This window comes from Pogona vitticeps, chromosome 2 (genome assembly GCF_051106095.1).
Source record: "Pogona vitticeps strain Pit_001003342236 chromosome 2, PviZW2.1, whole genome shotgun sequence".
NCBI lineage: Eukaryota > Metazoa > Chordata > Lepidosauria > Squamata > Agamidae > Pogona > Pogona vitticeps.
The window spans coordinates 127,921,534-128,065,712 of record NC_135784.1 but is presented as its reverse complement, the minus strand read 5'-3'; the positions used below and the strand labels follow the sequence as shown (position 1 = coordinate 128,065,712).

Below are 144,179 nucleotides of genomic sequence, written 5' to 3'. Positions count from 1 at the left end.
AATTCCCATCATACCTCATGACTGGCCCCATTGACTGGTGCTCATAGAGGACCAGAGCTGCCAACCCCTGTTCAAGAGTGTGACACACACACACACATACACACACACACCCTTATCATTCAAGACCTACAATATCTTTATTTAATATGGCAAATCTCCCTTCTTTCACTTGTGACAGCTCCAGATGACTCCTTATTTTTACATTTTTTCCATCCTGCAACCTTAGCTGATTGTTTATCTTCCTTCTCTTCAAAAAGGCTACAATTTCACAACATACAGTCTTGCAGGCCTTCCCTTCAGAGACCTCATAATTGATTTATCATGCAACAATTAAATAAAAGAGGACCACCCAGGAAGCACAAACAATTCCACGCTGTTTCTCATTGGGAGAGCTCCTTCACATTTGTTTCTTATTTTTAAAAAAGTTGCCATGCATTAACTTCCTTTTCTGTTTTCCCCCCAAAAAAATGTTTGCTTGTCCATCTTTCCCAGCATTTGGCTACTGTGGGATACCAACCACAAAACAGGGCCAGTTGAGAGACGTATTCTTCAACCTCCTCAAATCAATTAAGAGGCAAAGGGTCTGAGGACACAAGCCACCTGCCATCTGAACGGCCCCGTTTTCTGTGGAACTATCTGCAACATGCTCAGATGTGCCTAGATCCTGCTCCAAGAAGGGCCCCTGAGTCCGAGCAAAGTACTAGGAGGCATCTGGGTGGATCCTTGTTGTAATAATAATCTTGTTGTAATAATTGTAGAACCGCAAAGGTGGAAGCGGTCCTGTGGATCTTTGAGCCCAGCCTCTGTCAAGGAGTCCCCATCAAGGGAATCACACTCCCAGCCTCTGGCTCTGCAGCCACAGATGCCTAAACCACTGAGCTATCCAGCAGCTATTCATATATAAATATATAAATATATATAACTGGAAAAGAAAGGAAAACTCCAAACCTGAACATGATCCCTTGAAGCTGTTATTTGCTACTATTCGTCCTAGGGGAAATCAGTCATTTTCAGTAGGAACATCGGGTGAGGGTTCAAACATGGGCCTGGAAAAGTTACTTTTAAGTTAGGTGCCATCATGTCAGAACTGACTTACAGCAATCCTAATAGGACTTTCAAGGTAAGTGAGATATTTAAGGAGTGGTTTTATCAATTCCATTCCCCCAGTGAATTTCCATGGCACAGTGAGGATTTGAACCCTGATTTCCAGGGTCCTATCCACTACAAGACAGTGGGTACCTCCTTTTAACATGACAGCTACCCAAATCCCTGAGCCAACGTTGTCCCCATGTTCAAAGACATACTTAGAGAACCCTTTCCCCAAATGATGTTGTCTAGGTATGTTTGACTAGAATTTCCAATTAGTGTGTTGGCTGGGAACTCTAATGGCAGTTGCAGGCCAACAAACAGAAGCACCATGTTGGGGAAATGTTGCCCTAAGAGACAGGCGGGAAGAGCGGAGAGAAGATAGATAGATAGATAGATAGATAGATAGATAGATAGATAGATAGATAGATAGATAGATAGATAGATAGATAGATAGATAGATAGATAGATAGAGAGAGAGAGAGAGAGAGAGAGAGAGAGAGAGAGAGAGAGAGAGAGAATAAACTTTCCCCAGAGTTCTAAAGCACTGACCCACTGCTTCAGAAAAGATTTTGTCTCCAGTAATTTCCCTACATATATCCAACATATGGTCAGTGGCCAGGGTGTCAAACGAACAGAAAACAGAAAAAGAATAGAAACAGAAAATGTTGTAAACTATGGACACTCATCTAAGATAACCAGGACTAGATATTATAGGAGGAAGAGAAAAGCTGGAACAAAGCTGCCAAAAATTATCAGCTACAAGTTTAGTATTATATATTAGTTTAGTTTTCGGCATTCCACTCTTCAAAACTAACCTAAGAAGAAGGGCCTATATCTTCCTTTTCTATTCTTCTAAACTGGAGTGCATTTTAAATGTGGCTACTGGTTTCTGTGAGTCAGGTACACCACTCTCCTATTATTTCTAACCATGCAGGAAGGCATCATAAGCAGAGCTTATACAGTAGCTTTCAATAGGAAATAAGAGAGAGAGAGAGAGATGCTCACAAAGGAGGTATGGAAGAAATCTGGCCATGAGTTCAGAACCCAACACTTTGTGAACATAGAAAACACATCATTGTATTTATTGACCACTGGAGATACTAAAGACTGGTAGATCAAAGAGGTTCAGGGAAGCACTGTCCCTTTAATCCTGTACCAAGGAATATCTTCAAGGCCTATAGGCGATTAGATATTTTATTTATGCAAGTGGCTGCAGGGCACTTGATGGATGCAGCAGCTGCTGTCCCTTTGTGACTCATGGGTCCCTCCTCTCAAGATGTTTGATATTCCTGTCATCTCTTCACTCCTAAGGCTGCAAGTGTTGGCATGCAGACAACTGAGAAGAATTTAGAGTGTTGAGAGGCAGGAAGTAGGTTCAGAAAAGGCACAGGGGGTGGGGAGGGAATCCTGTTCTCTCCACCACACTACGGAATATCGGGCAGCTGCTCTTCATGGAAGTGTTACTCCTTTATCAGGCACTCTGATCAATGGATAGGTTGAGGTCCATTGGCTTCCATAGCAGCCATCCACCCAATGACACCTAAATATTTTCCTCTTGCAGGAGACAAAGACTTGAAGGAAGTGGGGCCTGGCTCTTGTCAAAATGCTAGGCTGACAGCTTTACAACCACACTTGGGAGAGGAGCTGAAAGGAGGAGCATTAGATTTAATCAGTGCTGACAGGGATAGGTGATGAATATTTTTATAGCAGAGGAAATGTATCGAACAGGGGAAATTAGACTGAGAGATGATAAGGATCTCGGCCTGACAAAGCCAATTAATAGATGTTTACAAATGACCAAACCTGATAGATCAAAGGCCTCGCAGTTCTTTTGTGCTGGAAGAGTTGGTTTTCCAGTATTAATTGTAAGGGTACCCTTCTAGGAGGAATGCACTAAAAGCGCAGGTATATGCATGCTAGCATTTTAGAGTTAATCCATCTATGAATAGTGACTTCTTCTTAGGCAATGCCTGCAGGATCTGAACTTTACCCAGGCACAGAAGTCTGTAGATTCATTTAACCAAGACATAAGCCCATGGTATCTTGAAATATAGGATCAAATGTTAACAACTGAAATGTGTATACAAGTGAGACTACAGGGATCCTGTAACAGCAGCATCACATGTTTGGAAAGAACGAGTGCACATTTTTAAAAAAGCGTGTGGAAGAATAGGCAGACAGAGTAGGCAGACAGAGTGACAACATTAATTTTCTGATTTGTATAACATTGCAGCTAGTTTGCTAATAAATAACAAATGTGTGTATTTTAAGAAGCCTAATTGCAATACCTCCCTGCCAAAGGCTGCTTAACACTGATGGCATTTCAAACTTGTTCCCAATACTGTATCTATCTCCTGATCTTGGGAACATGTTTATGGAATGACTGTTTCAGATTTTCTTTCAAGTGATGGTTAAACTGTATCTTATGCTCTGCATCAAGATGAGATCCTGATGCCTGAAGGGTGGTTGTCCTTTGCCAAGTCCCCACTTTGTTCTATGTAACGTCTAGAATCTGGGATCCTGCAAAAGCCGTTTACCCCATATCAAATACTGAACATTAGAGGCACAGGATAGGTAGCTTCCTGGTCTTCCTGAGATACAGTTTACTGATTATTAGAGGTGTGAGTTTTATGTTAACTTCTAGTTGTTTTAAAAAGAGCTTTTGGGCTAAAAATGCCGAACAGTCACTTCCTAGAACCTTTTCCCCCCTTTACTTATTAGGACTGGAGTCCTATATACTCAGGAGTAAGCCCCACTAGAAAGAATGAGACTTACTTCTGTGCATGCGCAAGATTTTGTTCTGTTCCTTCCCAAGAGATCTACAAACACAATTGGGGTTGGGCAACGCTAATGATTGCTGTAATGTGAAAGAAGCTTTGAATGGTTTCTTGCTCAAGTGCTTGTGAAATATGGTTGCATAGATGTCTACCTAGGAAACATTGTTCTGCTTAAGTTTCTATTGCTTTCTCACAACATTTACATCCTAGACACTGGCAAGAGAACACACCCTACATGGCTTTAACTTGCTTTTCAAATAATTACAAGCTTTTGAGTTTGGGCTTCTTTCCAGATATGGTAAATCACCTTTGGAAGGCAGTTTTCTGTAACAAGGACTGCTGTTGGCAAGATCTGTCTATAAAGCGAGACCATTTACAAGCAGTCTTCAAATCTCACTATGCAAAACACACTTCATGCTACAGCATGTTTGAGGTGAGCAACGTAATGGACAGATGCACCAATCTGTCTCTGAACAATGGAGGCTAGAAAGCCTTGAGCAATCCACTGGTTGCAAACCCAATCCTGGCTGATTTTATGATGCATCTCACAGAGTGCTAATAGCCCAAGAAGCTACACACTGACACAAGTTTTCATTGTTATTCATTAAGGTGACGCTGAGGCATGTCAAAGACCACTCAGATCCTAACCCAGATTCCAAAATACAACATTTTGTTTTGGTTACCATGAAAGTAGCCTATTCTTCTTCTCAGGGTGACTAACAATCATTCATAAAATAAAAGATACAACAACACATCAAACCTCAGAAACTTTCTTGGCATCACGTTTTCTCTTGTGTCCTGTTTCGGTATGTGAGATTGACTGCAGATATCCTTAGACTTGCTTGCCAGTTCTTGTGGGGCACGTTCTCTGTGGTCGCCACCTAATTCTGGGCTTTCCTTTTTCTGTATATCACAGACACACAAGCCTGAACTCCCATTGAAGATAATAAGTTCCACCTACCTCTTCAGGCTGCTCTTTAGGGTCTTGAGGCTAGGGTGGCAAAGGGTGGACAATTGTACTTATATTAAAGACATAGTTAAATGAAAGGTAAAGCCTCTCAGATTTTTAATTAGAACCAATACAAATCCTATAATTCAGGGCCAGGCTGCATGTTGCATTCGAGATACTGCTGGGATCACAGGTCCCATAATTCCTTCACCACTGGCTATGCTGGCTAGGCTGTTGGGAGTTACACTCCGACAACATCTAGAGGGCCACATGTCGCCCAACCCTGATTTCACTTCTGTTTATAACAAACCTTATTTAAAATAACTACTTTGTTATTAAGACAATGACGAGAACACAAATGGCAATATGATCCTTCCTCCCTTCCCTCCTAAAGTAACAAAACTCCTGAATATTCCTGAGATACTGTGAAGGTAAAAGTATCGAGGACTTTAAAGGAAGGCACTTGAGATGCCTGTTTTCACTTAGTGGGGTGAATAGTGCTCAGTGCTGGATTTAATATATTCAGATTCATTTTCTGCCTTGTTGTTGACAGAGTCCCCTCCGTATGAGGTTAGGCCAGTTCAGTTCTGTATTACCACCACCACCACCTTCTCCTTCTTTGTACATTAAAATACAAGGAGAAACCCTCCTTTGCATCCTTACAATAAATCAAGTCAGCAGCTTGAAAATCTACAAAGCAACCAGGCTGCTGTTGCAGCTCCATAAAAGGTGCCCCACTGGAACTTCAACCAAAAGGCCCAAGGGGTGAAAGGACAGAGAGGCAGCCAGGACAGTCCTCAAACCTATCAATCAAAGTAGAGCTTCCAAGATAATTAAGCTGAAAGCTATCCAGCCACTTAACACTACTGAGTGGATGAATATTTTAAGATACTCAAATCACAGGTGTGTAAGTACGACATTCTCTGATGCACTGCTACTTAATAGAAAACACCTTTAGTACCTAACAACAGGTCTTACAGAGGCACACGATTAGTCCATCAAGCAGATCGCTACCTTCGCTAATCAGTAGTTGCTCTCCAAAGTCTCTGGCAGAGGGACCTCTCCCAGTCTAGACACCTCTAATCTTTTTCTAAATTAGAGAGGCTAGAAACTCTGCCACTGAACTATTGTTTCACTCTAAAAGAAGAAATACTGTGTAGCCTGGTGGTTCACTGAAAGGGCAATTTTTGCAAATTTCTCTCCCCCCCCCCCCCCCAGGAGTCATGCACTATGGGGTATCTCATGTCTCCATGTCTTCTGGAGTGGTTAGGAGTGGATTTAGAGTGGTATAGAGGCAAAGGAAAGTTAGTAAACATTCTCTTCCAACCTCTGATGAATGAACCCTCTGAGTATGGAGGGGGACATAGAGACAGAACAACTGTGTGAGATTTCTGTCTAGCATATTCATAACTATCTCATAGTTGATACTTTAAGAAATTGGCATTATTTGTAGTGATCATCTAGAGCAGTGGTTCCCAATCTTGGGTCCCAAGATATTCATGGACTCCAACTCCCAGAAATCCTGGCCAGCACAGATAGTGATGAACGCTTCTGGGAGTTTTAGTCCAAGAACATCTGGGGAGCCAAGTTTGGGTCTCGAGCATCACTTTACAAGTTGGTTATAGAGAATACAGGTGTTTTTCCTTCCTTGATGCACAAATATCCGTCATACCTGGAGAATACTGAAGATTTCCAGTGGCAGAACAATAGGGGGAAGGAAATGTGTTTCTGGGACTAATGGAAAGGAACGGGTGGCTGAGCACAATTATTTCCTCCAGGCCAAGAAGAGTTGCTGAAAGATGACTCAATATTTACTAACACAACCCCTGCTTGAGTGGTAGGAGACCCCCAAAAGATGTTGATCTATGCCATCTCAAGACTGTGACTGTGCGGGCAGCATAACTTCTCTCCCCTATACACCCATTTATTTTGATGTTTTGTGTTTGATGAAGAGATCTGGAGATTTTTTTAAAGTTGCAAAATATTGTGCCTTTTGAAGTGGTCTGGGATAGCTCTGTGGTTGAGGTATCTGGCTGCAGAGCCAGAGGTTGGGATTTCAATTTCCCAATGTGCATCCCAGAAGAGCCCGCTTGTGTGGCAAGCTGCACAGTCCCAGGGTGTGCTCCTGGAAGAAGGAAATGGTAAACCATTTCTGAAGACTCTCTGCCTGGAAAACACTGGAAAGGGTTGTCATAAATCTGAATCAACTTGATGGCATAGAGTTCTTGTCATCAATAAAGCTCTTAAACTAATATGGGTTTTGGAATTCTTATCTACAAATCTAAGACTGTTTAGGGACATGGTGGCACTGCAGGTTAAACCGCAGAAGCCTCTGTGCTGCAAGGTCAGAAGACCAGCGGTCGTAAGATTGAATCCACATGACGGAGTGAGCTCCCGTCGCTTGTCCCAGCTCCTGCGTTCCATGTCTAGTAGCGCTGGCCACGTGATCATGGAAACTGTCTATGGACAAACGCTGGCTCTACGGCTTGGAGACGGGGCTGAGCACTACCCCCTAGAGTCAGACACGACTGGACTAAATGTCAAGGGGAACCTTTACCTTTACCTAAGACTTTACAACTTTTGTGACATTTTTGCTCCCCCAGGACTGTAATGTCAGGAAGTTCTGGGCAGGTTTTCTTTGTTTTTCTTTGTTGCCACTGTTACATAACAGCACTGATGTTACCTGTCTGTCATGGGTTTGGAGGGAAAGTTCCATCCTATGGGGAGTGGAAGGCGGGACACCAGGAGGAGGGGCTGTACTGTATAAATATGTGATGCCTGTGTGGTGAAGAGTAGATGCTGAGACAGACTGTGAGACACTGGGTTGGGACGAAGCAGCAGCTGGGGAAGAAGAAGCTGTTGTGGGAGTCTGGGTGTCTGACAGGGTACTACTGTGTGTCAGAGTACCAGCCTGAAAGGTTCAGGGGTCTGTTGGTTAGCCAGAACTGATGGGTTCAGGGTCTGTGCTTTAAGTTAAAGGTTCTAGGTGAACCAAACTGTATGCTTGTGTGTGTGAGAATAAGCCACGTTACTTTATTTTATTCACCTGATTGTTTTATTTACCCTGTTTGTATTTAAAATAAACCTTATTCTTTTATTGTTTAAAAATCCATCCCTGGTCTGTGTGACTTATTATAGGGAATGGTTGGTGGCAGCTTAGTAACTGTGTGATAGATCCCAGTAGGTCTGGGTTTGTCACATTGATTGGTGTCCAGCGTGTGGGATACGACTGGTCCAGTTGTCCAGCGGTCCAGCAAAGCCTTGGCAGGTGTGCCCAGAGCAAGGGGGGTCTAGTCAGGGACAGTCTGAGGCGCGTAGGTAATCTTCTAGGTGTACCTCACGGGGAGGTGCGCTAGTAGAAGAACGTGCCAACTGGGGAGACTTAGATTAAGGTGCTCTGAGGCAGCCTAGTTTTGGCGGGAAAAGCTGAGGAAAAACTGCGTAGCAACAGCGAGCTAGCTTGCCAGCTGAGAGGCCCAGCAGAGGGGGGTAGGCTCTGACTCGATACTGTTGCAACTTTAGTGCTGAAGAACAGCAGCAATCTCTAGGGAGAGCTGGTTCTGAGGTAAAAGGAAAAAAGTGGTCGTTTTATTTTGAGGCTTGACTTTTTAAAGCAGCCTGTTCTGAGGGGGGGTATGCCCTTGACTCGAAGCCAAGTAGCAGACATGAGTGAGGTGAAAGACCCCCAGATTGACCAAGGTTCTGAGGATGAATTTGGCTCAGTGCAAGGTGACAGCACAGGAGAGCAGGACCCAGAACTCAGAAAAATACTCCTAGCCCAACAGCATGAACTGAGGGTGAGGGAAATGGAGGAAAGATTAGAGAGAGAAAGAAGAGAGGAAAGGGAGAAACAGAGACAATTTGAATTGGCATTGGAGAGAGAGAAAATGGCGTTTGAATTAAGAAAACTGGAACTGATGAACCAGAACAATAATAATAATAGGGATTCTGAGGGAGGCCAATTGTCTAAGGCTGACCTGAAGAAATTCCCTGTGTACCACAAGGGAGATTGTCCTGAGGTGTTCTTTTCCTTAGTGGAAAGAGCGTTTGTGGACTTCTCAGTAAGGGAAACTGAGAAGATGACCATCATGCGGTCTTTAATCAGTGGTAGCCTGGCTGAGGTTTATGCCGAGATGCCTGAGGAATTGATGAAAGATTTTGCAGAGTTTAAAAAACTGGTGTTTGCCAGACATGGGATAAATGCAGAGCAGCTGAGACAAAGATTCAGGTCCCTCACCAAGAAACCAGAACAGACTTTTACCCAAGTGGGGGCCCAATTGGTGAGGCTGCTTGAGAAATGGCTATCGCAGGAGGGAATAGAGACCTATGAGCAGCTTAAAGACTTGATAGCCCTGGAACAGTTCTATTCAGTCCTGCAGGGGGAATTGAAATTCCAGGTGAGGGAAAGGAAACCGAAATCTGTGGCAGCAGCCGCAGAAATCGCGGATTTTATCTCCCAAATAAGAAAGCCCTTGGGTGAGGGGAAATCTGTAGGTAAACCCAAAGAAACCTACAGCAAGTACTCTCAGGGACCAGGGAAAAGCCAGCAAGGGGGAGGGGCCCATGGTGAAGGGAAGCCCTCAGGCATGAAACCAAGCCCTCAGAATTTGGAGGGAAAACCGAAACAAGAGGAGAGAGAATCCAAATACACTAGAAAATGCTATTTCTGTCAGGGAAAGGGTCATCTGATCTCAGAGTGTGAGAAATTAAAGCAGCTAAAAGGAATGGTGCCTCAGAATTCTAGTGGGACCAAGCCAAAAGCTGTGTTCTGTGTCCAGAAAGAGCAAAGCTCATTGTCACAGAGGGAGCCTGTTGCCATGACTACTCAGTCTGGAACAGCTACCTCTGCTGATCAGGCTGAGGAAAATGGTCCTCTTGGGGAGGTAAAGCGCTGCTTGCTGGTAAAAACAGATTCTCAGTTGTTTGAGACAGCCGGGGTGGACGTAGGAATACTTGACCGTCAGTATAGGGGGCTGCGGGACACTTGTTCCCAGGTAACCCTGTGCCATCCAGATATTATTCCTAGGGAGTTTATAATCCCAAATGAGAGCATGAAGGTGGCAGGGATTGAGGGGCAGGTAATCTCTCTGCCAGTAGCTGAGGTACCTGTCAACTTTCAAGGCTGGAGGGGAGCTTGGCGCCTAGCAATTTCATCGACTCTGCCAGCAGCCGTGCTCGTGGGAAATGACCTGGCTGAACATGTGAAACGGGTGCTAGTGATTACACGCTCACAAGCCACCACAGGGACAGTTCAGGGGGGTAATGATGAGCCAGAGACGGAAGCAGAGGGGAGTTCAGAAGCTGTGGTGGAAACCTTAACCACAGACAGCAGATTTGGACAGGAGCAGAAGGCAGACGCCACTCTCCAAAAGTGTTTTGAACAGGTGACTGACGCCCAGCTAACACCTGAAACCCCAGTGAGATTTCTGGAGAAAAAGGGGATTTTATATAGAGAAACCCTGAGGAACATCTCAAAAGGGGGAGATGGGATCAGAAGTCAACTGGTGGTACCTGAAAAGTATCGCCCCATGATCTTACAAAGGGGGCACTCTGACATGTTTGCTGCACACTTAGGGGTCAACAAAACACAGCAGAGAATCACACAGAATTTCTACTGGCCTGACATAGGGAAGCAGATCAGGGAGTTCTGTAAACAATGCGATGTGTGTCAAAGGCAGGGGAATAACCGCGACAGGACCAAAGCAAAGCTGTGCCCTTTGCCTGTGATTGACACTCCGTTCAAATGCATAGGGGTGGATATTGTGGGACCTTTGCCCAAGGCCACAAAGAGGGGGAACAGGTTCATCCTAACAATTGTGGACCATGCCACAAGGTATCCTGAAGCCATACCCTTGACTAATATTGAAACTAACACAGTGGCAGATGCTTTGGTGGGGTACATGTCCAGGATGGGATTTGCCTCAGAGATAATCACAGATTTGGGGGCATCGTTCACGTCAAAGCTCATGAAACGCTTATGGCAAATCTGTGGAATAAAGCACAAGGAAACCACTGCTTATCATCCGGAAAGTAATGGGTTAACTGAGAAGTTCAATGGGACTCTAATGCGCATGATTAGGGCTTACTTGGCAGAGAATCCAAACAATTGGGACCAGAAGCTGCAATCCCTTTTGTTTGCTTATCGATCAGTGCCACAAGCCAGTACCGGGTTCAGTCCATTCGAACTTTTATTTGGGAGAAGGGTGAAAGGGCCCCTTGATTTGATAAAACAAAATTGGGAGCAGATCACCCAGGATGACCCACAAGACGTTGTGACTTACATAGACACCTTGATGAATGACCTAAAGCGAAATCTAGAGCTGGCAGCAGAAAACCTGCAAGCGCAGAAGGTCAAACAGAAAACATGGTATGACCGCAAAGCTAGAGAGAGGCACTTTGACCCAGGGGAGGAAGTGCTTTGGCTTAGGCCCTGCAGAGAGAATAAGCTGCAGCTCAAATGGGCAGGACCATATAGGGTCATTTCCAAGATGTCAGATCTGAACTACCTAATAGAGCAGGAGGAGAACCAAGCAAGGAGGGTGGTTCATGTGAATGCCCTAAAACCCTACTACAGAGGGGAACAGAGGGTTTTATTTGCGATAAAAGCAGCTGAGAGTGAGGAAGCGGAATTACCCTTCTGGGAGGGTAGAGGGGAAGTAAAATACAACCCAGAGGAGGTAAAGATCAGTCCTGCACTCACCCAAGACCAGCAGCAAGAACTAAAAATGCTGCTTAGCAAATATCAACAGGTGTTTTCCAACAAGCCGGGGATAGTGAAGGGAGTGATGCATCGGATCCACACAGGGGATGCACCCCCGCAGGCAGTATCCCCATACCGAGTAACGGGACCCTATAGGGACAAGGTGCGGAAGGAGCTGGACGAGATGCTGAGGGAGAACATAATCGTCCCCTCTTCTAGTCCTTGGTCCTCTCCGATAGTCCTTGTGGACAAGCCTGATGGGAGCATTAGGTTTTGTGTTGATTACAGGAAATTAAACCGTGTAACCACTCCTGATGCCTACCCAATGCCCAGGCTAGACAACCTGATTGAAACCATAGGGGGTTGTCGGTTCATCTCATCATTGGACCTGGTAAAGGGATATTGGCAATTAAGAATTGATCCCAGGGATCAAGAAAAGACTGCCTTTTGCAGCCCTTTTGGTCTCTATGAGTTTCGAGTCCTGAGCTTTGGTCTCAGAAATGCACCAGCCACATTCCAAAGGCTGATGGACCAGACCTTGGCAGGGCTCAGTGACTTTACAGTGGCCTACATTGACGACATAGGGATCTTCAGTAATACCTGGGAAGATCACCTGATACACCTGGAGTTAGTGCTGCAGAGGTTAAGTGCAGCAGGGCTAACAGTAAAGGCCAGCAAGTGTCAGCTGGGTAGCCCAGAAATAAAATACTTGGGTCACATGGTAGGGGGAGGAGTGATAAAACCCCTGGAGGCCAAAATAGAAGCTGTTCGTGATTGGCCTAGACCCAACACCAAGAAAAAAGTCAAATCATTTCTTGGGTTGGTGGGCTACTACAGAAAGTTCATCCCGAGGTTTAGCGAGATTGCGGCTCCGCTGACCGATCTGACGAGGAAGAAGGCTGATGACCGCATCCCGTGGACCGGCGACTGTGAGGCGGCGTTCCAGAGGTTGAAGGAGGCGTTAATCAACTATCCTGTCCTGCGTGCTCCAGACTTCGACCGGGAGTTTATCATCTACACCGACGCGTCTAACAGCGGGGTAGGAGCAGTTCTGTGCCAAGAGGATGAGAATGGTGACCAGCATCCAGTGTCCTACCTGAGTAGGAAACTTCAAAAAGGTGAGAGACATTTGGCAACCGTGGAGAAGGAGTGTTTGGCCATAGTCTACGCGATCCAGAAGGCCAAGCCTTACATCTGGGGAAGACATTTTGTTCTGTGTACTGACCATTCACCATTGCAATGGTTAAAGACGATGAAAACCCACAATAGCAAACTTATGAGGTGGGCTTTGAACTTACAGGACTATGACTTTGAAGTGAAGGTGGTCAGAGGGTCAGTGAACTGTGTTGCTGACGCCTTATCAAGAAGACCTGAAGACTGAAGACGGCGAAAGAACATGGACTATATGTATATAATGAGAACAAAAAGTTAAAATGTACCTGGTTTTAAATTGGTTTGTATTAATAAAGGTAAAATTGATGTAATACATATGGTAAATGTTTGAAATGCCTATTTGCTATGTTTAACTTGGAGTGTAAGTATATGTAAGTATTATATGGTATGTATAACTGTTGTTGTATGTTTTATGCAGGTTGTTTTTTTTGGTGAAAAGCACCTTAGCTTTCCCCCTACAAAACAACTTATAAAGAGGGGAGGTGTTACATAACAGCACTGATGTTACCTGTCTGTCATGGGTTTGGAGGGAAAGTTCCATCCTATGGGGAGTGGAAGGCGGGACATCAGGAGGAGGGGCTGTACTGTATAAATATGTGATGCCTGTGTGGTGAAGAGTAGATGCTGAGACAGACTGTGAGACACTGGGTTGGGACGAAGCAGCAGCTGGGGAAGAAGAAGCTGTTGTGGGAGTCTGGGTGTCTGACAGGGTACTACTGTGTGTCAGAGTACCAGCCTGAAAGGTTCAGGGGTCTGTTGGTTAGCCAGAACTGATGGGTTCAGGGTCTGTGCTTTAAGTTAAAGGTTCTAGGTGAACCAAACTGTATGCTTGTGTGTGTGAGAATAAGCCACGTTACTTTATTTTATTCACCTGATTGTTTTATTTACCCTGTTTGTATTTAAAATAAACCTTATTCTTTTATTGTTTAAAAATCCATCCCTGGTCTGTGTGACTTATTATAGGGAATGGTTGGTGGCAGCTTAGTAACTGTGTGATAGATCCCAGTAGGTCTGGGTTTGTCACAGCCACCACTCCAGATTCTCAAAAAAAAAAAAAAAAAAAAAAAAAAAAAAGGTACTGGGGTCCCTTCACTACATTATGTATACATCAGCAGAATGACCCAGATGCTAAGGCTGGAATAACCCTCTCTCTTTCAGTCAAAAACCAGCATGCCAGTTTTGTGAAGTTTATTGAAAGAAAACATAAGAAAGAAAAAAAGTAGAAAGAAGCAGATTGTTGCCAACTTGAAATTTTCAAGGTTACAAAAATGAGGATACAGATAACCAAACAGGAAAATAAGATCACTAGACAACAAGTTATTCTGTCTTAAAGAAATAACCTACTGGCTTGTCTAATCTAATAGCCTGGACTTCACCTTTGAAATTCATGCTTTTCGGCTTGGGGGAAAAGGAGGGGGAGACAATAATAATATCCATCTCTAAGCCCTAAATATTTAGTGATTATCTTCCTTTGAGCACAGCAGGGAGCTGGGTATGGCTGTAACCAAAAGGGAGATTTCTCAGATATGCCCTGAAAATCTGGGTATGAATCTGAGTAACTTCAAAAGTCCTTTGAAAAACAGGTGATATCAAATCCAGAAAAATCACACCTCCTAGCTTCCCAGATTCATACTGGCCATTTGCTTCAGAGGATTGATAGCATGTTTGATTAATCCAACAATCACAATAATAAAATAACAAGTTAAAAATGCTATACAAAATTGCTTATGGTGAAAACAACTTCCAGAAACATACAGATCATTGGAATAACATCCGCAATAAAAGAGTAGTAACAAGGCAACCCTTATGAAGCAAGGTACTTGAGCCAAAGACCTTTTTAAACTTCAACTTGCTAAGAAGAATTAGCAGCTGAGAGATAATCCCACAGTCTTGCAGAGATAGCAGCAAAGAGCCTACGTAGATCTCAGGTTATGTTAGTAGGGTCTGTATTAATAAAGCAGTAGGGGGAGATGTGTGGCTGATTCTCATCAGCCACAGCCAGTATAGCCATTTGGTGAAGGATAATGAGGCATGTATAATGCTGAACAACATCTAGAAGGTCATACATTCTCTGTCCTTGTTATGTCCACAGCCCAATTCATGAGCATTGCCAGGGGTGGGGCTGGCTCTGAGTCTCCATGTTCCCCACCCCTGTCCACAGACTATAGATCATCCTTTGTAAATAGTTCACCAGGTCCAAGAACAGCTGTATTTATACAGGGGAGAGATTCTCAGTATACTTCTGGGGTCATGTGCAGCCAGTCCATCACACATTGCCCACCCTTGTTTTAGAGGAACAGGTATGATGTTGTTGTTGTTTAGTTGTAAGTCGTGTCCGGCTCTTCGTGACCCCATGGACCAGAGCACACCAGGCCTGCCTGTCTTCCACTGCCTCCTAGAGTTGTGTCAAATTCATGTTGGTGGCTTCGATGACACTGTCCAACCATCTCATCCTCTGTCATCCCCTTCTCCTCTTGCCTTCACACTTTCCCAACAGGTATGATATGGAACATAAAAGAGCAAACAAAAAGCTAAAAGCATTGTTGGTATTTCTAAATGTATTAGCAGTATGTGGGTGGCTTGTGGATCAGGAAAGAGATGCACCTTACACACACACACCCAAATTTCAGGGGGCAACCCTTGATCCAGTCATAAGCCCTCACAGTCATAAGATACCAGCTCTTAAGGACCCTATAAGTCTTATCAGCACATTTGAAGCCAAGGACACAATGGGGAAACCCTCATCATGACCTCAGTGTTCTTAATAATTGCTACCTTGGTTTCTTTGATATGTGCTACAGAAATTTCAGGGGTTCACTTAGTCTGTAGAATGGTGCTCCATTTTGAAAACGTGACTTCTTTTCCACCAAAGGAAGGGGGGGAACCGGATGTGGGGATGGGAGGAAGAAATTGGCATTGTTATCCAAACTTTCTTTTCTTTACTTGGTCTCTCAAGAGCACAATTAAAGAACTATTCTATTAGGGACTTTTTACAGTTACATTTTACAAGGGAACAAATGGCAATGGCTTAGAAAACAGAGCAGAGCCAGGAGGTGTGATAAAAGCCAGTGACTGATCCAGGATAAGTATTGTGTAATCCAATCCTAAGGGTCATTAATAGGAATGGGTTTGGGTTGCTGCAACTTTTTTTAAGGTATCCTACATGAGGCAAGAGGGGCTATTAAAACTCCCTTAAAGCTTTGTTACTTAAAACAGCCCTCAGCACAGGGACACCCAGCTAGCGCAGGAAGGCTGAAGCTGCTTTGAGAGCTCTTGAAGCTTCTTCCAAGGGACTACTGATAATTCCACCCTTGAGCTGCAGAGCTGTTCCATCCATTCATTGAGTCATGTATTTAAATAGCAATAGTCAGTTGTTGTTGGCCCCCCTCTCCAGAAGGTCTGGTCTTCATGCTGGTCGGGAGTGATGACTTTTGTCTTCACACTGCAATTGGAGTTAATGTCCCAGTTGTATAAGCCAGGGATGGAACTTGTTCCAGATGTTGGTGAGCCATAGCTCTGCCCCTACTTTCCCATGGGCTTTGGTGGTAACTATTGTCAACAGGAGTTGTGATCAAAGAATGCTTGGAGGACCACATGTTTCTCTTCCTGGCTAAAGTGCAGTGTTTCGTAACTTTAACCCAAAAAAGCTTCAGTTTGGAGATTTAACACAAAACGTTCACCCTGAACTCATATAGGTGCAGGATGATGTACACGATGATATCCTTGTCTAATACTTTTGCAAGGATCTGGGCACAGTAGGGCTGACTTTTAAAATGAACATCCCAAAAAGCTATGTAGCCTGTCAGCCAATAGCTGTGTCCAGTTATGCTCAACTTTTGGTCATCTGAATTGTTCTAGTTCCTTAGAGAGTTTGAACAGCACACCATCTTTGAATAATGCTTTGCGTTTGAGATCCTTATAAAATAAGAGAAAATAAGTCCATGCACTTGCTCTTCTAAATCCTTTCTTTAGAGGATGAAAGCAAATGGCTATCCAACAACAGAGTGTTGACCCTAGATTAGGCCCATAGCATTACAGAGCACAGTGTCTATATAGCAAACACTATGTTTCCAGCAGACAAGAGACACGAAGTCCAAACTGATAGATACTACATTGGTTGGTTCAGATTGCTTCTGGATAAATTCAGAAGCAGTGGCTCAGTCAATGGAGTAGCAGTCACTGATGCAAATATCCACTGCCATTGGAACAGATGTTGCTCAGTCTATGACAGAAGTTGGTGCAAGAGCAGTCCAGCAATGCCTGGCTTTTATGGCTGAGCTCTATAGACTGTGCCTTGGTATGGATGAGCGGTTGACCTGTGGACATGGTGTGTGAGATATTGGATACCTGGGGCAGAATGCTGGATAGCTGCACGTCCCTACCACTTGCCCATACCCATCATTCTAAAGCCCTGTCCAGATGCTGTTCAAAGGACCTGCCTGGGTGAAGGTTCCACATGTAAGTAAGTACCCAAATTTTTCTATAATCCTTTCTCCTGTGCAGAGCCCACACATGCCCAGGAACCTTCCTTTTTCTTAACAGTGAAACCAGGAGGAAAGTGATAATGGAGGAGGCTAGTTCTTCCTTTCTAAACATCTGCACAGCCCAGATTCATATTGCCTGAATACAGCTTAAGCAATTCAGAGGTGTAAAGTTGGACTCAATTATACCTCTCATCTAATGATTTAAATGTGCTTCATCATCAATTGCCCAGAGGAACGCTTGGACTTTGCCACTGCTGCATCCCTTTCAGGGATTTTACCTAGCAGCTGGGAATGAGGTGGCAATCGCTTTACCATCAGCAATTCAGGAAATCTTTGCAACATCAGTAGATCCAGCTTGAGAGTTCTAGAGATACCTCATACTTTACATAATGTCATAAGAGGAAAGGATAATGGGGATAAATAAATAAATAAATAAATAAATAAATAAATAAATAAATAAATAAATAAATAAAATCAACCCCACAAAAGCAAATCCTTATGCGATTAACAGATTCATCTGTCTTTGAGGTGCCACAAAACTCTGTGTTGTTTTATAATTAGAAAAGCCATGTCCGGCTTTAAAGAATGAATGAGCTGAATGCATTTTTTGTTTAACAGCTTGAAGTTGGATACCATTAGAATGTGTGTCTTTGTGTATGTGTACACACTCCTTCCCCCTTCTAACATGAGTAAAATCTGCAAAAGAAAGAAGTACTACATCGTACCTACAAAAAACTTTGAAGAGGAAAATGAGCATTTCTTCAGGAAGTTGGAGAGGGGTATATTGCTTTTAACTGTTACTGACAAGACAATTGTTTGTTAATTTGCATTTACTGGTGAGTATCCCCTCGCAACAGAGAGGAGAGAGCTCATTAAGGATAGATTAGGGCTGACATGACTTTACAGCCCACAAAGTAAGAGGACCATTAAAACATGCAGCTTGATTGCTACTCTCACATTTTCCCCCCCAGATTACAGCCTTTTCGATGAACATCTGTCCTTCCATATCCTCATCTGAATAACTTTCCATTCCCTCTGCCTACCCTCATCCTGGTGTGCTGATTGTCTTTGAGACAGACACAAGGGTGGGTTACTTTGAAGCCCTGGTATTCCCATTATCAGATAATTGCTACAACTAAATATGCAAAGTATCAACATTGAACTACTTAGGATGCCAAGTTTTCTTTAATTACTTTGCTCCTGGGCCTTTTGAACACAGGCGGACATGTAAAGGCTTAACAGGTGAATCTTTTCCTGGCAGACAGGTAAAGTGGAAGGGAAACCTTCATTTGTGCATTAGTTTCTTTGTGTCATGCTAGTGTTAAGAAGCCAGGAGTGTGGCAGGTCAAAATGTGAGCTGTCCAGGGGCTAGAGTTGGGGTTGGAGCAGAATATGGAAACACAGAATGGTTTCCATTTGGCAAAGGTCTCAGAAAAACATTCATTCCATCTCTATGTTAACTGCCTCAGACGATCTTGATGTTTTCCCTTATCCGACAAAGATTATCTGATATACTCATCCTAGCTTTCCATTTTTTGTTTTTGTAAACTAGTTTATGAGTAAATGAGTACTGATGAAATTACAGAAGAAAATGCAAATGAGTGGTTACTGTTGAGCATTAAGAAGACAAAGATAATGACTCTAGGAGAAATGCATAGCTTTAATGTCGACAACAAAGAACTTCAGATTCTTTAAAATTTCCTGAAACTTGGTCAGTGATGAACCGAAATGTGGACAGTAACCACAAAATAATAATAAAAAAACTCGAGACCTGGGAAAACAGCCGTGATGGAACTAGAAAAGATCAAGTGAAGGCAGCTCCTTCACTAGAAGCTAAATTGACTAAACCCAAAGTATTATACTTGGGCATATCATGAGAAAACAAGTCTCACTGGAAAAGGCAATCTAGGAAAAGTAGAAGGCAGTAAGAACATGAAAAGGCCTGACTGAATAAAGGAAGCCATGGCTTTTGGGCTTCAGGACCTGAGCAGAGCTATTGTTGATAGGACATTTTGAAATTCATAAGGTCACCATCAGTTGGAATCAACTCGGTTGCATATACTACATACATTGTGAAACTATAGTGTTTATCTGCAGTGTTCCATACATTTTAAACATCAAAGGTCCATGAATTGCCACTGGCAGTTCATTATCAGGATCCCAAACTTATTATTTGGACATCTTCCAGGATGGTACCCTTCATGTTTTCTTAGGTCTGTGTAGGGTTTTACATTTCTTGTGTATGTGGCATGAGGAGACAGAACTCAGTGGAGAAGAAAATAATGCTGGAGAAAGTTGAAAGCAACAGAAAAAGAGGAATGCCAAATAAGAGGTGGATTCACTCAATAAACAAAGCCATGGCCTGTTGCAAGAGAAGAGCCGGGCTGCTGAAGACAGGACTTTCTGGAGGTCACTAATTAACAGGATTGCCATAAGTCTGAAGACATTTGGGGGTGCACAACAACAACATAACAACAAGGTACTGACTGGGAAAATGTGTGAGAAAAATAACATTACAACAATTTCCACATACACATACCCAGCACACAGATGTACAAACTGAAATACATCTGTGTACAGGGTTAGTTAGAACTAAGTTTAGCACTTTTAAAACCCAAGTCTCAAAAGTACAGAAAAGCAAGCAAAGGAGCAAGACCCTATAAAGTGACCCTGACATTTTCTGTGGGGAAATGTAGAATAATGAGAGCTGAATGGAAAAAGAAATGAATTCATTTCGCCATTAGAACAGCAAGAATTCCAAACAATGTTCACTTTTCTCACTCGCCTTGAAAAGACAAATCTTGGAGGGTGGCAGTCTTATCTAAAGAATATGCTACCATTACCACTGCCTTAAGCAAACCACCAGTATCCAAGTTCATAATTTTAGCAAGCATTTCAGCAAATGGTTAACAGCAGGGTGTTGATTTAATTTGTTTAAATTAAATTCCTTCCAGAACATTAGTTTCAAAATGTATCCTTCCAACACCTGAATGTGATCTCCTCACCTCTTTGCTCCACAGAACCATTTTATCCACTTGAGTACAGAAGATGTAATATAAAAAAATCCACTTGCCAGCATCTTTGCTAGAGAAACCAAAGTGGAGAGAAAGATCAGTGTGAACAGCAGCTCACATATTTACATATTTCCAGATTTGGGGGCGGGGACTGAGTGCTGACTGAGTGTGAACTTGCCTCTACGTCCTGCTCCTGTCTCTGTAGCTTTTATCCTAGCAAGATTTGTTGCTAGATAATTCTAAATGACCATCTCCCCACAACAAAGCCACCCCCTTTAGATGTGTGCAGATGATATAGAAAATGGGTGGTTCAGGCCAATTTCATGAGGCCCTAATAAATCTTCAGTAAATTAAAGCTCATCCCCTCTTCCCCCCAATCCTCAGGCTTTTGTCTTGCTAATACACATTAGGCCTTGGCTGGCTACACACTTTGAGGCTTTTCGGAGGTGAGGCCCGTACAATGCTGCAGATGTGGGGGCTTTCAAGGACCTTTGCCCCCAATGTTAGCCATTAACATCAGCCATGCCAACACAGGAATTTCATCATGGTTCTCCCTTCTCAAAAAGAACTCAGAGTAACAACTTTGGCTTTTGAGGACTGAAAAGAAAAAAGGAGGGGGGGGAGAAAAGAAAGGGAAAAATTAGAAAGAGAAAGAAGAGAGAGAAAAAGAAAGAGGGTGAGGAGTGTAAAAAGTTTTGAAAGCAGGGTTGTTCCCTTGTAAAGTCCGATTTTGCTCTTTAAATCACTGCCTACTGCTGAAATCGTTGAAGAAAACTGTGATGCTCTTTTCAGACTCTGACACTAATAAAAGCATTTAGTAGCATATGATCTATCTTCTTTACCTCTGCTACTTATCACCCTCTCGGAGTCAGGCCCCATAAGGGATGCCCAGAGCAGTTTGCACATTCATCCCACACATGTGGTTATTTCTGTTCCCAAAGCCTGAATAGAACAGATTATCCAGTGCCTTAGCTGGAAACAAGCCCTTTTGAGACTTTAGACAATCCTGGTTCAACAAGACACTTAGAAGGGAGTGGCTGCCCTGCCACTGTCACTTTCTACATGAGCTCACTAATGAGTCTGAGGAGAAGAGATGAAGACTCCTGCTCATGAGGAGACTTTCCATGCAAGCAAGAACTCCATGTTTTTCAGGTCCTGGCCTGAGGTGTATCTACATATGAGCAGAAACCTCTCTTCTTCACACTCATCAGTGAACGTGACAATTACGGAGGCCAGGTCCTCCCCCTTAAGCATACTTAATAGCAGCAGCAGCAGCAGCAGTAACAGAAGTAGTAATTAATGAATATGCCACCTCACCTGCAAATTTTTAGGATTTGATTCTTAATTTTTAGGCTTGACCCCTTGATCCGCTTATTATTAATTCCAGCTAACAGTTTAAAACAGTTGCCAGTAGCTGCTGATTTGCTTCCTGAGATTCAAAAATCAATTATTTTGCAAATAAATATGTCACTTCAATAATATATGTTTTAGGACTTGACTCCTAATTTTTAGGTTTGATTCTGAGAAACAAGACATGTAATAATAAATCTTAATGTTTGCAGCAGATTTTTGAATTTTTAAAATGCTGATTTGATATTCTGTATCTTGAAGTGGATGCTAAGAAAATTGGGCTATAGATGACCACAATGTAAGCTCATGGTGAGTAAAAATTGTTAGCACCAGTTAGACGCAAAGTCAGGGAGTTCTCTCCATCTGGTTAGACAAAGCCAAATGCTTCTTAGAGCATTAATAAATTAACAAGAACTGCACAAAGATGCAATTAATTATGAAGGAGAAGTAAGAAATCTGTTTTTATATTAATTCCACAAATCAAAATCTACCAACACCCAAACCAGGTCATCTATTTATCTCGCCAAGCTCATATAAACAGAAAGCTTAATGAAAGCTGTCAGGTTGTGTGTTCTCTTCATAAGACTGTTTTCCAAAAAAGCAAAATCCCCTTGGGAATCATATCACAGTTTACATATTCATTTCCTGACAGCTCAGCAATCCTATCCTATCCTATCACACAGGATGACCTGCGGCCTTTGCATACAATTCAGTCCTGAAACAATAAGATGCATGGCACTCAATGGTGTCCTCTAGTTTCCACAAAGCCTGGCCACAGTGTCTCAATTGTTCATTTTACTGTAAGAACCTAGTTGAGGCCTATTGCTCCTCACAATAACCAGCAGAAACCAGAAGAAGCAGTTATTCCTCCTGTCCTTTCTCTGGAAGGCAGATAGCTCCTCCTACTCATCTAAATTCTTCATTCATTAAATGCTCTTTACAGCATTGACTCGGGCAGAGGAAAAGAAAAACCATTGTTCATTTATATGTGCTTGTCAGGCAGGTTAAAATTGGCTGCTGCTGCTGCTGCAGTTCAGTATTAAAGATACTAACACAAGGACATTCCAGGGAGGTAACTGCATCAGTCTGTTCCATCGTGTTGACCAAATGAGAAAGAGAACAAAATATTGCAACACCTTAAAGACCAACAGAGAGGTGTCACAGCACTTTGTCTTTTCTTCCCCTTTCCTTCCTGCCCTCTCCACCCCCCCCCCAACATGCTAAAAAAAGGGAGATAACTCTTCAGCCATCTTACTGAGGGCAGATTAAACACATCTGGGTGAGAACATCTGCACAACCTAGTAGACCTTGCTCTTATATAGAAAGTTACAAAAAGGTGTGGAGAACAGCTATGCAACAGCCATGGAAGTGTGTCCTTTGGCAATGCATATTAATTTCAAGTCTGCCCAGAGAACAGAGGTCCTGTACTTGCCATGATGGTTAGATCTATGATATTTTTATATGAATTTTGCATTGGAAGGCTCAGTGGTTTTATAATAGGAATTTTCCAATTCCACGAGCTCTTATAAAGAAAGCACACTGCTGTCTCTCATACTATCTTGGATCAGGAAACACTGAGCCTTACTGAGCAGCTGCCAGGACCACCATTTTTGTCTGTGCTGAGTCTTCCTGTTCTAGTACTCTTCTTAGTTACTTCTATGCCCAGAAGTAACACTACATGAGAGGTGCATACTCTGGGGCACTGCAAGAAAGACACCTGTCAACAAGTCACCACTTACTGTACTTCTGGGGAGTACTGCCAGCTGCTGCACACCTGCCAGATCTGTCTTGCCCTCTTGAGTGAAGGCAAGAGAGAGGGGGGTAGGGCTTATTGCCTCTGGCCCTTGGGAGCCCATGAAATATTGGAGTGGCCCACTGAAGGGCCTTATGATGAGAGGATCACCCAAACATGGACTACACAGTACATGATGATAAGGAGCCTGCTTTATAAAGAAGAAATCTGTGACTTTGGCTACTATCAACTGGTTCAGAAATGTGTGGACTAGCATGTCTATTTTCCTTTACAGGTAATGGATGACCACTGGGTGTGAGAACTGACTCAATTGAAAGCTAACATTGCATTGGAGGAGATATGGACTCTCAGTGAAACTTCAATTTGTAAGATCTAAGATGGCCCTTTCAAGTGTGGAAGTTTGTTTGTTTGCTTGTCTGTCTGTCACTTGGTCTTGAGCATCTGTAGACCAGTCCTCTATCTTAAGTGTATTTAAAAAAAAAACTCCCGTACAAAGTTATGTACTTCAGTTTAGAAACATGCTGAAGACAGTTATGTTTCCCTCTCATCTCCTCCCTGACTTTGAAAACATGCTTTTAAATGCTTTGTTAGACTCACTCTTAGAGCTAGAGCTGGCTGCATTTTGCAGTTCATCAGACTCTTATTAAGATAAGGGACCTCTCTCTGTGTAGATCCTTCTACCCTCTCTCGCTGCAGCCTGTTTTATTGTGTCCCTACTGAGCAAAAGTGTTTTTAATCAGTGATTTGTGACTTAAGGGAGGTGACCAGCTCTCTCCTTTCCCCGTTATTCTAGCAGCCCATGGGGAAGTGAGGGTGTCAAAGAAGAGATAAATTGGAATTCCTCCTCCAGACAACTAGCCTATCTGATCTCTGCTTATGTTACAGCTAACATCCTCTTGAATCAGGCTTAGCAGGCAGCTCTCTGTGAAGGAGGATAAAGTACATCATGATAGACTTTGTTAGTTTACTTTTCAGGCATGTGGCAGAATTTATGAGTGCAAAATACAAAGATACTTCATGTCCTTCTAAGAGCTGGTCGAACACAAAACAGCTCCTTTGCTAAAATGAAGGAAACATTCTGATAACAAGGGAAGTGAGTGAGGTAGTTGAAGAAATGGATCAACAGCAAACCAAAATACCAGACACAAGGTATCACACAAAGTGACCCTTAGGAATACCACAGGATTCTCTCCCCCTGCTGCACCCCTCGGGTTCTGACATGCAGCACTGGATGAATCAAGAAGACTTGGCTGTTTTTATTTCCAGGCCTAATTATGCCTCGGCCATGTCCACAAGCATTTGTGGAAGGCAAGTGTGACAGATTCAGAAACCCTAAGAGGAAATGTTAATTAATACAGAGGCAGCCAAAATGGATTCTAGCTGGCAAACAATGTATAGAACTCATAAATACAACCTCAATCAGCCTCAGGCCTGGATTCCAAGCTGTTTCCAGGTAGCTTATAAAATGGTTTGGTGCTCTGGGTTTTTTGAGGCTTTGTGACAGTCATCTACCTAGATTGGGCTTCAAGGCAAGCCTCTCCTCTGGTTCTCAACTGACTCACATGGCTGTGCCATTTTTTGTTAACTGTTCTGGGTTTTAAAGGCTATAGAATGGAATCCCAGGGGATTGATGATGGGATCTTTCTACTTTCGTCCTGAATCCTGAGAGCTACATGGTGTATTCTCAATCTCTTTCATAGACCTGTGTTCTGTGCCAGCTAGAAATGGCTCTAGTCTCAGTTCCCAAGATCCTTGAAAAGAATTGCTCTTGGTTTTCTACATCTTTGCACCACATTGATCTAGACTTGCTTGTTGTGGTTAATGACTGGTGGTCATGCTGGAATCAAACCCAGACATAGATCACAGTTTCATATAATGGGATTTTTTTACATTTTTCCACTGAAAATGTACGCAAAATTTTACAAAAATGAAACACAACAACATACTATACTGGAGCCAGTCAGCAAGAAGAAGACGTCCAAGTTTGTTAACCCAACAATATCTGCTTGTCAGTAACATGTTGGTAACCCTTTCCTTGGCATTTCTATAGAATGGCCATTTCTGAAGCTTAACAGTAGCATTCACTGATTTCACTGGTAAGCATGCCTTCAAATTTTCATTAGCAGGATTAGGCATACTTTGGGTTTTCCTTTTTCTGAAATGCCCATTAACATCATTGCTTTAGTCTAGAATGTTGAGAGCCTCAACAGTTTTAGACACTGATAGCCATGGTTCTTTTAAATGTCTTTTGGGCTATCAAACATATCCTAACAAGAAAAACAAGGCTTTTCCTGAGTGGAATCCTGCAGCTGTTGCCCTGCTAGCTGATAAAATTCTGAGAAGGAAACTAAAGAGGTCAGGCCACCAGACTATTCTGTAGGTGTCGTATAAACCCAGTATTCTATTATGGGGAGAAAATAAGCCTTAAATTGAAAAAAATACATTTTGACAGGCTACCTCATCAGCTAACAAAACCTGATTTCATTTGCACAGATATCATTTATTGTGCAATGCCTGCATGCCACTTCTTTAGATTGCTTCTTCAACAATTAGAATAAGGCCCAACTCGCTCTCGCTCTCTCTCGCTCTCTCTCTCACACACACACACACCAGGTACATTTGTCCTCCCCAGGCATCATCCTCTTTCATGGTACATAGGTTCTTTTGCTTAAAACATCATGATTACTAATCCCCTTTGGAGGACTGGCCTCTAAGTGGGGGGGGGGGGAAATAAAATAAATGAAATGGAGGAGATCTCTGATTATCATACATGAGTGGGCCTCCTTCTCTCTCCTCCCTCCCTTTTCACTGACATCCCTTACAACAATGCAAAAGACCGGAAAGGAGAGCAAGCACCCACCCTCTCCTTTTCAGGCATAAAGAAATCACACTCCATTTCAAGAGCCGGCGTTGCCTAGTTCTCTTTGGGTCCAGCACATTGTTCTGGAAGGAGGCGTTGTTTGCAATTCAAATGCCTGGAGCTCAGTAAAAACCAATAAACTTAAGTCACAAGAGAATCCTGAACAAGTGAGCCACTTGCACAAATAGGAAGCCCACCCCCCACCTCCTTTCTGCTAGAAGCTGCGGAGAAGTCACTAGACAAGAGAATAACAGAGCACTCCTGGGATTGAGAGCTTTTCACTCAATGAAGTCCAAACAAACATATTCTGACCTTTAGATGATGCCTTTATGCAAACACAGTAAGTGTACATACAGAACGTGCTTGTGTGTATATGTATGACTGGTCTAACTAGTCAAGTCAGTCCTAGTCCCCTTCCTTTACTTGCCTCCTCAGTTTCAATGACATCATTGGCTGTGAATTGAAAACATAGACTTTTAAGTTCCAGTGGCTTTCTTTAAAGTTGTTTTCAGCACCTGCTGTAAACAGTCTATGTGGATCCCTTCAGTCCGGCAGTGCTTCAAGACTTATTTCCAAACAGCAGTTCACTTGCCTGTATTATTTGGTGAAGAAATGACCTCATTAAATTGTTTGGCTAACTCCACATTGTAAACAAGTCCCTGCTTTTAACTAACCTTACTTTTTAAGGTTACCATGAAGTTAAAACTTTGTAAAGAGGTTTTTGATGGAAGAAAGAATACAAAATAAACAAATCCTACAAGAGCTGAGGTCAGTCATGGAAATACAGTATTATCTTTAACCTTTAACATGTTACTTTGGGGAGGTAAAAAGGGGACAATAATCTTACTTTGTGAGGTAATATAACAACCACCAATGTCATTATTTTTAGTGCAACAAGCTGCATTAACTTATCATTTCTCAAGTGTTGCTGGGGGATATTAGTTTGGGAGATTTTTGGCCATTTTTAAAAATACTGTATCGTTTCTAGTAGCAAAAATGACAATATAACAAAAAAGTAGCATGTTACCAGCTTGTTACTAGTGCACTACTTTGCTTTTTCAAAAATAATGTTCCAGGCTCTGAAGCTTCCGCAGACAGCACACAAATCTCCTTTGTAGGATTCCATATTTCAGCAGTCTAGTATAATAGAATGTGATAAGCCATGAATGTATCCAAACTATAAAATCATACAGTACCGAACCGATGTCTTCAAAAAGAAATTTCTTCATGGTAAAATTTTTCAATTTAGTTCCACATGGATTAATTATGAGGATTTACAATTTCCCCAGATATATTCCTTAGATAATCCAGAAGAAAAATGGTTTTTCATTCTCATCCATTGTACTATAGAAACCAAAGCTGATGAATAGCAGTCACATAATTGTGTACCACATTCAGTGTCTCTAAAGCCACATGGATCCACAGAAATAAGAATGGCATATTTGTATCTAGCGAAATAGGCAAGGATCCCAAATAAATCCTTAAAATGGCTGTTTTGAGTTCTGCCTTGTTCTACATGTGCTAGTTACTGCCCATCTGTCTAACTAAATGAGACTTCTATTGTCTGAGAATTTCAAGGACAAATTTGAAGCTTGGAAAAGTTGCTTTTTTGGGGCAACAGTTCCAGGATTCTGGGATTTGTCTGCCAAAAAGTAACTTTCTGACCTGTCAGTAAATTAATAATCTGACTGTGTCACAACTTTGTAATGTTGGCACTAGTAATTGGCATGCCTTCATCATAACAACTTGATAGACCATCCTTTTCTCGGAATGAGCATAGCCAAGATTTTTAGTAAGCGAAAATGTATCTTTCCTTCTTTTCCTTTTTGGTTAATTACCATGCTCCCCCGTGCCTGGAACTGATGACTTCTCTTAATTGAAGTGTCTGATGGAAAAATAGCCCCAGAAGCTAAGGCAAGACGAAGGAGGGGCACAATTTGTGTTGGCTTCTTTGCAAACACAAGAGTTAGACTACAAAAGAAAACATGGTCTAGCAGAAGCTTTGAAGGAGAAAGGCAGTTCACATGCTTTTCTGAATGCATCTCCAATAGCTGAGTTGTTAAGACATTCAGCACTATTAATGGGCAATGTACTGTCAGGCTCCATTGTAACCCACCCTTTAATCCCAGGCCTGTCAGATTTGAGGGGAAACTAAAGAAGAGACAGTAGTGCAGCAAATGGATTCCAATTGGGCATTCTCTTTTCCTCCACCCTTCTTTAAAAGAAAGAATGAGTTCCTTCCTAAAAGAAACTCTGTCCCACATTAGCAATCCCTGTCCCTCCCCCTCCCCCCCAAATGCCTGGTGACAGAGGGATTTTGTTAAAACATTTGGTTGTAAAATGTCTTGGTGCCATCCAATCTTGCAGCTTTCACATATGAACAGGAAGAGCTGGGATAAACACACTTTACCCCTGCAATGCTAAAACATGATGGCAGGCACACATACAAGCCCATAATATGTGGCAGGAATTAGATGGCAGCAGGGCATCAAAACTTGCTACCAGAATGGCATTGATCTCTGTTCACTGACAGGATACCAGTGTCAGAGAACGCCCACTGCCATTGATGAAGGAAAAGACACAGGACAGGTGGGCACAGCTGGAAGGGAAAGGGAAAGCCAGTAGCAAAAGTGAGCATCCTCTCCTTCTCATATATATATACTGTAAGTTTGAAAAGATGGATTATTGTATGTTATTCAAATACTACTGCCACATACAAATAACAATTTAGCTAATCCTGCCTCAGCTATTCGAGACTGAGTATTTACAAGATCAAAATACTATCACCCAATGTTTAGAATCTTTACATATTGAAGGACTAAATTAAAAACTGTCTCTTGAGCACACTACCACCTGTTCACTTTCCTTTTGAATGGAAAACTCCAGTCTCTCAGACTATTTTGCCTTTCTGTCACATCTGTATTTCTTTATATATTAATTTATACCTCATCTTTCTACCAAAATGGATGTTCAAGGTGCTATTAGCTAATATCTTCCTTTCCTTACTTCCCCTTTGTTTTATGGCAATAACATTTGATTTGCATTCCACTGTTATTATCAAAAATTGGGAGGTGCCATCTGTCTTGTGGCTTGCACTTAGAACATGGCTCAGTGGATTAATCTGAAATTTAATAGAACAGGAAAGCTAGGTTTCAGAATGGTTCCTGCTGAGTTTGATAAAAAAAATGTGAAAGAAGAAAAACCAACTGGGTTATTTACAGGAACTGAAAGATTGATAACTCCATTCCAGCTCTGTAGGTACAGTACTGGCAGTGCCAAACTACATGCTAGACAAATTGATGTAGCCATTTCTGGCAGCCTCCCTACCAGGAGGATTCTCTCCAGAGCCTGCCAAATCACAAATGTCTATATCTGTGGAAGGACTCCTCAGAACCAGAAATGTATGCCTGGCTATCTCTGCGCAGAGCTGTGCAAGCCACTTTATGTGGCTGGCATTCTGACTCGCAGAGCTCACCAATCTTGTTTTCTTCAAGGAGGATAAGAAATGGTGGGCAATGGTTGGATGCGGGGTTAAAGATTTGAATGGGTAGGGTGGCAATGGAGGTAGCGGTGGTTCTTCTTTTCCCTTACCAGGCAAGAACATTGTTTAGGTATTGGTTCACAGTTGAGCATGTGGAATGGAATAACTTCAACTGCATGATCCCTTCAGTTAGCTTCAGGCTCCATGTTTCAATTCCAGTGAACAGACAAATCTAAGAGTTAGGCAGACTAATCTAACACTGACAACCATCCAGTACCAAGGTAATGAAGAAGCTGGAAATGACCACAGCATAGCATATCACCCCATAATCATACTGCCTGATCTCTTGAGGTGTGGTCCTCAAGGGGCTTGAGTGAACATCAAAATGAAGGTGAAGACAATAGATTGACTTCAAAGAATATAGGATTCTCGGCTGTTGCCAACATCCAGCATTTTTAGATTTCCTAATAACCACATTACTACCACTTAACACAAACATTACTTAGGACTGCCCTTCAGCTTCCTTGTTGTATTACCCATATTGTAGGGGGATTTGCAGCAGTAGATCTGAATCTGAGCCTTGGAAGCCTGAAATCTGCCCATGCCTGTCTGTTGGCAATATAAATTGTTGCAGACCCTTGACAATTGAGGAGAGTAGGAGAAGCATAGGGGAGCAATGCAGCAAAGACTGTGATTGTGCCTATTTTTCTTCTCAATGGGAAAGGTTTAACTGTAGTAGGAAACAAGCTCTCAAACCTTTCAAATGCTGGGATTGAACAAGGGTTATAGGTAGAGATGGGGGTATTCGTACGCAAATACAAATATCCCCCCCACAGGTGCAGATAATGAGGGTCCGGCCCCCTGGGTCCAGACCGACCACTCACCTGTCCACTGCTGCCGTGAACTCTATGGACCCTTCCTATTGCTCTGTTGCTTGCGAAAGATTAGCCAGTTCTGGCAGAAGATGGGATGATGAGCCACTTTGCCAGGTCTCAGCAACAGAGAGATAGGAAGGCTCCGTGGAGCTCAAGGCAGTGGTGGACAGGTGAGTGGTCAGTCTGGACCCACATGGCTGGACCCTCATCTGCATCTGTGGGGGATATTTGTATTCATATACGAATATCCCCATCTTTAATAGGCTATGAGGGACAAACACATAATAATAATAATAATAATAATAATAATAATAATAATAATAATAATAATAATAATAATAATAATAATAATAATAATAATAATAATAATAATAATAATAATAATAATAATAATAATAATAATAATAATAATAATAATAATAATATCAACTCTGCCAAGAAAAAGATGAAACTGGGTCACACCTTATCTGTGAATGTCCAAAGACTGCACAAACAGATAACAAAGTTAGACATGATTAAGTGACAAAATTAGTGCACTGGTCATTGCGCAAAAAATATAACTTGCCAGCCTCCAAAAACTAATAGGAACTATGGGTAGAGAAGTTGTCAGAAAATGACAAAGTCAAGATCTTGTGGGGTTTCCGGATCCAAACTTATAGACACCTTGAACATAAAACACGAGACATAGTAGTAATAGAATGAAGAAACATCTGGATCATTGAGATTGTAATTCCAGGAAATACCAGTGTTGAAAAAATAAAAAATTGGAAAAACTAACAAAATATATAGAGCTGACAACTGAAATACCTCACTTGTCCATGAAAGATACCTCACTTGTCCCCTTAGTCATTGAGGCTTTGGGAACAATATCAAGAAATTTCACACAGCATTATAAGCAATTGCAGGTTCCAGAAATAACATTGTCAGAGTTACAAAAATGGCAATATTAGGAACAGCATATAAACTACATTGATATTTAACAGATACTTTGGTTTTTGGTTAATATTTGTATCTGTTATATAAAACCAGTCAATGATTTTTTTTTTAATGTTGATTGGCCGTGCCTGGTATTTTTGAATAATAATAATATTTTTAAATGCAATTTTGGCAGAGCTTTTTACCCACATCAAACTAATAGACTTTATAATTACTTCATGTTGGGTCCACATCAGTTCCCATACAGAGTAAGAATATGTTTCTTTAAGGCAAGCATAAGGAAGATAAGGGTTTCTCCCAGGTCAGAGATGTGTGACTTCGCAGATACCTCAAATTGGCCTTGACTTGAAAGCACAAAGCAGCCTTGGCTTATTGGAATGTCTGGCTATTTACAGCATGAAGAACTGTGCTGTGCACCGTAGGTGTGCAGTGGTCATTCCTGCCGAGAATGACAGATTCTTTAATAAGGTGGAAAAATTAAGTCATCAGGATTTGTGGATGGAGAGGGAGTGGAGGAGTGAGCAATTTTCGCAGGATATTGGATCATTCATCCCTCCCTTTTCTAGCCTGGGAGATCTGTTGCTTTTCAAGAGACCAAAGCGCAATTGGAAAGTAGTGGTGGGGTGAGCGGAGGGAGGGCTAGGAGGGGATCTTTAAAGATAAACATCTATGGCAGAAAAAAAGGAGGGGTGGGAGAGAGGGAACTCGGGAGTGTGGAGAAAGAGAGTCTATTTCACAGCATTTTTGAAAGCTCTAGACAAATAAAAATGCAAGGAGAAGAAAGGACAAGCTTTCCTTCACAGTAGGGATCCTGATCTTTGCTGGGCCCTCAGCTTGGCAAGACTGACATGGGCCTGGTACTCAGAACTATAGAAAAGAAAGCTATAAAGAAAAAAAAAGTATTGCAGGGAGTGGGGGGGGGGGAACCAGACAGATGTTGAAGGGTTAAAATGCAAATTCCTGGATTTTTCTTTTTTTAGGGTAGGAAGGGTCAAGGTTTGTGGAGATTTCTTCCTCCTTCTCCATCAAACCCACCCCCAGCCCAGCCTAAGTCTCCCTACCCTAGTTTTGTTTAGAAGGGGACAGTCTACCATCGAGGCAAGGAAAGCTTTGTGCAGGCCTTTCAGTCGCCTGAAAAGGACTGAGCAATCCCAGTGGAGGGAAGAAACTTTTGGAGGTCACTTTGGTCAGCTTAGAATAAATGTGCTCCATTGTTTGCATTAAGGGGAGGCTCTCAGCGGGGAGCCCCGGAGCCACTGCTCACAACACCCGGGGACTATTTATTCAGCACTGAAATATAAGGACTCCACTAGCAAGGAAAACATAAACTGCGGCAGTAAAGAGGAACAGCCCTGCTCCCCGGGGGAGGCGCAAATGCCATCCCTTCATATTTATAGATCATAAATAAATATAAATGCCTACGCTTAACCAGCAACACGTCTTCATCAAGAATAATTATAACGGAAAGTTAAGGCTTTTTAAAAGGACATCCTCTTGCTCTAGAGATAAATGGATTGGGTCATTAAAGGGCCTAAGAGAGAAACAGTTTGTGTTAGCAGTGTTTGAAAACAGGCCTTTGTTTCCATGGCAAATGTACAGGCCCCCTTTGGTTTGTCTCCACTAAACAAGTGTCACAGGCTCCCCACAGGGGCAAGGGGGGGGTCCTCAATGCGAATGGAATGCAGCTTTGGGCGCTTGGGAGGCTGGAGATGGGCAAACATGAAATCAAACTGGAAAAGCGACACAAAGGGAGTGAAAGTTACCACTAGGCTAGTACTGGATTCCCCGCCGCTACATCCCATAATAGGGCCTCAAAGGAGTGCGCAAGTAGAGTAAGGAGGGAGCCATTCCCAACATCTCAGGCTTCAGGGTGCTTTACAGAGGGACACTGGCTGCCAAAAGATCGTGTACTCTTCCCCCTTGCTATCATACATTTTTGTTCAGAGGTGCTTTTGTTTTACATTATCCCTTATTTCAGTGGCAAAAGTTTGTTTTACAAAACTTTTTTGGATGTTTGTGAGCCATGGATCATTGATCACCACAGCAGTCCTAAGAGGTGGGTATAGATTACAGCCATTTTTCAGACTAGGAACAGAGTTTCCTTCCTCTTTCTTTCCTTCTTTTGCATGTGAGCTGAAAAGGGTAGCATTTCGATGAAATAATAACTCATTCTATACTGTAGCACAAGCCATAGCTACATGTAGCAAAATTTTTAATGCACACTGAAATATTTCTTAACCATGTGCATCTTTTGTAAGTTTATAATAGCTGTGGAATCACACTGAAAAAACATACGGATTGGTGGCATTGACAAATCTATTCAGAGTCCGTGCGGCTAATGAACCAGAATACTGTAGCAGGATTTGTGGAAGGGGGCTCATTGGACACAACTCCCTCTACCTCATCATCATCAAGGTACATCTTCAACATGGCACCCTGTGCTTTGGGATTTGTGGATAAGTTAGTACAGGGTTTCCCGTAGGTTGTAAGCCAGAATAACCTACTATGTAGACCAATATAACCAGTTATGGACTTTTTAATGTCTGTGGTTCTGTATAGCTGTTCTGACTTACTTGCCATGTTTTGGATGCTATTTTATCTGCTACCACATGACTTTCCATTTTGGCTACCATGGCTGTGACTGGTCTCCCATCCCACCCTGTTCTAGAAATGTCTCCAAACAAAGAACACTTCTACAACAAAGAATACACGTCATGGTCAAACAATTAAAATCTGGATTTCTGCTCATTCCAAGTTGACTCTCCCCCTTTGCCTCCCATCCCAGTCCCATGTTCAATACCTTTCCACCACAATCACCTGGAGAGTTCATGATCAGGTCCATCCAAGCCTATCAGTTTTGTTTTCCTTTTCCCCCTCTGGGAGCTCACTAGATTCCAGAAGAAAAAACTTACTTTGTAAAAGAAACTTTTTTGTTCATCTTCAGGAAGTTGGCCAAGACTCAAGACAGGACTAAACCTTGCCACAGAGCTCTATTGTACAAATAGCTTTGTTGAGTTGTTCTTAGTCCCTCATAATAAAATTAGAGCAACAAACTTTATGTTCGTTTCAAGCAAATAGACTGAATTAGAAACTGGAGTTTACTTCATTCTTTGCTTAGTCTAAGACTGCTCTCAATTATGCTGGGCTGCCTGAAGTTTAAAGGAGGCTCTGGGAAAAGGCTGTCTTCTTAATAAGTGTCATGAGTGCAGCTGAAGATCCAGAACCTGAAGGGTTAACTGTAGCTGAGGAGAATGCTGAGCAATTAGAAATACAAACACCTGAATCGCCTTCAGATTCTCCTCCCCCAGTAGACAGGCTGAGGGCCAGGCTTCGGGGAAGACTTATGGCAAAAAGGTCGGAGGATCGCTTCAAGGCTGCCCACAGAAACATCCAATCAACTAGTCCTGAGTTCTGACAGGATGAAAAGGCTTCCAGCAGTTCAATTGCTGTGTTTACTATATAAGCAGCTCTCAGACGGCTGAAAGTCTGTGGAAGCAACAAGTCAAATCTCTGGCTTGTGTCCATGCTTCTGACAACATTGAACCTTGTTTCCTGGACCCTTGGCTTTGGACACTGACCCTGGACTATGTTGTGTGAGTTGGCTTTGGTATTTGGTTATTGGCTTTGCATTCCCTGAATTCCTGACATAGGACTGGCTTATCGGACTCTGCTGTTGTAACCCCCGGGAATGTGATAATAAGGCATATACTGTCCCTGTATTCTCATTTGTGCAGGCTAAGAGATGTATGGAAAATTTTACATACATGGTGGTTATCTGTACTTTCCATTTCATGCAGCCTATCCTACCATCAGCTGCTAGTCCTCATGATGGAAACTTGTTTACCTCTGGAGTGGGGAAACTTTTCCTTGTGAAGGGCTATTGACCTAATGTAAAAGAGACAAGAGTGACTGTAGATGATGGTGGACATGGTGAGAAGTGATGGTGGGCTTTCCTTCTTCTCTAATCTACCTGTCCTCAACTCCCCACCTGAAACTAGGTTCCCTGCCCCAGTTCTGCTTGCTCACTATGACAAGTTGCACAGTGTAAAACACCCACACCCACCTATCCACACATATATACATACTGCTGTTTTACAAATATCGCTAGTCATAACATTTGCCAGCCATAAATGTGCCATGCACACTTTACAAAATATTGTTTGAGGGTCAAAGTAGGCATGTGGCTATGCATTTAAAGTTCATGTTCATAATAGTTACTGATTTGAATGTGTTTTGGTGTCACTTATGTTTTTTTAATATATCATTTGTTTGATCCTTTTTGTGTTTGCATGTCTTTAAATGATGCAAGCCGCCTTGGGTCCTTTTTAAGGAGAAAGGAGGGGTAAAATATTTTAAATAAATAAATAATAGTTATCAGCTGCAGAGGGGTGTGGTTACCTGAAAGGGCAGCAGTTAAGAAGGAGGGAATTGCACTTTTTGACTCTTGTGGTGGTTCTGAGGAAAACCTGTGCTGCGATAGGAAAATTTTCCTGCAGACGAAACATTCTGCTAGCATGAATGGGAGATTCTCTGGAATAGCAGCTTCAGACAAAGGATTGTCTTCAGTAAGCAGCAGGAAAAGAAAGCATTCCGTTTTCCCCGGCTGATGCAGTCCTGATAATTAGCAGTCCTCATCCACCCCCACTGTACATTAAATGCAAAAGCACATTTACCAGCATACTTAGGCTGGCCTGAAGAGATGCTGGAAGTTTTAAAGCAGTACAAGGCCATTGTGCTGGCATCATTATGACTTTTAATTTGAACTCCCAAAGCAGATGCTTGCCTTTTTAGTTAATATGCTCATTATGGTCTCCTGTGGTGAGTCCCCTGGAAAACATTTATTCAGGTTGCAAGAATCCCAAGGCTGTACCTGTGAAAATGATGCAAGCATTAATGGGGAAAATAAACAAAGGTATCTAGATAATCAGGTATCTTTTTCATTCTTCATTGGCAAAAGCTTTTTTCTGGTCAACACTGCTTCTGGCTGACTAAAAAAAATCTTACAAGATCTGTTTATATTATATTGAGATAGGGCAATCAGTTGATATGAATGTCCTGAGATATAATTTATCAGCTAACCTTATTATTTCTCCTTCTAATAAACGTGCCAGAGATTTAATAGTTTTGTCAAAGAAGTTACATTTGGGGGCTGCAGTTCCCATTGTACTTGGCTTCAGGAGTCTGAGAATTGTATTTTTTTTATTTACAGTGGACCCTTGACTTACAGACGGCTTGACTTGCAGACTTTTTGAGTTACAGACTTCTCTGGCCGCAAAATTTAGGTTTGACTTGCAGACTGAGATTTGACTTACAGACCAGAAAAAAACCAAAATGGAACAAAAACGGCCTGTTACGGGATTAATCGGTTTTCAATGCACTGTAGGTCAATGGAGACTTGACTTACAGACTTTTTGACTTGAGAACCGCCTTCCAATATGGATTAAGTTCTCAAGTCAAGACCCCACTGTATTTATTTTTAAGGCTGAGATTAGGCCCAGCTTATCTCCAGGCTTTCGGATGAACATAGCCATGTTCATCCATGCTCAGGCCCTACAGAGAAGCTGAAGCCAAAGACGACAGCAGAAAGGACTTGCATATGCATTTGTTCCAAGGCAGATAACCAGTGGGCTGCAAAAACAAACACATTGAAACATTCTGCTCTGAACAGTTTGAAGCTGAAATTACATAAAACTTTAACTGCAGATAATGGGTAAAAGGACTCCCCATATGTTTTTCCTTCATGGTGCTATGCCATTATTTTCAAAATGGCTGAAGACTCATCATAAGCTCTCTTTTAATAAATCATGGGGCAATTTTCATGTTCAGTCCATAGCTGCTTGCGCTAATCTCAGGTGATACTGAATTTGCCTCCTGAAAACTCTAGAGCCACCTAAAGCAGAATTCCAAATCCCTATAGCAGTTCCTGATTGTAATATTAGAGTAGAGGATTAAGTAGAACTTGAGGGTGGCATGTTCATGAGTTTAAGTCTACATTTGTTTCTATCATGTAGAAAGAAGAGGATGAAGGTATAATGGATTATAACAAGTGAACTGGGTGCATGGATGAGGACTGCAAGGTAACTTACATCTTTGCAGTCCATCCATTAACCTGGCTGTAGCAGTGGAAGTGAAACCTTTAGAGCAAACTGCTTGGAGTGAGGGGTGCAAATTCATGTGTGCAAATGCAAATTTAGGCACTATTATTATACATAAAATATAAACTTTGTAAATCTTATGACATGGTATAGCAGCTTATAACCAGGTAAACTGTGCTTGATCATTCTGATTCTCAGAAGCTAACAGCTGATCAGCAAGTATGAGGGCCACATTCTTGTTTCTTTCGGCCTTCTTGCCTTTTAAATGGACTTGGACTAGGCAATTCTTCATATAGACCATTGACTGCGAATAGCCCTGTGAATATAGACTAATCCTCTGAAAAGTAGGACATCTGGCCAACCTGGCAAAAAGGTAAGTGGTAATTAATAGGAGGAACCCATCCATGCATCCCTGTGGCTTTTAAAGTGGATCAAATGGATATGCTTCTGTCAGGTGTCCTTTGAGCCAGGAGATCACAATCTAACGAGTGCTTTGAAGTTTCCAGTGCCTTCCTCTGCTAAGGAAAACTTCTTCTGAAGGCTTTGTAGCTCTCTTCATGGTAGAAGTCTTTCCTTCTTCTTCCCATTGTCCAGTGTTCCCCTAAATCCTTTCTTTTGTATGAATGCCACAGTCTGGACTGTAATTAGTTCCATCACTTCCGGGGAGGGGTAGTTTTCTTTGCATTGCTCTTATTCAGAGACAATGTTGTCTTTAATGAAAAAAATTTTTTTTGACTGGTCAGCTCAGAGCAGAGCCTACCTGGCCTCCAAATGAAGACAAGAGCATTGGGCTAATAGTCATTAACATCTGAATGAGGGTGATTATCCCATTGAAAAGCTCTTAAGTGGTATTAATTGCTGGCATAGGCCAAGGGACTAGGCGGAATTAACTGTTGACAGTGAAATAAAATCTCTTAAAAGGTAAGTATTAATCATGGAAAATACTATCAGCATTCAGGTGTTAAGTAGGGGACAAGTGGCTATATAATAGCACTAAGCTAAGATCTTAGGAGAATGAAAGATCACAAAATCATGTGTTGTTGTTTTAAAGAAGTAACCCTTTCTGTTAGTAATAAACAAGTGCCATTTTGAACTAAGGGATCATCTTCTTGAGTTTCCCAGCTGTAGAAAAATATGTGAGCTGATGTATAGAAGGTATTTTTAAAGAGGAAAATAGTGGGGCCTAAGAATCAACCTTCCTCTGTCAAGTAGTAGGCTATAGTCTTAAGCATACTTATGTGGGAGTACAGTAATTCCTCTTGAATGCAGTAGAATTACTTCCTAGAGGACAACCTGTGTTACCACATATTTCCATGATATCCCCCCATGGGGGGCACTGTGTAGGCTGCGTAACTAAATTGTAAATTTCCCAGAGGGTGCTTTCAGCACAGTGGCATGGTATATAAGTAGCACACTTCACTTGCCAGTTCTGTTTAACCTGCTTCTCCATGCCTGGTTCTGATAAAAATGGGGAAGCAATCAGCTCCAAGTGGCCAGGGCTATGCTGGGGTGGTGGTGGGTGGAAGCAAATTTGGCAATGCCCAGAGCCTACCACCTGAAGTGACAGCCTTAATGAGACTTACAGTAGGGCTGGCTGTGGGATGGAAAAGAGTCCCATATGCTACTTTAAGCTTATCAGAGAGATACACTCTCTCTCTCTCTCTCTCTCTCTCTCTCTCTCTCTCTCTCTCTCTCTCTCTGGATGGATGGATGGATGGATGGATGGATGGATGGATGGATACTTAAATCTCATTCCTGGAGATACTTGACCTGCCAAGATGATTCATGCTTTGATTACATCTCATTATTCTGACATGTTCTATCGGGCTGTGTGAGACTTCCTGGGAGTGTGCGAGGAGTTTTGGGAAACTTTAGCTGCATACAGTTTGTTGACCGAGGACCAGTTAGAGGGAACATACAACTTCCCCATTACTGCAGCTTCACTGACTAGCCATCCATTTCTAGGAACAATTCAAAAATGATGACTTCTCAGTCATATTTTACTTGTAACCAAGCTATCTGAAAGACTGTTATCCCATATAAGCCTGCCCAGGCTTTGAGATCTGCAAGAAAGGCCCTTCACTTTGTCCCTCAGAGGCTCTTTGGGCAATGGCACAAGGCAGAGTCTTTTTGGTAGCTGCTCATGGGCCTTGGAACTCCCTGCCCACGGAGGCTTCTCTTAAGTTATTCCCTGGGCAAACAAAGACCTTTCTATCTAAGCAGGGCTTTAGCAACTACTTGACTATTAACATTTGAAATAGTTCTGCTGTTTTTCTTTAATTGCTAATGTAAATTTTGTTATTTTAACTGAGGTGTTTTATAAGTTTTAAGTCCTTTTTAATAAGATAAATAATATAATTATATTTACACATTTAATATTAGTGTATTTTCAGTTGTATTTATTTTATGTTAAATAAATAATCATAATCTCCTACTACTAGTATCATCGCTTTATGTTCTGTCTCTATACACACAGGCATATTACCAGGAAATTTTTAAAAGGATGGAAAGTGCAGTCCTGTGCATGTCTATTCAGAAGTTAAGTCTAATTTTCTTCAATATGACTAACTCATAGGTAAGCATACACAGGATTGCAGTCTAAAATGTTTAAAATTCTTGGTTATGTGGCCCTGTCTTTCTTGCAATTTAATGATGTCAAGGTTTGAGCATGAAACCATATTGCAACTTCATAGAATATTACCCTTTCCCTCTCTGATGACATAGCCTTCAACTCTTAAAAGCTCAAGAGGAATTCAAGGCTATTCCATGTATATATGCCATTGAGTCATACCACTGCAGAGGGGCTTGACCTCTAAATGGAAGTCATTGACCTTAAGGGGACTCCATACTCTTCTGGTGCTGCTGCTGATGTTTTTCAAGGTTGTTGGGTTTTTTTTCCCCCTCTCTCTTTGGTGCCTAGGCATAGAACCTTTCATTCTCTCAAAACGACATTCAATCTTACAAAGAATTCTGAACTGAATCACTTTTCTGTTATGATTCAATTTTCTTCATCCAGAACCTCATTTTGTGATTCATGCCACTCTGGTCAGCTGAAGCCCAGCCTGCAAACCTGCATAGGAAAATTCCAGGGACTTCAAAAGAATTACCACTATATTATGTTGCCTTGTAAAACAGGGCAGGGCCACTATGAACCATGTTTGCTCAGATATTTGGATATACACATATACACATATATACATACACATATACATACACTTCTCCCTTGAATTGCATGAGACTGAACAGCACAGTTTTGGTTATACACAGGGTTCCCCCCCCCCCAATAAATGAATAAATATCTAGTAAAAATATAAATAACAATTGTGTCCCTGGCCACCCAGAACCCCAGAAGTTCAACACTGAAAGGGTCAAGATGGTATTCTTGCCCCCAAACACAACTTCTCTAATTCAGCCTCTGGATCAGGGGATCATAAGGACCTTTTAGGCTCATGGCACATCGTACTGTATGGAAACGATTGTCAGTGCTATGGAAGAGAACCCCAATAGAGAGAACTGTTCTCTGTGTATGTGTTTATGCTTTGTAGTTATGTTTATGGAGGTCATAAGAGTTATACACGGATTTTGAACTACACGGGGGTCCAGTGCCCCTAATCCCAGCATTGTTGAAGAAAGAAGTGTATACTAATGTGGTCTAAATAAATACACTAAATATGTATTGCACGTTTAACTTTCATGATGCCTAAAATGATGAAATATCACACAGGAAGCCAAGGTGGGAAAGAGAGAAATAAATAATTGGAACAAATGAATATAGCTAACATGTGGTCTTATGTATGGGCAAACTCAGAGTTTCAAAGAAATCACTACTTTGCACCACAGCTCCAAAAATCTCTCAACCAGCATTGCCTTGGCAGGAGTTCCGGCATTTTCAGCCCTAAAAGTGACTTTTCTGAGACACTTGTAAGAAAAGAGCAAATAATTTGTGTTGGATGGATTAAAAAAGAAAAGAACCTACAGGAATGGTTAAGGGGTGATATGGCTACATGAAACAATATTTCCATTATATGGAGGGAGGATTTCAGTCTCAGAAAAATGGACCAGACTAATTTGACTACTGCTACTGGTAGAAAATCAATAGCTTGTTTTTTTGTTTTTTAATGGATTTTCCTTAGAAAAACCTACATCTTAAACACATCAAACATAATTTGTAATCTGGGGCAATTGTAAGTGGAAGGAGTTACTCATCTATCTCATTCTTCAAACAGCAGAAAAAACAAATTTGTTAGAAAACTAGATCCATGAAAAAGGGTTTCCCCAAGTAATCAGAAAGCTGTCCAAAAGACAGACCTTGATTTTAAAAGAGGAAACAAGTAGGGTGTTTCCCTCAATCTGATATTAAGCATAATTTTGGATTAACATTCAACTGGGATGTTCAGTTTCTGGTGGATAATGACAGTTATAGTCCAAAATATCTGAAGGGTGAAGGAAGCCAATCCCCTACCCCAAAGGCATCTTTGATTTTGACTTGCATTTACAGGTTTATATTTTTACAGTTTTACTAGGCACTTTTTTTGGTCAAACTGTGCCCATGATGCATCGTCTAAAATTGTTTGAAATTTAATAGAAAACATGGCATGTATAGATACCTGTTAACTTCTTATGTACAAGGAAAGTTAGTTTGCATATCTCTTTGAGCAACTTTGAGACATTAAATGAAAAGAAAGTTTGGATCAATCACTCCTCATCTTAAAAGACTTTGTTCCTTCCAGATATTTCCTTTTTATTCACTTTCGTCAGATCTTCTGAGAAGTATTCCCTGGTCTCTAGCCAACCCTACAAACGAAGTTAACTTGGGTTGGCGTATACATTGCTTCTGTCCCTTCCCCTCCCCGAAATTTGTCTGAATAGCATCGGGGGGATTCCTTCCATTTCGCTAAACTTTTCAAGAGAACGGCTGGCTATGCTTTAAAAGACTAAAAATATTACTTTACCCCGAACGTCTTTTTAAAACACGATATTAGGTTTCCTTTTAATTGCCTGCAGACTTCAAGGCACAGTAGATATTGACCTATCGGTATTACACTTCCATATTTACCTGGTGCCCCTACTGTTAATCTGATTGCCATAGAAATTATCTGGTTTTGCTTGTAACTGTAGCAGAGTGAAAAAATACACTTTAAAACAAATCAGCTTCACTATCAAATATAATCTTGAATTCTGTGTGTTTTGTTGGGTACTTAATACTTCATAAAGACCAGGAGGAATTAGTAGGCAGTTAACTCAAAGGTATGGTATGGAAGAAAAGGAATGTACATTTTCTCAACTCCAGTGTGCAGTGCCCCTGCTCAAACGCAAAGCAAAAGCAAAGTGTACTGCTTATATACCACCTCATAGAATTTAAAAGCACTCTCTGGGTGGTTTACAACATAGTCATGGAGGCTACACATTGCCCCCACCTCCCCCACCCCAGCAAGCAGGGCACTCAGTGTACCAACCGTGGAAGAATGATAGGCTGAGTCAACCTTGAGCTGGTTAGCTGAGCCCAGGATCAAACTCAGCTTGCGAGTAGAGTCTTCACTGCTATACTGCAGTTTAAACACTGTGCCATGAGGCTCTCTTTTTTAATGTTAGGGCATATTGGCAGGTGTGAGAGCCACAATAGTGAAATGGATCTAAAAGATGGTGCTGTGCAGCTTGGAGATATATTCTTATCCATATGCATGCCTCTTAGCAATCCCTGCACTCTCCTCGCACAGATCTTGCTAGTATGTGTGGAAGTTGTTTCTCAGTTATGAATGACTCTGTGGATTACAACCTTTCTTCTGGACCCTGAGCTCTCTTGGGTAGCTGTTCTTTTTTACAACTGTTTGGCGCACTAAGAGCCGAGTGCTGACAAAATAATTTGCCTGGTTTTGTGACAAGATCGGTATCATGCAAGGCACTGCCATCCTGCTATAAACTTCTGCACATCAACCTCTTTATCTCAGGTGTATCTCTTTCACAGGGTTTGATGGGTATGTTTTGGGGAGCTGGAGGTCTTTGCTGCTGCAGATTTAAATCTGTTCCAGGTTGGAGCAAATGAGCAGTTTTGTTGAACCTTATAATAAAATTTAATCCTGCGACTTGCCCGTAGTTGTATGGGCACACATATGAACATGCTGCTGGAAATGAGACACAGATGATCTTTAAAGTGTGACAATATTTATTTTATTTTATTTTATTTTATTTTATTCCAACCATCTAGTAGCCAGGACACTACTCTGGGCAGCTTAATGTACAAAAACATAATATAAACATATAACAAAACTACAGTAGTGCCTGTGGACATGTACAAACTGAAATTTCATGTATCATCTAAATGATAAAGCTTAATTAAAATTAAAAAAATAGGGTTCACCCCCCCCCGCCATGGCAATTTTATCATCTGTAGCTCACAGCCAAGACTGCAAATTCATTAAAGAAAAAAAGGCCTTGTTTTAACATCTAAAACCCAAATTTTGCACCCTCTCAAAATATCTACATAAGAGTACTGAACAACAAGTTTTGAATAATTCCTAAACTATCGGCAAAGGTGGCATTAATAAATTTGTTCAACTACATTCTTAACTGAGATCCAAGAAATGTGGACTCTAATTTAATGAATCTATAGTCATATAATTGCTCATTCTTTCAAAATGCAAAGTATTAGATTTTTAAAGAAACCGACTTCCATACATCTAGAATTCAGATGTTAAATCTGAACCAGAAAAGGCTTAGACACTTACAAATGCAGTGGGAGTAAACATATTAGCCCTATGAATTCTGTCGGGCCATAACATCTGAATGTCATCTGGATTTAATTAGTATACATTAAAGGAATCTGGAACCATCCGTCTAACCCCACCTGATCTGTGAGCAAAGGGAATGTCGTGTTGCTGAGTGCTATTAGCTTGCTGTGGTGTGACTGTACCACTTTGGCAAACTAGCTATCTTGCCAGGAGATTTCACCCCCATCCCCCACATACCTTAAATCCAACTAGGCTGATTTATTTTAACATATTTGGACTTGTCTCATTGGCTGTGGTCAATTCTTAGAATTCCTCTGATTGGTGATGTGATAATTTCAGTGTTCTTTTTATCCATCCAGTTTACTATCAAGCACTATAAACCGTTCTTTGTTCTTTCACTTATTTATCTTTTTGTTTATTTAAGTATACCTTCCTTTTATATTAATAGATCACAGGGCAAGGTATAATAAATCATTTTAAAGGGAACAATTTAAAGCATTTAAAAATCACATTTAAGCTCAGTTAACGATTAAAGCAAAATGAAAAAAACAGCAAACTGACAAGATTGGAAGCCAAGCCATGATCTCCCTACATGCTGAACGCGCAGGTGAGCACCTAGCCTTTAACTTGTCACAAAAAATTAGTTATGATTGGCACCAGCTGAGCCTCCAATAGCAGAGCATTCATAATCAGAGCTCTACAGCACAAGTTGTGTTTGCATGTGTAACAAATTGGGCTGAGGGAAAACTAGGGAGGAAATGGTTGTTGCTGAGTTGTGGATTTCTGGTAAAATTGTTTTGTGTGTGTGTGTGTGTGTGAGAGAGAGAGAGAGATGCAGTAAAAGTACAGAGGAGAATAGCTACAAGTTCCCCAGAGGCCACCCCTTTTCCATTAACTGGCACTTAGTCTCGGTAATTCACTTTGAGATATTTGTAGAGAAAACTTTTAAAAAAATTAGAGTTGCTTCAAATGACATATACTGCTTTCATTACTGCACGCAAACTTAGCAACCAATGAAACAGACAGCGAGCAAACAATTGTCACCAACGGACTAAAGAGAGGGGAAAGAGCTCAGCAGAGAGGCAACACTTGCTTTGAATTCAGAGGCTGAAAGAAAGGATAAGTTAGTACTGGCGATACACAATCACCCCAGCCCAGAAAAGCCCCTTCCAGTCATTCAGACTGCAGACTGCATGCGAGGTTGCCAGTAAAACTCCAACAAAGGTAGGGTGGAAGGAGCTGTGTGGCCAAAGGTTAAGACCCAGTCTGGTCTCTGTCCAGCCACTCCCTGGCTGTGTCTCCTTCCTCTATATCATGGCTGAAGATCCCAGCTTTAATGCCAAAGATAATGTGAGAGAGTGGACTGCGCGAGGAAAAAAGTGCCTTCTTGTGGAGGCCTCTCACAGCCTTCCTGTACCATAGGAAGCAGAGTAAGTGGCCAGGTTTTGACCGGAAACAAGCCCACCGCTAGCCCACTTGTAGTGGCAGATTGGTCGGCTTGCCTGCCTGGCCCAAGGAGATGCCAGTGGGTTAGGGGCAGAGGGTGTGAGCCTAGGTTTTAGTCTGGATATTTCCCTGTGTCTATGTGATGATGAAAGTGTGACAAAATTTCTCCCCCCCCCATGTACTTAATCCCTTAACTGTTATTCAATCTGCATGTCTGCCTTGACCTATAGTCTGCAGCTGGCTGTTTGTTATTGTGCTGGATGTCCTTAGGACTAGAAACCCAAACCCGATCTTTCACAGAGGTAAATATTTCCCAAGCAATTTATCCCTTGACCATAAAAGTGCATGTGTCAGGCTTGAGGATTTAACTAGACTCACCTTCTGTTCTGCTGATGATGTTTCTGGAGGGAGGGAATCCATGTTGGTCTGTTGCAATAAAGAGGTCTTGTAGGGCCTTAAAGATGAACGCATTTTGTTTGGTATCTGATTTTGTGGACTTCAGCCACTTCAGAAAGCTCATGTCAAACAAAACGTGGCATTCTGGAAGACACCACAGGTCCTATTGTTGTCTCTCTGTTATGGAGACAATGACTGCCTTTAGGATGGAACATTTCTCCATTCCTATTCTGCCAAACAGACGAATGTTTTCTGCAACACGTTCTACGTTGTTTTCTTAACGCTATGCTGCATCTATATCTAGACCTACGTCTTCTATACACATTATATTGGACTAGCAAATATGGAGGCTGAGCTGCTTGAGTTTTGGTTTCTGGGTGCACTATTAGAACTCCCTACCAAGGAGGGGATAAAGCAGGAAAATTGCTTTTTTCAAGCAATTGACTAGCTATTTAAGACAGTTTTGTGACCATGCAAATGCTGTACTTTTCTTCCATTTTAAACTGTTCTTTAAATTTAATTCTGTTTTCATAGTCAATCTTATGTAGTGTTTTAACTGTATTATTTTATATCTAATATTATGGTGAGCTGTCTTGAGTCCCGTCAGTGTGTCATTGGATGCATGGAGCATGCTCCTTGATTCACCTCTGAGCCTAGATGCCCAGATTTTGGCAGTGGCCAGGAATATATTTTCACAGTTAAAACGAGCGCACCAACGGCACCCCATTCCTGGAGAGGTGTGATCTGGCCCTGGTGACACATGCCTTAGTGATCTCTTAGCTGGATCACAGTAACATGCTCCATGATAGGTTGCCTCTGGAAAGTGTCTGGAAACTTCAGAGGGTCCAAAACAATTCAAAGTGCTGATTTTAACCTATAAAGCTCTAAACCGCTTAGGTTGAAATTGCCTCAAGAATCACATTTGCTTTGGTGAGCCTGCCTGAGTGTTAAGCTCATCAAGGGAGGCCTTTCTCTCAGTCCCACCACCTTCATAGGTGTGTTTGGTGGAGACACGGGAGAAGGTCTCCTCAGTGACCGCTCCTGGACTTTAGGACTCCCTCCCACAGGAGGCCAGACCGGCCCTTGTCTCGGCTGTCTTTCCACAAGCAAGCAAAGACCTTCAGGCAGGCTTTCCCTTAATGACTGGTTGCCTGAGTGGGTTTTTTTTAAATTGAACATTGTGCTTTACTGTTTTGAATGGGGTTTTGTTTGATTCTTTTTTTTCATATTTGTACACTTAAGTTTAACTTTTAAATATTGTCTTTTAATGATATAAGCCACCTTGGGTACTTTTTAGGAAGGAAGGAAGGAAGGAAGGAAGGAAGGAAGGAAGGAAGGAAGGAAGGAAGGAAGGAAGGAAGGAAGGAAGGAAGGAAGGAAGGAAGGAAGGAAGGAAGGAAGGAAGGAAGGAAGGAAGGAAGGAAGGAAGGAAGGAAGGAAGGAAGGAAGGAAGGAAGGAAGGAAGGAAGGAAGGAAGGAAGGAAGGAAGGAAGGAAGGAAGGAAGGAAGGAAGGAAGGAAGGAAGGAAGGAAGGAAGGAAGGAAGGAAGGAAGGAAGATGATTGTTGGAAGGCAGGCACTTACAAGTACATTCGACAGCTATATTCCTCTGATGAACGTTTCCATGTTTGTTTTCCATGTTTGTTTCTTACTACCAGCTTCAGCTGTGGGCGTTCCAGATCCCATATCTTGACCATATCTATCCACCCCAGGATGCCAAGGCTCCACTCTTTTCCCATGTGCCTCTGGATTACACCAAGGCTCCACTCCTGGAATCTGTTTTTCGCCATACCAGAGATATGGCAAAACTTGTAACAACGTTATGTGGTAAAACAAGCACATTCAGACTCTGTATGATATTTCTGCTGAGTGAGCAGCGGCTGGCATCTTCCTTCTAAGACTCATTTCACAGCACAAGAGATGAGCCTCTAGAAACTAAGGCTTTCTTTTGCACTTTTTAATTTTACACCACTCCTCTCCCTTCTCCACTCCTCTTCCTCCTTTTTTTTATATGTTGCACATGGGCTATATCTTTTTCTGTGTTTTGAGAGATTTTGAATGTGATATGAAAGTGGCCTGGCTGTTTCGGAGCGGCTAGTCGGCTCAGCCAAAAGTCTTACTCAGGCAGAGAAGCCCATAACCCCCCCTCCCGCATGCTTAACGCAAGTCATTGCTGAGTTTAAAGTGCCCTCTAGTGGTCGCCGCTCACACATCCTGCAGAAGGACAGCTGGGACTAACCAGATGCTTACATCTTTTGGAGCTCCTGTGATGCTGTGGATGGGGGTGACAGGCGAGGATTCAGGAGACATGGGTTCCGATCCCCAAGGAGCCATAGAAACTGGCGCACATGTGCACACACACACATACACACACACACACACACACACACACATACCCGTCAATAGGTGGACCCCCTCCCGGCCCCATAAAGCCACCGGAGTCGAAGCTGGCAGCTTCTGCTGTCTGAGATCACAGCTGCCGGTAAGCGCACTTGGAGCGCTGCTGTGGAGGACGGCTAGGGCTGCCCCCCCCCATGCGGCCCAAACCAAATTTATGTGCGGCCCAAACCAAATTTTCAGCTTCTAATGTGGCCCAGGGAAGGTGAAAGGTTGGATACCCCTGCTCTAGATCAGTGGTTCTTAACCTTTGTTACTCAGATGCTTTTGAACTGCAACTCCCAGAAACCCCAGTCAGCAAAGCAGGTGGTGAAGGCTTCTGGGAGTTGCAGTCCAAAACTCCTGAGTAACCCAAGGTTAAGAACCAGTGCTCTAGATCAGTGATCCTGAACCTTGGGCCTCCAGATGTTTTTGGACTTCAACTCCCAGAAATCCTGGCCAGCAGAGGTGGTGGTGAAGGCTTCTGGGAGTTGTAGTCCAAGAACATCTGGAGGCCCAAGGTTGGGGACCACTGCTCTAGATGATGCCCTGCCCTATCCTCTTTTGGGTTTGAATCCTTCATTGCTGATGCAATCTTTCTTTGAATTTTGCTTTGCACTTTCCAGCTTTGCTGCCGATATTTGTAGTGTAATGTAACCTACGCAGTGACCAAAGTGAAACAGAAATGGATACTATGAAAAATGCTGGATATCCTGCTGTTTGCAGTTCGGACACATCAACCAGTGTAATGCAATATCTATTTCTTTACTCTCCATAAATGCATTCACTTGAGATAGCCAAAAACAAGAAAACAAAAGCATTAAAAGCAAACAGGAATGGAATATACAAGTTATAGAACAATTAGCTGGAGACTGGTTGTGTGGAACCTCCTAAGATGTCAGTCCTGGGGGATGTTGAAGACAGTAAGGTGACCTCTGGATATCAGTAGTAAGGACTCTTGGCATCATATATTAAATCTGTGTATTTCTTTTCTTCAAGCTAGCTAAAGACCTCAGTTTGTTGGGTATTTGGCTGTGTAACCAGAGGTCAGGGGTTCCTCCCCCTCCATGCCTTGTAGTAGAAAAACCAGCCTGTGTGGCCTTGAACAAGCTGCAGAGTTCCAGAGTGCCCCCCCCCCCCAAAATAAGGGAATGGTAACCCATTTCTAAGTACTCTCTACCTAGAAAACCTTGGAATGCATTGTCTGTAAGTTGGAATTGACTTGATAGTTTGTAGTTATGAATTTTTTTTCCTTTCCTTCCAAGCAGATCAAAACACATGGAGTACACAACTGCCTGTCTATTTTTACTCTCATAGCCACCCAGTGCATTAAGTTTGGTTTGGTTTGGTTAGGAAATAGTGACTGGCTCAAGGTCAGACTGACAGTTTTATGGCAGAGTGGAGTTTTGAACCAGGAGCTCCCGAGTCCTAATGCAACGCTCTGGTTAGAGCAGTGGTCCCCAACCTTGGGCCTCCAGATGTTCTTGAACTACAACTCCCAGAAGCCTTCACCACCACCTCTGATGGCCAAGATTTGTGGGAGTTGAAGTCCTAGAATATCTGGAGGCCCAAGGTTGGGGACCACTGGATTAGAGGACTAGCCATTTTGCCCCCTTGTCAACATTCTAGGTCTCTAAACCTGTTCTACCGTTCTGAATGGGTGTAAGTGGTATAATGTATGCAAGGCGGGCAGAAGGAAAGCATGGCCACAATACTGATTTGTATACAGGCCTTGCCATGGGTTCTGTTTTGTTTCTCAATCTTTTGACTTAATGGCTTCTAACAGCTGCAGCAGGCCGAGGTGATGTTTCCCAGCCAGCTATCTCTTAAGATCTCTTTCTTGACTGGCAACACACATAAACACAGAGCACCAGTGAGCTGTGTTTAGATGGTTCTGCATTACCTTGATGCACTAGGCAGATCTGATGAGCAGGCAGTAAAAAGCCTCGCAGAGAAAGAGGACAAATGTGCTTTCTCTCTCTGTCAAGAGTTTGGCCTCCGGCCGTTCATTCAGTGCTTCTCCCCAGAGAGCCCAGGAGGCATTCAGGCATACAAAGACTGAAACAGCCAAGATGGAAGGTCTCATGTTTGATGGGGAACACCACAGGCTTGTCTGGTAAATATTTAACCCAGGGAACTCTGTTCCATATGGATCCAACTTGCTGAGGTGGCAAAGGGCGCAAAGCCCTGGGGAACAGGCCAGCACTTTCCAATGCAAATGCCCATCAGGGTGATAAACATCATCAAAGCGCTTGAGTGGCATGTTGTCATTCCATGTTGGACTAGAAAGGAACTGGCATAGAAGCGGAGGGCAAATGCGCTTGCAGGCGCTTCAGGCGCTCGCCTCCAAACTCTCCTAATGCCCCATGTGGTGCTTTCCAACTTGAATATGAATACAGTCGTTATGCTGGGGAAGGCAGAAATACATATACCCATCTAATGGAATGAAGGAAGGCAGTGGAGATTTCAAACTCCTCACACAGAGACGCAAGTGACAAGATAAGTGGTTACCTGGATGCATAAAAGATCACAGTTCTGTTTCATTCCTCAACACAATCTGCAGAAGGGTGGACTATTCCTGCAGGCCCACTCCACTTCCAAAGGAGCTATTCAACTTAAGACCATGGAAGCAAGGCACCCACCCCACCCCACCCACAAGGATAACGCTGCCGGATCAAACATGGCCTGTGTTCTGAACTGAACATCCTCATTTCCTAGAGGGAAGCTCACAAGCAGAGTAGAAGGGTGGCAACAAGAGCAGGTGTTTCCCAAGTGTGTTTATGTGATTGCCACCACAGTTTAGCAGGAACGTGATGAGTTCTCTTTCAGAGTGTACTTTTTTTTTAAAATTACTTTTCTAAACAAGCTGTGGGCTCCTCACCTACCTTGCTTACCCATAAATGCAGGCTTCTGAGAGTGAAGATCTGGTTATAAGCAAGGTGCACAAGCACATGCTTTGTTCAGAAGCACTTCGAAAGGAAGAGGGCTGAATTTTAACCAGCAAGGGACCCCTGGAGGGCATCAAATAAGCAACATGATATCCTAGGCCAAGCATCCCTAGAGATATGGAGTGAGAAAGGACCCCTTTTGTCCTCCAAGCAGTGTTTAAAGGTGCTTAACATTTTCCCTGCTCTCCTTTGACAGCACTGACTTTGCCTCATGTAGGAGGCAATAATGGACTTCCCATCCAGCAAAACCCTAACCTTTTAGCAGTGGGATACAAAAGTGGTAGAGTAGGTGGGTGCAATGTTGTGAGGAAAATGTACTGGCAGGGGAACCTTCCAGACGAAATAGCCAAACCCATAAACAGAATAATAGAATAATGAAGTTGGAAGGGGCTTATAAGGCCATCAAGTGCTCAAGGCAGGAATACAAATCAAAGGATATCTTCCAAACGGTTGTCTAAATTTTTCTTGAATGCCTCCAGTGCTGGACAGCTCACCAGCTCCCAAGGTAACTGGTTCCACTGTCGTACTGCTCTAACAGTTAGGAAGTTTTTCCTGATATTCAACCAAAATCTGGCTTCCTGTAACTTGAGCCCATTGTTGCGTGTCCTGCACTCTAGGATGATCGAGAACAGATCCTGCCCCTCTTCTGTATGACAGCGTTTCAAGTATTTGAAAAGTGCTATCATATTGCCCTTCAGTCTTCTTTTCTCAAGGATAAACATGCCCAATGCTTTCAGTCTTTCCTCATAAGGCTTGGTTTCCATTCCCTGATTATCCTTGTTGCTCTCCTCTGAACTTGTTTCAATTTATCATCATCGTTCTTGAAGTGCGGTGTCCAGAACTGAGTACAGTACTCAAGATGAGGCCTAATCAGTGCCAAATGAAGAGGAACTAGTACCTCATGGGATTTTGAGCCTATACTTCTGTTAATGCAGACTAAAATAGCATTTGCCTTGTTTTGCAGTGGCATCACACAGTAGGCTCATCTCCAGCTTGTGATCTACAATAATTCCAAGATCCTTCTTGCTTGTAATATTGCTGAGCCAGGTATCACCCACCTTGTAACTGTGTGTTTGGTTTCTTTCTCCTAGGTGCAGTACTTTGCACTTATCCGTGTTAAATTTCATTCTGCTGCTGTCAGCCTAGTGTTCAAGACTATTTTGTTTCTGCCTTCCAGGGTATTAGCTATTCCACCCATTTTTGTGTCATTTTCAAATTTGATTAGCATTCCCTGCATTCCCTACATCCCCTGATCCAGGTCATTAATGAAAATCTTGAATAGCACCAGCCCTGGACTGAGACCTGGGGTACCCCACTTGTTTCTTCCACCTAGTTTGAAAAGGGGCCAATAATCACCACCCTCTGAGTAAGATTCTGTAGCCAGCTGTGTATCCACCTGACAGTTGTTCTATCCACTCCACACCTAGTTATCTTGCTAATCAGAATATCTTGGAGCATATGTCTTCCACTGGCTGCTCTGCATACAGTAATAAAACACTGCAGCACCACATTCTGGCTGTCTGTACCCTCTTTAACTGCATAATTAAAATCCCACTGAAGGGTGTGTGTGTGTGTGCGCGCACGTGTGTGAAATCTGGGACAGTGGTCAGCAGAGTCACTGTGGTATACAGACGTGGACTGAGACTTGAGAGATTCAGGTTGGAGTTGTCAGTGACTCCTGAAATCCACTTGGTGACCTTGCTCTTTTCCAAGATGATTTACCTCAGAGAGTTATTGTGAGGATGACATAGGGAGGAGGGGAATTAAATATACTGCCTCGAGATCACCGGAGGGATGGTATGGCATAGTGATAACTAATTGACAAATAACTAAAGAATTTTAAAAAATTAAATATAAAGTGTGGTGTAACAGGCTTATATTTGCTAGAAAGAGTTGGCCACTTTCTGGGAACGTTCAGAAAATTAACTCTCTTGAGAGTCATCTTGCCTGTGACTTTACTTGTTTCCTGCAGGCATCGAGAGTGATTAACTCTGCTAGTAGCAGCAGAAAGAGGGCTGTGCTACCTAGTGCTGAAACTGCCTTGTAGGATCATTTAGGACTGCTTAAGATGTCATCAGTTCATTCCCAGCTCAGCTATGGCTATTGGGCTGAATTGTATCCCTCCCCTCTTAATGCCCAAACTGTAGATCGGGAGTATTAATCCAATCTCTTTTGCTTTTAGCTGTGATTTCAATGATTATTATTCCATTTTGTATGTGTAAGTGCCTGTGATGGGAGGCAAAGGGGCAGTGCATTCTTTCTGTGGAAGGGCCATCCCCCCTTCTTTTCGAACCGAACCGCGTGGTGTCCCATTTTACTGTCTGAAAACAGCAGTTTTCAAAATAGCTAAAAATTGATCTCAAAATATAAGGGAAAAAATGGAATGGGGGCTGGGAAAGAGATGGCCAGAATGATAAATATTTTATGTTTCAATCTGGAGTTTAGCATTGAGGGGAGTAAATATTTTAAACTCCCGACAGCAGCTCTGGTGGCTAGAGAGAAAGCAACACTGTTGAATATTTTAACATCTGGAGCCACTTAGTGGCAGGAAGAAAACACTTCTGATCTAAAGTGATAGGGCTGAGTTCCTCTGGCTGTGCATAATGCCCACAATGTTAGCTAGACAGGGTTGGTCCCGTGACGAAGGGATGCCCCAGCTGTGTTCAGGGATGTGGCTATTTTGTGCATCGTGTGTGAGCCACTTAGCACATAATCTGGACTGCGGTGCAGACGTTAACAGAAAATTGCAGCGCTTTGGTTTTAATTAAGACAGAGGGAGGGGCAAGAGAAGAAAAGATTCCAGCCTTCATGATTATATTGTGCAGCTTGATAATATGTGGAGTGTTTTCTGAAAACGGGGTGGTGGGGAGAGGGAAAGTAATGAGGGCCTGAGGGACAGCAGGCAGTTTAGAGAATGCAAAGCTATGTTTCCTGTCTATGCCTGTGCTTATTTGCTGTATCTTTGAACAATTACTTGTACTATGTTAGTTGACCTGCTACTTTAGATATGTTCTCAAATATTGGTACCAAGTCTTTGGGAAGAATTATGTTAGGAAGCTCGTTCTTTTGAGCTGCACTCACCTCTGAGAGCAAGACCTAGAAATTGACCAAGACATTGTTCTGTCTGAGGCAGAGCAGCAAAATCTTAAAAGTTAAGGCACATAATCCCCTGGCATCTGAGGCAGACAGTCTGACTCCCTCTTTTTGTCCATCAGAACATTACAAAAATACATGAAATAAACCACAATTTCTAGCCCTTTCGTTGTAGTTTTCAAGAAGTAGCTGTATGAGTCTGTCCAAGCATATCCAGACCAAAAGAGAGAGAAAAAGAAAATAGAAAGGAGAAAGAAGGAAAAACGAAAATCAATTGTGTGGAACTTGAAAGACTAAATGTTATCTTTCAATGTGAGGTTTTCATGTCTGAAGAAGTGAGTGTGTCTACAAAAACTCAGACTGAAATATCATAACCCTTTTCTGAGCCACTCAAAATCTTCTGCCTGAGGCAGTTGCCTCATTCTGTCTTTCTCCCCAAACTAATATGCAAAGAAAGTCACAACGCAATTGGGGGAAAAACAGTTGTGGGTGAAAATATAAAATGTATAAATTTAGCAAATGTTAAACACACACACACACACACACACACACAAATTACAAGAGAATTAAAACATTTAATGTTAAAAACCATACATTTAAAATCCTATTGACAAAATCAATGGAAATAGAGCCGCTTTCTCCGCAAGCCCTCAGTTGCCCAAAACTAATCAGACATGAAGGATCTTTATGTGATCCAAACCAGTCTTCTCAGCCTCTTGCCCTCCATAGTTATTAGATTAACGTGGCTACTGTCTCCAGGCACCACAGACTCCATTTTAGGTACCACATCCTGCTCCCAACATCCTGCATGGTCTTAAATATTTGCACAGATTTCTCATCATCAATATAATTTAAAATGACAACAACAACAACAACCCACTCTGAAGCAACCAGTGTTGCAAGAGTTTTCAGCTAGGCACATGCAGTGGCTAGCACTAGATTTGGCTATATTTCTTTTGAATTGATTAGTCTGGCTAATTAAACATATAACACATTCTATTATCAGGCACTTGCCGACTTTTATAACTCTTGCAGATATGCTTTCTATTACCCAGCTTTGACATAACACATAGGGCCATTAGGGAAGCTTCTGAAGAAGCTTTTTTTTTTTTTAATGGATTGCTCTTTGCTAAATTGACTGTTTAATCAGGATTTTATTAAAGCTCTTCCCTCCCCTCCCCCCCCTTTCTGGTTACATCTCTGGGTATTCAGCGCAGGACAGGACAAGATGCCATCCATGGCATTGTCATGCATGACTTTCCGTCACACGTGCACGGCCTCTATTTAGATTTATCTCCCACCGGAGAGCGATAATCATGAAACACAATTAGCTTACAGTGTCTCTGGTAGAGGAACAAGTTCTTTGCATTTGCCAAGGCCTAACTTCATCTCCGTGCACATTCACCTTCTATGAAACTAATGAATGCTAATCAGGGAATTTGTTCAGTTAATTAAACTAAAGGGAAACCTGAGTTTGCATGTGATGTCACGGCACAGCTGCTCTCTGAGAAAGCCCCATTACACCTGATTTCTTGTTCTGTTATGATTCCAAGGTGCACATCTGTTGGTGGAAGGGGCAGGGGAACAAGCAGGTACCCTGCAGATATTTGGGTTACAACATCCCTAACATCTTACCAGCATTTCGGGCAAAATCCAAAGAAACAAAACAAAACAAAGACAAAAACATGGAGGGAGCTTTAAGACCATTATAATTTAATGCAATCTTTTGTGGACAACTCCACTTTGTCAGACATATGGGAGTTGGGGAGAGAAATGACATACTGGATGAAATACCAGCATGTCCATTAAAGAAGAATTTTAGGAGTTATCATTTAAAACATTTGAAGGGCACCAGGCTGCCCAGCCTGTTTTGAAGTATTTAAGACTGGGGGGGGGGGGAGGGATTAATAGGAACCCAAAAGCTGCCCAAGAGCCACCCCTTCCTAATTTTCTGGGGGGGAGAAGGTCAAAAGCCCTCTCTCTGCTATGGGTACCTGCGGGAGTAGTCTTTTTGTACTGGGGACACTGGGAAAGGTCCCAAAGCCCCCTCCAATCCAAAAACCTGAATCAGGAGTGCCTGTTGAGTCACTTGCTATTTCAGCCGTCACTACCTATCCCAATAAACAGCAGGAGATGGTTATTGCTGGACCTGGTGTGGAACATGGCAGGACCTGGAGGGAAAGCCCACAAGGTCCGTCACCATGATCTAAGATATTTTCCCCTCATTTATTTTATCCATCCATAAAATATTCAGTTTCTAGGAAATACTTTGTTCCTTTGAAAGAGATAACTAGAGACATGGAGGTGCTGGAGTTTTTGCAGTCTTGCATGCTGCCTTTAGTAGGTTTGGCTGGGAGAGACCTTTCTGGGCTAGGTAAAGGTAAAGGTTCCCCTTGACATTTTTAATCCAGTCGTGTCCGACTCTAGGGCGCATTGCTCATCCCTGTTTCCAAGCCATAGAGCCAGCGTTTGTCCGAAGACAGTTTCCATGGTCATGTGGCCAGCATGACTAAACATGGAACTCTGTTACCTTCCCACCGTGGTGGTACTGTTCAATTAGAGGAATTTAACCAAAATCCAAAACTCTGCAACAGGAGGAAGCAAAATGCTTCAAACATAACTGACTGTGGTATTAAGAAGAATATTGTCATAGAATCCGTATACCCATACCATTTCCTGTCAAAGGACTTAAAAAATAAATGTCTGATTCCATTTAGTTAGAGTCCCAGCCTGCAACAGAGTGACTTATAAACAAACAAAACTGCATAGTAAATCTATACACGTGTGCACACACACAAATATCTGAGATGTTGCCCCCCAAGCGTGACTAAAAGGACATTCAGAAAAAGAGGACTGGTTCTTTCCATGATAATGAACATATATCTGGCTGTGGCACTTTATACTATAGGCAAGGGAGTTCCAGGAATGGACACTCCTCTATACACAGAAGAGAAAATACGTTCTCTGCACGTACAAAATGGGGAGAAGGCTGAGATAGGCAATATACCTCTGAATGCCAGCCAGTAGTAGAGAACAAGAGCTTTTGTCCTTGTGCCCTGCTTATGGGCTTCCCAGAAGCATCTGGTTGGCCCCTGTAGACTTGGAATACTGGATTAGATAGGCCTTTGATCTGAGACAGCATGGCTCATCTTATAGTCTTCCTGTTTCCCCTGACATCTGCACTCCTACTGGGTGCTCACATAACCTCTGCAGTATTTCTCCTTGGACAGAAATAGTATGAGTCATGTTTGGAGGTGCCATCAAAGGAAAAACAGAACAACTCAAGACAATGTAGGATATTTCAAAGATTCTGTGGTGAACAGACCATTATCAGTTTGCAAGCACCATTCAGGTCTATCTGTGTTCTTGTTTTTTAGTTTTCAAGATATATATATATAAAGAAAACATGGGGGGGGGAGGAGAAAGAATATCTGTGTTTGGTCCTGCAGTTGATTCCCCCCCCCCCTTTGGTGACAAAAAATTGCTCAGGAGATGATCAGACAAACATACAGCTCACTCTTTGGTTCATTTTTTGGTGCAGTTTGGTGTACCTTGTTTTCCAGCAACTACAAGTGTTTTAAGAAAGCACAACCCATTTGTGAGCTGTTCCCTCAAGCTGCAGTTTATTTGGTCCGATTTGAAGCATTCTTGATTATTCCATTCTGCAGTCTGTACGGTTGCTTAATTCACTCCCATCTCATGATATTTTAAATATTCTTTTAAGCCACACAGCACTGTTTCAGATATAAAGGAATATCCTTGGTAGCTTGATGCATTGCTGTAGTACTATGCCACTTACTAAAATAAAGAGACAAAAGGAAGTTGCTGTCACCTGCAGAATGATAGCCCCGAAAAAAGAAAGAGAAAGGGACAAGAGTGGGACATCGATAAGAAATTGGAGCAATCTGAAGTGCCATCTGGATCTTTGTCATGCGAAATGAAACATCTCCCATGCAAACGAAAGGATCCCTGAGGTGTGAGATGAACCAGATCGATCACACAGAATATAACAGGCTTTTAATCACAAGCCAGATCACTCCAAATTCCCCCATCTAGTTGCACCCACATTCATTCATTATCCAGGTCAGCTACATGTGTAAGAAGAAGAGTGGGTTGGACCTACCCTCTCCATTAGCTCATGGAAAGTGACAGGTCTTAGGAACATTTCATGAACATTTTCCATGTGACTCAAAACATGGGGAATCCAAGGTTCTGGCTTGCATGGAAAGCCTTCATGGATTGACACGTCTTCCTTATTCCAACCTCGGAGGATTGTCACAGTATCGCACTGGTTTTGATGGTGATGCTGCTTATAAAGTAAAATTTGTTATTTTAGTTTTCATCATCCATTGCATTAAAAGTGCAACACTGTAGTTATTAAAAAGTGAATTCTGTACGTGCTTTGATGTGTAGAACAACAACAAATTTAATTGGACCTCCATGATACCCAACAATATTGAAGTAGTCCAGAGGGTGAAAGGTTTGAGAATTGCCAGTATATAATTTTTTTTAAATCTAGAAAATGTCAGATACCATTGACAAATGACAAAACGATGAATAGTGAGATAAAAATGATATGTAGTCAGACTACAGACAACTTTATGTGTTCTGTTATCCAATAAACTCTCATGTCCAGAGTAGTGGGTTTCAGAGGGAATAGAGAATGCATACAAAGGAAGACTTAGAAGAAATTTTGCTGGTGAAAGTAGCAAATTAATCCCTTCACATGTACCACAGCTTCCTGAGTCACCCACATATGCCGGTACTAATTTGAATCCCTTGCTTCATATGTTCTGGTTCTTTTTCCTTTGCTCTGAAGGAGGTTTTATAACTCACATAATTGTACTTCTTCTTGCTTCTTGTGCTCTCTTTGGGTGCTATTTCAAGGGGTGCCAGAAGAGAAGAGCAATATGTTCCACCTAAAAAAGACTGCACAGACTGTTGTGGTACAAGATTCGCATGCATATTTTGTTCCAAAGATCGCATCTCAAGAAGGTGAGTGTGTTGTCAATGTGTTTTGCATCCGACTAGGGACATGGTGGCACTGCAGGCTAAACCACAGAAGCCTTTGTGTGCTGCAGGGTCAGAAGACCTAGCAGTCGTAAGAGCAAATCCACGCAAGAGAGTGAGCTCCCATCGCTTTGTCCCAGCTCCTCGGCAACCTAGCAGTTTGAAAGCGTGTAAATGTGAGTAGATAAATAGGTACCACCTCGGTGGGAAGGAAAAACGGCATTCCCTAGTCATTCAGGCCACGTGATAACAGAAACTGTCTTCAGACAAGCGCTGGCTCTACGGCTTGAAAAACGGGATGAGCACCGCCCCCTAGAGTCGGACACTACTGGACTAAAGATGTCAAGGGGAACCTTTACCTTTATGCAGGTGACTAGTCTCCAGACATAGCCTTAAATTAGGGTTGCACAATAACTGGCTTTCTAGATGTTGATGGGCTGCAATTCCCATCAGGAACCAGAAGTATATCCAGTGAGGGAAGAGGCTGGCAGCTGCTGTTCTACAATTCCCAAGGGCTGTAAATTCCCACCTCCTTCCTCATAGCTATTCCCAGTAAACATGAAGTGGTCCACTTGCTTACAGCAGGTGTTATGGGAGGGCAATTGTTTACCATTTATGGTCCAAAGTCCTCACATTCATCTCTGGTGGGATTTCACAAGGCTAACAGAGTTCTTGCAATCCACTGAATCAAACAATCCTATTAATACAGTGGCTCACCAGTGGCTCAATGTTTACGGCATAAATCTCTGGCTTTTTGTCTCTTGCTCTTGACAGGCACAGTAAGCGTGGGTGATTTCTTGGGTCATGAGAACCCCATGCTGCTTCCACCGCACACAATTATCTACCTCATCTGTAGGATTAGTTTTTCAGTTTGTCTGTACAATGGGTTTCTGTCATTTCTTTTATTCAGTAATTCAGAGAGACACTTGAAACCACAACAACAAAAAAGGATTTTCCAATTATTAGTTGGTCTCTAGACACAGGCTTCTGTTGAAATTCATGCCTAATCTGGCAGTAATTTAATTTAAAAATTGTTATTCATCATGCAAATATCTATGTAACACAGAACCGAAGTAAACTTTTAAAAAACATTCAAGTGAAATGTGTCTTGCAGTCATCATTTAAATAGTTTCAGAATACTTGCTGCCTTATACTGTTGCAAAAAGGGTAGCTGAGGGAATTCAGTTCAGCCAAAATAATTCTTCTTGATCAACTAGATTGCTCTCTAGATTGCCCCTGTTAATATCTACAAGTAACCAAAGATTACAACTTCAGATTTAAGATTATAAAATCTTAGAATCTTAGAACTGCAGAGCTGGAAGGGATCCTGTGGATCATTGAGTCCAGCCCCTGTTAATAACTCTATCATTTTCAACAAGAGTTAAATCATCTTAATAGCCTTCTCACTCTAATGTGCATTGTCAACAATGAAATCATATCATCTGCATAGAGTAAATCATTTAGGGATCTGTTTAAGATTTTAGGCATGTGGTAAACCTGGTTTTAGAGATCCAACAATGTCATTTATAGAAAAGTTTTTTAAAAAAAGAAACAGGGCTAAAATACAGCCTTGGCAAGCACCAATGTATGTTGGGTTGGATGTAAAACAGCATAGGTGGCCCCAGTTTGGACCCTGAAACAGCTTTGAGAGTAAAGCGCTTTCATTTCAACAGCCTCAAATCTATGTTTGTGTCAAGTATTTTTTCCAGAGGTGTCACCTATTTAGAAACTCAGTGGCTGCACTGAGTTCAAGGAAAGTGGCCAAAAATCTGCCCATTTCCCCTTGTATATTTAGTTCGCATATTGTGTCCAATGTAATAGTTATCCAGGGTAGATCTGCTCCTCCTGAATCCTGCCTGTTACTCAGCTTGTGAAGCAGTTCTTCTCCCCAGTTGTCTGCTTTTTCGAAGAGATGCTTAGTATAGATTTCAGCTGGAATAGCAATCAGTGGATTGGTCTGTAATTCTTAGGATTCTTTCTCTCACCTTTCTTGAAAATTGGTACTATTATGCGTAAGTTCCAACCTTTAGGAATACACTGTTTTGTTTATATGAGTGAATAGGCCTGCTATAAGCGAAGCCCACCAGTCTAAGTAACTCAGGTGGCAGAAAATCTTCCCCTGCTGCCTTGTTGTTGTTATTTGGTCATTAAGTCGTGTCTGACTCTTCGTGACCCCGTGGACCAGAGCACACCAGGCCCTTTCGTCTTCGACTGCCTCCCGGAGTTGGGTCAAATTAATGTTGGTAGCTTCAAAGACACTGTCCAACCATCTCTTCCTCTGTCGTCCCCTTCTCCTCTTGCCCTCACACTTTCCCAACATCAAGGTCTTTTCCATGGAGTCTTCTCTTTTCATGAGATGGCCAAAGTATTGGAGCCTCGGCTTCAGGACCTGTCCTTCCAGTGAGCACTCAGGGTTGATTTCCTTCAGAATGGATAAGTTTGTTCTCTTTGCAATCCAGGGGACTTTCAAGAGTCTCCTCCAGTACCACAATTCATCCATTCTTCGGCGGTCAGCTTTCTTTATGGTCCAGCTCTCACTTCCATACGTGACTACTGGGAAAACCATAGCTTTGACTATGCGGACCTTTGTCGGCAAGGTGATGTCTCTGTTTTTAAGATGCTGTCTAGGTTTGTCATCACTTTCCTCCCAAGAAGCAGGCGTCTTTTAATTTCGTGGCTGCTGTCACAATCTGCACTGACCATGGAGCCCAAGAAGGTAAAATCTATCACTGCCTCCATATCTTCCCCTTCTGTTTGCCAGGAGGTGATGGGATCAGTGGCCATGATCTTTGGTTTTTTGATGTTGAGCTTCAGACCATTTTTGGTGCTCTCCTCTTTCACCCTAATTAAGAGGTTCTTTAATTCCTCCTCACTTTCTGCCATCAGAGTGGTATCATCTGCATATCGGAGGTTGTTGATATTTCTTCTGGCAATCTTTATTCTGGCTTGGGATTCATCCAGTCCTGCCTTTTGCATGATGTATTCTGCATATAAGTTAAATAAGCAGGGGGACAATATACAGCCTTGTCGTACTCCTTTCCCAATTTCGAACCAATCAGTGGCACTTTACCATTTTTCAATTACTGTTCAAGCTATCACTGGAAGCCATGACGGAAGAGGGTTGATGTCTGGTAGTAAAGGTTGCCTGTTAATTGTTCTTCTTTCAGCTTCATAATCTTTAAATATGTTTGCATAGAAGTTTTCCTATAATGAGGCTGATATAAAGATACGAAATGCACATTTTATGTCTCTAAGCCTACCAGAAATGAAATGTCAGTATTTTCCCAGAAGCTCTGACCAGAATTTGTACTGGAACTGAGAATTCTTAACTGTGATTAGTTATTTATAATCACATTTCAATTTTGACAAAATACTGTGTTCCATAGGATCAGGTGTGACATGTGCTCTGCAAATCTGCCTTCTCAGCTTCCTTCTTCCTGCTTTGCATTCTTTATCAAACCATAAGGACTTCACAGGCTTTGTTTAGTTTGGCCTTCAATTAGTTATTAAAAAGGGGTTTCAGATGATCACATAGGTCTTGATATGCTTGCAATACTGAGTAAACATTAGAATCGGACCTTTAAAATATTGTATAGTGACTTACTTATAATCAAATTCTGAAAAGCATTTGGTTTGCTCGCATTCATTTTCTGCCATTTTAACCTCCTTTCTTGATGTAGTTCTAACTTCTCTCCTTAACTTGAATCTGAGTGTGCTGCTGCCAGTGAATGGGTGATTGCGCCAAGGAGGTGGGGGATGGAAGTGTGTGGGTGTCACACAGAACTGGATTGAACCACCAAACGGATGGTTGATACCCATCTCCAGCCCTTGTTGCTTGTTCTCTATACTGGTTTGGGCCATATTGTAAATCCTGGTGGGTATAACGTGTCACTTGCTATAAGCCATGTTTCTTGCAATAACATCACTTCATATTTTAATAGATATCCAATCAAATCATTAGCATGTGTACTTTGGACTTCCATTTGGATATACCCCATGACAGAATACCAACAGGCCTATTGCAATCACTGTAACGGCCATTTGTTCGGCCTCAAGTAATCACTCTTCAGAATCTCTTGTGCTGGTTCACCTACCAAGGATTCATGCATGTTGGGATTTTCATCTGCTCTTCTGGCCATTTAGAGAGAGACTCTCAAAAACAGGTGTAATCCCCAAGATTTTTAAGTCTTTCTGGATCACATGATCCCTTTGCCTCTTATGTCCAGTGCAGAGAGAAAAACAAGTTGCTACCTCTCCAGCAGCACCAAATGGAAATACTCCTGCTTTTTCAGCTTTGCAATTTTAAGCTGACATTCCAGATCATTACAGTCTCTCTGACACCAGCCACAAATTTCACAACATTGCCTTGTTTCTTTCTGTTCATTGTGCTTGTTTCACTTACCAAAATTTCCAAACATCTAGATTAGGAGTTAAAAGTTCCAACCAATGGTAAAGAATAGATTTCCCATGAACAGGCTCAAAGAGGGTGAAAAAGGCTTGCTTGCTTGCTTGCTTACTTATGAGAAACAGGGAGGAAATGACAAAGAAAATAAAAAATAAAACAAGGTTGAAAAATTGCTTTGCTTTGCTTTGCATGAGAAACTGAAACGAAAGTATGTAGATAAAGTGGAAGGATGTGAAGCAGCCACTCCCAGCCAGCATGAATTAGATTAAATCACAGACTGCTCCCCCCCCCAAAAAAAAATGTAGAACTTGGATAGCAATATACTTAGAACTGCAGAGCTGGAAGGGATCCTGGAGATCATCAAGTCTGGCCACTGTCAAGGAGGCACAATGGAGACTCAAACTCCTCATCTCTGCTTCTGCAGCCAGATATCTAAACCACAGTAAGAGACATCAACATAGATTATTGAAGCAAAGGTATTTGACAACTGCCCTAGTTACATATGGTAATTTGACTGACAGGATACAGCAGTTCTCTAAATTTAAAACATTTTATGGCACTCTTTATTTTCTTCACATAATCTCTTGGAGTAGTACAGTAACAGACACCTTAAGCACAACACATCTGATATGAATGTTCATTTCTAGAATTTACAATCTAGGGTTTTATAACTTTTAAACATGTAGAGGTCTTTCTAAATGTAGGAAATCTGTTCACAAGATGTGTGTGATTCCCTTCATTTCAATTTAGCTGCTACCAATCAGGGAACTAAAGGTAATTTACTCTCCCAAGCACCCTTGTAGAATAATAATCTTCAAGATATGCAAAATGAATGCTAAATAGTGTCTCTCACTGATAGTTTTCTGTTGCTAAAACATCTTCATGGTTTTGGTTAATTCTGGCTTGATATTCAGACAACTACTGAGAAGATGCTTTCCAGGGGCCTGTGTTTGCCTGTTGGGGAACACAACAAAATTGGCCACAAATATTTTCTGATTGCATAGCCATGAAGATTGAGAGATGCTTCAGCACCATGGCTAGGGCTTGGAGGATGACAAGGTTTCATTCAGAGATACAGTAGAATAAAAAATGAAGAAGGACTGCCGGTTATCTGTTCATTGATATTCAGAGATCATGGGAAATTCTGAGTATTAATTGTAATAGCTATATTCATCACCTAGTGGGCTTTATCTGTTGGTGAGGGAATGCGTAAGATATGTAATAACTTTCCCAGGCCTGGTATCAAGATTTGTTGGGTGCTGCAACTGAGATTTGTGCATCAGAAAAAAAGACTGTGCATTGCTATATCACACTTCTGTTTCACTGGAATCCATTTATTTGCCAGTTTTCATAAAACCATTATGTTGTCTGAACAGGGTATATTGCGAGTATGTTGTTTCATATAAAAGCAATTGAAAAGTAGTGTAGAATGGCATTAAAACACAATGAAATTATGCACCCAGCCCACATTCCAATAGCAAAAACAAAGGGAGAGTTCCTAAGTTAAATAGTAAGGCAACAAAAAGCAGTTCAAAGCCTAGATGAATGAATAAATCTTCAACTGATACAGATTTGGTGCTAACTATATTGGAAAGGGGAGGGTATTCTATACTCGGAGTTGTTCCCTGTTTTGGGAACACCACCCTGTACCAATAATAGTCTCTCGCAAGCATGGCACTGTTAGGGGGACATTCCCTCTAATTCTTAATATCCAGACATAAGGGGGAAGCCATCATTGCTTTGATTTAGGAGCCATTGTGAGGTTGGTGACTGGCAGAACTAGGACATCAAGTCTAATTCCATTGCTTTTCTATTTGACAAATCTCTGGGTTTGATTTGTTCACATTCCCTCTCACTTCATGAATTTCTGAGATTTTTTTTCATGCAGCTTGGCCTGATAGCACCATCAAGTTTTAATTTACTGTTGTTGTCTAGTGTTTTATTGCAGGTTTTTAAACACACACGTATAAAATTGTTTTTATGCCATACTGGCTGAAAACCTATTGCTTTATTACACATGCAAAAAGCAAACTGCATAACATATGTTCGCTTCTACCTGGCAATGAAGGAGTCCCAGCTGGGATACTCAAGCACACACCAAACCAGTGAGCACATGTGCCCCCTGAGAATCCCAGCATGGATTGTTCATTCCTAGCTCAAAACAATGAAATGTTGCCTTGTTTGCTTTTGGCATGTATAACGAAGCAACAGGATTCCAGCCATTGATTGGAATGCATACTCATAGTTTGTTTTTAAGGCTGATCTTTGAACTTGGAGCCATTCATAGCTAAGATTTATGCTTATTGTGTTCACATTAGCAGGTGTGACTCATAGGACTTGTGGTGGCTTTTAAATGTATATTTTATTTTACAAGCTTTCTTGAATGCTTAATGCAAAGGAGTGGGAAGGAATATGATCATTAATTCATTAACCACAGTTCATACTTTACCATTTTGCTGGTTTTTTCTGGCTATTCAATTCTTATAGTCAGTGTCTTGATTTGAGATAGCCTACACAAAATTTTCTTTTCTGTTTCAAAACAAACAGAAGTTCCAACTGAATTATTTGTTTGTTTGTTTGTTTGTTGTTTGTTTGTTTATTAAATTTTTACCCCACCCCTCTAGACAACATCTACTCGGGGCGGCTTGCATAAGTTAAAACACGTTAAAATAGCATATAAAATGCAATTATAAATTAATTCTAAGCAACAGATTTCCAAGATGGCGATACTCAAAAGAAGAAAAAGAAAATCACTTAATTGACTGGGGGGAGGGCCTGTTTAAATAACCAAGTTTTTAATTGGCTTTTGAAAACACCCAGCGGGGGTGCCAGCCGAATTTCAGCAAGGAGTGTGCTCCACAGCCGAGGGGCGACCGTCGAGAAGGTCCGGTTTCTAGTTTTCTCCTTCCGGGCCTCCCTTGGTGTCAGTCCCCTCAGCCGTCCCTGCTGGCTATGTCGGGTGATTTGGGTAGATCTGGGCGGGAGGAGGCGATCTGCCAAATATGAGGAATTATGATCTGGGAAGAGTTTAGTTCCATCCCTTCTCAGAAAGCTGACATTTCATTTGAAATGTGGTGCTGGAAGAGAGCTTTGCGGATACCCTGGACTGCCAGAAAGATGGATGAACAAGTGGCTCTTAGATCAAATCAAGCCCAAACTATCTCTGGAGGAGATGTTGAAACTGAGGCTGCCTTACTTTGGGGACAGGAGAAGACAGAATTTTCTGGAAAAGACAAGAATGCTGGGAAAGGTGGAAGGCAGCAGGAAAAGAGGAAGACCAAATACAAGATGGACTAACTCTCTTAAAGAGACCATGGACTTGAGTCCGAAAGAGCTGAGCGGGGTAGCTGAGTACTGGACGTTCTGGAGAGCACTCATTCATAGGATCACCATGAGTCAGAGGTCACCTGATGGCACACAAAAACAACAACGTTCCTTCTCTGCGACAGGATTGTACCAGTTTAAATATTTTGATTTTGTTTGTTCACACATTCTGTGACTGCCTATGTTGGAGTGTGCCATCATAAAAGGGGGAGGAGGGAGAAGAAGCTGTGCCCTCTCAAGGGTATTTACAGAGGAATTCATACATTGAGTAGCATACACCCAACTGATGGAGAGAAATTTCTCCAAGAACCAGGTGGTCAAACGAATCAGACGAATATAAAATGCATTGGTTCAAAAACAAATTATAGCTGCTGAAAGAAATATATCAGCTCAAAACTTTCCTGTGTACCTAACAAGAAGGCCATGTTTCTCTTTATGCAGTAAAGTGCTTGGATTTCTCTGATGCTTAAGACTAGGGATATGGTTGAACATAAAACAAAAGGACTCAACTGAATTTGAACCTGGGAAGAGTTCACACTTATTTATCAGCCTTCTTTCTCTCAGCAATTGTGCTCTTTCTTCATAACTTTTCTCCACTTTCCTTCTCACGCGGAAGCTCCACATTCAAGATCAGAATATAAGTCCTTCCAAGGAATTAAATCTTCCCTGCTGTACCAAAGAGGCATCTTTTATGTGCAAGGTGGAAAATGTGAAGTAACAGATGCAAAAGAGGCTGGAAATTGCTAATCTCTCACTGCAGTTTAGTAATTTGTTTTTGGCCGTTGGGATATTAAACGGAAACATTTTGTGGCTAGGCTTTTATGAAAGGGCTTTAACTCTTTGATTGACAACTTCCGTAATAACTATTTTTTTTTCTTTTAATAAGGCATCACATTAAGTTAATCTTTAAATGAAGTCAATTACAGCCTCTATCTTGAAGATCAAATGCTGTTTTAAATCCTGTGGGATGTGAGGGCATGGGAAGGACGGCCTTTATGTAAATATAGCTATTGGCTCTGGTTGGAAATGGATGACACAAAACACAAACGGATAATGTCACTTCTCATATTCCAAGATTATATGATCAAAACTCATAGAAAGGATACCTTTAGTAAAATAGTCCCAAATATTATTGTGTCTACAGTAAAAGGCTTCAGATCTTGTAGTGATGAGCAGTTGTGCTCAGGCTTTGAAGATTTGCTTTTAACTTGAGGTCAACTGCAAGGGAAGTTGAACCACACTTCTCCTTGAAATACTTCATGTATTATTATAACAAGGTAACACCTCAGCTTCTGTAAAATCCTTATGTACACAGCTATAATTTGATTATATCCCTGGCATTATTAATCCCCAAAGATAACATTTACCCAATGGAGCCAACAGGAGTTAGTATCAGTGATAATACTTATGGAAGTCTACTCCTGTATGGCTCCCCATTATGGTGTAGTGGATAGATTGCTGGACTAGGATTCAGGAGGCCTGGGTTCAAATCTCTGCTCAGCCATGGAAGCTCATTGGGGGAATGGAACTGGTAAAACCACTCCATAAATTTCTCACTTATCATGAAAGCCCCATTAGGGTTGCTATAACTTGGTTCTGATTTGACAGCACCTAAGAGTTCCTAAACACCCATTATGAGGAGTAATCTTTTTGAATATAATGGGGTGTGAGAGAGAGCTGGTTTGGAAGGAGTGTGCTAACACTTAAACAGTAGTGTTGAAACAAGGAGGAGGGGTGCTGGTGGTTGACATGCAAACACACATTGCTGGTTTGTTACCAACTTTAGTGATTTCTTTAACCTCCAAACATACTGTAGGAACTCCGCATCTGAGAAGGATCAGTTCCGAGCCACCCTGTAAATGCTGAAAAATGCGGATTATAGCAAACACTATTTTAATAGCAAATGCTATACATAACATGGTTTCTGGCTCCCTCTTAGTGGTCAATTCTGGTAGCTTCATCTTTAGAAATATATATTCTCTAATATTTTTAATATTTTCAGATCGTGGATAAGTGAATCAATACTGATTAAACATTAGATCGAATATAAAAAATTACGATATTCAACTAATATCGCTGATTCATCAGATATTCATTGCTTCGTATTCTTGAGGTCCAGAGACCCCAACGAATATGAAACAACAATTATAACCCTTTTATATTTGTCCCTTCATTTCTCAGGCTTCATCCCTCTTCCCATGCCTGGGTGGGCATAGGAAGAGGAGGCAAGGGGAACCAAAGAAATCCTCCAGCCCTGCTGCTTTGGAAAGACAGCAGGGCTGGGGGATTGCTTTGATCCCTTCCCTCCTTTTCGTATGCCTGCAGGGGAAGAGGGGGGAAGGGGGACCCCACAGGCTGTCTAAAAATATGACCTGATGAACCGACAAATTGATCCATAGTTCGTTGGGCCACTGGGGAGCATTTAATAATTCGTGGGTTGTCAAGTTATAATATTGATCCCACGTATACAGGGAATTCTACTGTTCACCAGCATTCATAGAGTTGTTTCAGAGGAAAGCAACAGATTACCTGCAAATGTATATAAAAGAAGTGCCTATCCAGGTGAAGAAGCATGCCTCACTGGCCGAGTACCCACCTAGCAAGCAGAAGGGCCCCATTTCAGTCCTCCAAGTAGGACTACCAGTTGATCCCTCCCATCTCTGTTTCTCCTTCCCATCAGAACGTGTTTTGGTTCTAACATAAGAGTTTGGTGTCAGTAATGGATCGGATGAGCAAATCTTAATTTAATCCAGACAAATCAAGAAAGCTGCTGGTCTGTCAAAAGGCAGATCAGAGAATAGGGCTTTGATCTATGCAGAAGTTATGCTCCTCCTAAAAACTCAGGTTCACAGCTTGGGTGTATCCTGCATTCAGCCTTGAGTCTAGATGCCTAGATTTCGGACATCGCTGGCAATGTATCTCCATAGTGAAAGCTAGTGCACCAGCTGTGTCTGTCCCTTGAGATGTCTGTTCCGGCTATTGTGACACTTCCCTTGGATTCGTGCACAACGCACATTGATTTCTTCTAATGAGATATACAAGGGCTTGCCTTTGGAAACTTGAAACTTAAATGGGTCCAAGATATTGTGGCCAAATGGAGAACTGTAGCCACTAACAGGAAAAATAAAAAGTCCTTGTTTACAACAGTTTTACTAGCTACTAGAGATAGGCAAAACCCCAGCAGTTTGGCAGTTCGTGCAACAGATGTTTGGTGGTTCCTAGCCACCCCTCCTCTGTCAGGCATGTAGGGCCAGTGCCTGAAGGAGGCAGGGCATGGAACCCAGGGAGCTTCCTCTGAGTGGGCACCTGCTGGAGGAGGCAGGGCTAGGAACCTCCAAACACATGCTTGGTCAAAAAAATAAAATGACAGTTTGTGCCCGCAACTAGTAGCTACTAATCTGTTTCTGGGCAGAATGCAAAGTGGTGATTATTACATATAGCTTGGTTCCAGGCTATCTAAAGTTCCATATCGCTCCCTATGAGCCTCCCTGAAGGAGACTCTTCTCTTGTTTCCACCACCCTCACAGGCACATCTGCTGAGAACACAAAACAAGGCCTTTCCAGTAGCTGCCTCCATACTGTGAGACTGACTGTCTTCCAAGAGAAACTAGATAGCCCCCCTCTCGGTTGTCCATCTGACACAGGCAAGGACCTTTCTCCTTAGGCAAGCTAGGAACAGAACAGACCACTTAGGAAAGGGCTTTGAATGGGGCACTGTTACATTTACAAACCTTGCTATGATGGGCTTTTAAAGTATTGTAATTCCAGTTTTGTTTTAACAACACTGATATAATTCACTGATTTTTAATACTACAACTTACCAGCTGAAATTCTGTTGCTTAGCATAGTAAGTCACAGCTGCAGTAGACCCATCTGAATTATGGAACCTATGAAGGAGTTGACTCACCAGATCCCCATTGATTCAGTGAGACAACTCTTACGCAACTTGCTACACTAAGCAACAGGATTCCCGCCACTGTATTTTCAGCCATATCTGTTTTTAAGTGTTTTCTAAGCTCTCCACATTATGGATATTCACAATATTGGTTTGCATGCTCTGTGCTTAGGTGCTCCTGAAAATCTGTGGGTGTTGTCTAGGACAGGCTGAGTTGTGACCTCGTGCAGCCCTTTCTATCCTTGAAGTAAGTGATGTTACCTGCCTGCCTCCCTGCCTCCCTCCGCTTTTTTGTATAGGAGGAAGGATGTCACCCAACCCTTCTCTTTTCATCCAGACCAAACAAAAAAAAAAGATGTTGGCAGTCCAGCCGTCTAGTATTACACTCAGACTCCTGAGAAATTTCCAGCCATGACCCATCACTGGGGGATGCTCTGTTTTTCTTTCCAGTAATGGTGCATCTTTAATAAAAGCCATCCTGGCTACCTAGGATTAAGGAAGGCTGTATTCATTGCTCCCTTCCCTGCAGTTCTAGGCAGATCTGCAGCAGGTGCCTGATTCTGCATTCCACCAAACCTTTCCTTGGACGCCAGCCAGTCTGAAGGCAACAGGGAGCAGCTGTCTATCCAGTCTGATGGGACGGGGGAGTTGAGGCCCCCGTATCATCAGGAAGGATACCGTGGCCTTAGTTCTGAGCCAAGCTAATTCTTTTTTCGTAAGATGATCACACTTGTATACACACAGCATCGCGATGCTCTCCAAGCCCAAATTTTGTGTGTGCACAGAGGCACTGTTATTGAAAATGCAGCTATCTAATGGTAGATACATTTAAATCCAACATTGAACAGGTGAGCTTCAAACAGGACATCCTCATTTCTAGCCGAACATTTCAAGGGCCTTAGACACCTGGTGTCTCTTAAAGTAGACTTCAAAGCCCCATCTCCCAAATGTCAACATCAGAAACTATTTCAGAGATTTGATCTTTTGAGGCTTTCCTTGCCCTTTTCGGGGAGATTTTGTTTCCCTTTTTGCATTTGTAGCAAAGTGGAAACAATTGAGAATTTTGCTGCTGACTAAAAAGGACAAAGGAAAACAAATGGCATTTCAAGCAGTTTAAAACCTGCCTTGAAATTGCTACATTCCAGTGGGAAATAATAAACATGTGCGTCTTTCCAGCAGACCACGACATACTGGGATTGATTGCTGTTGCTTTAAGAAGAGGTATTAAGTAAACACCGGAGCCAAATGCTTGGGGACATTAATAATATACAGTTGCTCGGGTTGTGCATCCCATTCAACTGCATCAAAATCTTGAAATCCAGTGCCACTTCAGATAAAATAAGTTGCTCACTGTGCCACCTCCCAGCTTTGCAATTGCCTAAGGCCAATCTGCTGAAGAATATTATGCATATTTTTGCCTAGGTTTCTCATTCTTTACTTCAGAGCATTATCTCTTCAATTTATTACAGTGCCTTAAAACACCAAATAATGTAGCAAATCCTCTTCAGCTAAGCAGCACTGTCATCAGCCCACACCATTCTGGAAAGGATCACATTCAGTTTGAGAAGCAGTCTTTAAAAGTGCAATTCTACCCATTTTTAACCAGTAAACCTAATTGTGAAGAATGGGGCTTATTGTCAGGCATGTGTACATAGAGTTGCAGCCTAGGAATGACAAGAATTCCATTTTGGTATTGGACTTTAGGTGATGAAGGCCCCGAGACTAGGCCTGTATTTACGATCCACCAGAGGTGATTGCTGCCCTCTGATCTTGTACTGAGGCCTGTTCAATGCATGACAACACTCTTTTATGATTACAGCTTTATGCGTGTGCAAAAACAGGAAACGTGTGAAGGATCTTATAAGCCACTATATGTGACTGGTCACCAGTTATTATTTTTCATCAATATTTTCCAGTGGTAGCTATTGGCGGTTGATCCCAGGACTGCAGGCAAGTGTCAGAGATGATGCGGAAAGAATGTTGCTCTGCTGTAGGTTGCATAGAGAAGGTCCTCTTACCACTAGAAGGCCAAAGCCTCTTGTTTTGTGTGTGCCTGTAGGACTTAACTGTAAATCAGCAGAAAACAAACATTAGACTGGTTCGCTCTTCTTTGATGTGGTGCCCTCCAGGTGTGTTGCTGGGTTACAACTCCTATGGCCCCTGACAGTTTGCTGTACTGGCTGGGTGCGTGATGGTATTTATAACTCAAAACATCCTGAGGAGCAGGACCTCAGTACCGAACAGATATCCTAATGTTTGCTCCAGCCTGAAACCAATGGAAGGCAGAGAGGAAAGGAAAACAGCACAGGGCAGGAACGCTGAAGGCCCTTCCCTAGCCCTGGCTAGCACAAGCTTTTGCACACTTACGCAGGCACTTAGGGATGCAGTGATCTGTGTAAAAGGCAAAGGAAACTTTTGTGGCTGTTTCTTCACCTATCTTACCACCGAGATAGATCTCATTCCAATGCGTTCTTAATTTCAATTCTAGACACACTTATCTGGATACTTCTTGTTGTTTAGTTGTTAAGTCATGTCCGACGCTTCGTGACCCCCGTGGACCAGAGCACCCCAGGCCCTCCTGTCTTCCACGGCCTCCCGGAGTTTGGTCAAATTCACGTTGGTAGCTTCAACTACCAATCTGGGTACAGATCTCAGCAAAGTTACTTTTGTGGGTAACATAGCCCAGAACAACATGGCCGCTGATAGGAAGATTCTGGAGGATGTAGGCCAAAAGTAACATTCCAGCCTCAGCCTGGGGCATCAGCTCTGTTGAACTCAGAATGGCTTACTTCTGAACAGACGTTGCCCTGCACGTCCTGTACAGTTCGTTCATCTCATTCCCATGAAGCCCTGGCTCCAGCAACACCCTCGACCAGCAGAGTCCTGGAGCCTTTTTGTTTGTTTGTTTAACTAACAGATAGTTCTGACGCTTCTCATTTCCCATGTTTGCTTTTTCTCTTGTACGATCCCAACAGTAAAACATCATCACCTCCATGCCTTGAATCCAACAATGAGGAGCTTTTGGCCTTCCAGAAGTATTGGCCTCCAACCAGCATAGTTAGTGGTGACAGATCTGGGGAATTGTGGTCCAAACACATCTGGAGGGCCAATTTTCCTCACCTCTGACTTTAAAGCATGCTCTCCAGACTAACACGTTCCTCTTAAAGGATGTTGGGCAGAAGTTGCAAGCACATATTTACTTCGGCTGAACAGCATAAACCCAGCAACTCTAGTTCTCCTTCAGTAAGGTCCTTGTCCTTAATCCCAGCTTCTCCGGGCACAGCAATACATACCTCTCACTCAGCCATTCCTCATGACATGCCTCCTGGCATTTCTACTGGAGTTTAGATCTCAAAAAGAAGTAAATAAATAGGTAATGGAGGGCCCCATCTCTTGGCCTCCCATCCTGGACTGGAGCTTTTTTCCACATCCCCTCTGAATGCTGCTTCCCCGAGATAAGCCTCTGCCATTTTTCCTCCCAGCCTCCAATCAGGTATTATCATAAGAAAGTGCAAGGCATCTATCAGCCACACAGCTCAGTGATTTATGTTCAAAGTTAGGATTATCTATTCTGCTCCAAATCCCTTCAAATAGCAAACTGGATAAGAGAGAATCACATTCACCCGATAAAATTGGAATATAGGTTCATGTAACAGAATGACAGGCAGGTCTTTATCTCTGAACTGCTCCAACCACCTCATTTTGTCAGGAATTGTTCTTTCACCCCAGCATGGGGCTCTCGGAGTGATCTTAATGACACCCTTGCTGTTTTTCCCCCCTCTGTGCTCAGCACAGCTGGCAGCTCACAGAGTTCCTTTCAGAGTAAAGGGTAATATCCCAGCAATAATTCACAAACCAAGCAATGAAGGAGGGAGAGAGGAGTTCTAGGCATGAAGCCAGGAAGATAGAGAGGAGGGCAGCCATTCCTGGGATTTGGCTGCATAGCAATGTGTGGTGTTGTTCAGCCTCTAATGGTCTGCGGCGTGGAAAAGTATCTCCTTTGGGATTCGGGTCCGGGATAAGCAACAGCTCTCAAAGTAAGAAGTAGGACTTCAGGCTTCATCCTATGATAAGTTTAGTACTCCAGAACTGATGCCACCATCTGGTTCCTCACCAGGTTGTCCAAAGGTGGAGCTCATCCAAGACATGCAGGCAATTGCCAGCTCTGCAGTGGCTGCTGGGCATTCCTCAGCAGTGGTGATGCTGGTTAAGGGTGATGAGAATTGTAGTCCAACAGCAGCTGTGGGGGGGGCAATACATTGGCCAGTCCCATAGTAAAGATTTGGTTGGTCTATGACAAGTTGGGTGAGGATGCTCAAGTATTCTAACCTGCCCAACCATGGATGGATGGGATTTCCTTAGCTTTCAGTTTGGGAGGAGGCAACATGGGTCAAAGTCATTTGGCAATGGACTTGCCCCCTAGGCTTGCCAGATCAGAAGCTTCTGATTCCCTGAGATTTCAGGTCCCAAACTTGGGTCCAAATCTGTGACCTGGGTGGATCCTTATCTAACAGTTACCAAAACAGTATGTATGTTTGTCCATGCACAAACAAACTTGAGATAAACAATGTGGATTTTGTGCCCTAACATCTAAACAGGAGCAAGGCACATTAAAGTGCCTTCACACTGAGCCCCAGCAACGAAAGAGAATGACAGAGAGACAGGAAACCCGGTATTAAAGGCACATACCACAAAGAATAAAACAAATGTTCCCTTTCTGCATCATCCTGAGATTTTTGCCTTGAGAGCTGCCTCTCTACCTGAGGCACAGGAAGCAAAACAATGATCGGAGACCTGCTCACCTTTTGAGCCCTGTCACTGGTCATATGAATTTAGCCTTCTTGTTGAATCTGAAGTCAACTGTGTCCCTTCTAAGCTGTGAGCCAGGAACAACAATGCTAACCTTGTTTTACCTTTGCCTCCCCCAACCTATTTCCTCCTGTTCCCTCACCTCAGGCTCTAAAAGTACCTTCCTTCCTGGTAGCCCTTTTAAGAGCTTCCAGCGGCATCCTTTAAAACATTATTGCTGTATTATTCCGAATAATCAGAAGGGTTTGGTTTTTAAAAACATGTGTGTTTTTATTTTTAATGTGCTTGATTTAAACGCTTGGGGGGAGATTAAGCAAAGTAGTCCTGCGCCACAGCCAGCTTTGAGCTTTCTGAGATAAGAGGACAGGTTCATGGCGTGAGTGGTCTATAATTTATGTTGTGCAGCATTAAGCCTTGGAAGAAGTCAGTCCGGCTTCAGAAGGGAGCTCACTGTGGTTTGGCATGTTTCACATCTAAGCTAAGAACAGGGAGCCCATCAAAGTGAAAGAAGTCAAAGAGACACTTCCCCACCCCAGGTTGTTTCACTCTGAAAGTTTGTCTAAAGACCCACAGAAGTTGCTAGATAAAGGGCAAGCAGGAACAGAGGTGTTTGTTTTAAAGCAACATCAACAAACCAAGTAGGTAATCCTGAAGAGGCATCTTTCCTCACAACGCTTTTGTTATGGCCAAGCTGTGTTCAGTGGAGCTTCCTTGTGGATAATTTGTGCAAAGGACTGCAGCCGAGAAGTCCAGTCCTGATCTCTCTTGGATGGCGATCTGACTGGAGTTAGATTGAGCTGGAAATGCTGTTCTTGTAAGGATGGGGAAGGGGAGATGTTCACGGAGTCCCTTCATGGGCTTGTTTTTAAAAGAATCACACAAACCTAGAAATGGGGCAGACCTCTTTGCTGAAAAATTGTGCAATTTACTCTGTGTGTGTGTGTGTGTGTGTGTGTGTGTGTGTGTGTGCGTGCGTGTGTGCGTGTGTGTGTGCGTGTGTGTGTGTGTGTGTGTGTGTGTGTGTTCTTTGCCATCATAGGGTGACACAAACATATCACCCTAAAAGACAGGATCATACGATAGTGGAAGAAAGCATTCAGGTTTTCTTGATTGCCCCGAGGTTTGAGATTTGTGAGGCACTGTTTGCCCATTGCTGTCAGAGGTGCACAGGGGACGAAATCCTTAGAGGACGTTGGCTCTGGGCCAAACTGGGGGAGGGGGTTCTATCTGTCAAGCTATCATTCTATTAACTCTTCTCATTTCTCTATTCTTCTCACTTGCTCTCTCTCTCTAATAATACTTAACACTTGATAAAGTGGATAATAATGATGTGCTGTCAAGTCCCTTCTATATAGGGTGACCCTTTCTGGGGTTTTCTAGGTAGAGCATACTCAGAAGAGTTTACCATTCCTTTCTTCTGGGGAAACTCTGGGATTGTGCAGTTGTCCCAAGGCCGCACAGACTGGCTACTCTCCTGGGAGGCACAGTGGTGAACAAACTTCTATCCTCTGGTTCCACAGTCGGAGATACCTAACTCATTGAGCTATTCAGCCAGCTATTCCCTCTCTAGGAAGCTGGTAATTATACTCAGGAAGGGCCCCAGAACTGCTTACATCTTGTGCCAGACAGAAATATATGCAAATGTGAGCCTCATGTTTTGTAGAAAGCATTTTTTTAATTAGTGCTGTCAAGCGACCTTTAGCCCTAGTTTGATTTGCAGAAATCAAATAAATGAAATGTTTCACAGCATGCAAACATACATTATCCCATGCAGACATCACACTGCTGATAAAGCCATATATACAGTGGCTATTTAACCTATTTCAAACACCAGGCTGGCACTTAGAATGGAAGGGAACACCCTGCCGTAACATCTGGAAGAAACTCAATGCATCTTTCTGCTCCACTGCTGACCACTCAGTTCTTGAATTGCTGCAGTAAGGCTCTGTTACAAGTATTTTAAAAAAGAGAAATATTGTTACAACACAATTATTTATATCACTATAAGTCTTTATACCCAAAACTGTGCTCACGACCCAGGGTCCAATCCCAGGTAGCTGGCCCAAGGTTGGCTCAGCTCTCCATCCTTCCGAGGTTGGTAAAATGAGTACCCAGCTTGCTGGGGGGGGGGGGGCAATGTGTAGCCGGCAAAATTAACTTGTCAACCACCGCGAGACTATTTGAAGTGCTATGGGGTGGTGTATAAGCTTTGCTTTTTGCTTTATCCTCCCCACTCTTCCCCTTCACCATTCTCCAGCCTACGGTCTTCTTGGCTCCAGAAGTTTCTCTCTTCGTTTTGTCAAAGTCCCTCTACTACCATGACCTTTCTCCTTTCTTGTCCAGTACACCAAGACAGGAAAACGCAGAAACAGTTAATCATCCATCCGAAACAGAAGATAAGCACTTTACATTTATTGCTACTTTCAGGTGCAGTATCATTTTACTCCTTTTGGCTATGATCTGATGCATTTGATCTTTCTGTTTAATGCTTGCTTCCCCCATTAACTTCTTCTACAGGCTACTGTATTTTGATATAAAAAAGCGCGCGCGCACACACACACACACACACACACACACACACACACACACACACACACACAGAGATATCCATTATCAGTACCTCAGAGCTTGAATCTAAAAGGGATATGAAGGCTTTTGCTGTCATTTAAAAAACATTTCCTCCACCTCCAATAGACATTGTTCATAACAAGCCTTTGAAAGCTTGCAGTTAAGACCTCTTCCTGTTGCACATTGTGTTGTATCCAACATCTTTGTGTTTGTGTGCATGCGTGCACGCATGTTTGCAGGACATCAAGTTGCTTCCAATCTATAGCAACCCTACTGGGGGTTTCAAGGAATATGAAATATTTAACTACTGGTTTTACCAGTGCCACCCCCAATGAGTTTCTGTGGCTGAGCAGGGTTTTGAACCCACATCTCCTGAGTCCTACTTTATCACTTTTTCCACAATACCACACTGGCAGGTCATACATACATATATACATGCATGCATGCATGCATGCATGCATACATACATACATACATACATACATACATATGTATTATATTATATTATATTATATTATATTATATTATATTATATTATATTATATTATATTATATTATATTATATTATATTATATTATATTATGTAAGAAGAAGAGGTAGAGTTAAAAACCAGAGCTAGGAAGTATTATTTTTCAGACAACAAGTCCCAGATGCTCCTAACCAAACTATGCTGAGTGGGAGATTCTGGAAGTTGTGGTCTTCCATAATTTTTCCAATCTCTGTTAAGAAGAAATGTTGAGTTATGTTTTCCTAGGATTTCTCCCCTTTTTTCTGCCAGGACAGATAGTACTACTTTTATTATTGCTGCAAAATGAAAGCAGAAGCAGATAATAAATGGCTGACCGATGGATCGTCCTTTGGACCTCTGGCAGGAGGGGATAAAGCCTCTGTATTTTTTTTCTGTATTGGAATATTTCAGACCAGTAGCAGCCTATCAATCTCAAATATATTTCTTAGATAAGATGAGAGAGTTTTGAGGGGGAAAAGCGAGAAGGAGTTTTTCTGCAAAAAAGGAAATAGCAATTTACTGTTGGTATCTTTACAAATGATGTTGTGAGACATGCAGATAAGGAGGCCCTGGCTCCCTCGGGAGGGTTCAAAGAAACAGTGGGAAACTAGAGGCATCAAGCCCAGCAAGAGATACTGAAGTCATAAGCCTGGCTTTTAACTGAGTTTGTTTAGCTTCCAAAAGAGCCGACCAATCAGGCTGGTGATAGCACTGGAATTTTGAGGGCGACGACATCAGCTTTTTTCCAAGGAACAGATAAATTATAACATTGCGGCCACTACCCTGCTTATAGTTATGTGTGGGTGTGCAAAGGAGAAGTTGTATATATGTGGGTATGCAAAGGAGAAGAAAATTCAAGGGGCTCAGCAGTTTCCTCCTTTTCTTGTGTACAGTAAGTGTTGCTGAAAGACCTCTGGGTGAACAAGGAGAGGCAGAGGGATGAACCTAGACAGATGAAGGTATGTAAAAGATCTCAAGCTCTGGGGAAGAACCATAGCTCAGTGGTAGAGCACACGCTTGTGTGCAGAAGGTCTCGGGCATTGTCCCAATTTGGATTAGGAAAGACTTTGGCATACTTCAAAGCCAATCAGTAGAGGTCTAGGGCCAGGGGTGGCACAGCCAGGGCAACATTTGACTATTCAGATGTCTTGGTTTACAATTCCCACAACCCCCCCACTCTGCATGGTCAATGGCAAGAGATTGTGGGAGCTGTTGTCTGAAAGGGAGCTGCCATCCAAGAACATGTGGAGGGCCACATGTGCCCAGTTGTTGATTTCATCCAATCTTGCCATCCTTATTTTAATCAGGAAAGTTATAAGTAGACATACACAAGTCTACTTACAGTAGACTTTGGCCTCATTAAAAGGAGTTTTTAAACATGACCCGCCACCAGCACCAGCTGGCTTCTACAGAGCCTTGGGTAGATCAAATTGTAAGCACAAAACAAGGGAAATAATGACAGATCTTAGGAGAGAAATCCTCTGAGTCCACTGCAGCAGAAAACAAGGTCTTCTCTCATCTTAAAGGCTAGCAGATTTATTGTGGCACATGATTTCATGGAGCAGAATCTATTCTGATTACTGTGTGGAACGGTTTTCTGAACTGACACATACACCGTTGGGTGTTGGAGCGGACGTAGGGATACTGAGACCAAAGGAGTACGAAATTCAGGAGGACTAGGAAGTGTGTAATGTTCTGTGTAAAGGCAAATGGGAGAGTTCTAATTGTTCGACACTCACCCTTATTTCTGAAATTATGAACTTCTGCTCACTCGATTTTTACGGAGAATCCAGACATTCCACACTTCATTGGTCCCAATAAACGTGTTCAACTGAATATGAATCGGCACTCCTTTGCAATGCATGGAGCTGGGAGAAGGACTAGGAGTTAGTCAGAAAGCACAGGCCGGAGCCCCTCCCCTGCACTTAGCCCTTTGTGTGAAGAAGAATGTCTGCATACAGAAAATATCACTGAATCTGTACCACATTTTAGTGTCTATCTCTTGTTGTCTCTCTGTTTCTTCCACGCTAATATGTAAGATTTTTCAAGTCGGGCGTATCCAGTGTGCTCAGATTGTGGAGGCTATTCAGGGTTCCTGTATCTATAATTAAAAGCTTCCTCTTTGATAGTTCTGACTTTTTTGTTGCTTTCTGTTAGACACAGCAGCAAGAATACTATTGAAGACCTAGCTAATTTCCCCTCGGTGCCTATCTAAATTTCCCTCTTGTCAATTTTTCTTCTCTTGAAGAAGAGGCTTGAATTACTCATTTCTTTGTTTACTTCTTCCTAGTTTATACAACGTAGTAGCTTTCATAAAAGGACAGAGCCTGCCACGAAGGTTCAGCTGACCAGTTCACACATACAAATTAGTTTGCTTTAAAACTCATTTTAAAGCAACTTGTATGTTCCTTCTTGTGTATTGCAAAAAGTGCCATAATGACTGGGGAAATGCCTGTGGGCTATTTCAGCATATAGATCCTTGTTCACCTTAAGGTATTTCTCACTGCAGTTCCATACACAAGGACCACATAAGGAACAAATGCTGATAGTTTCCATGGGTGAATCCAGGGTAGATGACAAATGAAATGATGTTCATCATCTTTCTTAAATCTCTGAGAAAAAAGGATTAGGAGCATACTTGCTAGTGTAGATGTGTTAAATTTTTCTGTTGTTCTTATTGATGTTCTTTGTGTTTTTTGGCTGAAATCCACTAGTAAGTTACAACCAAGGGTAGGCCTATTAAACTTATGGAAGAGATGACTCACCAAATCCACATTGATTCAATGGGCTTACTCTAGTTGTGAGTTACTACTGGATTTTGGTCATTATTTATAAACAGAATGCTCTTTTGTTACCACAGGAAAGGCCCCTCAGACATTCTGGTCTACAAATCAGTTCCTACAGTCATAACCATTGGTCATTGTTCATTTCGTTTAGTCGTGTCCGACTCTTCGTGACCCCATGGGATGGCCAAAGTACTGGAGCCTCAGGTTCAGGATCTGTCCTTCTGGTCATTATTAGCTGGGGCTAATTGGAGCTGTATTCCAAACATCTAGAGAGTGTCAGTATACTTGTGTCTAGGCATGTCCTTGAGCCTAACACAATGGTTTGGGTTGGTTCCATCTGGAACCTGGGATACAAGCCAGTGAGCAATCCTCTCACATACATCATGCAGGACCAAAGAAAAGCAGCATCAGAACATTGCTTTCCTCTTCCAGAGCTCCCTGTTTGATTCAATGGGCTCCACAGAGGACAGCCTCCCCATGCATGGTACTCCAGGAATGCTCTAGTCACATGGCTAGTGAGTCTAACTGGTCTTGTGGGCTTATGGAGAAAGGATGTTATAGCCTTCCCTTATACTAGAGGTGGGCACCTGTGGTCATTCAGATATTTTTGAACTACAACTCCCATATCCACTACTGTTAGCCTTGCTGACTATGGATGATGGACATTGTGAAACAAAATGTCCACCCTCCACCCTGTATAAGTTCTACCTGCCTGCCTGCTCAAGGTGTCTGCATTTGCATTTCACAGGAAACCATATTTTAGTAAATCTTTTCAGACATTTTTGTTAAACTGAGTTGGGTTACTTAAGGTCTATGAGCTGGGTTGTCATAATCTAAGAGGGTGTTACCGTCATCTGTATCAAAATATGTATAAAATACAAGAGGCTGTTTTATATGTATAGGCACAGAGAACCATGAATATTTACAGCCAGATTTCATTGACTTGAAAAATTATAAATTATTATTACAAAGGCTGGTGGGTCTTTAGGAGCATACACTGCTGAACTGCTGGAACAAATAACAGAAAAGATAAAAACTTTGCAATTAGTCGTTGGGCCCTTTTCAAAGCTTTGCCAATTTGTGCCAATTAGTCACATTCCTGCATTCGGGGACTTGGAGAATAGAGGTTTTAATGCATTCTTATCTTTCCCTCTCTGTAACTTCTTCAGGTTTACAGCCATTGTGATCTTTTCTGCCCCATTTCTTGTTCAGATTGGAATAATTTGTCATCAGTGGGTCGACAGTTCCTTAACTACTCTTACCTTTGAAATAAAAAGCATGACAGTTGCTTGGAAGGTTATCTCCAGGGCCTTACAAAGTAGACAACTATTGAATGCTTAGAAGTTAAAGATGGGAAGAAAGCTAGAAAGCGCTCATAAAGTGACCCATAAAATCCGAGATACCAGCTTTTTATAGGGAGAGGGAGGACAGATTTTCCCATAACATTTTTACTCAGCAGCTATTTAAAGATGCCAAATGAGGATGAGGTTGTTGCATCCTGCTGTGATGTTTTTAATAAGGTTTTCTGTTGGGAGGGTTCTGGAATTGCTCCCCAAGTGCTGTGCAAGCTATATACAGTTTGATTAAACAATGGCCATCAGCACAGTAAATTTTAAAAAGGGGTGGGAGCCTCTTAAGTCTAAGGTGTGTTTCTAAAGCTCAAATGCTATTTTCCTGGTATAAATGGATGAAGTTCACTGATGAAGTTCAGCCAATAGCCAGCACTTATTATACTTTATCCACAGACTCATATTTGGCTTAGAAAGAGAACGAGGACAACTATATTGCAGCAGAGTATTGTATGAGTGTGTTATGTACCATCAAGCTGGAACTCACTTATTGTGATCCTAACAGGGTTTTCAAAGTAAATGAAAGACCTAAGGAGTGACTTTACCAGTTCCCTTCCTCACTAAATTTCTTTGGCCAAGTGGGATTTGAATCCGGATTTCCAGAGTCCTAGTCCACCACTCTATCCTTTGCTGCCAGCAGCTCAGTCTGCTGGATAGGGTGCATGGCTTCCAATGATTTCTCTTTCCTAGAGAAATTGCTGAGTGCCTTTGATTTTAAAAAAATTAACTCCATTAATGCCAGAGGGAACGTTAAAGATGCTAGACAGTGTCACTCAAAGCTAGAGATAACTAGGAAAGACTTGCTATGCTGTCTGGTCACCCGCAGATCATACAAAAAAACTCTACCCCATTTTTCCACATTTCTCCGAAAACAGGCCACATCCTCATTTGGTTCTACAGCTCCTTAAGCCCCTCATTGTTGTGGATGCAGTCCAGGGCTTCCAAGATGGAAGGTCAACATTTCCCATCTTTGCTGCAAGCAAAGCAACTTTGGAAAACTCAACAGTGGCCAGAGGCTTGGAAAAGATCAGTCTACATCCCAAACCCCAAAAAAGAGAACAAATCTATCCATTTTGAAGGAAATCGACCTGAGTGCTCACTGGAAAGACAGATCCTGAAACCGAGGCTCCAATACTTTGGCCATCTCATGAGACAGGAAGGCTCCGGTCCATGCTCCAGTCCATGGGGTCACAAAGAGTCAGACACAACTTAATGACTAAACAACAACAAAACAACAAAATAATATAGAGCTGATAGAGCCTCAAGGTTTCAAGTTGGAGAAGGTGTACTGATTTTAAAGCTTGCCACTGAAACAGTAGAAGAAATATCCGAGTCTGCTCCCAGCTAAGGGCAGATCTACCAATGAAGCTTAAGCTTCTGGGCCCCTAATCTTGGAGGGCCTCCAGAAGTGGTGTTAGTCTACTTTTAAGGTGGTGATCTCTTGTGGAATAATTCCACTGCAGAAGATCATAATGGTTACCCAGACCTTGTTGCTGGTTGGGAAGCCCTCCATATAACAGTTCAAGCTTCATGGCCCTCAAAAATATAGGTCCGCCCTTAGACAACCCCCCTCCCATGCTGTGAGTGTGTGTGTCTGCATGTCCATCACTGCACACCATGTGGGAGGAGAGGAGAAACAAGCAGTCTTTTGAGACCAACAGCAAACCCACTGCACCAAAAAAAGGGGGGGGGGGAATGGGTCACTCCTTAAGGTTTTACTTGAGTGAGTTTAGTAAACAGCAACCTCACTGTTGATGTCCTGAATCCATGCCCTTTTTTTTCTCAAGGGAGGACCAGCTTAAAAAAGGGTTAAGGTGCAATCACCCCAAACATAAAAAAGGAGGGACGTGCAGGCAAGATGAGAGGAGGAAGCTTTCCTGAAGGTCAGAAAGCAGGACAGCTTTTCCCCCAGTCTTACTGCGAGGGCCCACTCCACCCCATTTGTGTGTGTGTGTGTGTGTGTGTGTGTGTCCTCCTTTGAGAGACAACTTGCAAGCAGTGTGAACCCCTCCTTCCCCCTCCCAGACTGCCGGCCTTTTCCTGTCTCTCTGTCTCTCAACCTCTCCCTCCCACTGAGCCCATCCGTCCTCTGCTCTGTCAGGCACCGGAGAAGATGGATGGCATTTGCCTATTGCTGGTCAGAAAGGGGGAGCAAAGGGCCATCTGTTGCTGACTGAGAACATCCCCTGAACAAAGAGGGAATGAGAGGAGAGTCCTGTGACTGTCCCCCCCAGGGAAGCTGCAACACTCATCAATCACCCAAAGCAGACTCAGTGAGCCAGATACTGCCCAGGCCTTCCCCAGGCCCTCAAAGTTTGCTGCACCCCATAGCAAAGGAGAAATTTCCTTCACTCCCTAAACTCCCCCCCCCCCCATGCTCTGGATGGCATTCTTTGTCGTGCTTGCCTTCACAGTCTCTTGAAGCTAGGTGTATTTTAAAATCTATTTCCCCACCGAAATAGATTTTAAAAGATGGTGTCTTTTCACATTGTCATTAAGGGCAAATTGTGCGGCACGGCCTCTTCCCTGACACCCAATTGTTCTGACACAGGAAGTTACTTTGCTCCAAAGGTTTGTAGATCCGGCAAGCAAAGAACAGTAGATATTTATGATGCCGGAAAGGAGGTCCTTCCTTCCATTCTTCACTGAAAATACGTAGAACCTGAGGTTCTGTTTGAAGCACAGGCTAAGGTACTGAAAGTGGATTTAGAGAAGGAGCAAGAGTTAAAATTTGGAACGAAGATACCTGTAACTGAAACAGCTCAACCCCACCCCTTTCTTGCAGGAACAGAACAATAAAGGAAAATAGATGTTGGTCACTATCATGTTTATTGCTATCATATTCAGATTTTTTTTCTCTTGAAGTTCCTGCCATAGTTTATTGTATGCCCCTTCCACACTAGTTTTACTCTTCCCTCCTCTTCCTCCCTCCCTCCCTCTTTCTTTGGTCTTAACCCTTGCAGCCTGTTGTGGCGGGAGTCTTCCACTCCTGTGTGAGCATATTAAGGGACCCATCGGGGACAGAGCTTTATGTCTCCCTGTCTGTCACATGCACATGCTGTGAGAATTCTTCATAATACATTCCCTTTCCATCCTGTCATCCTTGCATCAGGAAACATATACAGTGAACAAAACATATCAAACATATCCCCTGGACTGGGGATGATGGTAGCTGTGGAGGATTCAGGTTATAGAAGGCTATGCATCCTCTTCATTTCCTCTGCCCATTGTGCTAATCACCTCCTTGTATTTATGTTGTTTATTTTGTAGCTTTAGAATGTTTTTCATTATTTTTGTACACATTCTATACCTTTGATACAAGTTCTATAGCTTTAAAACTTGTGTATCATATTATATTCCTGATCTGAACATTCCAGTGTTAACACAATCAGAGTTTTCCACATTGATCAAGCCTATGTAAGGGTCTGTTGGGAGCCAAATACTTGGTGTAAGGAATCGTAGAATACGATTCTTCAAACAACATGCAAAGTTTCAAAACATCGCTTTAGAACTATGTGAATTAGAACTTGCTGACTATGAACCCAAAGAGTTAGGAAAAGACAATATAGCCGCCTAGAGTGGTCGAAATGACTAGATAGGGTATAAATAGAATAAATAAATAAAATTAAAATGATGTAGCAGCAGCATTTAGTGACTCTGTTGAGACCCCCACCCCTTGCCATTACAAATTTAAATTAAAGAACTCAATAAATATGAACTTCAGCTATAGCAAATATATAAAGTCAGTTGGAATAAACTTCTGTCATTCAGAAAAGGGAAGGGGCTGATAAATTTGCTGCAGAGCTCCTTCTTATTACATGATGGTTATTTTACAAGAAACAGGGATGTCAATACAAATTAATAAGGCAGAGGAGTCTCAATTACAAAATCAATGTTTTCTGATTTAGAGAGCGATGTAAACCTTGTTCTTGTTGTTGTCTAGGTAGATTGGCTTCCCTTTCCTCTTTTAGAAAAAAAATTAGTAATAAACTGCAGAAAGTGAGACTTGTAATCTGGAACGTGGCAATTCCCCTGGAGCCACTAGAGTGGTTGCACCCAACCTCCCTTCTCTCAGCATCGACATGATTCCCACACGGCAAAGAATCATTATAGACCAAATGAAGTAATCCTTTGATAAAGTACCATCATTTATTTGAAAAGTGTAGCCTTGCCATTAAAATGCAAATGAAATGAGTGCTAATATATTAACTTTGGATAGGAGCTGAAATGTTTTATGACAAGTGTGCTTTCATGTGGAATTTACTTAAGTGCTAACAGTGGACTCCTTAGGGGGAGTAATACCCAGCTGTGGATGTTTGTTTATTGAAGATATTAATGAAGGACAGTGATTGAAGTGTTTGAGTCTTCTCACAGTCTTTCATTAGTTCTCTGATCCTTAATCTGAAACTGAGACTTCTCTCCCTCTCTTCTTCCTGAAGGGATTCTGACTGAAAAAGATGGTTGTTTGATCTGAGATGTCTGAAGTCCACAGAAGAGCTGAAACATATTTGACAATAACAAAGTTTCCACCCTCTTATGTCATCTAACACAATGTATATGAGCTATCTAGCCAGTATTTAATTTCTAAAAAGAGCAGTCAGTGGTTGAAAGCATGCCCTGAAGAGTCTCGTGCTCTCAATTCCAAAATATGTTGTAAATTTCAGATGGAAGGAAGTGGGTTGTGGCTGTCTGAACATCCTCAGGAGGGCACCGCTGAATAGTGTCTTCTTGTATTCCTTGGCTGGTTCCTCCACTTTACGGGCAGGTTCTGAAGCAATGGTATCCATAAATGTAGTGAAGAAACTCATAATCCAAGGGTGCCTAGGTTTTCCCTTAAAAATAAATGAATAAACGAATAAACGAATAAACAAAGAAACAAACAAAGAAAGAAAGGGTGGTAACCCTGTGGTGTTGTGGATAGAGTAACAGACTAGGACTCTGGAGATCAGGGTTCAAATCCCCACTTGGTCATGGAAGCTCAGAAGGGGTGTGGAATGGCTAAAATCACTCCTTAAATTTCTCTCATACCTTGAAAACCCTATTAGGATTGCTATAAATTGGTTCCAACTTCATGCCACCTAACTAACTAACAATGTAATATCCTATTATCAAAATGCAGAATGGGAAAGAAATGTAATTGCTGCCATGACAGGCTCTCTGTTATGTGACCAGCTGCATGATCCATCTTGCAGCCAGTATGAGAATGGTCACGCTACAAGGATCCTGCTGGTGCTTATGTCATTTCCCATCTGCTTTGCCTTTCAGCAACAGAATAAAAACCAAAATCTTCAGCACAAAGGTTGCCACCCAATAGAGGTTTTTCAACTGCAGCTCTCATCAACCTTTTCCAACATAGCCAATAACAAGGGATGCTTGAACTTCTACTCTAGCAACAGCTGGAGGGCCACGACGTTCACTGAACTCTGCTTTAGCAGCTAACTTTAACTACCTTGGATCGATTGTTGATTTTCAGATATGTGCACGTGCTATTGTGTCCATTCATTTTGCAAGCTCTTCTGTTTCAGGGCTTTTAGCCAATGAACAAAGACTGTACGTTACTGACATTTTAGGAAATCAAAGTAGTCAGCTAGATAAAAATTAGGCTACAGTAACATGCCCGTTTGGGGGGTGGGGGGCAAGGAATATCCTAGTTCTCTTTTAAGCCAATTTATAGTCTCCCATGGTGGAGGAGTGCTGCTGCCCTACTGCAAGCTTTTCGGAAATCCAGCTTTTTAGTGAAGCTATGAAAAACAAAAGATATTGGTAAAAATAGGAGTCTACCATCTTTCTGACTTAAGTCTTGTGCTCCAAAAAAAGTGCCCTCCACAGTCCACAAACATTTCTTTTAAATGACACTGCTAATAAAATCATGCCAATTGTTATTATCTCTCTATTTCACAAGCAGAGCTTTTAGCTGTGAGAGCACGAATTGTGTCAAGACAGCCCTGCAAAGAAGCCTAGTTTTCTACTCATGCTGCTGGGATGGAGGGAGCAGGGAGTTAGTGGGGAAGAATGACAACTCTGTGGTAGTGTTGTTATTCAGGGGTTTTTTTGTGTTTTTTTAGGGAAATCTTATGGCGGGAGAAAGCACTGCCATCAGTTGTAGCAGCAGTTCAACGAATTAAGGGCTGGAAGGAGCAAGGGAAGGAAGTGGGAAACAGGGAAAGAACTGAGACTTTTGGCTGTAGGTGGAACGTCTGTTCTGCCTGCTGAGAAGTAATGGAGGCATAGACCACAACAAAGAGCCTCGGAAAAGTTACTGTTGGGGTTATGGTCTTCACAATCTTCTAGCCAGCATGGATGCTGGGTAGATAAACCTCAGAGGCACAGTCTGAAAAAGGCAACTTTCTCAAGCTATTGTAATCAACATGTTTCTTGGTGGCCTGGTCTTCCCAGTTCAATAGATCTGATGCTCAAGCCCCAGAAACTGTACATTGCTTGACGGTCTTACATCCCACCCTCAACCCCAGAAAAATGTCTGGGTTTATCACTGTTTGGAGACTGTTTGATTCCCAGTTTGTATTAGGGTCAGTATCACATTTTTTCCTGTTGCTTTCAAATTTCTGGCAGTGCTTGATCCATTAACTTCTTCTATGGCACTTTCTCATATGTTTTCTTCACAAGGTGTTTGAACTCTGTTACTGAGATCACAAAAGATTTTTTATCAAAGGCCTGGATTCTCTGTAGGCAGGGATTCCCAGCAGCAAGCTTCTTGGTTCAAGCATAACAAGAATCTGGTCTTTCGGCAACCTGCACATAACATAACCTGCTGATCTTTGAGATTAAATTAATTACTGTCACCTGCATGTACTTTCACCAATAACCCGGTGAAAACAGTGAAAATAAATGATCCTTCCACTGTTCACTTTGCAATCAGTACAGTAAGTAGATTGGCATATTTGCTATTGTACCATGGAATTTGCTCTACCTTCTGATTTTTTTAAATAACAAAGTATGTAATAAGATATCAAAGCTGAGCACCTGCTTATTTAAAAGCAAAGTGAAGATACATGAAGTTCCTTCTCTCATAGTACATATTGGTGGCAACAATTCCATTTCAATGAGCCAGACCTCACAGATGCTTCTTATCACTTTGACCTTCCCAATTTTCAAGAAAAACTAAATCCTTATAAAAAGACTACTGGGACATATGTGTCTACTGCAGGTTCCCTACACACACACACACAGAGAGAGAGAGAGAGAGAGAGAGAGAGAGAGAGTTTGCTTTGGCCTATTCTGTACAGTGGACCCTCGACTTATAGACAGCTCGATTTACAGACTTTACGAGCTACAGACTTCTCTGGCTGCAAAATTTAGGTTCGACTTGCAGCCAGAGAATTGACCTACAGACCAGAAAAAAACCAAAATGGAACAAAAATGGAACAAAAACGGCAGGTTACGGGATTAATTGGTTTTCAATGCATTGTAGGTCAATGGAGATTCGACCTACAGACTTTTCGACCTGCACCCACCGTTCCAATACAGATTAATTCCGTAAGTAGAGGGTCCACTGTATTAACAGAGTGGTACAGGAGTAAGGAGAATGAGAAGTTGCAGCACTTGGGGAAACGGGCTTAAAGGCTACAGGCCCAGGTCCAGCAGGCACCCATCTTTACACAATGTGTGTGTGCTGATGTATATTTAAATTATTTATTCTACATAATGTACCATTTTCCCGAAAATAAAACCTAACCTGAAAATAAGCCCTGCTCCCTAAAAAAGCCCCAGTTAAGTGAAACCCCCGCCCTCCACCATTGTGCAGCAACCAGAAAAAGATGGCATGACTGTATTTGAATAAATGTAGATTGCTGTTCATGAAAAAAATAAAACATTCCCTGAAAATAAGTCCTAATGCTTCTTTGCTGCAAAAATAATATTAGACCCTGTCTTATTTTCGGGGAAACACAGTACCTCTGATTATACTGGAATATATTTTATACATATAGGACCCACTGGGCTGAATCTTGCTATATTTCAATAGTGTTGAAAAGTGCAAGTGTTGAGCTAGGATGGAGGAGCTCCAGATTCAAGTCCATGAAGCTTATACCCTGGCAGGGTTGCCAAGTCAGCAGAACCCTATTCCCTAAAATTTAAGAGACAAGGTGGTAGAGCCCTGTGATATCACATGACAGCACAGTGATGGAATAGATGAATTATGAGTGACAGCTCCCACCCAGACATTGTCCTCCTGCTGCTTGTGTAACAAAAGTCTCATGATGGCAGAATGATCCCATCACTGCCATATCAAATATATATATATCAGCTCCTCCTGATATTTTTAAGAATGTTTACTGTAAGACATATATGTAGAATAAACTAACATTGCTTGAAACATGTGGTTTGATGCAGACTTGTGCCTGATGTACTTATAACAGTTTCGTATCGTCCTCCTTATTCAGACATAGTGAGAGACAAGCTATCAGACCAACAGATCCAATAGACTCCTAAATGAATAACGTAACAGACTACTTCTAAAGACATGTCTAACAGACAGTTTTCAGAATATCTAACTCAATAATAGCCACTTGTGTTATCTATCTGGCAGTTAACCCTCTTAACATCTATTGGCTCATGCCAGACATAATCTGATTGGTTATATATGTTCTAATATGTAAATTAGACAACTCTAACAATGTTGTATACACATACAGGCAAGTTTATATGTTCCGACACTTGTGATGATACAATGGGGCTGGGCTGAGTCGGGGGGGGGAACCCACATAAAACATTTTGAACTTATTGAAGTAGAAGATTGTTGCGACAATAAAATGGGGGAGGGGAGACACATGCACATTAGCTTGAGCTCCTCAAAATAAAGTGTGTGTTTGTGTGTGTGTGTGTGAAAGAGAGAGAGAGAGAGAGAGAGAGAGAGAGATTAAATATATTAAATAAATTACTTTGAGGTTCTAAGTATCATATATTACAAAAAGAACTTGGTTTATCTATTCCCACAAATTTCAACAGCATTTCCAGTCAGTTTCCAATGTGCTTAGCCCCTTTTAGAAAGAAGATACCAGCCAAGATGCATTGGCTAGGAGCAATGAAGAAACAAAAGTGAATTGTTAACCAGCCATTCAGATGGAGAGAGGGAGGTCTGAATTCCCTCCAAGGCCCTTGATTTATGGCTTGTGATAATATGTTGTGGAGCACCACAACCCAGAGTGCTGTGCGGCATGACCTGTAAAAATAAGTCTATTAACCCTAATCAATCTCCCATTATCCACCCTTGCTTGCAATTTAGCCAGCAAAAAAGAGTCACCGAGGGGCTCTCAGCCTAGTTTGAACTAATCCCATTGTCTTTCATAATCAGGGGGCCTTGGAAAGAAAGTGACTTCTTTCCTGAAGCTGCAGTATAATCATCCAGTGGAGATTTTTAAGCCCTCCTCCCATTTCATCTTTTAATGAGAAAATGGAGAATTGTTTTCTTTCTGAATTGCCAGGCTAATTGAGGGCTGTAAGTCTTGCGGTGTTCCAGGCCCTGGTGGGTATAGGTTCCCAGGACTTCCACAAGGCATGCCAGCTCGGTAGCAGGTAAACACTTCTGACAAAACGTCCTCCTCAAACCTAGTGAGAGAATTTACTCCTATTAAGTGCCTGATAAGAACAACTAATTATGGAGGCTATCGCAGATTGGCTATGCCTTGGAAGGGGTTTCTTTAGCCTTTTGTTGCATCCATTTGAAAGACAACATTGGTTCAACCTCTCAAGGGAAGGGAGGTGGGAGCTGGTACGTTGCCCTTTATGGTCTACTGCTAATGCACTGAGAGCAGAAAATGTTGCTTGCATCCTTACCAGGACAACGTTGCCTCCAGAATTGCTCTCTGATTGAGTCCTTTTCTGTCCATATGTGAAGAGTCTGGAGCTTCACTAAAATTGATAATAAAAGTGATAATTTAATATGTTGATTCAGAATATTCAAAGGGCTTCTTCCACTTTAATTTAGCAATATCTCACTATACAGTATTCCTTTATCCGACCTAGGGCCATTTTCAACCTAATATAGTATGTAGCTTCTGCTGTTTTCTTTGTTGGAAAATTTATGATCCTGCCTCTTTCCTAATGCTCTGAGCTGGATTTCAGTGAAACTGTAAATAAATAATGTCTTTCTTTTCTTTTTCTTTTTTATTTCTATTTTGCTTTTACCTGTAATAAGATTATGAAGATCTAAAATGAATCTCACTCTCATACACACACTCACACTCTCTCACACACACTTTCCCACCTTTTTCTATTTCTGCTTACAAAACTTGAAGGAAGGTTCACTTTACCAATAAGACATGGAGAGAAGAAGAGCAAGGGATAGAATGGATAACAGGCTTGCCCCTGTTCTTAAATATGTGGCCCTAATAAGTAATCATTGGTCCTCAAAAGCTTTCACGGCCAAGATCCGATGGTTGTTGTGGGTTTTCCGGATTGTTTGGCCGTGTTCTTAACTTTTTTTCTTCTACCTAACATTTCATTAGTCTCTGTGGCCAGCATCTTCAGAGGACAGGAGTCAGAATTCTGTCTGTACTCTGGTGCAGTTTGCTTGGATAGTTGAGTATTTATAGCTGTGGGATCACCTTTTGTCCTGTTCAGGAATTGGGTGATTATGGTGATCAACGTGTCTTTTGTTGTGGATGTATTGATGTGATAAGGGGGAGAGATTATCTGTCACTGTGATTGATGAGTGTTGTTAGTGGGTCTTTTGTGTGCAGTGATCACCGGTCCTTGTGGCTGGGTAGAGGTCGTTGACCTTTTGCACACTGTATTTTTCAGTGATGGGAGCCAGGCTTTGTTGAGTTTTAAACTTCTTTCTTTTTTTGTTGAGGCTCTGCTGGTGTTTGTGGATTTCAATGGCTTATCCGCCAGGCTTTGTTGAGTTTTAAACTTCTTTCTTTTTTTGTTGAGGCTCTGCTGGTGTTTGTGGATTTCAATGGCTTATCCGTGCAATCTAACATAATGATTGCTGGTGTTGTCCAGTACTTCTATCTTTTGAAATAGAGTTTCATGTCCAGCTTGTTTTAGGGCATGTTCAGCTACTGCTGATTTTTCTGGTTGTTTTAGTCTGCAGTGTCTCCCATGTTCTTTGATTCTGGTGTGGATGCTACGTTTTGTGGTTCTAATATATACCTGGCCACAACTGCAAGGTATCCAGTATAGTCCTGCAGTGGTGAGGGGGTCCCTTCTGTCCTTTGCTGACTGTAACATATTTTTGTGGTGGGCTTTAATACTGTTTATGGGTTGTGTTTTTTAAAAAGTTTCCCCATGAGGTCCATGACCCCTTTGATGTATGGCAGAAATAACTTTATTTGTGGGTGTCTGTTTTTCCTCTTCAGTTTGGTGTTGTTTTCTTGGTTTGATGGCTCTTGTGAATTCATTCTTGGAGTAGCCAAGATGACGTAGGAGCATTTTCCAGAACAGGATGTTCTGATCAAGAAGCCCAACAACTGCATATGGACATCCTCACTTATGTTGATGATGAACTGTTTGGAGAGATGAAGTGGGGAAAGGAGGGCAAGATCCATAATCCCAATCCCTGAAACAGACTCTTATTTTAATTTTATATTTTTAACCATGTATGTGCATAATTCTTTTTCCGGTGTATTTCCTTCTGGTCTTTCAGGTGCATCACTTACTGTAGAAACAAACACATTGGTGAGACAGACTGTGTATTTGTGTATTTCTGATCAGGGTGTTGCTGATAAAGCTTCCTTTGACCACCTTCTGGTGATGCAGCAAAAGCATCCTGGGCAGAAATCAGGAAATAGGAACCAGGGACACACTTCTGCCATAACGTTCCTGAATAATGACAAATAATTGCACCATGCCATGGATATCCAGACACCTGTGGTAAATCAGTTGTGTTTTATTTTTCCAAGCCATCTGATACTATTCAAAAACACTGAAATAATATGAGTGGAGCCTCACCCTCACAAAATTGATTTTAAAACCATGGCACTGGAAAACATAATAAATATGATATTAACATTTGCTTCCAAGAGGCTTTTAAATCCATCATTCCCTGATTTGTGAATTTATCCATGTCAGCTATGGTTTTTTCCCCCTTTGCCGCCTTCTAATAGCAAACCTAGGAGGCGTCAACAAGACTGAAGCCAACACAAGGCCTCTGAGAAACAAGATAGAGCTACAGTACGTATCAGGATGCTCAAGGGATCCTGAAGTTTCCAGAGGTATAGAACAGGAAAAAAAGAATAAAGAAAAGCCCAATAAGCCAAGCTGGATCATACCAAAGCCTTGCCTGGTCTGGCATTCAGTTCAAACAGTGGCCAATAAGAGCACATGGGGGCCACAGCATCCACAGAAGATTAACCATGCTGAGTGGCCTTCTGCAGCCTTGGAATTTTGGGGTAGCAGTTCAAAGAGGAAGACAGAAAATGGCAGGGGGGGGGTTGTGAATTTGCCTGATTTAGATGTTTGCCACATGTGTGTTTAGTCGTTTAGTCGTGTCCGACTCTTCGTGACCCCATGGACCAGAGCACGCCAGGCCCTCCTGTCTTCTACTGCCTCCCGGAGTTGTGTCAGGTTCATGTTGGTTGCTTCGCAGACACTGTCCAGCCATCTCATCCTCGGTCGTCCCCTTCTCCTCTTGCCATCACACCTTCCTAACATCAAGGTTTTTTCCAAGGACTCTTTTCTTCTCATGAGATGGCCAAAGTACTGGAGCCTCAGCTTCAGGATCTGTCCTTCAAGTGAGCATTCAGGGTTGATTTCCTTTAGAACTGATAGGTTTGTTCTCCTTGCAGTCCAGGGGATTCTCAAGAGCCTCCTCCAGCACCACAATTCAAAAGCATCAATTCTTCGGCGGTCTGCTTTCTTTATGGTCCAGCTCTCACTTCCATACATCACTACAGGAAAAACCATAGCTTTGACTATTCGGACTTTTGTTGGCAAGGTGATGTCTCTGCTTTTCAAGATGCTGTCAAGATTTGTCATCGCTTTCCTCCCAAGAAGAAGGCGCCTTTTAATTTCAGGGCTGCTGTCTCCATCTGCAGTGATCATGGAGCCCAGGAAGATAAAATTTGACACTGCCTCCATATCTTCCCCTTCTATTTCCCAGGAGGTGATGGGACCAGTGGCCATGATCTTAGTTTTTTTGATGTTGAGTTTCAGACCGTTTTTTGCACTCTCCTCTTTCACTCTCATTACAAGGTTCTTTAATTCCTCCTCACTTTCTGCCATCAGAGTGGTATCATCTGCATATCGGAGGTTGTTGATATTTCTTCCGGCAATCTTAATTCCGGCTTGGGTTTCTTCCAGTCCAGCCTTCCGCATGATGTATTCTGCATATAAGTTAAATAAGCTGGGGGACAATATACAGCCTTGCCGTACTCCTTTCCCAATTTTGAACCACTCAGTTGTTCCATGACCAGTTCTAACTGTTGCTTCCTGTCCCACATATAGGTTTCTCAGGAGACAGATAAAGTGGTCAGGCACTCCCATTTCTTTAAGAACTTGCCATAGTTTGCTGTGGTCCACACAGTCAAAGGCTTTCGCATAGTCAATGAAGCAGAAGTAGATATTTTTCTGGAACTCTCTGGCTTTCTCCATAATCCAGCGCATGTTAGCAATTTGGTCTCGAGTTCCTCTGCCTCTTCGGAATCCAGCTTGTACTTCTGGGAGTTCTCGGTCCACATACTGCTGAAGCCTACCTTGGAGGATTTTGAGCATAACCTTGCTAGCGTGTGAAATGAGTGCAATTGTACGGTAGTTGGAGCATTCTTTGGCACTGCCTTTCTTTGGGATTGGGATGTAGACTGATCTTTTCCAATCCTCTGGCCACTGTTGAGTTTTCCAAACTTGCTGGCATATTGAATGTAGCACCTTAACAGCGTCATCTTTCAAGATTTTAAATAGTTCAACTGGAATGCCATCACCTCCACTGGCCTTGTTGTTAGCCAGGCTTTCTAAGGCCCACTTGACTTCGCTCTCCAGGATGTCTGGCTCAAGGTCAGCAGCTACATTGTCTGGGTTGTCCGGGATATCCAAATCTTTCTGATATAATTCCTCTGTGTATTCTTGCCACCTCTTCTTGACGTCTTCTGCTTCTATTAGGTCCCTCCCATTTTTGTCTTTTATCATGTTCATCTTTGCGCAAAATGTTCCTCTAATATGTCCAATTTTCCTGAACAGATCTCTGGTCTTTCCTTTTCTGTTATCTTCCTCTATTTCTTTGCATTGTTCATTTAAGAAGGCCCTCTTGTCTCTCCTTGCTATTCTTTGGAAGTCTGAATTCAAGTTTCTGTAACTTTCCCTATCTCCCTTGCATTTTGCTTCCCTTCTCCTCTCTGCTATTTCTAAGGCCTCGTTGGACAGCCACTTTGCTTTCTTGCATTTCGTTTTCTTTGGGATGGTTTTTGTTGCTGCCTCCTGGACAATGTTACGAGTCTCTATCCAAAGTTCTTCAGGCACTCTGTCCACCAAATCTAGTTCCTTAAATCTGTTCTTTACTTCCACTGTGTATTCATAAGGGATTTGGTTTAAATTATACCTGAGTGGCCCAGTGGTTTTTCCTAATCTCTTCAGTCTAAGCTTGAATTTTGCTATGAGAAGCTGATGATCAGAACCGCAGTCAGCTCCAGGTCTTGTTTTTGCTGACAGTATAGAGCTTCTCCATCTTTGGCTGCAGAGAATATAATCAATCTGATTTCGATATTGCCCATCTGGTGATTTCCATGTATAGAGTCGCCTCTTGTGTTGTTGGAAAAGAGTGTTTGTGATGACCAGCTTATTCTCTTGACAAAACTCTATTAGCCTTTGTCCTGCTTCGTTCTGAACTCCAAGGCCAAACTTCCCTGTTGTTCCTTTTATCTCTTGGCTCCCTACTTTAGCATTCCAGTCCCCTAGAATGAGAAGAACATCTTTCTTTGGTGTCAGTTCTAGAAGGTGTTGTAAATCTTCATAGAATTGTTCAATTTCAGTCTCCTCAGCAATGCTGGTTGGTGCATAAACTTGGATTATTGTGATGTTGAATGGTCTGCCTTGGATTTGTATTGACATCATTCTATCATTTTTGAGATTGTATCCCATTACAGCTTTTCCCACTCTTTTGTTGACTATGAGGGCTACTCCATTCCTTCTACGGGATTCTTGCCCACAATAGTAGATATGATAATCATCTGAGCTGAATTCGCCCATTCCTGTCCATTTTAGTTCACTGATGCCCAGGATGTCGATGTTTATTCTTGCCATCTCCTGTTTGACCACCTCCAGCTTCCCAATGTTCATAGATCTTACATTCCAGGTTCCTATACAGTATTTTTCTTTGCAGCATTGGATTTTCCTTTCACTTCCAGGCACGTCCACAGCTGAGCGTCCTTTCGGCTTTGGCCCAACCACTTCATTAGCTCTGGAGCTACTTGTACTTGTCCTCCGCTCTTCCTCAGTAGCATGTTGGACGCCTTCCGACCTGAGGGGCCCATCTTCCAGCGTCATATCTTTTAGCCTTTTGTTTCTGATCATGGGGCGTTCTTGGCAAAGATACTGGAGTGGCTTGCCATTTCCTACTCCAGGTGGATTGCGTTTAGTCGGAACTCTCCACTACCAACATACGTGGTATATTGGAGGACAACTTGGTTATCTGGTTGAACTATTCATGAATGAATGCCACAACATTTTGTTGCAGGGCCTTGTCTTAAACAACTGAAAGCTGAGCCTCTCAGTATTTTAATGAAATCTGCACATTATGAAAAAAAATTGTTTGGCCCTGAGGCTTGTTTAACCCTTATGTATAGTGATTACTGTTGCAAGCGATTGATTCTCTGATGCGTTCTGAAAATGAAATGCTAACTATTTCTGTGGAAATAAAAAACAGCTGTCACACAATACAAAGGCAGGAGTAGGTAGCACCTTTATAGACCTCTGAAGAAACTGTGTAATCTGCAAGCTTTCATGGATCAGAGATGCCCAGTGTCTTAGAGTCCAAAAAGTCTTGCCCACTGGATTTTGCCTGGTGTTTGTCTTAGATGTAAGTTGAGAGAGGATGCAGGCTATGCTGGAGTTATGGCTCTAAAGTTACAGCTGAGGAAGCTGTTGACTGGATTTTGGAAGAAATAAGTGTTTGAAGAACATCATGCAGTCATTCCCACCCCATTTTTTGGCTATGCTTCGAGGGATAACGTTCCCTCTGTGGGCTATGTGAATGCCATATTTGTATTTCCTTTATGAGAGCTCCTGAGGCAACCAAGAGTGAGAACCCTTTAAAAGACTTGCTCTTAAAAGACCTATCAGGACAAAGACTCTGAATAGCAGCCATGTTCCAAGCTGAACCTTGTGTTTTCATTCTCTCCCTTCCCTGCTTTCAGGTGCAGAAGTATCTCCACGTGTTTTGTTCAGTGCAGTACATGCTGGTTTTTATCATAAGAGGTGATGAAAAACACAATTAAAGAGGCTAGTGTGTGGAAATTTACAAAGGACAGTGCAGATACCGGATATTATGGATCTGAGTAAGTTATGGGACTTATTTTATGACTTTAAATCCCCAGGTGTTATTTATAGAGTGTCTTCAGAGATAAATCCATAATTCATCACTGTCTGTGGGAATTTCTCACTGTCCGGAGGAGGAGTTATTCATATTTTTTTAAATGTCTGCCATGGCAAAAGGAGGGAATTAATGCTCAGAAGTCAATGATAATATGCTGGTTTATAGGACTGAGTTATCACCCTGTCAGTACTGAGACACACATCCTGAGCCATGGACAAATCCTTTTGCACCTAAAGCTCAGCTGAAGCTGCCTTTCTCAAACTATTCCACATCAACAGTTCCATTAACCAGTTTCTCTGATTTAACCTTGTCATTTCTTTTCCATACTTAAAATGCTGATGCTTCCTTCCTTCTGTGCTGTTTTTCTCTCCCCACAATTCATGCGAGTGTGCCCTGGAAAGAGGCGGTTTGTCATTTTGCTCTCTGTTGTCCGCATACAATTTCTGCAGTTCACACCTATCATATGAGTCTGTCAAAGAATAACAGGATTTCCAGGACAATGGGTGGGGGCTGAACAAGACTCCCTCTCCCAATCTTGTAAGAGTCTCATTCCTATTTTATTTTATTTTATTTTATTTTATTTTATTTTAATTTATTTATTTATTTATTTATTTATTTATTTATTTATTTATTTATTTATTTATTTATTTAACTCCTATGCTGCTCACACTACCCAAAGTTCACGGGGCGGCTTACAACAATCTAAATACAATAAAAAGATAAAACAACTAAAATACAATTAAAAATTCAGTGCTCTAAAAATTATTCTCCGTTCTGGTGCCTAGCATCACCTTCAGAGAGTCCATAACATGATCCCTTGCCCTGGTGCTTAAAAGGAATTCCCTTCTACCTCCACAATGTATAATATTATAATAATAAAGTGCCATCAAATCAGTTCTGACTTATGGCATGCTTTTTCAGGGCTTTCCTAGCTAATGAGTACTTAGAAGTGGTTTACAATTCCCTTCTTCTGGGGACATCCTGGGGCTGGGCAGCTTGCCCATTGGTTACACCGGCTGCCTCTTCTCACAAGAGACACAGTGGGGTATCGAACTCCCAACCTCTACCTAAACCACTGAACCAGCACCACAATGTGTGGACCATGAATATTTACTACAGGAAAGTGAAGGAGGTGACTTCTTCCACATTGCCATAATTTCTACTAGTTACCTAAGTGCTCATAGTAAAATTCCCCAACACTGTAGACAGTGTGTTGCTCGTTGTTCCTGAGGGAAAGGTGCGCCACATATTTAAACAGCAGGCATTCACTTTGGTTTTCTCAATACCTCACTGTTCTATCCTTCCAGTACAAGGCAAAAACTTTCTATTCAGCCAGGCCTTTGGAAGTTAAGTGCCTCAAACCATAAGAATTTTAATCAATGCACTGGATCTCTTTTTCAAGGAGAACCATTTTTAGTATTTTAATTAAATATTTTGAAGTGTATTCATTTTAATATTACTGCTATAATTAATCCTACTTTTGCATTTGTAAAGTACTGTATTTTAATTTTCTAGCAGTTTAAAACAATTTTGTAAGCCTGCTAGGTCTCACTTCTGAGACAAAGGCAGCATATAAGTACATCTAATAAATACACATATAAAACAAATGAAACAGGTTGGTTTCTAGTACTGAAACCACAGTTTGTTTCTTCTGTGTTCATATTTGTGCCCCCACCCACCCACTCCGTGATCCAGTATTTCTGTGTTTTTACAGCTTATTTTTCAGGACAATCTTTGCTTTGCTTTCTTGTTTTGCTTAGGTTCTCCATTCTAGAATAGAGTACAAGGTTCTCACCTCCCCTTCTAATAGTTGCCAGGTGTTAAAATAAAGGATGCCTTTCATGTGCCTTAATGCCAAGGGGTGAGGAAATATAGTGGCAATGTGAGATCTTGACACTGTTGTAACTATTACCTATTAAATCTATCAGTACTATGTGCTATGGTCATTGCAGAGCGAATGGAATATTAAAAACCTCTCATGAAAGGAGAAGGAAGATGGGAAGTATCATAATGTGCTTAAATGTGTAAATGGTGAAATCGCCACACAAGGACTGTATACTGATCTGTTTTAGAATATGGTAGTTTTGTGTTGTCCGTGTATTGTTTGCCATCAAGTCAGAACCGACTTAAAGCAACCTTAATAGGGCTTTCAAGGTAAGTGAGATATTTAAGGAGTGGTTTTACCAGTTACACACACACACATAAGTTTCTGTGGCCAAGCAGGGATTCAAATCCAAGCCTCTTCCTAGTATGTCACTGTAACCACTATACCACACTGGGTAGAGCTGCGGTAGTATGAAGAAAGAAAATCCAGCAAGACCCCTTTTCTAGGAAGGGTTGTTGGTTTTTTGTTTTTTTTTTTTGAGAAATAATGAAATCATTGAATTGTTTAATGCAGCCTGTCCTGCTCAGCACCCTCCAGAAGTTTTAGATTGCAATTCCTATGACCCCCCGATCAGCATTGCCATTTGGGATGATGGGAGTTGGGTTGGGGAGTATGCTCATTTAAATTTTCATGTAAAGTAAGGGAGCCGATATGAACATAATGATTATTCGTAAGTTACCAGTGCCGACCTTGTTCTGGGGCAGCTGCTTTGCTTCTGACACCACAGCAATCATGCCGGAGTTTTAGACTGGCTGGCTAAATCAAATGGCTGTTCCTCATGCTAGCATTGCAAAAAATATATATTGATGCTAATGTGGAAATTGCCAGAGTAGTGCTTGTGCTTTTCTCTGCAGCTTTTGCGGTGGACTATGCACTTCATGGACGATTGTAGAAATATTAAAAGCAATTCCAAAATAATGTGTTGAAGGTTTGTTGAAGGGCTGCCATTTTGAATACCCTATACACAGAATTAAAGCAGTATGAGCGAACAGCTGCTTTCCAAATTGGCCACATCTATGAGGCAGTTCAGTGTTGCCTTTTTAGGTGTAAATCCATTTGTTAATCCTATTTAAAGTACCGCATTGAGTGAATTGGAACCTAATAAGCCAATACAGGTGGAAGTACCATTTTTTTCATTGGGTCTGTTCTAATGGGGACTAACAATTAGATTTAGACCTTACTTCCCATGGAAGTTCCCTCCTGGGTGTTCAATTTAGATTTAGGAATTTCCTATGCAGAACAACAAGGATACTGTACATGAATGTATTCACTGTGTCCATAACCTTTTTCAGTAAATCTTGGGCTTTCTTTGGAAGATTATTGCTTTGATTTATAGCTCACTTATTAAAGCTAGAACTTCTGAATATTGTGAAAAGTGAAAATGTCAATGCAATAAAGCCATAAAAAAAAAAGATACCGGATTAGCTGGACAAATAGCCTACAAGAATGTTTATGCTGTACAAAACATAATGATATAAAACTATGGTGTGAATCTGGAAATTTCAAACTGAACCTATTATGGAAAGTCTATTCAAAAATACCATTACAATACAAAATTAAAAAGAGAGATGTAAAACTCTGCCAATTTATTGTCACTCCACCCATCTCTTTATATCAGCAATTGTTACTGTGCAAAACTACTTCAGATGAAGACTGCTAAACAATACAGATACCCCAGTCTTGACTGAACAAGCTTGGTTTTATGAAACTAACATTATTGTATCTCAAGCTAGGAATGTACAAACCAGTCTTAAATCATGTCCATACTAGTTTTGCGTGCATTCAGATATAAGCCTCTTTCACCCAAGTTCCATGTCATTCTATGAATTCAAATTTTAAAACACTCAAAAGATTGCACAATTCTCATAGGCTTTTTAAAAATAATTTACACAACTTTTGCATATTTTCCTAATATACACATTTTGGTATATATTTCCACTGATACTTTTTCATGCAGTAGTCCCTAAAGTATACTGTTTATATTTGTGAATTTTCCAGATAAATATATATTTGTATGCAGCTTTTGGGCTGAACTGTGTCCCAAAATTCAGAAGACTGAGGAATACCAGAACCATACACACTCTTGTATTTCTGATCACTAGGGAGAGGATTTCTTTGACATTTCACATTTTCTCTGCAACTTTACATTTGAACTCATAAGCCTTTCTCACCAGATTGCTCATAAATATGTTCAAATCCACCCAGAAGCTCAAACACAGGTTGAAGAAAAAAAATTGACATGTCATGGAAATCCTCCCCATATCACTAAGTATGGGTGTGAACACTGGACAGTAAAGAAAGCTGACAGGAAATAAAAACTGATTCATTTGAAACGTGGTGCTGGAGGAGAGCTTTGTGGATACTCTGGACCAGTGGTTCTTAACCTTTGTTACTCAGGTGTTTTTGAACTGCACCTCCCAGAAACCTCAGCCAGCAGAGCTGATGCTGAAGGCTTCTGGGAGCTGCAGTCCAAAAACATTTGAGTAACAAAGGTTAAGAACCAGTGCTCTGGACTACCAGAATGATAAATAAGTGGATTCTAGAGCAAATCAAGCCTGGGCTATCTCTAGAGGCAAAATGAAGCTGAAACTGGCCTACTTTGGGCACATCATGAGAAGGCAGGATTCTCTGGGATAGGCAATAATGGTTGGAAAAGTGGAAGGTAGCAGGAAAAGAGGAATACAAATTGACTCCCAAAAGGAAGCCACAGGCTTGAGTTTGCAAGAGCTGAAGAGGGCTGTTGAGGACAGAACATTCTGGAGATCACTCATTTATAGGGTTGCCATAAGTAAGAGAGGACTTAGCACACAACAACAAGTTCAAGAGATAACTGTATGTCAATACACAAATGTGAAGTCCATGAAGGGTGAATTAGCCCTGTTCATCTTAAGGTAGAGTTGAAACAAAATTCTCCACAACGCCTGGCATTAGCCAGACCAATCAGTGGTGCCCTTTATAAAAGCCCTCCCATTGGTCATTTCCATTTCCAGACAAGTATCAGAAGAGATTATGGAAATGCTTGGTTGTCCTGGAGCCCATTTGGCTGGCATATGTGCAAAATGGAAAGCATGTAATGAAGCCGTGTAGAGAGAAGAAAGTATTTGTATGCCTGCTTTATAAAAATGGGGGGAAAAAAAGGAAAACTGTTGTAGGAGATTTCAGCCATTTTGCCAGGCATCAGTGAGCATGACTTCTACCAGCCTCCTTGGAAAGGGAAGTGTGAAAGCCGATTACCTAGACTTGGTTTCTCCCTTGAGGAATTTCCATCATTCCCCATTTGGCTTTTATTTGATCTCTGGGAAACCCAACAGTAAATCAGAGCTGCGCTGCCTTCAAGCACATTGTAGATAGGCTCTTTCAGCCAAAGGAGGGGAAAGCAAGGTAATTTATTTTTAGTGGCCTGTTCCCATGAATCCACTTACTACTTTGCAGTGATGTTGTATATGTGCTGCACTTCTAAAGAGGCCTCTCTTTATAGGGATTAGGGTGCATAATGGGCATTTAATAACCAAAAAAATTGAAATAAACATGCATAGCTGAGAACATGTAGAGTAATGCTGTAAATCAGGGCTAATCCACTAGTTACCATATCCCCTGGAGAACCAAACCTCCATAAAGAATAGGCTTGGCCCAGAGTGACTGTGAAACACATAACACCACAGTGTTCTCAGGGCAGTTTTTTCATAGTTGTTTCCTACACATAATAATCCAGAGACCAAGCTTCCATATGGGTAGGGAGAGACCCCACTTGATCTGGAGGCACGATTTTATTCTTGCTGTGTGTGTGTGTGTGTGTGTGTGTGTGTGTGTGTGTGAGAGAGAGAGAGAGAGAGTGTGAGTGTGTGTGTGTGTGTGTGTGTGTGTGTGTGTGTGTGAGAGAGAGAGAGAGAGAGAGAGAGAGAGAGAGAGAGGATCTTGCCTGTCCACCCAAGACATATAAGGACAAATAACAGAAAGTAAGAAAAGACTGAGGTAAACTGTCAAACTAAATGTAGCGGAAACAGAATCAAAGATATAAAAGAAAAGCTATGATCTAGGCAAGGCAGGAAGAAAGACTGACAGATGAAGACTGGGTCAGTCAGAGCAACTGTTGATTTTTATATCATGCAATTCTTCTAAGCAATGATTGATTGAATGCACTCTATGCAGATTCCTCTTCTGCACATCCCAGAGAAAAATGAGTGTACTTAAGACTTCTGTTCTTCATGGGTGGCGTGTGACACCAAAACTACCTCCTCCTTTCACATAATCTCTGATACGATATATTAGGGATTGTGAAATAAAGGGTAAACACCAGAATGCCAAATATAATCCAAGTGCAACCCATCTCATTTTGCTTCTGACTTTAAACTGTAAGAATTAATGTTGCAGTAGTGGCCATAGTTATCTTTTGGCAAAATATCTGTCTGGCTTTATCTGACATAAGCCTTCAACCCCATCACTGCCATGCACGTTTCACACACACTAAGGAAAGCAGAGGTCCAGGAGGCCAACGAGGGTCAAGGTGCCTGACTCATCTTTTTTGCTTCTGCAGCTTAGCATCCTCCAAAGACTGAGGAGTGACATGATAGCCGTCTTCAAATATTTGAAGGGCTGTCGCGAGGAAGATGGAGCAGGCTTGTTTTGGTGAGCTCCAGAGGATAGGACTCAAAGTAAGAGGTGCAAATTACAAGAATTACAAGAAAGCCAATTTTGTATGAACTGTTTGACAGCAGTGCAAAGTGCTTTGGGAGATACTTGGTGAATTTAGTTTTTTAAATGGAAGTTGAATGGCCACTTGTGGAAGTTCTTTGAGTGAAAATTTCCTCTTCTGTAGGGAGCTTGACCGCTGGAATCCCTTTTGGTTCTATGATTTTATTCTCCCACATTCTTTCTTTTATGCTGGTCTATTGCTCTTTCTTACTCTTCCTAATCTGGTAATCATTCAGCTTGAACCAACTTAAGAGTCCAGCAAGGGCCTTTAATTACGGGTTATTAACAGGTATCAGCTGGTTGGAAAACTAAGTGAATTGGCTGATAAGTCAGTAGTTTAGGTATCTGGCTGTGGAGCCAAACGATAGGAGTTCAGTTCCTCACAGTGCCTCCTATGAGTAGAGCCACTCTATATGGTCTTGGGCAAAAGCTGCACAGTTCCAGAGCACCCCGACAAGAAGGGAAGGGTGAACCACTTTTGAGTATTCTCTACCTGGAAAACCCCGAAAAGGGTTGTCATTGTAACGGCCTCCTTCTACCTCACCAAGGAAGGTCGCTACGTCACTCCACTGTTACTCTTCTGGTAGTCTGCCACCATCCATCCCCTGCAATAAGTATCTTCAGGCCGGAATGGATTTCAAACAAAATAACTAAAGTTTATTGATTGGTACATTAAGATTGGTATAACAAATAAATCAGGTAATCACATAAAGAAAGGCTCTAGCTCACACAGACTCATATCTCCACACAATCTGATCACTATCTCATCTCAACACTCACAGATCCTGATCTGCCCCTCACACACATTCACACCCCTATACAGTGGTGCCTCGCTTAGCGAGTGCACCGTATAGCGATGTTTCCGTATAGCGATCCCTTTTTCGGGATCGCTATACGGAAACATACCCGATCTTCGCAATGGGGAAAACCCGCATTGCGAAGATCGGGTATTGCGGCGGCCATTTTGGAGCCGCCGAACAGCTGTTCGGCGGCTCCAAAATGGCCGCCGGAAGCCCGGAAATGGCTGCCGGCAGCCGTTTTCACGCCCTGCCCTCGCTTAGCGAGGGCGCGAAAATGGCTGCCGGCAAGGGGAATCCTCGCTGAACGGGTAAGTAAGCAAGGTATTGGAACGCATTAAACTAAGTTTAATGCTTTTCAATACGTTTTCCCTACCCGTTTAGTGACGATTCCGCATAGCGAGGGTTAATCCGGAACGGATTAACCTCGCTATGCGGGGCACCACTGTATATCCCAGCTCCTCCCCCTGATGTCCCACCTTCCGACCACCATTGGATGTTAACACTCCAGCCTAAACCTTGAAGGACAGGTGACATCATAGCTGTTTGTAACAGTCATAAGTCAGAATTGACTTGATGGCACACTGTTGTTTGTTTGTTTGTTTGTTTGTTGTTATCATGCTAAATTTCATGTTTTGACCTCTTTCTCAGAAATTTTTCAGGGCAAGCAAACATGGCTCTTGGAAAACTTATTTGGAGACATAAATTACTCAGTTATTTAAGCTAGGAAATCAACAGTAACCATGCAGAATGTCACATACAGTATATACAGTTTTGGAGACCTTTAGGGAGAAACAAACAAACAAACAGAACAGGTGCTCTGGATAACTCATTTTGAGATACGGCTTACTCAGTTATTTCAGAAGGAAATTCAGGATTCAAATTTCATAGTTTTAGTTCTTATAATTTCAGACTTTTTTGGAAAAAAGCAAGCACATTTTTTAAACAAGCACATAAACTTTCAGAAGTATTTATAAGACATGGTTCTGTACTTCCTGGGTAAATTCAGGCCAGTTTGCAGAGGAGTGTCCTTAGGATAAAGTCCAGAATGTGTTGCTCTTTAAAGGTCAGCATACTGTCTTGATATTGGGTGGGCAGCAAAGGGGATGGGAGAGCCGTCTTCTCCCTGATATGCCCCTAATCACACACGTGGCTGACCCTGTTTCAACAGGGAGATCTGAGGATTTGCAAGAAGATTTTGAGATCTCTGAAATGCCAAGGTTGGAGGTGAATCTTGCAAAGCCCAGACAATCCTAATCTGGCAGGGGGCAGGGAGGGGAGGTAAATGCTAATGGATACATGAGGAAATCTCAAGCAAGAAGATGCGCATGGGTGAAAATAGGCAGCACTGAAGTCTCTAGAAAGGAAGGTGTTACTGTAGAACAGGCGTGATCAATACAGCTCACAAGCTGCGTGCAGCCTTCAGTCCATGTGTAAAGCCCCTAGATACCCCTCTCCCTATGAAGGTAAATGTCTTGTTCTAAAAGAATTGTTACTGCCGGAAATATTCCTCTCTGGTATCCCTTGCCACAAGCAAGGAGAACTTCATAGGGAGAGTGGTATCTAGATAAAAGGGTAAATGATATATACATATCTTTTCAAAACTGGAACAGAACTTCCAGTCACTTCCAGTAAAGGAGGCAGGGGTTTGGGGGCAAGAAAAGAAGTCAAAGGTCTGGATTTGTTTTGAGCCCCTTGCCAAATATTGTGAGCAGCTCAGGGGAGAGGGGGGTGTACACTGCATTTCAAATATATCTTGCTTAGGGATGTTTTGTAAACTACCCAATCCAAGAGTAGCATGTCTTAAATTTCTGAACTGCTCGTCCGCAAATGGTTTATCACCAGGTTCCCCACAAACAGACAAGAGGGAGCCCCCTTCTGGCTGTGTTCCGCTCCCAAGATGGATGGCTCTCTGCACCGGGCTGGTAGGCCCAGCTATCCAAGGCCAACCGAGGCTCCCTTTATATATGAGGTTTTAATTGTCTTTCTTAAGTTTTTTTATTTTTTAACTTTTTTGCTTGATCTTATTGTATCCTTCTTCTTTTTAGGAGTAGGGTGTGGTATTCATCAAAGGAAAGGAAAGGAAGATAACATGAGGTGACAAATGGCCAACAGTGAGAACAGTGATCTACACACTGACTCTTAATTGGTTAGTGAGTGGATAGCAGTATACTGTATGTTCAATTGTCCATTCCCTCAGCTATTTGGGGAGTGAATATTATGTTGGCTGACCTTTTCACAAATATGAATCACAATGCAAATGGGCCTCATTAGCTGGCACACATTCATCCTCCACCTCGAGCTGTATGATGTCTGATGAACAGTCCTAAGGATTCAAAGACTTGCCTGTTGTCCCCACCAATCCAGCAAGGGGACACCTTTGTATAGATTGCCTTTGCTAAATGGGGCAAAAGAAGGCAGACTGTAACCGAAACATTCCATGGATAAGAATATTCATTTATATGCCCCAGGCTGAGGAGCTGAACAGTCGGAAAGTGCTTATAACCTGATGCTTTGTGTTATGAACACAGAAATCTTTCAAATGCAAAATACTTACGAGTTGCATTGATTTGAGCAGCAAAGAATTCAAGCATGTGCTTCACTCTGTCAAGAAAATGAGTTGGATCTTTGTTTTTAAGGGATTGCTGAACTTGATTGGATCACATCCTAAGTTTATAGGTTTTTTTAAAAAGACATTTGATTTAGGTAGCAGTGGTGTTTCTTTAAAATGTTCAACAAAGTTCTTAAAAAGTAAATAAAAATATTGGAGGGATGAGAAGGAATAGGAGAATAAAGAATGTTTGAGCCAGATGGGGGTGAAAGTGTTATTTTTCTAACAAATAACACAGTAGGAAATGTCCTACTGTGGAGTTGTACTGAATCAAATAACATGTAAAAGAACAGCAATGCTGAAGAATTAATTAAATATCATCTTGGGGGAATTAAAACATTTAAGGGCACTGTTGTGTCATTGAGTCAAATCCTTTAATCATGCTTCAAATATGCGCAAGCTTCCTCTCTCTCCCCACTACATTTATTTAGTCAGCTACTGGGCATTTAAAACCTTCAAAATGAGTAATTATATGTAATGAAAACAAGACAGCAGTGCCAACCTGAAGATTTACAGAGCAGTCCTGTACATGTCCACTTAAAGGTATGTCCCACTGAATTCCGTTGGACTACTTCCCTCTCAAAAAACAGAGTATAGAATTTCAACTATATGGAGTATATTCAATAAAACTGTCATCCAGTAAGATCATCAAATACGCCATTGTATAGCTGAGATTCTTTTAAAAATGAACTGTTTTTAAAAACCAAACAAATTGGGCACCTACTTAAAAACTGAAGAAATGTGGTGCTTTCCTATTTAGAATTGGAGGAATAAGATTTATGTAACATTTTGAGATCTTGGTTGCACAGATCTTAAATGAGAGCAAATACGATATGCAGCAAGAGTTTAGACTGCAATCATGCTCACACATAGCTGGGACTGAATCATACTAAGCTCAGTGGGGCTTATGTCTGAGTAGAAATGCATAGGATCATGTCTGCTTTGTATACCTCTGCTTTGAATACACTGTATACAAGATTTATTAGGAATGTTGATATTATTATTGTAACTACACTCTGCCTGTCTGTGGGGGAAATGTTCAAAGTAGATTCCAATGGCAAGACTTAAAATTCCAATCAAGAGATAACAAAATGAATTACAGACACAGACAGCAGCACAAAATATTTCCAAAGTTCACATTAAATGAGTCCAGACAAACATCTTTTGCCATATAACACAGGCCTATTGATTTTACAAGGTACAGTGAGCTGTCACTTATTTTGATACATCTAGGAAAACCATACAAAAAATTCTAAAAGGTTGCTGTACCCCTGCTAATCTTTGAAGATGGCTATTCCCTCAGTCTTCTCTTCCAGAGACTGAACATACCCAGTTCCTTCAGCCATCCCTCATGCGACTTGCTTTCCAAACCCTGTATCGTCATGGTCCTTCTCTGGACATATTCCAGCTCGTCAAAATCCTTCTTAGGCTTTGGTGTCCAAAACTCAGCACTGTATTCCAGGTGAGGCCTGATCAATGCAGATTAGTGTGGTGTTATTTCTCTCAGTGTGGAGAAATAACAGCTATACATTGGTTGACTCAACTGTTAGATTCCCCCCCATCACATCCCTTTGTTGACTCATGTACAGTTTGTAATCTTGTAAGACTACTAGATCCTTTCCCCATGTACTACTTTCAAGCCAGCTTTCTTACACTATGTATTTATGCACTTGATTTTTCCTGCCTAACTGTAGACACACAAACCCCTGTGAAAATAATTTTATTTATTTTAGCTCAGTTTTCTAGTCCATTTAGGTATTTCTGAATCCCGATTCTGCCTTCTGAAGTATCAGCCAATCCTCCAGTTTAGTGTCATCTGTGAATTCAGAGAATATTCTATGCATACCCTTATCCAAATTGTTAAATGTTGAATGCCATTGGGCCTAGGACAGAACCCTGTGGCACCCTCTGGCAGCTTGTCACCAAGATGACAAGAAATTACTGTCAAGCCCTCTTTGAATATGGCCCATCAACCAGCTACAAATCCACCTAACGCTAGCATCGTCCAGCCCACATTTGACCAGCTTCGCCCACAAGAATTTCATGAGGGATCTTTTCAGAAGCCTTACTAAAATCAAGATTTGTTATATCAACAGCATTCCCTCCACCAATTAAGCTTGTAACTTTCATAAAAGAGAGAGGGAGAGGAATAGAGATTAGTCTGGCACGACATGTTTTTGAGATACCCATGCTGGGTCTTAGAAATCATAGTGTTATTTCTTAAGTGCTCACAGGCTTACTGTTTTATGATAATCAGGATCTTTCCTGATTATTGATGTCAAACTGACAAATCAATATTTGCCTGGACCCCAGTGTTCAGGGGGCCTTATCTGTTCTCCAACAGACCTTAGCAACTCTGCAGTTACCTCTGCAAATTTGTTTAGTACCCTTGAATGCAGCATATCTGGAACTCACTTAAGGTAGCTAGGTGTCCCTGTACCACCTCTGTACCTATCATGGGTAGTATGGCTTTTGAAAAGATCCCTTGTTATCTTCTTGTCTCCAAGGTGACCACTAGTAGGTGTTCAGTAGGTTTGCCTTCTCTCTGTCATCTAAGCTTACATTGAGCTTTAGCCTTCTAATATTATTTATAAAACTGTTAAAGATATAGGGACCCTGACTCCTTTTTCATGTGCTCCCCATAAATACACCCTGACAACTTTCCTGAGAAAAGGACTTCCATTGAATATATTGTCTTGCAGTCTGTGGGAGGATGTTGTACAAGATCCTCGACTGTCTGGCAGTGGCTGTGGAGCAGGTGAATCAGAGTTTTGAAAAATTACTTCCATAGATTATAGCTCCCGGAATCCTCCGTCCACCCCGGCCGCTGCCTTTCCTAAACTCTGCAAGACATGCAAATGCCTGCCCTGTTTTAGGGATCTGTTCTTGTTTCATTCATGAACAACAGCCTCTAAATCATCTGAGTGGTTTTACCACTGCAGCACGGGAGCTTTTAAACTTTTTATTATCTCAGCTTTTAAAAAAATAAATAAAAATAAAGTCGAGTTCTAAAATTAATGTGCTTGCTTTTTTTATGGGAAAGATTGGATTCTTCGTGTTTCAAAAGTGATGACCGAATGGAACTATAGTCTCTGTTTATTTAAACGATGAGACCAGTACTTCCACCCCCACCCCCCAAATGAAACCTCTGAGTTTTTGTGGTGTTGTTTTTTTGTACAGTTTAATTATATTAGACCCTTGCGATTAAGGGTATAAAGAGATGCTAGAGATAGCTTATAATTAAAGCTGAAAGCCCGTTAATGTTGTCAAATGGCAACTGAGATAGACTTTTCTGGGCGTTTGAAATCAGACTTCAAAGGAGTTGCATGTTCAAGTGCTCAAGACCAATCACCAAATGAAGCAAGCTAATCTGCATACTCTCAAAGATGAGAGAAACTCCTGCTCTGACCATCAGATGTTTACATTAGTTAAGGCTTTTCCTTTTCTAGTCACCGGCTAATTCTAATACATCTGTTTCTAGCCATCTAGGCACCAGGCTTGGCAGGTTTCCCATTCTCTGACCTGTGCCTATCAGTGAGTGCCAAGGTTCAAGATTTTCCCTCTCTTGAGACTTAAGTCCTTTTTCTTCATAAATTTGGCTTTGTTGTGTCTATTGTTGGAGGAGAGCATTTGGGCCATAAAATGGGGATGCTCTTCTTAATCCCCCAGAGTGCTCTGGAAGGGGAGATGAAGGTGAGGGTCTGTCAAAAGCAAATGAAGGGGGATGAGACTGTCCCTCTCCAAACGGGGGGAGGGGGGGCAGCGGCCTGGATTCCAAGGGAAACAGGACTTGTTAGAGTGACAATGCTTCATTCTTTCAAAAGAGTGGAAAGTTTTGTCATGGAGAAAAGCTGGATTCCCCTCTGGGTCATGGGACACAACCCTGCAGACCTCTAGGTCACCTTTTTCAAATCCAGCTCTGGCCAGCAGTGCCCCAAAAGTCATCCCTGTACCAGCTAGTTCTCTGATGACCCTCACAAAATAAATCAGACATGACATCACTTCAGTGCCGACCTTGTCCAATGCTAAGTGTCATCTCTGTTGATAGACATCCAGTCCTGTGGTGAAGTCTGACCAGATGGTGGACCTTTTGTTTTGCCTGCCAAGGGGATTTCCCAGTGCCTAGCTCCCCCAACAGGCTCCTTTTCGCAAGAAGAGGTTTCTCCTTCAGAAATAGGGTTACGTTTAGAGTTTCCCTTTCAGGATCTTGTTGTATAGCAAGGCCACCATCACTCAGCAAACCACAACAGGGGAGGGAGATGAGCCTTTTTGTTGCCAGGCCACAATGGCAGAATGAGTGGCTTTGGTACAGGCCTGTGATAATGGATGAGTGCTTTATCTCCACATGTGGGATAAGGTGACAGTGGCTTGGCAGGATATATGCATCTGTTAAAGTCTCTGCGGTGAAGAAGAAAGACCACGTGTCTCTACCTGGAAGGCCAAGATGAGCACAGGAGATGCAGAATTGTTTAAGGAAAGAAGCATGATGTCTTCTCTTCTTGTAGCAACCATTCAACCAAGCCTCCATCTGCCAGCATGAGATGCTGCTGTCATCTGGCCATCCAGACTATTTCTTCATCTACCCCGGTCTTGTTTGCTCTGATTGGTTTCAGCTGCCCTGGACTTCGAGCAGAGGCTTTCCATATCACCTGCTAGAGGACCCTTTAAAGAACTGGAGATGCCAGGGATTGAACCCAAGATCTTGTGCAAACAAAACCTCTGCTCTAGCAACAAAGCCATGGTTCCTTCCTGTACACTGGCCTCATCTCTTTACGAGTCCACATCTGGATCAGATGTGAGGAGTTGGCATATATTGTAGGATATTTTGCCAAAATATACAAGACGATTGTGGCCACTATCCAGTTCCTCATCCTCACCAAGCCTAGGAAGGGGCCTCCTTGCAAGCAGTAGCTTGCATGGCTTCCTTCTGCCACCAGGAGGCATTGGGTAGCGACAGAGTGAACGGGAGCATGAATTGCCTTCCGTCCAAGAAATGCTCATGTCCATGATTCCCCACCCATCTGCTCAGCAATTTTGTGAGGTAGATTAGGCTGACAGGCAAGTGATTGACCAAAGGTCACCATAAGTGTAATGATTTGGTACACATTTAGACTTGGATTTTACCATTCCTACTCCAACCAGTGTGCACTACACAGCCTCACACTGCACAGAGGTGTGTGTGGTACATTTAATATGTATTTTAAAAGGAAAATACTGAAGCAGGCAGAGATTCAAAAGAAGCAGTAAAATCTTTTTGACAAACAGGAAAGGGAAGTCAAAGAGAAAGTAATTTGAAAAGTAGCAGTGGAACTAAAATGGAAGAATCAGAACTAAAATCTAAAATGGAAGAATCAGAACTTAGAAAAATTACTTTTTCAGCCTTAACTCCAGAATCCCCTGCCCACATGGCTGGTGGAGACACTGAAGTATTCTGAGAATTGTAGTCTTAAAACAGTAACTTCCCCTTCTCTGAGGAATCAATGATGTGCCATCCAAAAGTGGGGAGTAGACTGTGATTTAGGGCTAAATATAATTTAAAAGACAAGCTGAAGAGGTAGATGGAAGCAGAGGCTGTAATATGATCAATTTCCACCAAGAAGCAATTCAAACAGGTGAAATATTGGCATGAAACTGGTAGCCTCAGAAGAGGATTAATTTCAAAACAGATCAATTTTGAACTCACAGAGACAGTATTTAAAGGGGGAAAGGGGGTAGTTCTTACTTCTTTGAGGAAGTGGTAAAGACAAATCCTCTTGTGGATTATGGAAAGATAACTGGGCTATATCTCATTTAAATAGTTGCAGAAGAATTAAGGTAGGATAAAGATAAAGGACTTCAATTACCACTCACTGACCCCCCCCCCCCAAATTACTTTTTGCTTACTGAAATAGTCATTGAGGCTGGTCAGTAAATACTTTTTCATTTTAGACAGATTCTAGGGCCAGGTAACAGTGGTGCTCCAGATGTTTTTGGATGGCAGGTCCCAGTCTCTTATCAATGGCCAAGCTATTTAATATTGATTGGAGTTGTCAGCAAAATACTAAGTCTCACAACTAAGTTTACAGATTCAGCTGCCTTCAAGTGGGGCATGCAACAAAAACTTAGAGGACTCCTGTTTAGGGTTCCAGCCAGGCATTTTTGTTTTTTCCAAGACACTTCATTCCACCCTTCACCTTCCCACTCTGTATTACCACTGCATATGTGGTGTAGTGGATAGAGTGACAGTCTAGGACTCAGGAGACCTGGATTCCAATCACCACTCAGCCGTAGCAAGTCATTGGGGGTGGAGTGCCACTGGTAAAATTAATCCTTAAATATCTTACCTTGAAAATATTATTAGGGCCACTAAGTGTGTTGCAGCTTGACAGCACATAAGCCAAAATCATGATGAATCCTCATTTAGCTCTTGGAGGAGATTATTCTCCCCTTTGGTGTTTTTCCCTCTTAAAATTTTGTTTCTATTTCTGAAAATATGAATGTTTTCCCAATCCTGGTGGTTCTTACATCTTTTTGTACATAGTGCCATTTTTGGCACTATTAGAGTACATAACCAAATACTGAAGAAGGGATGATGAAAGGTCAAAGGCTGCCAGAGAGTTGACTTGGTGGTGCAATGAAGCTACTTACTATACTTTTCAAAGTTATTATGTCTTCCATCTTTATATTCAGACTCACCATTTACCTCCTACATGTAGATATGGAAAACAAAAGATTTGTAGGAAGATTGCTGCATTTCCCCTCCAAATTATATAAATTGCTTTCCATTGTCACTTCTCTATTTGTGATGGTTTGATAGATTTTGGGCATGAGCTTGAGTGCTATTTGTACGTGGACAACAGTTCATCCTACTGGCAGGGTCTAAAGAAGGTAACCTTTGTGTACATATAAACTGGGCAGGTTTCTGATTCCAGATTCTTTTAAGAACCCATCTGAATTTGCCTGGTTTCTCTTGGATGGAGGGGCATAGCTGGCAAGATTCAGCCCTCTCAGTTGCCCCATGCACTGAATTATTTTGCTTTTCCACAACTCTTTCTAAAATTTGTCTCCACCACCCCATGGATTTGCCCCTTTTTCTTTTCAGCAGCAACAAGAAGCAGTACATTTTGTCACCACATTTCTGTACAAAAGAAGATTTTTAAAAAATTGTACAAAATTTCAGCGGTCACTGACAGTACTTTGCCAGGCTTGACTGGACAAAAAGAACAGCAGCAGCAATAACAAAAACAAATAAACCCCGTCTACAGTATAAAATTAAGGGAACAAAGACAGTATTGCTTGAATGCAACGTGATAACAGTTATGTCATCTGGGTTGACCAAAATAACTGTATCTGTTCTGCAAGGGAAAGGATCCCTGTTATAGAGAAAAGAGTTGCATGGACACAGGCAAGATGCCATATAGATACAGTGGTACCTTGCAAGACGATTACCCCACAAAACAACGAATCCGCATGACGATGAGGTTTTGCAATCGCCATTGTGCTTCACAAAACAGTGTTTCCTATGGGCGATTTTCGCTGGACAATGTTTCGGTCCTTGCTTTCCAAGACGGGTTTTCCCCCCCGGGACCGATGCTTCGCAAGACAGCGATTTCTACAGCTGATTGGCGGCTCCGCAAAATGACTTCCCTATGGGCGATGTTCGCAAAATGACGACTATTTTCCCCATTGGAATGCATTAAATGGATTTCAATGCATTCCAATGGGGAAATGCTTTTCACAAGACAATGTTTTCACTAAACAGCGATTTCAATGGAATGGATTAACCGTCTTGCGGGGCACCACTGAACATGGTTGGAGATTATGGGAGTTGTAGTGCAATATAGCTGAGAATGGTGGCCATTGTAGCATACCAGGAAGGTGCCAAACTGGAGAAGGCTGCCTTCATCATAAGATTAGCAAGCTTTTCCTGAAAGACCTATATCTGTTTCCATTCAGGTGTTCCTTTGACTGAAAGCTGCCTTTTGCTTGCCTGATACTTGTGGAGCTGGGAAGGAATTATTCAGAGCAGAGCTAATTTTATTGCTGAGGAAGGTCCTTTCCCATGATGTACCCCTGGAGCAGGAAGCAGTGTGGGTGTACAATTTGCAGTTTATGGCTAAGATGGCAATGCCTGGGGTGGGGATGGGGGTGAAGCTATAAAGAACAAAGGCTCACATACTCAGAAGTGAAGCAGTTATGGAGCATCACCCCATTGGAAGTGGAAGGGTAGCGATGAGAAACAAAGGACAAGTAAGGCCTAAAGCAGTGCTAATACATATTTGCACTGGAAAAATCACTTATGGAAATGGAATTCAGGAATGGATGCTAAATGCTAGGGGGAAACTGCAGATTATAGATAGCGCTCAGCAAAACCAGGCAAATGAAATACTCAGCAGCCGGCCCTGGTCATTCACGAAGGTGGGTCCCCCTCCCCCGCTTTCGGATATAAAAAGGTGCCCTTTTTCTTATCTCTGATACATGTTTCTGCCTATTCTCTACAGTATTTGCACGCTATAAATTCACGAAGAAATAGGTAGAACATATTGGTCCTAGCTGTTGTACGTTTCAGGAGAAAGCACGCCACAAGCAACAAAATAAACTATTTCCCATTATTATCCATGCACTCCTAGCCTCCAGGGACCAGGTGTCCGAGGTGACCGATAATGAGATCAGTGGCCTTTGACCACGAGGCCATTCATCTGAATTTGAACCTGCTCAATAGATGTTGTTGCCTGACAACCATTTGGCCTTGTATCAATGTACCCAGGCTGGAGTCTGGTTGTCACTCGTGAGAAGCACCTGGACTGCACATACAAAATGGACCAGGATTTCTGTCACAAAGAAGGGAGAGGAGCCAGGTGGATACAAGCTACCCTGACTTTCTAATCACTCAGTTTTTAAATCATGTTTGTGTTCTGCCTTTTCTCCAGAGATGGCCCTGTCACTGGAGGATTCTAGGAGTTCTTGTTCAGCAATGTAATTTTTCCAAGCTCAGCTTTTATCTAAACAGTGTGTGTGCAATGTTTGGGGGGTGGGGGTGGTCATAAACATGTCATCTGTGGATATACTTCAGGCTGATTTGCTGAATGTTTCAGGTGAATTCCCAGGGAATTCATGGCTGAAGAGGGATTCCGTGACAGGATTCCCCTGCCCGTGTTTTGGCCTGATACTCTGAATATGTGAAAGAGTTACCAGCTTGAGTGCTCCCACACAAACAGATGATACGTTTAGAGAATGGAGTGGTAAACAGATCAATTCAGGTGAGAAGATGGGCCAGGCTGAACTGGACCAAAATCAGACAATTTCCCCCAGAATTCCATACACAAAAAGGTCATCCATGTGCCTTTGGGAATCCCAAAAGCTGGAAAAGACTGTCACAAAATTGTCCCACTTACGCCTCCTAGAAACTGAAATCCTGAGGTGCACAGCAATGGGCATATTGTGCTAGTCTGGCACTCACTTACTCATTACTTACTTACTCCAGTTCCCTCTAGCATATTTGAAGGGGGGTGTCCAGCCCCTCCTCTTTCCACCATCCTTTTCTCCACATAGAAAAAGAGATGTCTGGAGAGGAGAGCCTTCTGCCTACATGTTGGTACTCCACATTGAGAGCCCCAGTTGTCCAAGGTTCCTGCTTTCATGGAGAGCCTCCATGTCAGCAAGAGTTTTTCTGCAACTACATCACTTTCCACATGGAGAACTTGACCATGGAGAAGGGGTCGGGGGCTCCCCTCCAAATGCCCTGGAGAGAGCCAAGCAAATGAGGAATGAACAGGGCTTAGGAAACATCTGTAGGAAACATCTGCTTCATTGGCAGACCCAACTTCTGATCCTGAAACAGAACAGAAGCTTTCAGAGTTTCAGTTGCCTAGGCTTGATATGGAAACTGTCAGAAAAGAGAGAATCTGACATGGCTCTCTTCAAACTTCAGACACACAGGGGGAACACCTGGTTCCTTTTTCCAAAGCTTTCAATGTAAACAAATGTATTTATTGCAAAGTTAAATTAACATTTCCTAGTTTAACAACTTTATCCCACCAAGGATACCTCCTCTTTTAACCTGTGTGAGACTTCAATTCATTTGGGGGGAATTTACACATATTATTTCACTGCATGGTCTATAAATGTGGATCTGGTCAATCCTGTGACTTTGAGGACTGCTGAAAGTTCACCAAGGCTAGCTGACAGTTGGGCACATGAATTCTAGGGGTAGCAAAATGTCTGACTCGGTATTAGTTGAAGCTGACAGAGCAAATGAAATGACAAGGAAGTCGCTCAGAAGGCAACGGTTTCAACGGCAGTATTCATCAAAGGAAATTAATACTTGATTTTCAAATCTGAGAAACACCAAAATAATTATTTCAGCTTGCCCTTTGAACTAACAGAGCAGGTCTACTCTTTGGAAGGACTGATCTGATTTTGAAACAATGGGGTGCGAGGACTCTTTTGATGCATTTGAAACTCATTTTCTGGAAAAAATGCAGATCTATTCGCTGCTGCCTTCCACTGTTAAATTACTAAGAAGCAAAGCAAAAAGCAAAGCGTGCTGCTTATATACCGCCCCATAGCACTTCAAGCACTCTCTGGGCGGTTTACAAGTTAATTATGGAGGCTGCACATTGCCTCCCCAGCAAGCTGGGTACTCATTTTACCAACCTTGGAAGGATAGAAGGCTGAGTCAACCTTGAGCCGGCTACCTGGGATTGAACCCCAGGTTGTGAGCACAGTTTTGGCTGCAGTACAGTGGTTTAACCACTGCGCCACGAAGCAGGATTATTTATTCCTTTGAATATATAATGGGGACTGAAAGGGAGGTTACGCTTTGGTAGTAAGTAGAATGGTATTTCATTGGTCAGTGGGAAAATCAAGCATTTGCTTACTGCATTCAAGAGATTTCTTTTAGTACCAGAGGCACTCAAAATGTTGCTCATAATTTTTCGATTTTGAAAAATGTTTTGCAAATGCATCACGAAGCCCACATGGTTAAATTCAATGGCAAAAGCAAAGGCCCATGACATATAATGAACCCTGGGGCACTATGATCCCTTATTTTCAACAGAAGTTGGGCAAGTTACGTAATATTTGGAGTATAACTCCCAGAATCCTCCAGCGGACATGGCTGGTGGTGCTGAGAAACAAGCTGTAGCTTCAGAGTTTTACAGGACTCCAAGCAGGTTTTAGGGGTGTGTGCAATGTTCATGTAGTGGTTTGCTGGTGTCACTCCTGCAATAAGTTGCCACAGCTAAGCAGGGATTTGAATCCAGGTCTTCTGAATCGTCATCTAACAGTGTGCCACACCATGTTGGCTGTCTGTCTGGTGGAAAATAAATGAGGGCATTTATTGAATTTTATTCATTAGTTATAGTTAAGGCCAGCAGTTTCTCCTGATGTACAGAACTTGCTTTGCCAATTTACTGAGGACCTGGGAAGGTGGTAAGGCAGGGGTGGGTAATTAATTTCTATAGGGGGCCACATGAAAAAAATCTGAATTGTGTTTGGGGGCCAAACCAACTTTACTTAAAAATAAAATGAAGCAGTGATATTATGATTGTTTTCTTTTTTAAAAAAACTTGTTAATCTTCACAAATACTAAAGAGTTTTTTGCGGTATGTTAAAGATAAGCAACTGATCAACTTTAGACAAAAACCTATAAATGGTTTTGATGTTCAAAACTATCCGCGGGCTGGACAGAAGCAGCTCGCGGGCCGTATGTGGCCCTTGGGCCGCACTTTGCCCAGGTCTGTGGTAAGGTAAAGTACCAGTGCCAAGTTTGCTAAAACCTTAGGTTCAAAACCCTATTTGTCACCTTATAGAAGTCGCTTCCAGGCAATCAAACTCACTGTCTAGAGCAGGCTTGTCCAACCTGCGGCCCGAGGGCCGCATGCGGCCCAGGTCAGCTCATAATGCAGCCCCGTGCAATTTTTTATTTTTAAAGAAATTCCAAAGTTTCAAGTTACACTGCCGGCGCTTGCGGCCGGAATGTGGCCGGGGCATGTCACAACAGTAGAGGGGGAGAGAGGGAAGGAAGGAAGGAGTGGGAGGGGAGGGATGGGAGGGCTACATGACTGCATTGCGCCATCCCCGTCAATAGGTGGACCCCCTCCCGGCTCCATGAAGCCGCCGGAGTTGAAGCTGGCAGCCTCTGCTGTCTGAGATCACAGTTGCCGGTAAGCGTGCTTGGAGCGGGGCTGCAGAGGACGGCTAGGGCTGCCTGCCCATGCGGCCCAAACCAAATGTATGTGTGGCCCAAACCAAATGTTCATCTTCTAATGTGGCCCAGGGAAGGTGAAAGGTTGGACACCCCTGGTCTAGAGTTTCAAAACCATCTTGGTGTCCAAGCTAGGCCTTTGGGACCTTCTATGCATTGTTCTGTGGTCATTCTTGCCACTGTAACAGACATGGTTTGGTCCTCTATGTATACCGATGTTCAGTGTTCTCGTTTTTCAGTGTATGGTATCAACCCAATTTAGACTTATAATGATGTCCTGTTATCCCAATGGGTCAGGTGGCCACTGAGGTCTGGAAAAGCAAGGGGAAGGGAACATGCATCAGAATGTCTACATCACAATAGTGATCTGGAGATTTGCAGAGACAAGTCAAGATGCTGCCTATGGGTGTGCCTTCCACTTTGACAGTTTTGATAAGTAATATATTAATCTCCTTCTCTCACTCAGTGCCACATCTTCTCGGGTCTCTAAAAAAAGGCTGGGGTGGAATAACTATATTAACAAGAACATATGTTTCTTTTTGAAATAGTTTTTTTGCAATTTGTAAGAGAATATTAACAATATCCAGACATTCTTTTATTCCTTTCAGACAATCCTGAGGTAAGAGCCTACTAGATGCAGCAATGGAGTGGGATGATGATTCTTCCTCTCTGTGGGACTTTTAAGGAAGTGTTATATATAATCCATTCCCTGCCATTGTACTGTAACCAGAATTTTAAATAAGAAAGATCCACAATGCCTGGATGAGGCCCGAAGATAAAGAGCCCAATGTTGGATCTCACCTTCTAAATCTTGGGGTTTGTTAAACATCTTAAGAGGGGGAGGTTTCAACGATGGAGTCCTGTTAGTCTGTTTCAGTGTAGCAAAAAAGAGTCTTGTGTCACCTGTAGGATTAACAGATTTATTTTAGCGCTGCCCCAAGAAGCCAGGTTGGTAACCAATTTTTTGTCCTCTTGTCATCAAGCAAAGAATCTCCTTTTCAGGCAGGCTTTTAGGCAGTAAGTGGGGATCTAGGGAGAAATATAACAATTTAAAACATTTTAGAAATGGTTTTTAATCGCACTTTTAATCTTGATTAATCTTTAATTATTTTTAATATAGTTTTTGTATAGTATTTTAAACTCATTACCATTGTACAGTTTTAATCACTGTGAGACACCTTGAGCCCTTTATGGGGAGAAAGTCATAATATAAATAAAATAAACAATGAACTTTTGTGCAATCCACCTCTTCATATGTGCAGAATGAGGTTCAGGGCTCATAGTTATGGGAGCTGGATAAGAATAAAGGGGAATGCAGAAAAGAAAAAGTTTTTTTTAAAGGAATTTTAGCAGAAATTCAAAACTCTGTGACATTAACTTCAGTCATAAACTTTCAAACAGCTTGCTAGCCTATGTGTCCTGAAAATACAGTGTAGTGAAGTCATTACGATACACAACACAGCTAGTCTGTTCCACTTTTTTCTAAGGTTCCTAGGATGCGGAAATGCAGCTGAAAATACACTTTGCACATTTGTGGAAAGGTTCACTGATTCAGTGTAGGACAGCTAAGTTCTAACCTAATGAAGCCTTGAGGAGTCAGCTTCCTTAATATTGGGTCGTCCCAATGGATGGGACCACTGCTGAACCTGGCTGGGGCTGGTGGGAGTTGTAATCTAGGATGTCTAGAAGCTGGGGAAAATTGCTGAGTCCTGGGGAGGCTGAGTACAGAAGCATCAGGAACAGGGCTGAAAAGGTTTTGAAGGAAGGACAGGAACTACAGTATCAGCTATAGAAACGCAGCCTATGAGGATGAAGGCAGAAGGCAGTCATGGATGTAGTCGTCTGGTAGAGCATTTCATGGAATGTGATCCAAGTAAGAGAGCAGCCTCCTAGAATATAGGCAATGGAGGTTAAAAATACATCCCATTTGCACTGTTACTTCATTGGAAACAGGAAATTAAGCACTATATGAAGTCTTGAAGTATTTTGCCCCATTTTTTTTTGGAAACGCAAAATCCCCCTTTTCCTGCATATAACCATCGGGCAGACTTTCAGCAAGCAAAGAATGAAAGGAAAGCAGCTCTTTCCAACACTTCTAAGCTTCATTTAGTTAAAAATACTCTGTGTGGTTTTTTGTGTGTGTGTGGTTTATTTTTTTGTGAAGCAGCAGAAAGGTTTTTTTTAAAGCTGTGTTTGAACATAGGTGCTCCAGAAAGTCATTAACGTGGTATATGTTGGTCAGAACTGGTTATACTGTATGCCTCAAAATATAAAGAAAGAAATCCAAACCAAACCCAATTTTAATCTGCAAAGAGGAAATGTAGTTCCTCCATTTATAAAATAAACCTAAAAATGAATAACAAGTAATTTTCACACTGTTGGTTAATCAGCACATTTTATTCTGGAAGGTATACGAGTGCTCACAGCACATTTCCATACACGTTTTCTATGGAAAGAAAAGCCCACTGTGTCCAATGGGCCTTACTCCTTTGTAAGAGTATTCGGGACTAGCCATTAGCCACATAACTGGATGCAGTGAAGCCTTTTAGTCAAGCATGAGTCAAGTATTTATTGTATTTTAAATGTTGTAAGCCGCCCAGAGACTTTTTGGGTAGTGTGGGCGGCATATAAATTAAATAAATAAAAATAAAGTAAAGGCTTGGAAAAGCTACTTCTTGAGACACAGTCCCCCATATTCCCCAGTTGATGGATTTTTTGCTGGGCAGTGTAGTCCAGAAAAAAAAGCTGATTGAGGCCCCACATAAAATGTTCGCGAGGGCTGTGGCGTTTTCTGTTTTAATAAGTCGATACCCAGCTTTCCAAATCCATGTGACAGAACTTGGAGAGGAAATAGGAATGGATCCTATTTTATAAATTCGAATATAACATCTGGGCTCTCAGGGAACGCAGAACGACAGGCCAGAAGCCGCCATCAGGGGGCCCCGATCCGCCTTGGACAGCATGGGAAGGGGAAGGCCCGGTTCCTCGGCGGACAGCGACCCCGTTACCAGGGCCCTCGCCTCTCCGCCCGGGCAGCGCGGCGGCGGAGCGTCGAAGGACAATTGATTCATTCACCGGCTGCTGACACCATTAACCTTGTACATGTGCAGAAAGTGTTCCGCCTCTTGAAGATGCCCCCGGGGGTCTCTCAATGACACCGGCTAATTAACTCCTCATTAACAACAACAGCATCCCCCTCTTTGATGTATACAAGCTAATTTGTTAATTGCACTTTAATTGCCAAGTTATTAAGCGCTCCGAGGCGCTCCGGCAGATGACTGCAATTAATGCGCGCGGCAAATCGTTCCCCGCCATTGGGAGATGTTATCGGAAGCCCCGCCCGTGCCCTGAAGGGAAGGCGGGAAGGAGCAACGGGAGGGACGGAGGGAGGGCCTGGCCGCGCCGGGAGTCGGAGCTGCCGTCTCCCGGGCTGGTCCTGGCAGCTCGGGCGGAGGCGGAGGCGGCGGCGGCGGCAGCAAGCCGTAAGCCGCCGCCGCTCGGGTGCTGCAGTCAGGCTGGAAGCGCTGGGTAAGCAGGGCTGGAGCCTCACTCGAGCTTCTCCAGAAAAGATAGCTGCTGACATCAACAACCACCACAACCCACCTGGTGTGGAATGAAACCTTATTATCCCCAGGTGAGAGTGTGGCATGTGTTTAAACGTCACCCAAGGAGGACCTTCGTCCTCTTCCAAAAAAAAAGAGAAAGGAAACTCTCTTTTTCACCGGAATCCTCATAGTGAAAGAAAGATAGTTAGTTAAGGATGCAATCATCCTTGGGGAGGGGTGGGCACATTATGGGCATTTGGCAGTGGGTGCCTCATACGTTTTGCAGCTACTTAAAGCAGGGGAGATTGGACAGGTGACGGCCCATGACGTGGTACTGTCTAATCCCTCTTAAAAGGAACTGGTGAGGCAGAGCTTGGAAAAGTTACTTTCTTAAGGCAGGCTTGGCTGGGGAATTCTGGGAGTTTTAATTTTTCTCTAAGAAAATATCTGTCCTGGGCAATGGGACACCACAAAATCCTCATCAGTTGGAGATGGGTCCCGACAAGGCACCTCTTGCCCTGGCCTAGCCTGAAGGGTTTTGGTGCGTCCCTAGGAGACCAAGAGAAACGTTTGTTTCTTGGGGGCTGAGAAGGAATGGCAAATAAGCTTTCGGTGTGCTAACAATCCCAGTTCCCACCACGGAGTAGCCTCTTATGGGCACAAACCCAGAGGCGTTTGCAGGACAGCCACATTCTGATGTTAGTGTTCTGGTTTCTCTCAAGTATGAGTTCTCTATTGAGAAGCATCACATCACATGCACAACAGGCTTTGGGGAGATCACGTGTGCTGCCGAGTGGCACCATTCCTGCCCCACTTAATAATGAATGCCACTACTGATCTTATTGTAGACCTTTTGTTTCCTTAGGGGGATGGGTGACACGTGGTTGCCACAGAACAACCACCTGCACACCTATAAATCCTCACTGGGTTAAATTTGGAGGCAGCATTAAGGTGTGTATGTGAAACTCCCTTGAGAGATCTGTTAAAAATATCTTCTGGCTTCTTTCAAAATTATTTGAATGTCTTGCCTCAGCAAAGACATCCTCCAGAGTTCCCAGTGCCATTTGAGTATGAAAGGATGGCCTGACATACAGGATGCCCAAATGAGTCCAGATAGCCACCTCCTTTACTACCTAAGGAATCTGCAAGCAGAGTCTTCCTATAGAGTCTCTTGTGTTTGCAGGTATACATTCTGAACTACTGTATGTATAAAAGAAGAAGGGCACAGGTAGCCTTCCAGATGTTCATTGACTGCAGCCCCTGTCATCCTTAAGCATTAGCTATTCTGATTACACTATACCAGATGGGAGTTGTAGCCCAACAACATCTGGAAGTCAACATGCTTCCCACCCCTAATGTACGATTATGCTCCAGGTTATTGGGTTGTAGAGCAGCAAATAATCCAGTATTCTATACACATCCAGACTGAAAAGATAGCAGGCCTACAGTTGGACTGTGCATACATTGCAACATGGTATTCCCCCCCCCCCCATATGTTGGAATAAGCAACCACAAGAAGGCTAATAGGAGAAAGTGATTTTTTTCTAATGCAGAAACACAATGGCATATTACAACCCTATGACAACTGTCATAACTGAAAATTCTTGCCTTTTCATCAGGCTTGTCCTCTATGAAGCTTTCATTGGAGTTTCTAAAATTTCAGGCTCTTCATGACAGGATTCTTCTTCAAAGAATTTGTTATCCTTGCATCTCTTCTGTGTAGCATTTCCATATATTGTTTATTTTATCCTTATCAGTTAATGTATTCTCTTAATCTTTCATTATTGCTAATCTTGTTATAAATCTTTCTCTGAATTCTTGGTTCTTGTAGAAGAGATCTCTTTTGTTGTTCTCTTCTGTTCTTTTGCTGTGTTTATTGTAATACTTCTTTTTTGTTGTTGTTGCTATATCGCAGTTGCTAAAAGTTACGTTTAGGATTCTGACCCTGTATCTGTCACCCTTTACTTTTGCTTCTTGTCTCTTATTAATCATTTTAAGAAGTTTAAATTTTAACAATTTGTTCCAGGCAAGTAGATATAAAACCACGAATAGCTTGGAAGAAATGACAGATACAGTTATATACCTAAATGTGAGCAGGCCAGAATTATGTTTACTCAGCCATGGCCTAATGTTCTGTCACGGCATAAGCTAGACTGTGTAAAATTCAGCTAGAATCAATCTGTGTAGCTGGGACAATACTCATTCCATTCACTGTGACTACAGAAATGTATTGCTGATTTCGCTTCAGCTTTACCAAGTCTGTAAGGAAGGACAGCTCTAGGCTGCAATCATGGAGGGAAAAAAGCATTGTATGAACCAACGTCCTGGTACAATTGTAAATGTACACTTAATTGTAAGAATTTTTCTGTGTATAAAATGACACATTTTCCTAAAATAATTAGAGAAAAAATTGAGAGTCGTTTTATACACAGCAGTAAGGAGGGGGGGGGACATGGTGGCGCTGCGGGCTAAACCGCAGAAGCCTGTGCTACAGGGTCAAAAAGACCAAGCAGTCGTAAGATCGAATCCACGCAATGGAGTGAGCGCCCATCGCTTGTCCCAGCTCCCGCCAACCTAGCGGTTTGAAAGCATGCAAATGCAAGTAGATAAATAGGTACCACCTCGGTGGGAAGGTAACAGCGTTCCGTGTCTAAGTCGCACTGGCCATGTGACCATGGAAAGCTTGTCTTCAGACAAAACGCTGGCTCTATGGCTTGGAAACGGGGATGAGCACCGCCCCCTAGAGTCGAACACGACTGGACAAAAATTGTCAAGGGGAACCTTTACCTTTACCTTTAAGGAGGGGGGAGGGATCAAAGCATTTTGATCCCTGCTTTCCCCCTCCACTTTCCCCGCAAGAAAATAGAGGGGGAAATGAGCTTTTTGCAATGAAAGTGTAGGGTGATAGCAGGTATCGCTTTCCCCCTCCACTTTTGTTGGAAAAAGTGGAGGGGGAAAGCAGCTTTTTACAAAGAAAGTGTAAGGGGAAAGCACTTTCCTCGCAAGAAATTGGAGAAGGAAAGCAGAAATCAAAGGTTAGAAAAAAAGGGGGGCATCTTATACATGGAAAAATACAATACGTGCTGTTCAAGTCCATAGATATGGATTCAATAGTAGCAAGCTGCCAAAATATATTTATTATTATTCATTGCACGAGAGTAGAAATTGTGATGGAAGTCAGCATTTGTTGATCTGGCGTAGGTTACAATAAAGCAAACAGCCAGTTGTCAGATTTCTGAATTGTCAAAGGCTTATCAACTCAGATAGCCAGGTGATTTGAGAAAATATTACATTCCCAGAAACTTGTAATCACAGTAGTAACCCAAGGCTAGATTGAAAAGTCTGTGTATATATTTTAAAATCTTTTCTTATTATTTACTGTCCAAAATGCAGACAGTAACGCATTGTCAGTATATCCAACAGTACATAAAGTGAAACTGTTATTGGGCTACTTCTTCACATAATTCCAGTTCAGTCTTTATTCAGTGCAATGCTATGAACACACTTAGGGAAGCTCCCAGCCCCTTGCTCCCATCATCATGTTCATGATTTGAGTGCCATGATCTGGAGAGGAAAAGGGTCTTGCTCATGTGTAGAAAATCTGGGTTCTTGCTCGTGTGCAGAACCCGTATTAGTTTGTCAATAGGCATGAAGTCTTTTCAACATACTTTTTAAATTTGCTGTGCCATTGGAAATGGGCTCATCTCAGGACACGAGTCTGCTGAGGGAGAGACAGGCAGTAGAAGAACCTGGCTGGTTTCAATTTATGTCGCTTTCTCAGTCACCTGGGGCCCACACTTACTGAGTGTTGTCAGCCAGCTTTGAGAAGTGTAAGCAAGTCTCAGACACCAGGGTCTTTCAAGGAGCTGGTTTTCAGCTGGGCTTACTTCAGTCTTTTTTATGTAAGTTCTCCCTGAGTGGAGAACAGCAAAATGACAGAAACTAAACATACAGCTGCTGCAAAATGCATCTTTGGTGTGAGACAAAGAGACCAACCAACCAACCAATCCTCACCCCCCCCACCTCATCCCATGTTTCCCTCTTACTGGGACCTCTCAGCGGTTAGCCTGTTAGAGAATTCAGCTAAAAGCCCAGGAAATAGAGCCAAATACCTGTCAGCTTCTCTCACACTGGGCTTTTGCCAAGAGGTCTATAAAAATGTCATTGTCTGTCAGCTGCTGGTGATTATGTTCCCCTTTAGTCTGGCTCTTGGTAACTTACATATATATTTTAAAAAGAGTGAGTATCACTTTTGCACCACTCTGGCCTCCCCCTGGCCTTTTTCAAACAATAATACGCTAAATATGAAGAGACAGAAGCCGTTACTTGAGTCTTTAACCGGTGCCAAGAAAAATGAATAATTAAGAACACGTTACTTGCAAAAAAATTGCACGAATGCTTTTAAGTTAGGACTTACGGCCGTTGCTTTCAGAAGACATCATCGCTTCTCCCCATTCCAGCCCTTCATCTTTTACGTAGTATTCATGTCCTTGTCGAATGCTTTGGAAGAAGCTTCCGCTTAGCTTAAACTTAAAAGGACCCCCACTCCCTCCAAAAAGGAGGGAAGGGAGAGATTCCTCTTCTCCCCCCCTCCGCTTTTACATCTGAGCAATAGTGTAGATAGGAAAGGGATGAAAGGGTTTTGTTGTGTGCCTGTATATTACCTTCAGGTATCTCGTTGCAGTTGCTCTGCCAACCAGAACTAGATAATTTCTTAGAAGCAAGCATTGAACTGTAATGGTGGATTTCACTTTAGCTGAAGTGAAATCATAATTAGAGCTGAACCACATTTAGGGTAAACGTATGCAAACTGTTCTACTTCGAATTTGTTTGCAACCATTCCAAGTTATGTTTCTGCATTTGGAATTTGACTTCCGCCCCCTTCCTTTTCCTGAAGTTGCCAGAACGAACACTCGATGTTTAAAAAAGAGAGAGAGGGGTCCCAATCTACGGATTACAGACACCATTAAAGAAAGGAGGTGGGTAGATTAGGAGTCCCATTGCTATAATGGCGGCATAACCTTAGCGAGTTAGATGACTCCATCAAATGATGCCGGCTGTCCAATGAAACGTCATTGTAACAGGCTCGACCGTTCAATCAGGCACAGGAATGCAACAATGAGTGGGTGAACCTTCTTTCTGGAAGACCAAAGGTTTCTAAGTTATCCCTGTTTGATGGTTCATGACAGTTTGTTTAGTGGCCAGACAGGTGTTGGGTGCTTCAAAGCCCCACCTCCTTTGTCAGGCACCCACTCAGAGGCCATGCTTGGAGGAGGCAGGGCGAGGAAGCCAGGCCGCTGCCTCTGAGTGGGCACCTGCCAGTGGTGGAGGGGCTTCGAAACACTGAACACCTGTCTGGCCGCTAAGTGAACTGGCCTGTACATCCGAACCCACTGGTTTGTGCCCATCTCTACTCCTGACATCTTCCTGTAGAGTCAGAGAGGGTTCAGGTCAGGCCACTAAAGAAATTAGCAAGGCGCAAGACACACGCAGCCCCTGCTGGGTAAGATGTTCAAGGGGAAGCATCCTGTCAAAAGCCAGGCAGGTAAATAAGAGAGTTAACAGGCAGAGGCCAGTTCCATTTGAGGAAGCCTAGGAACAGAGAGGGGTGGCAAAAAGGAAAATGCTGAGTTAAGAGACAATGAGGGGGAGCAAGGGGTGAGAGAGCAACGTGCTGATTTATGGGAACAACATGTGCTTTGTGTGTTTTAATCAGAGGCTGTAGGCAAGAGGAACTTGTACAGCAATTCAGAGTAGGAAACATTCAATTATGCAAAAATATTAGGCTATGTTGAGAAGGCAAAAGGTTAAGGTGCTTTCTTGGACTGAGAAGGCATGTATGTACTTAAACTGGAAGGATGAAAAAGTTCCTTTGCAATGGAAAGGAGAATTATAAGTAGTCATAAATCACTGGTGTCCTGATCCCAACAGCAGCAGTTTGGCTGTGATTATTATTATTTTTTTAACTACTAAAGCCTCCCTGTCCCCATTCCTATCCTGAGGCTCCCAAAGACTTCTCCAGGGCAAAAAGGTGCCGTAGCAAGCCTGAGAACATAAAAGGAAGAGGACAGGTTGCTTTGAACTACCTTACATTAAATGCTTCCAGCTCCTGATCCAGGTTATGTGGCACAAAGTTATGCAAACAGAATTTTGCCCAGTGGATCAGACCAGGAGTGTGCCCTAGCCCAATTATTATTTCCACACACTGCCCAACCAGAGGCTGGTGTAGGACATGAAAACAGAAGTCTCCCCCTGTTACTGTTGTTCCCCAGAAAGTGGTGTCTTCTAAGTTGCGATAGTAATGTTTGAATATCAGATTCTCAGCAGATGCATACATGTGCCACTGCTGCCACTGCATAGGCTCCCACCTGCCCCAAGTAGGGCCACAGCCTTAGCATATGGTATTATCTGTGCATAGCCCTGTCTTGTCTGATACTGACATCTGCATTGCAATGTGTATCCCTGTGGGGAATGGCAGCACAGATGTAAGACTATCCTGCGTACAAGCTGTCCATCCTTCTGATACTATTTCATTTAAATGTCAAATAAAATTGCATTTGTCAATTCATTTTTGACTTACGGTGACCTTTGTCAGGTTTTTCCAGGTAGAGAAAACTCAGAAGTGGTTTAGCTTTCCCTTCTTCTAGGGCCACCCTGGGATTCTGCAGCTTGCCCAAGACCACATAGGCTGGCTCTTCTCCCAGGAAGGACAGCGGAGAATCAAACTGCCAACCTCTGGCTCCACAGCAAGGGATTTAAATCACTAAGCTGTCCAGCCTAATTGAGCTATTTTAAAAACTAACAAATAGATTATAGCATCATATACTGTTATTATTAAAATATCTCTTACTCATTATTATATCAAGAATAGAGTAGCATAATTGTCCCTCTAGAAGTTGCCCCCCCCATGGAAGACAACTGGACTTTCATCAGTGTAGGCCTGTTTACGTCACTGGCACTGACTGGATAGTGGATTATCTAGATCCCTTAAAGAGCATCTTGAAGCCTGAGTTTTGATAGGGAACCATCCTTAGTCATGCTGATGGATGGCTCTCTCAAAAGAGGAGCAAAGGGAACATGACCCTGTGGACTGTCTCTCACCTTTCAGTGACTTTTGATACCATCAGCAATGGTGGTTGATGGATCAGCTTTAGAGTTTGGATGTAAGAAGCATTCCTGCCTTAAGAGTCAGTTTCAGAAAGAGGTGCCAACTAATCACTGCTCAGCCCCATGACAATTGAACTGTTGGATTTTGCAGGGTTCCATCTTATCCTCTCTGTTTTTGACATCTACATAAAGCTACTGAGTGGTGTCATGATGAGATCTGAAGTGCCAGCAGTATGCTGATGACACAGCTCCCTTTCCTTGTGTCAGCTGAATCAGATGAGGTATTGAAAGTACTGAGCCATTGTCTGGATTCAATAATAGGTTGAAGGAGTGGCATCAAACTGCTTAATTGTGATTAGAAGGAAGCTGTTTTAGGGGGCAGCTCTGATGTCTGGGTTCAGCCTGTTCTAGATGGGGTTACAGTTCCTCACTTAAAAGCCCAGTTCAAGGTCCTGTTGCTTACCTCTAAAATCATCAGTGGCCTAGAACGCAACTATATTGAGTAAGGGGTGAGTATATGGATATTTTCCCCACTGTTTGGTCCACTGTGGGGATGGACTGGTTCACTTCTTTTGCTGGTGACCAGACAAAATAAATGCTAGTGCAAACCATCCCGTCTCCAGAGTGTTCCTACCCATATCTTTCTGACTCCTTGACAGGGGCTACTCTTCTTTAGGTTTGGGTAAGATTGTTCCATTTTGTTTCATTTCTAGCATGTGTAATCACTAGGATTGAACCAAAGCAGAGCTTGCTGCTTTAAATTTCCTATCTGGTTTCAGTTTCCCAATAACATTAAGCTTAGCCACTTAATGATATGGGGAAATTAAAAGCTTCCTCTGCTCGTCTATGTTTGCAGGGTAAGATAGCCCAGCCATGTATGTTTTGCTCCATGGAGGGGCAGAGGAAAGACACTTAGAGACATTTAAAGTTTATTAGGGCAGTGTTGATGCACTGTACCTTTTAGGGGTGAGGTGAAATGAAAGCTTCCTCCCAGAAGGAGCAAGGAGGTCTCTTGAGATATGTGTCCCATATAGATGGAAGGATTTCACCAAATCACATTACTGTACCTCTATGCAACCTTAAGCAACCCTGTTTAGATCATTCCAGCCTGTTCCAATCGAGCCAGCTAGTCAAGCCCTAACTCTCTCTCTCTAGCCTCTCCTGGCTTTAAATTCTTGGTGAATGGTTCTTCTCCATGTATGTGCATTATATCATGATATTTACAAGGGTCAGAGGCTTTTCTTATGTGGTTGTACAAAGGCAGAATGTCCTTCCAGTGGATGTAAAGTTGGTGCCAACTTCATTTTTTGCTTCAATTAAAAATATTTTTGTTTGTCCAGGCAGTTTGAACTCAGTTTATGAAGCCAGATACTGTAGCTCCCAGTTTTATGCATCTTCTGTCTTTTTCTGTTGTAATTTGTTGTGTTTATGGCAGGAATTTAAAATTAAAATTCTTGTTATTTTTCATAAACCACTGTAGTATGCAAACATAGAGAGTAGTATATCAATACTTGTAAGTAAATATACTGTATACGTAAACAAATGGGACCTTGCATTGCAGAGCTTGATTGCTTCCAGATGGCTATTTCTCATCTTTCCTTCTCACCTTTTAAAAGTCTTTCCAGATATTTAGTTATATTGACACCATTTTTTGAACATCAATTTGGTGGCAGAAATGGCCCTTACCATTAGGCAGACTGCCGCTGTGATTGCTGATCATGAGAAGATAGCAGAATGTTACTTTATTTCTCATTATGGTACTTTTATTGCCAATGAGCAGTAGGGGTAGTAGGCTTGTGATCTGTTTTTTTCTGCCTCATCTGCCTAAATATTTGGCCAACCAATTGGGCTAAGCAAAACGTGTTCCTTTTTTCCTTAGCCCAATTAAGGCATCTGCCCAGTAGGGATTTGGGAATTTGCTTTGTGCTAGCATGGTTACCCCTGCTTTTGTAAATAACTTGACTGACCTCATTGGATATTATGTATCTTGTGTCTTGGGTTAATCCTAGTAGTTGTATCTTTTCCCCATTTTTATTTCTAAAATAATATCACTAAGGCTATTAATGTTATACTATACTGCATTATGATTGTTGTGAAAGATCAATGCATTGGTCAGTTGCAAGGAAGTGATAATAAACTTATTGCTGTTATTCTACTTTAGAACATATCGAATCGAGTTTTTAAAAAGCAAGTTATGCCTTGACTTGCTTTTTTCAACCCTCAGCAAAAAGAAAATGTTCATAGGCAGCTTCTGATCAGAGCAGGAGGGCCTTCCCCACCCCCTTTGCCCATGAGCCACCTATGCTAAGGTTCCAATTTTTAAAAGCATGACATTATGTAGATAAGGTTTGCTTATGCACATCTATTTATCTGTCTGTCTTTCTGTCTATCGAGAGAAAGAGAGAGAAGCTGTGTCTTAAGTATCAAACAATACTGCAGACACTATAAGCAACCAACATGCTCTGTAATATCAACTCTCTCTATTCAAGGGCTCAACATTCCCTCTCCAGGGCATTACCCACATGAGCATCATCCAGGCAAATTTTAATTTCTCCACGAGTTTTCCTTAAGTGCCAAGTGCCACTCTGGCGTTGATTTAGTACCATGGCGGTGGTGTATAATGGTTCTCTGGTGATTAATACCAGCCATTTGTTCAAAGCTAACAGCCCCAGTATGACAGCCATAGATAAATTAACAAGGTTAGAAATATGCTAAAGAAAACATTTATGCAGTGGATCAAGTGTAGTATATGATAGCTATATACATCAGTTTTGTATATAACAAGCTATTAATGATGAGCACAATGCGCTTTAGTAATTCTCCTTCCCTCCCCAATTCCTCTGTAATTGTTCTGAAGTCACTCATACGGAGCTTGATAAAGCAGGCTGGTTTGTGAGGACGTTAATAGTTTTTACGTGCTTGGAAGTGGGTATTGCAAGCAGATGGAGCAGAGGACAATTTTGGCATTATAGTTCTAACAGGAGCATTTGTTAAAGCTCAGCCAAGGTATGGAGCTGATCTGAGCTGTAAATTACAGGGCCTTTTGTAGAGATCACAGTATTTACCTGACAGCAACATCCCCCAGTGATTGAAGCTGTTGAAAACAGTTCAGTATATGCAAACCTCCCATTAGCTGGAGCAGGAAGCCAGAAACTGGATCTACAATGAGAAATCGAAGGAAAGAATGATTGATGTACCTAGGAAGGGTTTTATGTGTGTCCATGCAAAACGAGGAGGATGTATCATGAAGAATTGCTAGTTGTTATTCATGGTTCTTCCTAATAATCAGTTTCTCTCATTTGTAATGACTTCATTTATTTCATAACTGAGTACTACACGAGAGCACAGCATAGACAGATTATTTGTTTCGTTTGCTACTCGCAGCCACTGGATTGTGCTCTGCTTACAGATCAAGTTTTGAGTGCTATTGGAGCCAAATACATTCTTCAGTTTGGGCACTCATGTGTTGGAATTAACACCAGGCATATTTCACCACCTTGGACTGGCAGGCCAGGTGTGACTTCTCCTGAATAGAGGGAGCCTTGCCATAGTCATCCATGCCTAATAACAACATCAACTACTGTAGCGTACAGTGTAAGAGGATGTATTTCAAGACTTTTCAGAAACTTAATTCAGTGAAGTCAGCAGCTCATTCACTGATGGACACAGATGGTTTGGAGTAGATTGCTTTTTCTTAACAAATCTCACTGGCTCTCACTGTGTTTACAGGTGCAACGCAAATGTGATGGGCTTGACCCAAATATAGCTGGGAATCCCAGCATCACAAGGAGTATTGATTTCTGTACTTACCTGCCCATGTCCTTACGGATTCTTGGGATGCTCTTCTTCAAATGCGCTGATGTCAGTGGGTGGTTACTAGAAACCTACTTTTCCAGTGGTGGCTTTCCATCTCTGGAATACGTACCTCCCATTTGCTCAGCCCCCTGGTTTGTATGCCTTGCACGCTCTGCTGAGTTTCAGGCATCAGGTTAAAATATTTTTATTTTTCCAGACCCTTCAATTAAGTTTACTGTTGTTTCATCTATTATTATTCTTAGCATGCTTTTGTTTCAGAGTTTTTCTTTATCTACTGCCATTTCAGTCATTTTAAAGCTTAGGTTTGCTCTATTCTGTGTGTTCATTTATAAAGAACTGTGCTGCTTTTATTGGTTTTTTGGCCCATTTAATTCTATTTTACACTGTATGTAAGCTGCCAAGAGGTAGAAATATATTAAAGGAAGAGCTGAAATAAATTAAATGTCATTAAGTTTAAGTCTCACAAACTCATACACAACAGATAGAGGCACAAATATATGTTAATTTTTGTTGTTGTGCGCTGCCAAGTCAATTCTGACTTATGGAGACCCTTTTCAGGGTTTTCTAGGTAGAGAATACTCAGAAGGGGTTTGCCGTTCTCTTCTTCTAGGGGTGCCCTGGGACTGTGCTGCTTGCCCAAGTTTCTGATCTTCCAGGAATTGTGTTAGGTTGTAAAAGCTGACTTGACTTCATGTATATAATGTGTTATTTTTAGGGACCATTATATATGAAGTCAAGCTAGCTTTTACAACCTAACACAATTCCGGGAAGATCAGAAATCAAATCCTTCTAGTTTAGGCTACCAAAGAGCCAAGAGGAATGAGAACTTACATGAGTTCCTCCCTCCATAAGCCCCAGATCAAAAAGCATTTTTATGTGTGTATGTTTCCTAGGGCAGAAGCTTCCTTGGTCAGTTTATCCTGATTAGCAGCAGGTAGGGGGGAAGAAGAGTGGGACGTGGTGGCGCTGTGGGCTAAACCGCAGAAGACGTTGTGCGCTGCAGGGTCAGAAGACCAGCAGTCGTAAGATCGAATCCACGCGACGGAGTGAGCTCCCGTCGCTTTGTCCCAGCTCCTGCCAGCGTAGCAGTTCGAAAGCATGCAAATGCGAGTAGATAAACAGGGACCACCTCGGTGGGAAGGTTACAGCGTTCCGTGTCTAAGTCGCACTGGCCATGTGACCACGGAAACTGTCTTCGGACAAACGCTGGCTCTACGGCTTGGAAATGGGGATGAGCACCGCCCCCTAGAGTCGAACATGACTGACTAAAATGTCAAGGGGAACCTTTACCTTTACCTTAAGGAGGAAGAATGTGATGAATGACCTATGCCAGGAACTGGACAAGGGGAGTGTGTCCCTGTTGGTTCTCCTGGACGTCTTAGTGGCTTTCAGTACCATCAACCATGGCACCTTTCTGGCCCATCTCTCTGGGACTGGACTTGGAGGCACTGTTTTATGGTTCTGAAAGAACTCAGAAGGTGGTGCTTTGGGGACTCCTGTCTGACACCCTGGCTGCTGGGCTGTGAAGTCCCTCAGGGTTCTTGTTCTGTCACCTGTTTTATTTAACATCTTCATGAAACCATTGGGACATGCTGTCTGGAGTTTGGGGGGTTCATCGTCACCAGTATGTGGATGTCACTCAACTGTAGGTCTCCTTGCCATCTGATACCGAGGAAACTGTTTCAATTCTAAATCACTGTTTGGTGTCAGTAATCGACTGGATGAGGCTGAATAAATGGAAACTTAATCCAGAGAAGACAGAGTTGAAGACTCTGCTTACATTCCCACTGATAACATAAGGTGTGCAGCTTGGGAGTGCTCCTGGGTTCATCTCTGAGCCTGGATGTACATGTATTGGCAGTGGCTTGGAGTACGCTAGCTGTGTCCATCCCTGGGAAAAGTCTGATCTGGCCACAGTGACCAATGCCTTTGTGACATCCCAGCAAGATTACTGTAATGTGCTCTACGTGGGGCTCCCTTTAAAGAGTGTCAGGAAACTTCAGTGGGTACAAAATGCTGCAGCCAGATTGCTGACAGGGTCTGGTCATAAGGATCACATAATCCCCCCCCCCCCGTTACTGCAGCTTCTTTAGCTGCCGATCCATTTTCCAGCACAATTTCCGCTGAGAGTGGTATAGATTTACCAGATGAGCGGGATATAAATAAAATAAAATAAATAAATAAATAAATAAATAAATAAATAAATAAATAAATAAATAAATAAATAAATAATTCAAAGTACTGGTTAAATGGCTTGGGTACAAGCTAACCCAAGGATCGCATCTCCCTTTATGAATCTGCTTGAGTGTTAAGAACATCAAGGAAGGCTTTGTTTTGGTCCCACCACCCTCACAGGTTCATTTGGTCAGGACACGAGGGAGGGCCTTCTCTGCCATTGCTCCCAGACTCTGGAACACCCCCCCCCAGGAGGCCAGGCTGGCCCCATCTTTGCTTTCCTTCTGCAAGCAGGTGAAAACCTTTGTTTTCAGGCAGGCTTTTCTATAATGACTGACTCCCTGAGAGGGGTCTTTAAATGGATTGTTGTGCCTTACTGCTTTGAGTGTGTTTGGTGTTGCTTTTTTAGTGTGGTATTCCGGGCAGCGCCCCAGAACAGAAACCCTGTTTCTGTTGTCCTGCCTGTACCATTAGTCTAAAGACCCCCTAGGAATACTACTTAGTCAATGACCTGGCCTTGCTGTTGGCAAATGAGGCCTTTGTGGAGAAACAAGAAACACACATGCCCAGGCAAGGTCTGGGTTGGAGGGTATCTAAAAGGGTAGAGTGTGGATCTGTTCAGTGTGCCCTTTATCTTAGCACAGAGGAGGTGAGCTTCCATCAATCCCTGACTAGGCTTGTATCCAATATGGTTTGTCCAGCAACAAATGAAAGAAGAACCGGTCCCTCCTCCATTGCTTTGCATATAACCCATAGATCTGTTCTGGAGAGTTACATTGGCATGCCTTTGGAACAAATCTGAAGAGTCTGTGGAATGCTATAGGATGGAGGGGGGAAGGAAAAGTCTTGTATAAACCGAAGTTCCTCTTCATATAAAACTGAATATAGACTCAAGGTTCGCCTTACCAAATATATATATTTATTTATTTATTACATTTCTTTTCAAAATGTTGATATAGTCAGGGCAGCTCCTTTTAACACTTGAGTCTCAAAGAGCCAGGCTTAAGTGCAGTATTGATTCAGAAGCATCTTTGAAGAGCTAGTCACTAATGCTGAACTTCTTCGGTTGCACAGCTATACTGTATTCCTCTTGCTGTCTGTTCACTGAGGAAAATAACATGGTTAGGTTTATTAATAATGATGATGATGATTGTAGTAGCAGCAGCAGTATTCGTTTCCTGAGAAACATAAAGAGTGAAATCATGATGAATTCACCATGTTTGTTTTCAAATAACTATCATCCAACAATTCTTTTCTGTATGTTTTGACTGGTCACTTGGTCTTCATGATTTGTAACTCTCTTTTTTATCTGCTTTTATAACATCACAGAGATCCTTTTGTCAAGCAGGGAGAGGACCTCCAGCCTTTTCTGAAGTGGTGCCTCTGGAGTGAAACTGATGCTGTATCCAAAATGAAGTTGACAGGAGCGTCGAGCCCTCTTGATTTAGAGAAAGATGGAATAAGCTTCAGATGGTCTGATGCTATTAAATGTATGCCAGAGTCTACCTAGGACTTGTTGATAATTTTCCCAAATCTTGTCATCATTTTATATTTCTGGACATCAAACCACTTGTACTCCAAGTGAGCTATTTTCTGTGTTTCCAGTCTGTTTTAGCTTAGCTGCTCTTATTTTGAGCCAATTACAACCACAGTAAATTTCATTTAGAAAATGATTAGGATATTATTTAGGAAAGCTTAAGAAACTCATGGTTCCATAACCCTTTGCTGTCTCAAGGGAATTGCGAACAGCAGTCAGAATAAACCCATCGGGATTACAAAACAAGTGAGGAACCTGAAAACAAACATTGTAGATTGGCATGACTGGCATGGTTGGCTGTAGCGTTCAGCCCTGCCCTCACCTGTCCGTCACAGCTGTGCAATGGTACAGCAGCCAATGGGGGGACAGAAGGTGGTGCTAAAGGGGGAGGAGCTGGGATATAAAGGGGTGTGTATGGTGTTTGAGAAGGGAGATTGGAAAAGAATTTGAGAGAGTTAGAGATTAGTGTGTCTGTGGGCCTGTGAGCCAAAAGGTCAGTGAGAGAAGAGTCTGTGTGTCAGTGTGAGAGAGTTATTGATTAACCACTTGTGATTTACCTGTTTTATTTTATTAATCAAATAAACAAGTTTAAGTTTTAAAGTAACACGTGATTCAGTGATTTATTGGTGTTGAAACAGCAATACCTGGTGGCAGCAATTTCAGAAGAAGAGTGAGCATCCCTGGAGGCCTGAGAGAATAGAGGCTCCAGTGTGCCCGCTACCTTGGCATGACTTGATTGCTTGCCCGATCACAGAAGCTGTGCCCTGCCAGGTCCTTGCCAGAAGTCTGCTGCTACTTCTATGCTTCCTGTTTAGTGTTATTCTGTGTTTAGGATGACAACGTTCAGTCTGGTGTGAACATTTGGGTACTACATACTCAGTTTAGCAGAGAATTAAGCAAGAGTGGTATACGAATATATTCTAACCCTCATTAGTGCTTGATTCTATCAATGATGATCACTCATTTCTTTAGAGAATCTAACTGCTAGCATTGTGGCTTCATCGATAGAACTGCTGTAAAATGTGGGAGGCACATGAATAGTACCTCAAGAAGAGGGAAAATGTCTAAAGTTACAAAGAACAGCAAGCATTTCTAAATGGAGGAGGGGGGTATGAAAGTATTTTTGCTGTGCCATTTACTAAGACATAGATAATTCCTTTAAGCTTTAACGCAGAAGCTTGGCTTACCTGCTATCTTTTCCCTAAGCAATCTGCCTGAAACTTTCAGCGAGCTGGGAGGCGTATAGAAGATGATGTGTTCCTTATCAAAGCCAAGCAAACACCACCTCCTTTCCAGAGAGCTACTCACCAAGAGCTTTAACAAAGCTAAGAACCATCTGGCCCAAGATCTAGAGGCCAAGCAGATGGCAGACCAAAGCTCACATTAAGAAAGGGCTGAGATAGCCCAGTCCTCTTCTTTGTCTGCAGTACCTAGCCACTAAAGACAGCGGGCAAAACTGTACATAATCTGATTCATCAACCATAGTCATATGGAGGTTAGAAATAACCAGAGCTAAACATCACCTGTAGCTCTAAATCTAGCTACCAGCTGGATTAACCTATTCCCTGACAAACTGAAAAACTGGCACATCTGCCAGCCACTCCTTAGTTTGGGCACTTGAAATTGTCTTTTAAACCTGCTGTATATTTCTCTCTATTTTATTATTATTTAATTTATTTAAAATATTTCTATGCCACCATTCTTCCCAGAAGGACCCAAGACGATTTGTTATTTGCCCTCTTTCCTCACCTGAGGATGTGAGAGAGAAGGATGGCTACCTTTTCTCTTCCTTCAGCAAAGGAACCTCAAGGGCAAAGTCCAGTGTGTGTGGTGAGGGGTGGCAGTGCTAGTGCATGAAACATGTTAGCATCACACTTATATTTACCAATAAATATAAGTGTCCCATCATCTCCAGAGTGCATAGTTATGAAATGGCATAGCTGAGAAGAATAGACATTGTGATCTAACACATCCAGAGGGCACCAAGTTGGGAAAGATTGTTAAAGCAGTCTTTTCCACAAGCTTTAGTTTTGCCTTCTTGGGATTAATTTTAGAAGTCGCTTGCTTTGTTTGTTTGTTTGTACACACCTGGATATTTTTAATAAGAGATTTTCAGGGCACAGTAGATATGCAACATACCCATACACCATTAGGGCTTTTTTTTCATGTATTCGCTGGCCTCTTCAGTCAGTCAGTAAGGAGAATTGGAATTCACCTGCACTTCGTGGTTAGAGCAGTCGGGTATCAGTATGAAAGCTGTGCCTCATTTCTGTGGAATCCTGGGACTTATAGTTTGCTGAGGTGCTTAGAATTCTGCTTAGAATTCTTTGCTGTAATCATCATCGTCTTAGAACTGCAGAGCAGGAAAGGACTCTGTAGATCATTGAATCCAGCCCCTGTCAAGGAGGCACAGTGGGAAATCAAACTCCCAATTTTTGGCTCTACAGCCAGGTACCTAAACCAGTGGTTCTTAACCTTTTTGAAAGAAACGCCCCCTTGAGCCATTGAGGAAGTTATCATCGCCCCCTCCCTGAGGTGATGATATCTTACCTACCTACCTACCTACCTACCTACCTACCTACCTACCTACCTACCTACCTACCTACCTACCTACCTACCTACCTACCTACCTACCTACCTACCTACCTACCTACCTACCTAGTCTCCCTGCCCACCCGGGTGCGAGGCAGCGCTTCATGGGGCGAGGATGAGGACCCAAGAGACCCTTTCCTTCCACCCAATCCACACTCAGTGCTCCCTTAAAGGAGAAAGGCGAGACGTGGCAGGTAGAAAGAGCTGGATCATTTGGCAGCAGCAGCACCGGATCTACTGCCAGCACTGCGGCTGCAGTTGCCTTCACAGGTTTGGCTCACTCCAGCGCCCCCCTACTGCCCCCTTCTGTTCTTTCGCCCCCACACCGCCCCTTTTCGTTCTACCGCCCCCCTGAAAAATGAAATCGCCCCCTGGGGGGCATTATTGCCCACGTTAAGAACCACTGACCTAAACGACTGAGCTATCCAGCCGAACACTAGAGCCACATTGTCCTGAACTACAGCAGAGAATTCTGTATATCTTACAAAGCTCCAAGTTCCAGATTCTGTAGGAAGGAGGAAGTGTAGTGTATTGATGTATGGGAGCATACATACAGGGGAATGCAGATGTGCCATGAAATGAAAAGGAGGAAGTGTCACCATGTTGGGGCATTTGGAATGATTGGGACTGTGGATGTAGTTAATTTTTGAGCAGAAACCCATTTTCTGGGGATGTCTGCATTTATATGGAGGGAATTTCTGAGAAATCGAGGTAGACCAACAAGAAGCCAGTCTTCAAATAAACAGCAGCTGATTGTTCCAAAATATCTGTTCTGAAAAGCCTCGGTTACCCTGATTAGTGCCTGGATTAGAGTAGATTTCTAATGAACAGCATCTCAGTCTTTTATTGTTCTCCCTGTGCTTCTGAGAAGATGATATCTCTATGGCTCAAGCAATATGAAATGCATTTTTCTTTCACACAGTAAGCAGTTTTTAAAAATCTAAATGAAGTAACTCTGAAAAGGCCAACTGACAGAAAGGCTCACTAAGGCTTCAAGAGCCAAGTTATTTTAAATGAAAGCAAACAACCAAAAAAGTTAGTTGGGTTTTCTTTTCTTCTTAATTAGCCACATAATAAGAAAAGAGTGGAAGCGCTAGGTATGGTCTGTGTCAGTTTCATGCATATACAGTCATAATGTCATCTACCCTGTTGCATATGAGTCTTTGAGTGACTACTCCTGAGATAAAATAATATGAGGTTTGCATTAGTTTGCAATGTTGTTTGTAAGGCATTCCCTTAGTATCGAATTCCAGAGGGAAAATTGCCTAATTTGTACCATATCCAATCAAGTTCATTAGTGTCTCAAGAACAAAAGAATATTGTGACATTAATTTTGGTGAATGTCATTCAGCCTGCATTCCTGTTCACCTCTACTTCAGAGTACAGTACACTGCACTGGATGCCATGGGACTTATTTTTTGAGTTCAGCTGTACAGTATAGTCACTCACGTAGAAATCCTAAAGAAACTTAATAGAGATTAGGCTAGAAATACGCACCAATGCCCTCTCAGAATCATTTGCCCTCTTTATGGTAGAGAAACACAGGGGGTACCCTTTCACTAGGTTTATCTAGGCC

General features: G+C 42.2%; 1 long non-coding RNA gene across 4 annotated transcripts; it reads left to right on the top strand.

Annotated features, from left to right (window-relative positions):
* The first annotated feature begins 79,431 nt into the window (after positions 1–79,431).
* On the top strand, positions 79,432–140,603 carry LOC140704539 (uncharacterized). Of its 4 annotated transcripts, none has more exons than XR_012083777.2 (4): positions 79,432–80,000; positions 99,481–99,621; positions 106,079–106,170; positions 109,082–109,842. It is a non-coding gene; the product is annotated as an uncharacterized LOC140704539 (long non-coding RNA). The 4 variants fall into 4 exon arrangements; XR_013541984.1 differs by having other exon boundaries at positions 106,079–106,196; XR_012083776.2 differs by lacking the exons at positions 106,079–106,170; positions 109,082–109,842 and adding an exon at positions 139,804–140,603.
* The last annotated feature ends 3,576 nt before the right edge of the window (positions 140,604–144,179 follow it).